Source organism: Ceratotherium simum, chromosome 3 (genome assembly GCF_057802395.1).
Source record: "Ceratotherium simum simum isolate JZ-2026a chromosome 3, ASM5780239v1, whole genome shotgun sequence".
NCBI classification, from domain to species: Eukaryota; Metazoa; Chordata; class Mammalia; order Perissodactyla; family Rhinocerotidae; genus Ceratotherium; species Ceratotherium simum.
In genome coordinates, this window is record NC_141902.1 from 93,753,105 (window position 1) to 93,894,312 (window position 141,208).

The 141,208-nt window shown below is 43.1% G+C and overlaps 1 protein-coding gene across 3 annotated transcripts; it reads right to left on the reverse strand.

Moving 5' to 3' along the window:
* Positions 1-18,184: 18,184 nt before the first annotated feature.
* CRTC3 (CREB regulated transcription coactivator 3) lies at positions 18,185-118,110 on the reverse strand. 3 transcript variants are annotated; one of them, XM_087428984.1, is made up of 15 exons: positions 117,996-118,110; positions 107,748-107,846; positions 62,172-62,291; positions 53,657-53,718; positions 52,166-52,228; positions 49,959-50,059; positions 43,378-43,413; positions 40,222-40,307; positions 38,588-38,637; positions 32,838-33,055; positions 29,651-29,949; positions 23,927-24,127; positions 23,758-23,838; positions 22,432-22,534; positions 18,185-21,742 (listed from the first exon to the last, which is right to left on the reverse strand). In XM_087428984.1, exons 1-15 carry the CDS (start codon positions 118,071-118,073, stop codon positions 21,534-21,536), a joined length of 1,806 nt encoding a protein of 601 aa, XP_087285110.1. In that variant the 5' UTR covers positions 118,074-118,110; the 3' UTR covers positions 18,185-21,533. The 3 variants fall into 3 exon arrangements, with proteins under 3 accessions (XP_087285110.1, XP_087285109.1, XP_087285108.1); XM_087428983.1 differs by lacking the exon at positions 117,996-118,110 and adding an exon at positions 117,112-117,411 and having other exon boundaries at positions 18,185-21,739; XM_087428982.1 differs by lacking the exon at positions 117,996-118,110 and adding an exon at positions 117,112-117,411.
* Positions 118,111-141,208: the final 23,098 nt, after the last annotated feature.

Here is a 141,208-nt window from a genome sequence, read left to right on the forward strand (position 1 = left end):
AGACGTTTGATAAATTTGGAACTTTAGTTAAATGTCAACCAGCCTCTTACTCATCTGTCCCCTAGGAAGGGCTCCAAGGCATCCCAACAATGCAATAGGCCTTTCCTTTCATTTTCCTGATCCAAATGCGAGCCTGGTGGGTAGACCCATCTGAGCATTGACTTGTTAGGAAAAACTAACTTCTTACTGTGGAAGGGACTCAGTGCAATTTACCAGCCAGATTATACTGAACCGCTTCTGCAAACAATGCACTGTCCTGCCACAGGTTCACTCTGGTATTGAACTGCAACCCCTCCTCACTTGGATATTGGTGAAACCTTGGCCGAGAGTAGCTGGGAGGGGTCAGTCCTGATCCAGCCCCCTTACTCTGTCACTGTCCTATGGGTTGTCCACTCACAGGCTTCTGTGTTCTGAGACGGCCACTCACTAAATTCATCACTCCTTGTGTCAGAGCTAATATATCAGTGACAGAGAGCTTCCTGTCTCTGTCTCTGCAATTGCTGTATTTCTATCTCTAACGTAGAATTTTCACATCTTTTTTGCTGCTTCCACGATTTCTCCTCCTATTTGCTTCTGCAACACTGAGATGCAGCCCCTTCACCCACCTGCAGTGACCCACCCCGAGGGCCGTCCTCCCTGGGCTGCCATGGTGGGAGGGGGCAAGGGTACATCCCAAACTCAAGGTGCCTCCAGGAAGGGGGAGGGGATGTAGTCAGAGACAGGGCTTCAACTCTCTTAGTGATGTTTGCTTTATTTACTTTACACTGAGTGGTGTGGATGTGGGTGTTCTATACTATTCTTTATGCCTTTTTGTATATCATGTTTCATAAAAGCTTTGCAAAAAAGGTTAACACAAAGGAAAGTGGGTATATATGAGTATATACAAACATAGTGGAGCAAAATTCACACCATGCTGCGGTGCAGAGACCACCATCTCCCTAATGAGCTGAGCACCCTCCCTCCCTCCCTCCCAGGAGAGCCCTGAGACCAACAGCGGCACCTTGCAGATTGAGCCAGAGAAGGTGCTGGAACCTCTGTGCAAGTGGGTCCAGAGTCCTGAGAAATGCTGCCCTCGGTGCAGAGTGAGAAGCTCGGCATTTCATGTGCACTGCAGACACCACAGTCTCCATCAGGAAGTGTTTTGGGGCTTCTCGATCTGAAAAGGAGGTGCATAGTGAATAGACTGGGGAAAAAACAAACAGGCATACAAACAAAAACAAAACCCCAGCCCTTGTTTCTGGTCCTTGAGTGACCATTAAATATTCTACCACAATGGAAGAAGGGACAATGGGTGGCGGGGCCCCCACACTAGGGAAAAGGTGTGTTTGTGTGTGGATGTGGGAGTGTGTAGGGGGAGAGGTGTGTGATAAGACAGCTTCATCTTCATCTTCCCTAGTAGGAGGTGGAAATCAGTACACCATGGTTCAAAGTGAAAAATCAATCAACAGTCATTAAAGCATATTCTTGAGAATTATGGAGGTAAATACCAAAAGAACTAACTGAAGAGTTTGAACTGTAGTGTTAGCTTAGAAGACTGTTGCTATGTAACCAAGGTTTATTTTATAACTGACCAAATAAAAATTAAATTAGGAAAATAAATAAAACATATCAAATCAGAGCCACTCTGCTTGGGCTAGGAGGGGGCCCCTGGCCGCAACCCACCCCTGGGACTCTCACAGCATAGTTTGAAACTAGACAAACCACGATTTCAAGAAATTCCCAGGAAACAAGACAGAATCGCCAAACGCCTTGGAAGAGAAACAGTCACTTGAACAATTAGTCTCTCTGTGATTCAGGATGGGACAATTTTGCTGCATTTAGTTCCTACAAAGAAACTAATGCAGACTTCTCCCTTTTGTAGTTTATTCAGCATTCAGAATCTAGAAGAAGCTGCAGTCTCCCCCTGCCACCCCCCGCAACCAGAGCTGTAGTCCCTGAAACCTATGAATTGTCATTGCCCCCACGTTTAAGAAGCTATGTCTTTCTGAGATGTTTTCTCCTGGCTGAAGGATGTGCCTTCCTGATCCTTCACAGAGACGTGAGGAGGAGGTCGTGATAAAGCGCATGGGAAAAAGCTCTGTTCCCAGAGCCGGCTCTGACAATGTGTGGAATTTTTCAGACACAATCTCGGCCAATTTAAATCAAAGAAACTGCATATTTTGGTTAGGTCCTTCCTTGGGCCAAGTTTTTACATAGATTTCCAGCAATGTCAATGCATGGTGTATAATTATAGTATGTTTAAATCAGGAAGAGACTGCAGGAAGATGCTAACGCAACAGACTGCAGTTAGAAACCCTTTCAGCCTGAATCGTGTGGAACAGGGACGCATTTTTACTATCTTCTTTCACAGTCACATGTGAAATATGTCTTTTTTAAGCCTAGGAATTCATGTATTTATAAAATCTGCAAAAGGGAGCACTACACGTGGGGTTTGCCCGGGATTTCCAGGAACACCTTTTTGTGGGGTTTGTAATACAGAAGAATTCTTTGAGGTGTGTCCTCAGGGTTGCCCCTTTATCTGAGAACTCTCACCCCCACCGCCACGCCCGAGGAGGGCGCTGCCCTCTCCCCCATCTGCTCACGCTCACCGAGCCGTAAGACAGCGGGGACGTCTGACCCAGAGGAAGGGCTCTGGAGGCTATGCCAATCACTTTCTGTGCCCTGAGGATTTGGAATTGGGACCCCCTAGAGACAGAGTCAGTTAGTCTAGGCACCAAACATGTTAGGGTCATGAAAAGACCGGCCATGTTTCAACAGAGTGGAAAAGGCTGGTCTGCAGAGATCGGGAGGAAAAAGCAGATGTGCTGGGAAGCAGAGATGAGAGATCTTGTGTCTTGAGAGTGTCAGGTCATCAGGCAGAGACCAACAGAGGCAAGGAGACAGTGAGACCAAGCGACAGCAAGATGGAAGGACAGAGAGACAGAAACAGTAAGAAAAAGAAGAGATGACAGGGAGAAACAGAGGCACAGGCTGAGAGAAAGACAAAGGGACCGGGAGACCGTGTCTTGGCTCCCCACATGTCCTCCCACCCCCAGGCTGGTGCTCCTCGGCCCGGGATCCAGGAGCTGGCCCTTGCTATCGTCATGTAAATCGTCATCGTTTCTTAACCTCGTGGAAGAGACTGTCACTTTTGGCACAATCCTGGCTGAGTCAGTCACCAGACAGTTCTTGGGACTGAAGGAAGCTAGAGCTGCTGTTTTGTGTCTGTTCTGATCATTTATTTTTATCTTTTTTGGGGGGATGGGGCATCCGGTGCTGTTTTTCCTTTTTTTCTCCAAAGGGAAGGGAATTAAGCATGTCAGTCAGTATAACACAGCTCGTGAAGTACGTCTCTTTGTTCAGACCATGGTCCTTTTTTCCTATCTCCAATCATTGAGTCATTGCTGCTGTAGGAGTGATACTTAAGTGACTGGGTTTTTATTTTTGTCCCCAAGGTACAAAAAGTACTGCCTACTTTCTCACTGTGCGCAGGGCAGATGATGTGTCCCAGGCGATTGTCCTGAAGCTTCAGAGAGCTGGACGGTGGATCCATGCAGAGGGCTGCCTTGGCCATCTCTGTGGAGTAAAAACCCCACAACAGCAAGTTCTGACACTGTTCTGCCCACCAGCTTGGAGCGCATAGTAGGTATTCAATAAATACAGTTCAAAGAATGGACAAGGGACGTGCTCACAAGTGCTCTGGATATAACCTGGCCTCAGTAGCAGGAGTGGGAGGAAGAGGAGCAGGGGGCTGAGGGCTTGGGCTTCAGGGGTCTCCTCCATCTCCTTTCCTGCCATGTGGCTGGCTGTGATGCCTGCCCGCCTGGAGGGTGCTGGGGAGGGTCCTGGGCTGTGCCTGCCCTGGGACTCTGAGGCGCGGGAGGAAGAGGAGAGAGCAGGCTCCTGCTCACTGCTGGTCTGGCTTACGTCAAAGGACAAAAGGCTGCTCCAGGTTAAGAGGAGTCGAGCTCACTAGGGTGGGGGCCACAGGGGATCTGAGAGAGGGACCAGGGCTGCCTTTCCCTCGTCATAGTGGATGCACTGGGCTGGGCTCCAATGATGTCATCATCGCCATCATGCTGCTTCCAGTGCCCCTGCTCCAATTCTGCAGGGGGAGGTGTGCCCAATCCTACCCCAGCCATGCAGAGTGATCACAGGGCCACCACCCAGGGTCAAGGAGCCTGCAGTGTCAGAGCTGGAGCCGCCATTGGTAGGCTGGGCTGCAACCTCCCCAGCTGCCCTCCGGGGCAGACTGAGGCTGCCCTGCCAGCCCCACTGCCACCCCTGCCCTCTGAGTGTTGATTCAATTGTTCTTTCACTTGTTCATTGACTGACCACCTCCTCTGCCTAGAACCTAGAACACGAGGCCCAGTAGAACAGGGCAGGCGGCCCACGGACGGTGCTCCATCCCCGTCAGGGGAGTGATGAAGAGCTCTCCCTTTCCAGGGGTCCCTCATTCTGCGTTTCACCCAAGGCCCCACGAGGCCACGTTCCCGAGTTTCTGGGTCCCAGGTTTCCTCGGACTGTCTCCCGGCGTCGGGAGTCCTGGGAGGCGCATGCTCCCTCAGAGAGTCCTGAGTTTTCACTCCGTTGTCTCAGGCGATGACTGTTGCAGCCTGAAGTTCAAAGCTGTTCTAATTATCAAGATTTTTGAAAGTCATCTAACTGTTTTTTGTTTGAAATTTGGGAGAAGTCTTTATTTTTCCATCAAGTTTAGGAATTTCACCAGGATGTATCTTAGCGTTGGGTTGGCTTCTCATTTTAATTGGTACAAGATGACCCATCTCAGTCCATTACAAAGTCTTTCATTCATTTATTTAATGAACATTAAGGGCTGACTCTGAGGGAGGGAGGGAAGGAGAGAGAGAATAAGTTTTGATTATTGATTCTGTTCTACTCGATTTATTAAGAAACTTCAGGGATTTTCCCCCCATATTTTATCTCCGCACTTTATCCTACAATTCTGGCATTTTCCCTAGCTTTCCTTTCAACTCTCCATTAATTTCCCCCTTTTGCCACATAGGTTTCTCTTGTCTATCTTCTGTTTAATCGTGGACTCTCCTGTAATCCTATTAATCGCAGCTTCCAGCGACAAGCTAAAGTGACAGGGCACCCAGTTCCCTGTGCTGTCCTTGTCTAATCGCCCTGAGAAGAGGGAATAGCTGTTTTCTAAAATCTTCTTTCATTTTATGTGAGAGATCCTTTTCAGAAAATGGGATTATCAATACAATTTCACTGCTTTCTTCTTTTCCTTCTGTGCTCAGGGCTTTCTCACTGGGATCAGATTAATTTTCTTCCTCTCATATTCATTACTCCTTTGCTATTCATGTGTAAATCCAATAAGAGCAAGTGGATTTTTTTTAAAAAATCACTAACCCTTGTCGTATATGTGTGTTCAAAAGGGAGGAGAGAGAGGAAGAGGAGGGGAGAGAAGATTCTGTCTACCATTCTACTGGAAGAGTGCAGGCCCCACACGAGCAGAGAGAGGAGATGTGATGGCAATCCGTGGTTCTCTTAGTGGGTCTAGGGCCCCACATGCCTCTTGTACTATGAGCATCCCATGATGAGGAGTGTGACTCTAATGTCTAAAGATGTGTATTTTTCATACAACGAGACCCATAGGCAAACCACCTACTTCATCTGGTGCTCAACCAAAGAAACCGCCATCTGTCCCCACTTTGAGGGGAAAATTGGCTGAAGTGGATTTTTGTTTTGTTTTGTTTTGTTTTTTAAAGATTTTATTTATTTATTTATTTTTCCCCCCAAAGCCCCAGCAGATTGTTGTATGTCATAGCTGCACATCCTTCTAGTTGCTGTATGTGGGATGTGGCCTCAGCATGGCCAGAGAAGCGGTGCGTCGGTGCGCGCCCGGGATCCGAACCCGGGCCGCCAGCAGCAGAGCGCGCGCACTTAACCGCTAAGCCACGGGGCCGGCCCTGAAGTGGATTTTTGATAGGTGGTTCCGTATGGTAGGGAAATGTTTGGGTAATTTAAGGACTTTTCACAAGTAACTCTGACTATAGGGGATAAAGTCTTACATGGAGATTTTAGAATCCAATCCTCAGGTAAGATGTGACCCCATTGTACAAGACACGTCAACCACAGTGTCTGGGATGCCATCACTCCTTCTGGTTGACTAAAATGGGCAGACACCTCTCCCTGGAGCCTCCAATTTATAGGCCCCCTGACAATCTATGGCTTGGTACAAATAGACAAGATGAGTTGGGAACAGCCAAAGCATGAGGCAGTTAGCTATGGGAGCTGAGGCTTGAAAGTTACACACTGCCATTTCTGCAATGTCCTATCAGTGACACAGGTCAGCTCTATTCAATGTGGGAGAGGACTGCACAGACACAATCCGTTAACACTCATGGCCGCCTCTGATGTGCCAGGCACTGTTCTAGGAACTGAGGATACAGAGATGAACAAGATTCCCGCTCTCATAGTGCTTACCCAGAGGGGTGCTCTAGGCAAGCAATAAATAAATACATGAGCAAGATGGTCAGAGAATAGCAGAAAGCCCTAAATTCTGGAGTGAAGCCATGAATTCTTTTTGCAAGTAACTATTTCATTTTTGAGAAACAGTTCTCAGCTTGCTGTTGTCTGTTCTGTTGTCGTTTGTAAGTTTAAGTACGGAAGAAGGGTTGATGATGAGGTTAAGTAACTAATGGGGTAGACTAAAGAAGATATATGTCAACAACTTACTTTGGCTTCCCCAAACCATGGAACATTCTTCCTCTATTTTGAGAATTCCTCACCTTATGAACTCACCCCTCCCCATGGTGGAAGCCAAATACTTTCCTGGTCTTCCTTACAGATGGGCCAGAACATGTGACTTAAGAAACCACCAATCAGACGCACCTGCATGAGGCTAAATGACACTGAGAAGCAGGTGCCAAGGAATCCTTCCTGGTGAGGGTGACAGCAGACCCTCTCAGAGGCAGCAGCAGCAGGAATCCCAGTGGAGGTGTCCATCTTCAGATGTCCACCCGGGCAAACAGCAGTGTGTGTGCAGTGGGGGTTATACGAGGACTGATCCACGTAAATAGCTTCCAAGCCTGTTTTTCTGCTTTCCTGGAGATTTTATGAGGCACCTAATATCCCTTAATAAATTCCTCTTCAGCTTACACCAGCTAGAGCTGAGTCTGTTGCTTGTAAGCAAGGTCTCTCACCGGTTCATGAAGGGAGAAAGGCAATAATCCAATAAGCAAGATAATTTCAGACAGAGGTCGTGCTAGGAAGAGGTTTACACAAGGTGATGTGAATGGGCGTCTCCTAAGGGAACGTAGCACAGCACTGAAACTGATTGCATGTGTAAATACATCATAAAAATGTAAATTATGTATAGTATCTACAAATTTGTAACAGTGGAAACACACACACACACAAGGTGATGTGAGAGAGAGTGACAGGGGTGGGGACTATTTTTGATAAGGTGGTCAGGGAAACGTGTCTGAGGGGGTGACATTTGAACTGAGACCTGAAAGATGAGAAGGAAGCAGCCATGTAAAGATCTGGGTAAGGAGACTTCTAGGCAGAGGGAACAGAAAATATAAAGGATGAGTTGGTGATGCTGAAGGACAGATGGAAAGTTGGAGCTTTGAAGTTTAGTGCAAGTGGGTGAAAAAGGACATGCTGAGGTGGAAAGTAGGCAGCAGCCAGTTCATGCCAGGCCTTGCAGGCCATGGCCAGACATTTGCATTTTATTCTAAGAGGGGTGGGAAGTCGTTAGAGGGTTTTAAACAGGGAGTGACATGGCACCCATGGAAACCAGCCTCCAGAATGTCCCTCATCGATCCTCACCTCCTGGTATTTACACCCTTGTGTAGTCCCTCCCACACCGAATATGGCTGAGCTGTATATGTACTAGGATATTGCAGAAATGACAACTCATTCAAGACTAGGCCATAAAAGACATTGTGACTCTGCCTTGCTCTCTTGGGTCACTCTCTCTGGGGAAGCCAGCCGCCTTGTTGCGAGGATACTCAAGCAGCCCTATGGAGAGGCCCACAGGTGAGGCACTGAGGCCTCTTGTCAACAGCCTTGTAAGTATCTTTCAGCCTTTCATCTTGGAAGTGGATCCTCCAGCGCCATCAAGCCTTCAAATGATTGCAACTCCAACCAACATCTTGACTACAACTTCAGGAGAGACCCGAGCCAGAACCGCCCAGCTAAGCGGCTCTGAATTCCTGACCCATAAGTGTGTGAGACCATAAATGTTTGTTGTTCTAAGCCACTGAGATTTGGGGCAATTTGCTACCTCTATCCATTGTTCACAGCTGGTGCCTGTTTTGCTGGGCCGGTGCCCATGCTTTAGAAGTTGTTAGGTATTTTGACTATCAGCCCTGAATAGGAGTAATGACGTAGAGAGGAGTCATGAGTGAGACGAGACCGAATCGTGGAGGCAGAGAGAAAAGCAGGTCCCTGGGGAGGAATGACTCACTTACACTGTTTTGGGGAGGACAGAGCAAAGATCTGCAGCCCAGCTTGACTACAGTCTTGACTCTTCCTGCATCCGGGCTGTTCTCCTGGGTTCCCAAGTTTATGTATCCTCACTATAAATGTTCCACGACTTGGGGTGATATGGGTGGTTTTCTTCCTTGTTCCACTGGGAGCAATTCTGAACCTGATCTTGGAGGACTGGAGCTCTTGTCCCGGTTCTCTCTCCTGGGCTGAGTACTCAGCCCAGACATGGGCACAGGGCATGGGCCAGCGGCAGGAGCTGCCTTCATTCTGCTTCCTCCATGCAGTCGTGGCCACATCCTCACCTCACGTCAGCCTCTCTGGCCGGGCGGGGTGGGGGTTGTGTGGAGGGAATCCACTTTCTCATCTCTTTCCATTAGGAGGGGCTGGATTATATGAGTTCAGGATTCTGAGCTATGCTGCTCCTTTTTTGTTCTGGCTGTGCCTGAGAGTTTGTTTGGGTTGATTTCAAGGACATTTTAATGGGATTTAGGGATAAGAGGTGTTGGAATTTCAGCTCACTCTAATAATTTCCTGAAAATCATATACACAGTGTTTTCCCCCTTTTTGGCATTAATTAAAAAAATTGAATAGACAAAGCTCAAACAATACAAAAATATAAAAAGTGAACTCCCCTTTCTCTTCCCACTCTGATTATTTAGATTATCTCCAGTTTTTCTCTAATACAGTTCTGTAATGAGCACAGAACTTGTCCTCATATCCATGTACCGTTGAGTTGGTGTCTCCAAAGAACACATCTCTGGAAGTTTATCTGCACATTTTACATGTGGATAGGTTCTTCCAATGGCCTTCAAAAGGCTGTACAGGCACAGAATGCCCCCAGCACACAGGAGCGTTCCTTTCCTTTTGCCAACGTTAGATATTACCAATTTTTAAATTTGCATTTCTCTGATCCCTAGTGAGCATAAATGTCATTTCTCAAGGCATGGCCATTGAATTTCTTCTGTGAATTGCCTGTTCTTGTCCTTTGACCATTTATATATTGGAATATAAAGCTTTATCCTTTGATATGAAGGGACTCTTTATATTTTAGGGTTATTATGCATGTTTCACCTACTGTCTGTCATTTGTCTTTTATCTTTGATATGGTCTCTAGCCCTACACAAGTTATAAATTTTTATGAGGTCAAATCTGTCTCTTTTTTCCTTTAGGTCTTCTAGATTTTGTGTCTTTCTTATGAAGGTTTTCCCCAGTCCAAGAATATAAAAAATATTTTATCATATTTTCTTCCAGTACCTTAATAATTCTGCTTGATAGCTAACGTCAAATTGTCCTCCAGAAAGGCTGTACCAATCTACATCCCATCAGCACCGTGAGAGCCCTCTTTCCCCACACCCTCACCAGCCCTGAGAATCCACAATCTTTTCAAATCTTTGCTAACAATGAGCAATATGTGTCTCGTTTTAATTAGCATTTCTTTAATTATGAGTGAGATCCAGAATCCTCTCACATGGGTGTCAGTTATTGGTAGTTCCTCTTCTGTGAAGTGCCTGATGGTCTCTTTGCCCTGGTTTTTCTGTTGGCTGTTGGTCTTTATCTTATTGATAAATGGCTCATTGTTTATGAGGGAAGTGAACCCTGTGTCTGGCCCCTGTGGTAAATAATTTCCCCAGTTTGTCCTTGTCTCTCTGCTGCCTGCTAGCAGCATCTGTCACCAGCTGCTTGGTGCAGTGGGATGGGGAGGAGCAAGCCCTCGCTGCCCCCCTCCAGTCACTTTTTCAGTTCCCCGGGCCTCTCCTGCTCCCTGCATCTGCCTCCCCTGCGCTCGCACACCCCAGGGCCAGCCCTCCTTTACAGGCATCCTCTTCTGAACATTTATGGCTAGATTTTTACCTTCAACTCAATCCTATCTCTCTGCCTTTCGCTTTCCAGCATCCTTTATTCTTCATAATTTCTGATAATGAGGATATCCCTTTGTAGTTTCTAGCCCTGTTATAGATTTTTAAAATACTATTTTTTCCAGTCATGCTTAGAGCTTGGGTTGGAATGGGGCGGTTGGAACATGTGCTCAAGCTGCTGTCTCGATTCACTCTCTCCACCATTAATTCCTGTATAATCATGTAACTGATTTCTCTTGCTGTTTCTTCTGCTCTTAAATTAGATCTTCTCCAAGCTTTCAGGTCTAGCATCATGTCATCTGTAAATAAGGATCATTTACCAAAGACATTTTAACAAACTTGCATTGGCAAGCCACACTCTCATTCACGCAAATGACCAGGAAGACATTTTGAATGGAAAAAAAAATCAGCTTCTAGATCAGAGGCTGCTGTTCAGCATGTCCTGGGCTGGGTGACCCACAACGGTTATTACAAGATGGCGGGAGAACACCAGGGGGCGCCCTTTAGAGGCAGCAGCCCCCCTCTCCAGTTAGTATTACAATCTCCTCAGGCGTGGCTTCTTGGCCAGTTCCCTATTTATATTAATACTGGTAATCAACAGATATAATAAGAATATTCATGGATTGGTCAGAGGCATCTTTCAGACTTCCCTGAGCCTGGGCCCACTGGGTCCTCCATGTTGGAAACTCTGGGCACCCTCTCCTCATCTTCTTGGGCTCTTTCTCCGTTTTTGCTTCATCCTTTCCTCCTCCTCATTAGACCCTCTCAAAGTCTCTGATTCTCTCCTGCATCCTGCCCTCACCCATCCCTACCTGTTTCCATGCCTTTCCCAGCGTGTTCCACAGATCATCAGCCTCACAAGACGGTCCTGACAAAAAGGACGCAGGGGTCAAACAAATTTGAGAAATGCAGACTACCACATTAACCCCTTGGAAGTGGGTTGGCATTTTAAAGCCTCTGGGAAGACCTTTGGTAGAGACATGTCTTCATCGTGTTTAACCTGGCAGCCAGTAGCCCAGGCCTATAGGAGCACTGATCTGAGCACCCCTGATTGGCATTCTGCAGAACCAGTGTTGGCTAGGCCTTGCTGTGGTGAGCGCTGGCTCTCAGGCCCCTGGGTGGGAAGTGATTAAACACACTGTTTGCAGTGGCTAGAGGTGTGTGTTGGTGTAACACTGGAAGCTCCCCAGAGCTAGGCCAGGGAGATCTATCTTCAGAAAGAACCTGGAGCAGGAAGTGACACATTTCACCAGCTCCCACTGCCACCACCTGATCTGAAAGAGAAAGCAGAGTCAGCAACAGAGGCCCAGATGGGAGACCGGCCACCTGGCTGGGAAGACACAGAGCTGCAGCAATTCCCAGGCTGCTCCTCGGGAAGTTCAGTCTTTGCAAGCTGGCGCGCTGAAGCAACTCTTCCCTCCAGGGAACTTATGAGAAAGTTAGTGGGGCAGCATGGAGACTGGGAGGAACTGCTGAACAGCCAGACCTCCCAACGGCAGAATAACGGCCCCTCAGGGGCCTCACGGGAACCTCCTCTCCAGGGCACTGACATTAATGTGGCTCAATTTTAGTGACCCCCAGATTCTGTCTCTCCCATTCAAGCTTCAAATTCCTGGGATTGAACATCTGATTGGCCAAGAGGATCAAACAAGCCAGGGGGCCAGGTCCGCGTAGGCCTGACTTCTTGCAGGGGAGACCTGGAGCAGCCTCCAGTTTGCATGGTTCTCCCAGTGAAACCACCCCTGGCAATGTGCGGGGCTTGCTGGAGGGTTATGGAAGATTCAGTACTCACAAGGGCAGGCTTTGAGCAGGCGAAGAATAAGCATCATTTGAGGTTAGTCTTGAGCCTCCGGAACAAGAACGCTGGTGCCTTGAGAAGCTCTGAGGATGGCCACTGGTGCCCTCGCCAGACTGGTTAGCCATGCCAGCTCCTGAGAGAGGAGGGTGGAGGCTCGGACAGGAGCCCTGTGTGTGTTGAGAAAACTATGTCCAGTGCTCCTTTCAGAGTACCGGCTTGGTCTTCTCAACAAATCCTTTTGTTGTGTTTCTGAGGTCTAGCAATAAAGGACCCACTTAATAAAAAGAATATCAGGGAAAATGATAGCTAACATGTAGGAAGTACTTCCCAGGGGCAGGCACAGCCCCCTGGGGTGGGTATCATCATGCCCATTTTCTAGATGAGGAAACTGAAGCACACAGAGACCACTGCCTCACCCTGGCTTCACTGTCAAGAAGGGTGGAGACTAGATTTGAACCCGGAGAGCTCTCTATAACCCCAGAGCCCATGCACTTGGCCCCTAAACAACACTGCTCCTAGGTCTTGTTCCTGTACATACATCCTGTTTATGCCTGTTGACCTGGCACAGTTATTAACAGTGCCTTCTTTCACTCTCAAAAAATGTCCTGGTTTGGGTGATAAAATTTAAGGAAACTAGGCTAGACGGAATCTAGATTATTATCAAGATGCTGGTGGGCAGAGTTTGGAAAACCTGGTCTGCAGCTGCCCCTCACTGTCCCAGAATTCTGGCCCCCAGTGCTCATTCGCCCCGGGGCAGGTCTGTGTTGGGTTAGTGGGATGGCCTCATGGCGCCTAGATACCTGGGCACTTCACAAAGCAGCTTTTCGCGATTTCCATGACTCCAAGGCTCTTTCTTTATATTCTCCCTGCTGCCACCCCCTACATGTACTTACCAGGGTCTGCTCCCTGTTTTCACACATTAGCCTGGCTGGGAAAGCAGCCACTGTGGTCCCTGTGCTCCCAGGGAAGGGCAGCCACGCTCGAGTGTTTTCCCCAGCGGTGGGTACTGAAGCTTAGGGTTTTTGAACCTCCTTGTCCAGACTTGCAGGTGAATGCTGGAAGCAGAGGCCTTGGGCTCTTCACTCAGCGGATGGAGATGGAAAGGATGGAAAGGATGATACTGGGTGCCATTTAGTTGGGCACTGGGGAGTCAGAATTGAGTCAGACACAGTCCTTGTTTCAAGTTGCTCATAGACCAGGGGGAAGGCAGACTCTCGACAACAAAATAAACCCTACAGGTGATAAAGTAAAGCTGTGGGAACAAAGTGCAACTCAAGCACAAAAGAGGAAATGAACAAAGAAGGTACCTTGGTTAACTATTGTCACCACAGTGCTGCAGAGCAAATGACCCCACCATTCAATGGCTTACTGCTGTAAGTATTTGTTTCTGGCTCACGTGTCTGCAGATTGACAGGGGCAGCCCTGCCAATTTCAGCTGGGCCTGGCCAGATTGGCTCCTGGGCATGGGTTTGGTTGAGGTCTGCCCTGTCTCTCATTCTTCTGGAACCAATGGGCTACGCAGGCGGAAGCTGTGCTCATGGCGATGGCAGAAGCCCAAGAGGGCAATCTCTGCCACCACACCCTACGAATGCTTTGCTCCTGGTCTTGACTCCAAACATCTTATTGGCCAAAGCAAGTCCCCTAGCAGAGCCCAAGGGCAAGGGGCCTGGAGGGGCACTACTCCCACAGTGGAGCGGAGAGAAGGAAATATTTGCCAAACAATAATCCAAACCTCATAGAAGGCTTCACAGAGGAGGTGTCATTTGACCTAGGCCTTGAGGGAGAAGCTGATTTTTTCCAAGTGAAGATGGGACAGGGCACAGCTCTCAGAGAGATGAAATGTGTGTGGGGGGCTGTTAGGAGGCCTGGTCGTGGAGGTCTCCTGAGCCAGAAGCCTGGCATGTCCTTTCTTTGAACACAATACTCTCCCTCCCCCCTAGTCATTTTCTTTGTTTCCAAATTCTAAAACTTCAACCATATGTCACCAAATACAAGTTCAAGACTCAGTTTTCAGCAGGGAGTCATATTGGAAAGTGTGGTGCTTGGCCCTACTGGGGATTTATGCCAGTTTCACTGGGAATAAATCAGCCAGCTTTAGCCCACCCACCCCCATTTCAGGGTTCAGGTCTCCAACCTTGCAGCCCAGCAGCCACCCCCCTGTGGCTGTGAGCAACACAGCCCTTCTTTTTTTTTATTTTGGTAAGGAAGATTAGCCCTGAGCTAACATCTGTTGCCAATTCTCCTCCTTTTGCCGAGGAAGATTGCTGAGCTGACATCTGTGCCCATCTTCCTCCATTTTATATGTGGGACACTGCCACAGCATGGCTTGATGAGTGGTGAGTAGCTCCCCGCCCGGGATCCAAACCTGTGAACCCCAGGCCACCGAAGCAGAGCGCGTGAACTTAACCACTACACCATCAGGCCAGGTCCAAACACAGCCCTTCTTGAATAGACTCCTTGATGACAAAGTCAAGGTGGCCATGAAGTGAACCAAAATAACTCAGGAATGGAGGACTGGGAAATCCATTTTACAAGGACTGGCAGTGAGTAGGGGATCCATGCACACCAGGAACCAGGGCCAAACAATGGTGGGAAGGATGGCTCTAGGACAGGATGCCAATAGCACAAACCTTGACAAAGTAAAAATAAGAACTCACAACATGCGGGAGGGGAAGGAGACAGGAAGTGGGTGAGCTCATTTCCTCAACCTAAGTCTCAGGCTGTCCAAGGATGCCATCCACAGTTGAATCATGTTTAAAGAATGAATCCAGCCTCTTGATATTTTTCTTTCCTTTTAGAAAAATAATTTAGAAACATAAGAAGCACAATTATTTGCAGCTCGGCAACTTCTTTAGTTACATTTAGGTTTCCTTTTGTTCTGTTAAATTGAAAGACTTTTTCCAAAAGGGGCGTGTATTGTGTGATTTTTTTGTAAAAATTTCCACCCATCTACCTGTCCTTTTTTCTGAATAGGTGTGTACAGAGATGTCTCCATTGATGTTCTTGGGGGTGCTGGCTTTCTGGACTCCTTGAACTTTTTTTTCGGTACTCTTCAGTGTGACGTGAATTACTCATAAGGAGCATGCACTACCATTATAAAAGAAAGCCTTTAAAAAAAATCAAAATATAATTCTTGAAAAGAGAAAATCCTGCGCTCCTCGGCCAGGCCCCTCTCACTCATGCATCCTCGCGGCCCAGGGCTGCACAAGGCCTGTGGAGACGGGGAGGTGGTTCCCGCAGCAGCTGGGATGGAGCTGTCCACCCTGAAGTGAGGGGCGCAGGTCATCCCACCGGGGGACCTGCTCAGAGGGCCGCGCCGGAGGGCGAGGCCGCAGCTGCTTTCCGAGCCGCTGGGCTTGCACTTGAGTGGGGAGGCATCTGGCCTTGGAGTCTGCCGCCTGGGGTCAGAGCCTGTTCTTGTTCAGCAGGGTGACTCTGAGCCTCTCTGGGCCTGTCTCCTCATCTGTAAACCCCAGAAGTCATCCTTGCCCTGCCTTCCTTTCAGGTTGCATGTGCGGTGTCTGATCAACCACGGTTGAGTGGTCACTAGAGAGACTTATTATTACACTCTGCCGTCGTGGGATTCAATTCTAACTAACGTCGCTGCCAACCCAGTCTAAAAGCTCAATTTGAGAGGGTCAGGTGGCTCTATCTGGCTGTTTCCAGGTCCTAACAGCCACTCTTAGGGTCTCAGCTCCATCTAGTGTCCACATTGGGACACAGTCACATATAATTCGCTTATTAATACCCTAATTTCCATACTTGAAAAGGGTACAGCACTCATGAGGCAAACATAAGATCAATTTAGAACATTCCTCCCAGTACTAAGATTTGATATTTAAAACAAGCATTATACAAATTCAGTACTTCTAAAGATTTGTGCATCCTGTCTTTGAAAGGATAGCATAGCCATGCAACAAATAATACTTATGATAATGGACATTTATTGAGTGTTCGCTATGTGCTGGGCACAATTCTGAGTGCTTTCGTTGTGTGAGTTCATCTCACCCTCCACGCGCTATGAAAGGGGGAGTGCTCATTGTCCTGCTATGAGAACACTGAGGCACACAAAAAGGAAAATCTGTCACTCTGCTAGTTTCTGAGGGGAAGTAGAGGCTGCCTAGTGGGGCTGGGGAGGAGGAGGAAGCCAGACGGGAAACTACTGCAAGGCTAGGGAGATGGGGACTGGAGGGTGAGATAGCCCTGGAGACTCTGGCTGGGGTTGAGAGGGGGAGGAGGAGTGTGCAGAATGGTCACTCTCCAGCTTGAGCATCAGGGCAGAGACTGTGATCCAGTAGAGAGTATACAGTAGTTAGTAGTCTGAATCTATCTGTTGAGCGCCTACTACATGCAGGCCCTGGAGATGTAGAATTCAGTAAACAGGCGTGGCCCCTGTCCTCGCAGAGCTTAGAGCCCCATGGGGAAGGCGGATGTCGAAGGGTGATTACGCATGCTTGCTTGTGTACACAGGTCTACACAGGACAAGTGCAGCACAGGGTGGAGTGCAAATGAACCTGAGCTGACAGGCAGGTGGGGGTAGAAGGCTGAATGCGGGGGGTCATCAACCTGGAGGACTGGACAAGGGGGCCTGGGGACAGTCGATCTGAAGAAGAAAAGATGGCTGAGGAGGACACACATGAGATGGATGTGTGACCTGAGAGAACAAGGAGAAAAGGGTTTATTGGAGCCAAAGAGAGGACCTGGGGGAAAGAGAGTGGCCCCAGGGCTCAAATGTCAGGGAAAGGCCAGGAAGGAGAGGGACTGAAGAGGCCCCTGGACTGGACAGGCCAGAGATGGCAAGAATGTTGGGCAGATGGAGTTTGCAGACGGGCTGTGGAAGGAAGAGAAGAGAATGGAGTTGAGCACGAGCCACTCTTCCAGGAGGGTTGTGGCCGGAGGAGAGACCGAGGCTAAGGAAACAGTTGTCTCATCCTGTTTGCTTTGATCAAGGAGGAGAGGAGGCATATCTACAGGCTGATGGGGAAGAGCCATTGGAGAAGGTGAAGTAGGAGGCCTGGGGCAGGGCAGACCAATCACATACGGGAAAAACGAGAACCAGGGAAGGCAGAGGGGAAGGCGGTAAGATGGGTATAGATTTGGGATAGTTTGGGGGAAGAGGATAGGATGGGGGGCAGGTGGGATGCTGAGGGAGCTGCCTCCTGATGGCCTGGAATTTCTGGACGTGAGGAGAGAAATGAGGGCCTTGAGGAGAGGAGAGGTCTGCAGGAAAGGACTGGGGTGGTGGAGAGTGTGGGGTTGTTGGTTTTCTTCTGTGGGGCTCCTGGCAGGGAGAGGCGGAGGGTCAGAGCAGGAGGAGGGCTGGTGAGGGTGTCATGGAGGCCACTGACCCCGTGGACTAGGCTGAGAAAGGAAGTCAGGAGAGGACACATAGCCTGAGAGAAGGGACAAGGAGCAGCATGTTCAGTGGGCTCAAAGAACAGGGTGTGTGTGGACCAGAGTGGAAACGGCGGCTCAGGAAATTAGGACCAGAAAGGGGATTTCTGAGTAAGATTTCAGAAGAGTTACCTTTATCATAAGCCCTGGGTGAGGATGAGGAAGTGGGTCTCTGAGGGATGCGTGAGGCTGTTTGCTGTTGGAAGGCCATGCTGTGACGTGCTGGGACACAGGGAAAGGGGGCGGGGGCTGGAGTAGAAAACAGAGCCGAAGTCCTTGGTGAAGCGGGAGAGGGAGCTAAAGGCCAGCACATGACAGCAAAGCATTGGGGGAGGAGCACCAGCGGCCTGAATCTCAAAAGGGGAGCAGGGCGGGGCGTGTTTTAGGTGAGGGCAGGAGCAGGGGTCTGGAAGGGGTGCTGGCAATGGGAGGCACAATATTAAGGCCTGGCCAGGATGGCCTCTGTCCTTGGTATTCACAGCTTCATAGGAACCGCCCTTCAAAGGGCCCCTACTTCTTTCTGAACTTTTCTCAGGAGTGGACACAACAGCACATATATTAAGAACGAGTGACAAGCAGCCAGTGCAGGACCTGCCATGCCAAGGACCAGGAATCCCCAACTGCAGGCTGAGTGGAGGCTTCCCACCAGCTCACCTCACCCGAGGCGGAAGAAAAACACCAAATGCAGATACAACATTGTTGTGCTGCTTTTAATTATGAAAGATGTAAAATGATGCAATATAAAACTTGGAAGCTACTTTATACAAATCCCAATCTTTAAATATTGTTTAACAAGGGACCTGGGAATTAGGACACTGGCGGGAAGTCTGATTAGTTGCTGTGATGGTTCCATCTTGAAGCAACGGAACCATCTGTGCATAAATCAGAAGAGCCAACAAGAGTCAGAATTGGAAATGTCTTCAAATATGCAAATTGCTAGAATACACAACATTTCAGCTCAGGTGATATACAGCAGACTTAGGAGAAATGAAACAGGACAAAGGAGAATTTATGTTGATCTTGATGTGATCAAGAAAATTTTCTCCTAACACCGTATGTCCTAAAAACCACAACCACACAGAAAGAAAAAATGGAAACACAGATAGTCTTTTAGTTCTATGCTGTTTAACTGCTAGTAAATGAGAGTAGTATAGCCATCGATTTCTTGTGACAAAACTAAATATTGAAAATAGTTTTTTCTGAAGTTTGCAGCCACTTCAGATGCCGAGGACCACACCTGGTTTGTTGCAAAGGCAGCAATGAGTGCAGACTTTGCCGCTGAAGTCACGGCCCCTGTCCATGGGTGGCCTTGACACCATCTAAGCAAAGCGGGTTGTATAATGCCCAAAACCTTTTCACAGGAAAAGATCGGACCAACGGACCTAAGGACAAACTTAATTCAGTGCTAAACCTTATTGTCATCATTATACTCCTCCAAATGAGTCACTTTTCCTGGGAGCCTCCAGTTCCACGTGTCACCTGGAGAATGCCCCAGGGGCAGCGCACTTCATCATGTAGGTCTTGGGGTCTCCAGGTGTAAGGCAGGGCTGCTGTGCAGAAAAAGAGAGCCGGGACTCTGACATCGATGATCCCCATGGGAAAGGCACTGTGCAAAGAGTGGATTATGCTGGGACCTCCGTTTTAAAAAAAAACTCCAAAAACCAAAAACCAAAACTCATACCACCAGCACCACTCCCTGTCTAAAAAAGGCCAGATCAGATTTTGGGAGCTGTTGACACAGGAGAGGCAGCAAGGAGCTGCCTTCTTTCAGCACACTCTTTCAGCACACTGGGGTGCTGTGTATTGTTACAAGGAAAGGCCCTTTTATTTCAATAGAAAGTCACCACCCCCTCGACATCTCAAGTATAAAAGGATCTGGAAGTTTAACTGGGAATAAGGCTTAGAAGCGGAGGGCAACTGCCCCTTCCTAAGCCAGGGCTCAGGCAAGGAGGACTCTGATTTGATCTCCTAATGCAACAGCGGGGACTTGGGGCTAATGTGAAGCAGGGAGACTTGGGCTCCACAGAAGAAGATGGAGTGGTGCGCCATCAGGGTAATTTGAAAGACTGGAGGTAAGGCAATCCCTCTAAAGACAGAAGAGAAATGGGATGAAGTCTGGAGAGATTAACAGCCGAGGATCCCGTGACAGACTCTTCTTCCCTTAAGACCCAGGTGTGTCAGGTTCAGACCCTCCTAGTGCAGCCTTGCTTCCTTGCGTGGGAGCAGTCTAGCAGCCTTCAGTGACACTCTTGGTGTCTCCTGGAAGGGCAGTGGCTGTCTGGGCAAAGGTCCTGGCATCTCTCATCTCCCATCAGTGTCCTGTCTTCCCATGGCCTTCCCTGCCCGTGCTCTGCTCCACTGCCCAGATGCCTCCCCAGAGGTGCTCTGAGGCATCGTCCCCTCCACCCCATTCAAAACCCCCAGTGGGCTTTCTGGCCAGGGGCTGGCCTAGCCCAAGTTGGAGGTGGCAGGCAGGGGTGGACATGCGGTAATACTTTTATGCTGAGGTGCTGATGACTAATGATGGTTTCATGAATTAGGCCTTCATTTTACTATGGGCTATTTCTTCAACCTTAAAGAATGAGTCTCTTTTTAAGGCAATTTAGAGCAAAACATGGATCTGAGAGGGAAGATCTTTTGAGGTGGGGGCCTGGCCAGGAACCCTGAGGTCCCAGCACTCAGGAGGTCTGTTTGCTCAGCCTTTCTGGATGCACTCAAAGTCAGTCTGCACCACCTGCCACGGAGCATCACTCAGGGAGGAGGGGTGCCTAGTCTAGTCATGGATTTGGTCACCTAGCGTTAAAAGCATATTAAAGTGCACGCTTAACCACAGGTGCAAGCGTTAGAAAAGCTAAAGCTCTGAGAAGATTTGGTAAGGAACGGGGATAGCTCAAGATTAGACTGCCTCACAGCAAGGCAGATTCGTTCATTCATTCCTTCGTTCGTGCATTCAACACGCAGTTATGCGGCACCCACGCAGTGCTAGGCACTTGTTAGGTACTAGGGGTTCAATGAGGAATAAGGCACAGTCCCTGCCCTCAAGGAGCTCACGGTCTAGAGGGGTTATAGTAACACTCCTGGTCCACAGAGAAACAGCTTCCCTCTGCTGCTGCTCAGCTGCTGGGGGGGGTCTGGTCCAGACCTCCAGCTGTTTCCTCCAGCCGGTCTGTGGAGAGGGAGGCCTGCACTTGTCTGGAGGATGTCACGTGTCTGTGAGATACCTACAGGCCCCCTCTTTCTTCCCCAGCCACCAAGAAGCAGCACTGTTCTCTTCAGGCTCATCCATTACCAGGGGACTTTTTTTCAGTGACTGAATAAAATAGTCTTCCTCTTCCTCTTGTCCATAGGAAAAGGTGTCCTGAAGCAGCAGAAGAGAGATTACAGACCGGGACAAAACAAATTAGCATTCAGTTTGCTTAACTCAAGTCTGCTCTTGGTCTTGTGGTAAAAAATTCGTCATATTAGAATTAAGGCATCTGAGAAGGCCACGGCTCTCCGCCCTGCCCTGGAACATCGCTGCCACCAGCTGGTAGGTACGTAGCTGTCACGGCTAGATCAGAGAAAGCACGTGGTGCTGGGGTACCACTGCTAATGCTGAGCCAATTCCCGAAGGCCTGTGGCTCCTAACTGCCTCCCCCTCCAGGTCCCTCCTTCAGTGTTGACTGAGATCAGTGGTTCTGAGCACTACACAATGCTACTGGGTCCTCCATTACATATTTTCCACTTTTACACATCGACCAACTAGATGGCCACAAGATCTAATGGTCACGGTGATGACCAATTCGTCGGAAGCTCCAAAGCAGCCTGCCTGCAGCAACATCCTGTGCTGCAGGCCTGAGAGGCAGTGCATGGCTCTGTGGTCTAGAATAAGCCACAGTGTACAAGACAGGACCTCATCTGAAAGCTGGGGGCTGTGGAATTGGTTCCTTCCATGTTGGAAGCCCAAGACAACTGAAGCCCAGGGGTGTAGCTGGCTCCATTCTATTCTCCTCTATTTTAGCTATTTCAGAAATAAATTCTCCTGTTCTGTTTCATTCTGTTCACAGTCGGTCAGCTCGAAACGTCTCTTCGACAGAGGGGTCAAGCAGGCCCATGCTGGAGTCACTTAACATGTTGAGTCCGTCCAGGCTCAGGGGTTCAATTTGGAGCTCTTCCTCCAATGGAAACGGAGTGTCCACGTTCAGGCTGACCTCAGGCATGCCTGCCAGCGCAGTGCTGAGGTCTTTGAACAGGCTGGTGCTCGAGTCTTCTGGAAGGAGCAACGAGAGGGAAAAACACTGCAGATTAGGAGGCGTGAGGGCCCTAAGCTACTAAGCAGACACAACTGATGACATCCCCCAAAATGCTGTCCCTCTGATCTTCCCAACCAGGACAGTGATCACCCATGTCCCAACCATTCCCAGGCCTACAATTTTGCTCTGGAACCTACATTCTTTTCAGTCAGTTCCACAACTCCCAATTTTTGCAGGTTTTCTCCCTTTGAACTGTTGTCACTTATAACTAAATAGTTCAGAAAAGGCTTGGGTCACCAGGCCCTCTGGTGGGGGCCACTGCCTCGTGGTTGCTGGGGCTGGACACCTGCATCTCAAAAAGGTAAAGTTGAGCTGGGGGACTTCCATGTTTTGCTTCATATAATGTTGTTGTTTAAACTATCTTACAATGGTATCTGTAAAAATATAGCAAAATAAAATAGTAAAGTAGGGGCCAGCCCTGTGGCCTAGTGGTTAAGTTCTGTGCACTCTGCTTTGGCAGCCCAGGTTCAGATCCCAGGCGTGGACCTACACTACTTGTTGGCGGCCACGCTGTGGTGGCGACCCAAATAGAAAAAAGAGGAAGATTGGCACAGATGTTAGCTCAGGGTGAATCTTCCTCAGCAAAAATAAATAAATAAATAAAAAATAAAAATAGTAAAGAAGCTGAGGGGTGGCCCTCACTCACCTGTCAGGATGGTGTTTGGGAAACTCCCACAGTTGGAATACAGGTTTGGTCTCAAATGAAATGAGTCCTGTGGTTCTCGGGGACCTTGCTGCACCAGGGGCACCTGGAAGCATCAAAGGTAACGTTGTAAGGAACCATCTCTGCTTCCAAGGAATGACTAGTGCAACGTGCTCCCAGAGCAAAACCAGAAATGAAAACCCTCTTATAGGCCCTTCTCTCTAGGATCCTAGAGTGCTCTGCTGTCATGATCACCTACGCAGAATATTCTCAGGAGGCAGATGCTGGGGTGGAGGAGGGGTCCCTGAGGTCCACAGTTTGGTGACCTGTCCCTGTTCACACACTGCCTGGCCCACTAAGCCATCCCAGGAGACACCAGTAGTCATGGTTTCTGTGGCTCCTCCCGTCTCAGACACCTTTCCTCCCCAGCCACACCAAGGCCTTTGGAAACCTTTGGTGGGAATCCTTTAAAGGCTCCATCTTTAACAAATGAAGTGATGGGCTTTTTCCCTCTTTGGTTTCTAGAAAAACAAGAAAGTGGAATCCTTTTCTTCTGACACTCAGAGGGAGGAACCTCAAGCAAGCCCCTCCCTATGAGAAAGCTTCTGTGAGGACTGGTTCACCTTCTGACTCACCTAGACTAAAATGGCTTCTTCAGAAGACAGGGAGGCAAGGACTATTGGTTCTCACCATGAGGCTTGACCACAGCCTACTCAGGAAAGATCTATCTTTATTATTTTACTGTTATTATTAAGTTCTGGAAAGTGTTCCACCCTTCCTTCTCTCCTTAATCCAGCCTAGAGCCCAATCCATACTTACTGAACACTACAATATCTAGGGATATTAAACATGGTCATTGTTAGGGAGAAACTAAAAGGCAAAAGGAAATGGCTGAAGGAAAATCTTTGGGCAGGACCCCTGTCCCCACCAGGACCGAGCTCTCCCTAGGAGGCCACACACAGTGCCACGTACAGCAACTCGGCCTGCAGGCAGAGCCCCTCCTGTGTCCCAGGCTCCTCAACATGATGGATCAGTGGAGTGCGCTGGTCCCTCCTGGCGTGAACGACTCTAAAATTCTATGACCAGAGTGTCATTAGAGGTTTTCCAGAACCACCGTTCAAACAGTTTCTTTGCAGAGGTCTGACACTAAATAAGGCAGCTACATCAGCATTTTAGTGCCAGGGGAGATTCCAGGCTTGCCTTGCCACCAAGTACACCTGACATCAGGGAAGTGGAGTACCAAGTCCATCTGGTGTGTGTTTCAACCTGGACAGCCTAAATGGGGCAGTTTCTGCTCCAAGGAAGAGGAAGCCCCAGGCGATCACTCACCTGTTGAGTAAAGGCTGGGCCTGGCCTCATGGATTGCTGGTCAAAGCTCACATCTGGGAAGAAGCTGGTCAAAGATGAGCCCTTCACGGAAAAAGGAGGGGACTACTTAGCTTGGAACTCGGAGCAAAACACGTGTTTCCTCCTGACCAGTGTTCCTGCTAGGACGTACCTGGGCCGTGAGGAGCTGGAAGTCTGACTGCGGCAGAGATGAGGCTGCCGGGGGTTGCGAAGCAGGCGGCTCCTGGGCATGGGGCTGCTGCAGGAGAGGCTGGGGGAGCTCCTGAGGTGTGGGGTAAGGGGGCGGTGGGGACACGTGGGCTTGAGCTTCTGTGGGCAGGAAGGAGAGCGGGCTTCGATCGGAGGACACCATCTGTAACAAACAAAGCCACCAATCAGCACGGCTTCTGAGCTTCTAGTAGGATGTCCTTTAAGATCGGGAAATGTCACAGTGAGGAAAAGCCTGAGCTCTTCCTCACCATGGTGTTCTCTGCAATGCTCTGGGAAACCTACTTCTGCTCCTTTAAAGCATTATCTCAAATCTCACTTCCTCACAAAGCATTTCCCATTCAATGACAATTTCTATTGTCTTAAAAAACAAAAACAAAAACAAAACAAAACAAAACAAAAGACCAGCCAACTTAACCAGTTTCCTCTCAGTTTTCTCAGTGAAAATTGTTTGTTTTTTAAAAGCCATAACTTTGATTAAAGATGGGAGACTGAAAAAAGCATTTACCCTGCTGTCTCTCAAAACTCTACTAAAACAACATTAAACAATAAACATTAATAAACAACATTAAAAAATAATACAAAAATGATTAAAAAGGGGGCCGCCCGGTGGTGTAGTGGTTAAGCTTGCGTGTTCCGCTTCTGCGGCCTGGGGTTTGCCGGTTTGGATCCTGGGCGCGGACCTACTCACTGCTCATCAAGCCAGGCTGAGGTGGTGTCCCACATAGAAGAGCTACAACTCTACAACTATGATACACAACTATGCACTGGGGCTTTGGGGAGAAAAAAGGAAAAAGAGGAAGATTGGCAACAGGTGTTAGTGCAATCTTCCTCAAAAAAAAAAGATTAAAAAAAAAACAACACGAAAACAAAGATAAAGGGAGAGAAGAAAATGGCAACAAAATTTGGAAAGTGAAAGCAGATGGACAAGTAGTAACCGGCTTAGCAGAGCTGAGAAAGCCAAATGCTAAGCTAGCAGTGGGGAAAAACCAAGAGGACCCGGAACCAGGACAGCGGGAGGCAGCCGGTGAGGGTGGAGCCGGAGCTGGGAGGATCTCAGCAAAGTTGACGCGAGCAGCAGTTAGGCTTCGGAGCCCTTGCCTGGGAGACTGGAGGCTGTACTCTGAGGAGAGTACAACTGAGGGTCTCTGGACAGGGGACACCAGACCCTAGAAGGCGAGGCATTCTACTGAAACCCAGGGTTTACGAGAAAGCTCACCTCTGAATCTTTTTTTTTTTGTGAGGAGATCAGCCCTGTGCTAACATCCGCCAATCCTCCTCTTTTTTTTTTCTGGCTGAGGAAGACTGGCCCTGGGCTAACAACCGTGACCATCTTCCTCCACTTTATATGGGACGCCACCACAGCATGGCTTGCCAAGCAGTGTGTCAGTGTGCGCCCAGGATCCGAACAAGCGAACCCTGGGCCACCGCAGCAGAGCGCGCGCACTTAACCGCTTGTGCCACCAGGCCGGCCCCTCACCTCCGAATCTTGAGGCCTCTACCTTTCTTTCCTGCCTGGGCTCTCAGAATGTTGAGTCCAAGCATACACCCAGTGTAAGATTAGGATAAGTGTCCTTCAGGGATCTGATTAAGCCTGAGAGAAAATCCTAAAACTTACGACATCAGAGGTTCCCTAAGGAAATGGCTGAGCTAGATGACTCTGCAAAGAAGACCACACTCAACAAGCCCACCCATCTATGCAGAGCTCCCAGTCAGTTTTTTTGTGACCTGTTCTTAACTAGGAGCAGGGTGCCAAGGATCAGCAGACCATGAGGAAAGCATCTGAATGAAAGTCAGAGACCAAGGCAGACACACCAAGAGAAACTTGGAGAAATCTATGCAGAAAGAAGCAGTTGTGAAAAACAAAATTACCATTATAATATTTAGGCTATTAAAAAATCCTTATCTGGGGGCCAGCCCGGTGGCGCAAGCGGTTAAGTGCGCACGTTCCGCTGCGGCGGCCCAGGGTTCGCCAGTTCGGATCCCGGGTACGCACCGACGCACCGCTTGTTAAGCCATGCTGTGGCGGCGTCCCATATAAAGTGGAGGAAGATGGGCATGGATGTTAGCCCAGGGCCAGTCTTCCTCAGCAAAAAAGAGGAGGATCGGCATTGGATGTTAGCTCAGGGCTGGTCCTCCTCACAAGAAAAAAAAAAAAAAATCCTCATCTGTTAGAAATACATATGAAAACATTTGCAATATGTATCTTTTCTTTTCTTTTTTTTTGGTGAGGAAGATTAGCCCTGAGCTAACATCTGTTGCCAGTCTGCCTCTTTTTGCTGAGGAAGACTGGTCCTGGGCTAACATCCATGCCCATCTTCCTCTACTTTAAAGATTTTATTTATTTATTTTTCCCCCCAAAGCCCCAGTAGATAGTTGTATGTCATAGCTACACATCCTCCTAGTTGCCATATGTGGGACGCGGCCTCAGCACGGCCAGAGAAGCGGTGCTTCGGTGCACGCCCGGGATCCGAACCCGGGCTGCCAGCAGCGGCGCGTGCGCACTTAACCACTAAGCCACGGGGCCGGCCCCTTCCTCTACTTTATATGGGATGCTGCCACAGCATGGCTTGACAAGCGGTGCATCGGTGGCTGCCCAGGATCCAAACCCGTGAACCCCAGGCCGCCGAAGCAGAGCACGTGCACTTAACCACTATGCCACCGGGCTGGCCCCACAATTTGTATCTTTATATACTTTTTAAAAAAGTAGTGATATGGATGAAACAAGATTACAAAAATCCTGTTAACTGTTGAGGCTGGGTGATGGGTATAGAAGGATTCATTATATTATGTTCTCTACTTGTATGGAAGGTGGAAAATTTCTATTACAAAAAATAAAAATAAGAGAAAGTGGAACAAAAATTATCACTAAAAATCTCAGAGAGATAAAAAATGATATTGCATCCATGGAATAAGTATGATGCTATAAAAAACGAAGATTCAGAGAACAAAAAAGAATTCTTGGCAATTTAAAAGTATGAGAACAGAAATGAAAAACTCAACATAAGGGTTGGAAGACAAAGTTGAGAAACTCTTCCAGAAAGCAGAACAAAAAGACAAAGAGAGAGAAAAGAGAGAGAAAAAAATAAAGATGTTAGGAAAAGTACAGGATGTCCAACATTTGTACAATAGGAGTTTCAGAAAGAGAGAACAGAGAAAATCAAAGGGAAGAAATCATTAAGGAAAATTTCCCAGAAATGAAGGATATGAGTTTCCAGAATGAAGAAACCAACCAAATATCCAGACTCATGTCAAGCCACATTATCTGGAAGTTTCAAAGCACTGGGGACAAAAAGAAGATGCTACAAGCCTCCAGAGGAAAAAAAGGAAATTTCATTCAAAGTAATAAGAATCAGAATGGTACTGGATTTCTCAATAGCAACTCGATAAACTAAAAGGCAATGGATTAATACCTTCAAAATTTCAAGAGAAAATTATTTCAAATTTGAATTCTATATCAAGCCAATATTAATTAAACGGTGGGCAGAATAAAGACATATTTAAGTCATGCCAGGTCACATGTACTCTTTCCTGTAAAGCTACTGGGGGAGTTGTTTTTAAATGTAAAGAGGGGAGATCTACCCAACTCAGAGATTTTGGGGTTGAATAAGTAAAACACAGATAGAAAACCAGACTAACAACAAAGTGAGACATTTATTAACTCCCAAGAGAAAAAAAATGTTCATTTTGTTATTTCATAGTATACTATATCGTTCAACGAAGACTACATTATTCTAACTATAAAAACACTAAACACTGAGTATTGCTCTGATCAAAATGATAATAAACCACATTGTGAAGATGAGGAGGGTAAGTAGGAAATATGTGTCCATGGGGGGTGGTTGGTTTCGGGAGGGTTGAAAGAGAACTAAATCCTAATCTTCCATGGTAGGATACCATTAGATAATACCTACCACTAAAAATCTAGAACAAAATAAGCAGGAAATAGCACAGTTATACCAGAGATCAGCTAAAGTGGTTGAAAGTAGCCACCCCTAGGCAGTGAGAAATATGGTTAGTGGGGAGCTGGGGCGGGGGAAGACAACTGTGATTTTACAACAAGCCCTTTAAAACTATTTGATTTGGGCCGGCCTCGTGGCTTAGCGGTTAAGCGTGTGCGCTCCACTGCTGGTGGCTCGGGTTCGGATCCCGGGCACGCACCGCTTCTCCGGCCATGCTGAGGCCGCGTCCCACATACAGCAACTGGAAGGATGTGCAGCTATGACATACAACTATCTACTGGGGCTTTGGGGGGAAAATAAATACATAAATAAAATCTTTAAAAAAAAAAAAACAAAAAAAACGATTTGACTTTTTAAACTATGTGCGTGAATAACACTGATTTTTTGTGTGTGTGTGAGGAAGATCAGCCCTGAGCTAACATCCGTTGCCAATCCTCCTCTTTTTGCTGAGGAAGATTGGCCCTGGGCTAACATCTGTGCCCATCTTCCTCTACTTTATATGGGACGCTGTTATAGCAATGGCTTGACAAGCGGTGTGTGGGTCCACGCCCGTGACCCAAACTTGTGAACCCCAGGCCAACGAAGTGGAGCGTGCAAACTTAACTGCCATGCCAGCGGCTGGCCCCAACACTGACTTTTTAAAAATCTAAACATTAATCAAAAAAAAAAAAAATTAGAACATTTGAAAGAGGACACTCTCTACCCCTATAGTCTTCTTAAAATGTGGCTAAAAAGTGAGGGTATATTTTTTATATCCTATAAAATAAGCTTGGAAAATAAAATTGAAGGCAATCCAACAACATAAAAGAACCATTAAAAAACAATTATGAAACATGCTCTCACCCTCTCCTGGAAGGGATTACTCATATAATCAAGACCCCGTACCTAGCGATTGGTAAAGAGTGACTAATAACTGATCTGCTAACTCATTCTGCCGTGTTCTGTCGACTCCTCCTTACTAATCAGCACTCATTTATGGTGAAGTGGTGAGTAAACGATGTTATAATGTATCCAGAGAGTGACCAATAGGTTAAAAATATTCATTGATGATTATGGTAAGGGAACCATCCTCAGAGCTTAGAATAAAAACAAACTCAACAAGTTAAAGATGCCGTTTCAACCCCTAATTTTCTGTAACAGGCTTGTGACTCCAAAATGTGCATCTTTCTAAACACACTTCTTTGGGTCCTCTTATAGAGATATGATTTTTATTATACCTAGTATTTTAGGAACAATAAAAGTATTGTTTCTCAAATCTGTAGTCACAATTAGGGAAGAGGTCTAAGCCAATATCAAAGCTTCAGGAAGGTGGAAAGTGTCTTCTTTGGCTTTCCGCTGTGGCTTGAAGTACTTAGAGAGTCAATTATTGATTTTCCATGCCAATTTTAACATCCTAACCTGGTTTCCCCTAGCTATCTCAGACACATCTGGATTGCATCCTCTACACTCTACTCTTCCCCCTAACCCCAACTTTGTGAGTTAGTAAGTGAACTGCTCAGTGTTTGCTTAAGAGTAATGAACACAACAAATCTGCTATTAGAAATCATTAATGCATTCTGAATTATTCACATTTCTGCTCTCTCTGATTTCACATGTAAGTGAGAACTGACTGCAGGGGAGACCTCATGGACAACGCCTGGTGTAATGGACCTGATCCGTTTCCTATACGCTTCAGTCTGTTTCACTGTAAGTTTGTTTGTTTTTACCTGCGAAACAGGATATACGTTCAGTGGGCTGGTTGAAGAGAGCTGTCTGCTGAAACCTTGAGGTGCTTCAGGGCCAGGAGAAAGCGTGAGAGGGCTGACGGGAGGCTGCCTACGCCGAGAGGGGCCGCTCAGGTTTGTGGTGGAAAGAGATGGGTTGCTAAGGGAAAAGAGACGGAGTGAAGGGTGAAGAGCAGAGGTGTTGGGAACGGATGTCTGTGGGTGGCTATTCAGGGAAGAGGAAAGCGCTGTCTTATTGAGCGTGGCCTGGATGGAGGGGTTACTCCGAGAACTCTGGAGACCTAGAAAACAACAAAATCACAAGTTACCAGTTATAATTTCAGACCATATCTTTTGTTTTCCAAAGATTAAAGAAAATCTAACTTTCTACTATCCATATTTAATGATGATTCTTTATGTAAAGGAGCTCCTGGGCAACTCTTCTACTGAAACTGTTATCAGATGTACCAATGCAAGGAAAAGATAAGCTCAGACTGAGAGAGAGATGCCATCAAGATGAGGACGAGGGCCGGCCCAGTGGCTTAGCGGTTAGGTGCGCGCGCTCCACTGCTGGCGGCCTGGGTTCGGATCCCGGGCACGCACCGACGCACCGCTTCTCCGGCCATGCTGAGGCCGCGTCCCACATACGGCAACTGGAAGAATGTGCAACTATGACATACAACTATCTACTGGGGCTTTGGGGAAAAAAAGGATGAGGATTGGTAATAGAGCTTAGCTCAGAGACAGTCTTCCTCAGCAAAAAAAAAAAAAAAAAAAGAGGAGGATTAGCATGGACGTTAGCTCAGGGCTGATCTTCCTCACAAAAAAAAAAAAAGATGAGGATGAGTTTTTCTTAAAAGGAGTGAGAGCATGTACACAACTGTGGGAGAGCAGGCCTAGGAAAGCAGGGGGTAGTGAAGGCTAATGTTCAGTGTGCTCAGCTCCAACCTAGAAAAAGACCCCAGGGCTGTACAAGTTCTGTTTACAGCCCCGAATGCCTCTGTCCCAGGCACACTGCCCAGATCCTCCGCTGCCTTTAGAGACATCTTTTCACTAGAGTCGTGGCTTTCGGGGAGCTGCCTCAGCGGACCTTTTAAATACCCTGAGCACACCAGGGAGTCATAGGAAGGGACACTCCTGTGTCTCCTGCCTCAGGGTTCCTTTCTTTTTGTTTTCTGGCTCTTGAGAAATCGTTCATCACAGTCTATTACAATTCAGGGAAAATGAAGATTTTGCTGGTGCTTTGTTTTATTTGGGGGGAGGGCAGTGAATTTTAGCAGGAGCAAGAGAGTTTGGGAATGGCATTTCCATGACACAGGCCGCTAGGGCACAAGCTCCATGAGGCCAGGGATCCTGTACGGTGCCTTGCTGGATCCTTGGCACCTGGCACAGGGCCTGGCATGGAGTGGCTTTGCTCCGTGAAGAAGGCTGCTGCTGCTGCTACTGTGTATCTCAATACCCATGTTTTAAAGTTCAGCCCATCACTCTTGCCCAGCAGTTGGGATGAGCAGAACTGTGTGTTGTGTCATGCTGATAAAAAATTAAGTGTTGGGGCTGGCCCCGTGGCATAGCGGTTAAGTGCGTGCACTCCGCTGCTGGCGGCCCGGGTTCGGATCCTGGGTGCTCACCGATGCACCGATTGTCAGGCCATGCTGTGGCGGCGTCCCATATAAAGTGGAGGAAGATGGGCACAGATTTTAGCTCAGGGCCAGTCTTCATCAGCAAAAAGAGGATTGGCATGGATGTTAGCTCAGGGCTGACACACACTGTGTGTCAGTGACACACTGACACACACACTGAGGCTGTTCCTCACACACACACACACACACACACACACACACACACAAAGTGTTAGATAAAAGTTATGGAAACGAAGAAATAACAAAATAAAGCATTTTTAGCTGGCAAATGATTTTTAAAAGGTAAGAAAGATGTCCCTGATAAAACCCTAGGTAGTTAACCCACAACTCAACTCTCCATGAAGAGGGCAGGGATTCAGCTGGCTCAAATTAGAACCAGTGCTAAAGATCTGAATTTAGGTTAACAAAAAAAAACCAATGCCATTCATTCAGAAAGAAAGCTCAAAAAGCTCAAACATTTTTAAAAAAATACGTGCAACTTGGTATACCACGCATTATAAGGAGTGCATAGAAACTATCAAAACTTGACACTGGTTGTCACGCGTTCTGGACAAAATAATGCTTTTTTTGAGGAAAATAACACCCAGTGATTAAAATGGGATTTTCAGCTGCAGCAAAGTGTCAAAGACAGCCCTGGAAAATGCCAATTTCACCAAGACCCAAGGGAGCTAGTGCCAATGCTGCTTTATTTATGTGACCTTACATGTCCTTGTTCATAAAGACTTCACCAAGGATACATATATAGCAGCAGGATAATAACGTGACCAAAAACAAATAAAGGTGGTCTCTGAAATCAGTTCTTCAAACCTAAAATTACGTTGCACAATGGCAGCATCACTGCAATCATCAGAGAACCTTCCAGGGGACCACCCTGAAGGGGACCACTCTCATTTGATGGTGAGTTCTGATTTGCCTGGACAAGTCTTGTTGAACACACAGTGGAAACCAGCAAGCACTTCCCCTTGACTGTCTTTTGAAATCCAATGGGAAATTGAAGCATCTGTCAGGGTTTGAGGGAAAGCAGTCATGTTTCAATGTGGGCACTCAAACTGCAGTAACACTCAGGTCACATTAGGGGTAGCATTTTAGTACAGCTATATTCCGCATCTTTAAGCACTTCTGAAAATTTGAACCAATAATTTTGAACTATGGAGGATTTATATTTAATATGCATACGTATTAAGTATAAATATTTTCATCATATCCATTATAAATTTTCTAAAATTCAAAATACTCTCTTTTGAAATCCAATGGGAAATTCGAGGGATCTAGAGAGATGACTGTAATTACAAAATAACATATGTTGATAAGAGCCACTAACATTGTTCAGCCAACAGAATAGAATGGACACTTTTTTCTTGACTCTCAAATCCAGCAGAAAGAGACCACCAAAGAGAAATGTCAGCAGGGTCAAGTGCTACAAAAACAGTAATGTTAGATGTGGTCACTCTCATTCAACAATTCACTAACAAGCTACCTGGCCTGGGACCACCCAGGATTAAGCCACCAGGTGACATGGGCATGGTCCTTACTCAGTGGGAGATACTTACCAGAAGAGCTTCTAATGCCCAGGTGAGTCATAGCAGCAGGAAGGTTGCCCACACTATTCCCCACACTCATACTACCAAAGACGTGGTCGCCGGTGTCCAGAGAGGCTGGCAGGGGCGTGGAGTAGTGGAGGTTGGTTAGATCTGGCAATGACCCCCCAGTGTTCAGGGTCCCCAGAAAGGGTGAAAGGCCTATGTTTTGACCATTGTGTGGAAAAGCACTGAAAAAAGAAAAATATGTATTACTTTCTAAAATGCATATGGCTGTCAGGGAACAGGACACATACGATACTTTCCTTGTGAAATAAAGCAGTGGGTACCAAAGATCTAAGTCCTCAGACAGGCTCTGACTCTCCCTCATTCTGAGAACTTGCATCCTTGGCTTAACCTCTCTGAAGTGCAACTTCCTGACCTGTTCAACTGGATGAAGGGTTCGAGGGAACGCAGTCACCTACGCCCACTTTACAGGAATATTTTCTAAGACCAGATTAGATTATAGATGCAAGAGTACTTTGAAAATTATAAAGTACTACATAAAATGTGAGGCACTGCTTTGTATTTATATGGTTCTTTTGGCTAGATTTCTAATTTCTAAATTATCTTTCCCACCAAAAAAAAAGTATCTCTGTATCAACCAGATACCTTCTAAGATATAGTTTTTTAGTTACAGTTTTCACAACCCTTAAAGTGAGAAAGAGATGCTACCATTCATTTATCAAAATCAGTTAGTTGGTCACTGTGTGCCCAGCGCTAGGCTAAGTGCTGGAGGTAGAATGATCAGTGAGCAAAGTGTGTGCAGTCAAGGTCAGGCCCGCCCACCCCTAACATCTGCAGGCCTGAAGCGAGAGTGCTCGTGGAGGCCCGCACACCATCTGTTCAAATTTCTAAAAGTTATAAATCAGATGAACAAACCCTTAAATGAACCATGTTCTATGTTTCTATCTTGACAAGTTATACTTTCATAATAGCCTGGAAGGCCAGGTGCAAATCGAGAATTCTCCAACTCCTTAGAGTTCTGCGCTAGAACATACAAAGAGGCAGACCCCCGTCCTCAGTCCACCCCCCTTCTCTTCCCACACCAGCCCTGATCTGCACTGTAGGGCACACATGTGGCTATCTCAGCCTATGGGCCAAGCTCTGGCCACACTCTGCATCGTGCTTGGACACCCCTCAGGCCAGGCAGTGTGTTCTCCTGTGGCCCCTCGGAACCAGACTCCACGGGAGTGGAGCCCTCTAAAGTGAGGGGCTCAGGGAGGGGCCTCTTAGCCCAGGTCTGAGGGGGCACTGCTCTTGGATTCACAGGCAGGCAGGAGACAGACTGGTAAAGCGAGCAATTGCAATATGGAAGGAAGCACGCTGGGCCAGGTCTGATAAGGGGTGGAATAACCATTAGGTACAAGTGACACTGGGAACAGAGAAGCAGGAGTTGTCAATGTGAGGATGGGCTGGGGAAGAGAAGGCTTTACCAAGGACATGACAGTGTGCTCACAGAACTGCAAGCAGGGGCTGACCCTGTGGCCTAGTGGTCAAGTTTGTGCACCCCGCTTCGGTGGCCCAGGTTCGGTTCCTGGGCGCAGATCTACACCACCTGTCAGCGGTCATGCTGTGGCAGTGATCCACATACAAAAGAGAAGAAGACTGGCACAGGTGCTAGCTCAGGACGAATCTTCCTCAAGCAACAAGAGGAAGAATGGCAACAGAGGTAACAGATGTTAGCTCAGGGTGAATCTTCCTTAGCAGAAAAAAAAGAACTGTAAGCAGCTTGGTGTGGCCTAGGTGTCAGGTGTCAGGGCAGAGTGGGGAATAGAGTGTAGCAGAAGATGAGGTGGGAGAGGCAGGTGAGTAAGAAAATAAGAGCAAGATGACATGCTGTTCTGAAGAGTCTGGGTCAGAGACTGCAGGAAATAGGGAGCCCAGGTTTAGGTTAGAGAATAACATTTTAGAAATGCCACTGTGGGTACAGTAAAGAAGATGGCTTAAGGGAGCAGAAAGAGAGGCAGGGAGAACCAGTTAGAAGGCTACTGCTGTGGTAGAGGTCTGAACTAGGAAAAGAGCAGTGAGGTTGAAAAGGAGGAGAATGGTTAGAGGAAGGTAGCGTTAGCCAGGAACAGGTGATGAATTGAATACAGCAGGCATCAGGAGAGCACCTCCCAGGACCAGCCTTTGGCATCAGGGCCTCAAACGACTCAGACAAAGCCATAAAGAAAATAACCTGCAATATAATACAACTCAGCAGTGCAGTGACAGAGGCTGGTGGTATAAGGTGTGGAGGGAATGAGCAGCAGGCTAGAGTGGGCTTCCTGGAGGATTTCTGAGCTGAGTTTAAAGGCTAAAGAATTCAGATGATCTAGGCAGGACAATCACTTCAGGCTGAGTTCACAGCACGGGCAAAGCAGAGAGGTGTGAAATGACATAGTGTGCCCTAGGAACCTGGACTGCAGGAAGGTTAAGTTTAGGAGGGGGAGGTGGTGATGGGAGATGGGACTGGAGAAGTAGGCAGAGAGCACACGAGGCTTGGACTGAAGTGCTGATCACAAGAAGCCAGTGGAAGGTTGAAAGCAAGGGAAAGACATAAGCATTCTTAGGACAGTGTGGCTAGTAGACTTAGGGGAGGGAGAACTGGGGTGTAAGGAACAGAGCCAGGAGGGAGAGAGGTGAGTTACGACGCTGCTGAAAAGTCAAACATGACATAATGAGACCGTGGGGATGGAGAGACAGGGAGGAGTCTACAGATATTTAAGGAAGTACTCAAGAATGACTCCTGATTTTCTGGCATGGGACTGGTGGAGCCACCCACTAGGAGAGGAAACACTGGGTGTACAAGTAGACTGGGGATAAGAGTAGGTGGTATGGGTAAGATAACAAATTCTGTTTTAGACACTGAGTTTCTGAAACATAGGAAGACATGTAAAGGGATGTCTCTTGAGGACAATTCCACTGGAACAGAAGGGGTGGAAGCCCGGCCACAGCAGGCTGAGGAGTGGACAAGCAGTAAGGAAGGCTCAAGAATAAATATCCTTTCAAAAAGTGTGGCTAAGAATTCTGGACGAGAAGGAAGTAACTAAAAGGGCATGCAGGGTCAAGTAAGGACTTCCTAGTGCAGAATCCTTAAGTATATTTAAACGCAGAGAGAAAACCTAGTAGAGAAGGAAGGTTGAAAACGCAGGAGAGGGAAGGATAAGAGAGAGGCTTCAGAAAGGCCCGTGGGGACAAGGGCCAGGAATGGGTAAGGCGACTGGCCTTGAATAGGAGGGACACACGTGTCTCTGAGACTAGGAAAAAAGGATGGCGAGGGGAATTAGGGGCAAATGGAAAGCTGAGCATCATTGCTGATGGCCTCTCTTCTTGGTAAAAATAGGAGGACTGGGACAATTGTGGAGGCCTGACAAAAGAAACGGGAGGTAGGAAAGGTGTCCAATTTGATGGATGAGGAAGAAGGAAGATTTTGGGCGTAGAAAAGCTGAATGTGGTATCTTCTCTTTCAGATGGCTGAATGCATGAAACTGGTTATAGGGTTAAAGAACAAGGACTAAAACAAAACTTGAGAACCCAGAGCTGCTCACTACGAGAGCAGATGGGCTCTGACTGAGAGAAGAAAGATCCACGGGTGACCAGGTGGGGATGAAGGCAGAGGGAGGAAGGGGGGAAGGCAGAAACAGTGGCCAGTGGCACAGAGCAAGGATAGAGAGAGTGACTGTGACCAATGTGAACCAGGTCCTTAGCGACATTCAAAACAAAATCTCTCTAGATGAGAGAAAAATACAAGTTGTAACTTTCCAAGTATAGTTATACCTGCTGGAGTCATCTCTTGCATCTGATATAAGGCAGGTAACGTTCTCCTTGGTTCTAAACCCTTCGATGATTCTGATCTTACCCTGAGTCAGATCCAAGCTACATCAGCCTCCTTACTCTGCAGGCACACTCCTGTCTCAGGGTCTTTGCACTTGTGTCCCCTCTGCCTGGAGCCCTCTTCCCCTTCACTTCATTCTGGGCTCTGGTCACATATCATCTTATCAGAAGACCTTCCCTGACATCCATCGATGCCTGTCTCTTTACTTTGCTTTCGTTTTCTTCATTGTATTTACCAACACATGACATACAGTATATTTACTTGCTTCATTGTTTTTGCCCATCTTGCTCCACTAGAGTATTAGCTCCTTGAAGGCAGGGACTTGATCTGGTTTGTCCACTGCTCTACCCCAGCACCGAGAATTAGGGGGTCAATAAATATCTGAATCAATATGAGTCACTGAATGGAATTCTACCTCTACTGTAAGAGCAAAAAAGCAACTTTCTCTACCTAAGAAATACCTGCTTTAAAACTCTGGGCGGGTGGGAAGGGGTTTAAAGTATTGCAGCCTGATTCTGTAACATAAGCCTTCGGAGCCCGGATCACTCATCTGTCTGAGGGTTGAGCCAAAATTGGTTCTTGAGGAAAATCGTGGCCCTGTCTGTGGGGATGTCCTATACCCCTAGGTCTGCTGGTCTTCTGTCCGGGCGTGTGTCTTGGCAGGCTCTGTGACTTGCTGAAGAGAAGGTCAATCCTCACCTCAGCTCAGTGGGCTGTTAACTACATGAGTTTATATTTAACTAGCCAAAAAGAATGTCTGCACTCCAGGTACTCAGTAGGGAGGGCCCTGAACTCATTGCTATTAAATACTCATAGAAAGCTTCATTGGGGGCAATAACATCTAAGGATTGCCTGAAGTAGATTTAGTTCATCCACAGACCCTCTAGAATGTGTGTTGGTACTCAGCTAGACCATACGAGGGACCCATTTTCAAACCACATTGTTTTGGCCCCTGGAAGAGTTGCTGTTTTGGAGCTGGTTTTGGTTCCAAGCCATGGGACAGCACGGAGGGACGCTGTGATAAATAGCCTCACGCAGCTCCCTTGGTGCTCTCTCAGGACACTGCCCATCAAGTCCCAAGGGGGCGGTGCTCTTTGTGAAGACCTATGGGAGAGCCTTCTTCCAGCCAGTCACAGCATCAAGGAGTAGCTGCTCCTCCCCTGGCAACTGCCTGTCTGCATCATTTAACTGGTCTTCTGATGGGTTTCCTCTGTGTTGTCTGTTAACGTGTGGGCTTCACTATGTCTCTCATCTTCTCGTTCTTCCTTAGTCCCAATTTCCTCATGAAAGTCTTTATTAATTTTTTTGTACTATATGTATTTTTATCAACCGTCTCAAATCTTTTAGGGAGTAAAGTTGTATAATACTAAATACACTAACTAATTAATGGTTTCACAGAAACTTTTTATTTTGCAAATTTTCCTATTTATTCATATTCCATTAATTTTAAAAATTGTGGTAAAATATACATACATCAAATTTATCCCTTTTAAGTGTACAGTTCTGTAGCATTAAGTACATTCATAGAAACTCTCTTCCATTCCACATAAGCAAGTTGCCAGGTGCCCATGGCCTGCCAAAGGTGTGAGGCTGGGGGGCTCCTCTCAACGCCCCCTTCTGCTTCTACCAGTCAAATTATGTGTTTACCAGGAGTCAGTGGTGTTACTCTCAAATATATTTATGGCATTCTTATTTGTTATTGTAGTTATGTAATTTAATTACTTTAAACAAATGAAATATGAGTACCAAAAAAGCACAGTTGTTTTTATGAAAATTCAGTTGACTTTCAATTTATACATAACAAGCGAAGTTTCTCAGATTCTGTGACAAAGTAGTACGACTTTCCTTTCAGGAAAACCTTCAGGACAGTCTCTGAGCCATGAACAAAAAGAACATTACTTACTTGCCACCTCCAACATCACAAGATCGAGGGCGCCCTGACAGGGACTGAATCTGGGGAGAAACAGAAAGCTGGGCTTACTCATTGTAAAGCCAAATGCAGATGTTTAAAAAGTGTCTTTGTAAGTATCTTGGGGCTCCAGTCAGTGTAAGAGAAAGCAGCACATATAAACAGCATCCTCACATAGTCATTTAAGTTTTGACCACACTTTTCCAGGCAGAAGGGTGGCATAACATTAATAAATTTCCTTAATTTGATGCTTTCTTAATTTATCTTCTAGATGAATATTATTTCCTTCAAAAAGGCCAATATTTTCCATATAGAGCTTTTAAATAAACATTCCTTTTTCCAATTGGCCTGAGAGGAAAAGAAGAAAACAGAAAAACAAAACAAGGTGAAAAAAGAGGAAATTAATGTCAGAAGAAAATAAATATCTCAACTAGAATATAGGCTTCGGGGGGGCAGGGATTTTTATTTTGTTTATTGCAGTATCTCTGCACCTAGAAGGCCTGGCAATAGGTGCTCAATAAGTGTATTGAAAAAAATGAATGAACCTATTGACTCAACTCTTCTCCCCGAAATGATTTATGGAGGACTGCAAATCCGTGAGAACTGAGGGAGGTGAGTTCCTCTTCCCAGAGAGCAGTCCCCGGCACTCAGGGAAGAGTGGGTGCCGCTGCGCTCTTTGCAAGAGAAGACAGAGTTATCTTCTGACAAAAGCCCCTAACACCACTGCACCTTCCACAGCCAAAGAGACACAGTATGGCCCCTCCTCCTATGTTGAAGTATGTCAATTTTACATCATATCTCTTTTCTTCCCCCAAAAGATTAAACATCAAATACATCTTGCTTTTACAAAAGACCTTTCAAGCCTATCCTAATGCTAACAATGACTTTGGTAGACTTGGCAGAAGAAACTGGAACCGGACCAAAGGAAGCCTAAACAGGTGGGAATAGTTAGGAATGGAGACAACACAAGCAATGGCAGCAGAGCATCACTAAGGGCTGGGACAGATGAACTGCTTCCTGTCAAAGGCAACACAGCTTCCCTATGGGAAGAAAGATCAACTCAGGTACCGTGGGCCTCCCTCTCTTCCACAGTGGGTGAGGCTTACAGAGAGCGCCATGGGGGAGCTCAGCGAGCACACCTGTGGATACAAATATTGAAAGCCTCATGGAAACCATTAAACAGATGACTTGCTTACTGACTCCCAGAGGACTCAGGTCAAATGCTCTTGATTAAAGAAAGAAATATCTGGTGAATCAGCAATTCTGGACAGAAGCTGGTGACTGGTAGAAGGTGTTGGCTAAAACACAGAAAAGTCTGCCTATTACTTATAAGCAAGTTTCTGCGCTTTTAGTAATATGAATGAGTTATGAGGGACTAAAAGGTTTTTCTCAATAAGTAAATTCACATGAAAATTAGGAAGAGATCACTGCACTAATTCATCAACACAATTGTGATAATTTTTATTTGAACCATCATTCCCTAATATAGTCTTCCTATCTCTATCCCCAGACATCCTCTCTTCCTTTTTTCCCAATTCCTCTTTTTTCCTCCTCTGCAGGATTTTACAATGACCTCTGAAGTGCAAACATTCAGGGACAACAAACACAGCTGAGTACTGTTCACCCACCTCCTTGGTCTCCCACAGCTGTTTTGGCAGTGGCTTGGGAACATTTAATAGATTCTCTTCTTTCAATGGGCCAGGGAAAGACACAACTAAAGGGGGGAAAAAAGCATCACATTCATCGCATTAGAAGGCAGCCATCCCATCTTTGGCCAAACAAATTATCTTTGTAAAAAGAAAAAATGATTGATTTAACAAATACTTATTGACTGTCTACTAGGGAAGGTGTTTGAGCATTACTGTGGGATTCAGCCTTTAAGGAATTTACAATCTAGTCGAGGGAAAAGGACAACACATAAATACCCATGACTGAGAGGAGAAATGAGTGGAGGCCCACAAGAGCTAAGAGAGCCGTGCTGCTGAAGTACAGACCGGGAAGAGACCACGGCAGGCCTCTGGAGCCGGGCGCTGAGAGAAGCCCTTGAGAGGCATAGGAAAAGTGCATTCCCAGAGAGGAGAAAATAAGAAAGAAGGCCCAGGGAGAGGGGAAATGGTGACAACTATTGAGTAGAGCCACTCTTTTCAACTGGAGTGTAGGGAAGTAAAGAAGAGTGGTAGGAAATAAACTTTGGAAGGTTGAGGCCAGATCAGGGTGGACGCTGCACACATGGCAAGGAGATAATGGAAGAAGAGAGACCCACAATAATATAGAAGAGATGAAATGAGGAAAGTAACAAAGAGAGAAGAGGATATTATATGGAAGACAGCGGCAGTGAAGCTCCTTGGAAAGGGGCTGGGAATGCGGGATAAAGAGGAATTGAGAACCCAGAAGATTTGAGGCTGGGTAGCTGAAGGGACCCTACTGGCTCTTCAGTGCTACGAAACAACCATTCCAGAGCTTTCTGCTTTAACACTCTCAGTCATGCAAGGTAAAACGGGAGTGCTGAGCCATAATAAAGGGAAAACTTTTTGTTCTCAGAGGGAAACCAGAAAAGGTCCAGCCCTCAGGAATTAAGGGATCTGATGTCAGGAAGGGAATTCAACATTAGAGACACTGGTGACGGCTCAGAAGTACGAACGCTGTTAGGTTCTGGTGACCATGTAAGCTCCAGTGTGACTGTCGTGATTGTCCTGTCTTAGCCCCACACAGGACAACCTGTTACCCAAGGATGGCAGACCCCAGAAAGAAGTCACTTAAAACAGAGACCACAATTTCAAAGTCACTTCTCAGAATGACACAATGCTCTTTACAGTTAACCTACTCGGCAACTTCATACAGCAGTCAGTTCTGCTCAGATATTCCAGGCTTCATCAATGCTCCCAGGTGTTTCTCTCAATCCTGATATTCAAATCACTCTCTTTTGGAAACCTTATTTTGTCAATATTCTTGTTTGAGTCCCTTTCCTTCAAATGTTACCTTGCCTAATTGTTAATACATATAAACTGCTTCAGAAATGTAAACTCCATGAGGGAGGGCTTTTATTTTATTCACTGCTGGGCAGAGCTTAAAACAGTGCCTGGTAAACACTGGCCCCACAGCTGACTCTCAACAGCCTGGAGGACAGGAACAATGGGCTTTGATGGCCTTCATAGAGCAATACAACAAGAGAATCAAGAATAAAAAATTGCTCTGCAAGGTATTGTTGGATGACAGGAAAAGTTTCAAGGGCTGAGTGAGGTGGCTTCGTGACTCTAGGCTACTTCTCATAAGAGTTTGGTCACAGGAGAGGCCGGCCCAGTGGTGTAGCGGTTAAGTGTGCGCGCGCTCCACTGCTGGCGGCCCAGGGTTCGGATCCCGGGTGGGCACCCACGCACTGCTTGTCAGGCCATGCTGTGGTGGCGTCCCATATAAAAGTGGAGGAAGATGGGCACGGATGGGGCCAGTCTTCCTCAGCAAAAAGAGGAGGATTTGGAGGCCGGCCTAGTGGCACAAGCGGTTAAGTGTGCGCACTCTGCTGCGGCGGCCTGGGGTTCGCTGGTTCGGATCCCGGGCACTCACCAACGCATCGCTTGGCAAGCCATGCTGTGGCGGCGTCCCATATAAAGTGGAGGAAGGTGGGCATGGATGTTAGCCTAGGGCCAGTCTTCCTTAGCAAAAAAAAAAAAAAAAAAAAAGAGGAGGATTGGCAGATGTTAGCACAGGGCTGATCTCCTCACAAAAAAAAAAAAAGAGGAGGATTGGCTTGGATGTTAGCTCAGGGCTGATCTTCCTCACAAAAAAAAAAAAAGTTTGGCCACAGGAATATGGCTGGGGCAGACTCTAATGCCTTAAAGGGGATTGTTTCCTTAAAGAAGTTCATTGTTTTTAGTCTCTTTTCATATCCAAGATTGGTTGGGAATTCTTCAGAGAATTCATTTGGGGGAATGCAAACAACCTTGAAGCCATTTCTTTATTTCTGTCCTAGTGGATTAGGTATTTATTGACGTTTCAACTTTTCATGATTTTATTCATGGCCTAAAATGGCTTGCCCAGAAAAGGAGTAGATAGGATAATGACAGAGAATTGTGCCTCTGGTACAAGATGTTCCTCATTTATCATATTCCCTGTGAGTCCTTATCTCTGTGATACATAAACCTAATTTAGCTGTTCACTTTCAGATTATGAAAATTAAATTTCAGATTATAAAGATTTAGGGAAAAGGAAACATTGCCTGGTACTGAATGAATAAATGAACTGTGTCAGACCCTCATTTGTCAGTGGCTTTGAGTGTCATTTCAGTAGACCTTCAACGTTACTTAACCAGTTTTAGGAAACTCAGTACCTTCTACAAGATCTGCAATTTCATTTTGCAATTAATTTGCATTTTCCTCAAATTGTTTATTTCCATCTGTCAGTTATTGACTCACAAAACTTTCTAAGTTTTGCAGAGACAGATAGCTGAGGAGGGAAGGATACTGGAATAACTAATGGGTTAAGTGACCAACTCATTAATATTTTCATGTGGTTACAACTTTTGCTTCTCTGCACAACCTTATGACTGAGGGACTAATGGGACTGTAATGATGAGGAACCTTGTATCTAACTACACATTTTCCTTCTCATCCTTCATCACGGCTAGCCTTAATTTTGTAGAGCATCTCAGAAAAGTAAACCAATCAGAAGTTATCAGCATTTGGGGAAGTCCTGAAAACATAAGTATTAATTAGTTCAGACATTGAAAAAGGTTATGTACACTACGGTCAGTATCCCACTCAGCACAGGTAGGCAAAATCAGTTCATACCTTCCCCATGTACATCATTCTCTCCATCACAGAAACCTAGTGGGAAAGAAAAAACACACGTTTATGTGGTGCTTTCATTTTTATTTGTTCATGAATTAGTCACTCTTTCTGATTTGCAAGTCCATGCTGTATATTGTTATAAATATTTTTGCAGTCAAGTTATTTTAAAAAGAAGTTTATATGGTGTCTCAGTCAATTTAAATAGTATATATGAATAGCTATTTGCAAAGTTTTAAAAATTTGACTTGGAATAAATTCTGTCTGAATAAAGTATTTTTAATCTATAAAATATATTACAGGTGACAAGTATTGTATATCCTATTGCTCTAAGCTAAAACCAAAGCATCGTGCCAAGAATGTAATATGTTAGCATTCTCCTTGGAGAAATCAAATATACCAAAAGAGTTTTCAATATAAAACCAGGATAAAATTTTTAAATGTAGCTTATTTAAAGTTTAGATATGTTTCTGGATGAGCTTAATCTATAAGTTAACCTGATTAGTCTATAAAACTTAAACAAAATGTCTATAATCATCCATTCAACATGCATTTAAGTTCCTGCAATGAGTAAGTGCTAGGTGTGGCCAGGTGACACAGTGTAGGTGAGAAGACAGGACAGGGAAGCAACTTCTCTAACACAGGTGGAAGATATAAAATTCTAGTGGAGCCCAGGAGCCAGGCAACACTGAGAATCCCTAGGAGCACTAAGAGGTGGACAAATGAAACACATTCATCAATACAGAATTTCTCTCAGGCCTATGGAAAGAGAATCTAAGTTAGTGATTTAAAACTTTACTTGAGGGCACAAAAAGACCACTTGGGTAAGCTTGTTAAAATGCAGATTCATGGGCCCAAACCTCAGAGATTTTGATTCAGAAAGTGTGAGAATGGGCCCACGAATCTACATTTTTAATAATCACCTCAGAGGACTCAACTACAGATGGTCCCTCACTCTCTGAGAGACCTGGACGAGGTGATAGCTTAATCATGATTTCACACATCTAAAGAAAGGCAACGTGAGCAGAAGAACACTAGAAAGTGAGGTGCAGAGAGACAGAGGCTCGGCTCTGCAATGGCACTGCCGAAGGAGGGGAGGCATGCTCTGAGGCATATTTTGGCTTCCCTGGGACCCTCATATTGAAAAAGGGCAGGGAACCTGACCATTCTGATCGCTCAAAAGTAAATACCCTAATACAAATAAAAAACTAAGTTTTATACAGCCACCTGGTATGGTATGTTGAAGCATCTCTTCATCATCAAGACACCAATCCCTCTAGATTTAATTAGTAAGGCCAGTTTTCAGTTTAAAGTAAGGCTGATCTGTCCCTGGAACATAAGGACTCAACTGAGGACTACCTTGTGAAACTGCCTGAGTGGTGAGCAGATACCCCACAAGATACCCCATTAGTGCCATCCTCTCTGTCAGACTGGAACAGGCGGCTTCATGGAGGAGGTGACACCTAAGTTAGGCATTGAAGGATAATGATGAGAATAATAATAATAACAAGAGCCAGCATTACTGTTTGCTTCCTACATGCCAGGCACTTTACACAGATGATCTCACAGCAATCCTACGAGGTAGGCGCTACTGTCACCCCCAAGATCACACTGCTGGTAAGTTCTGGTACTAGAACTCTGGCCTGTGTGCCTTCAGAATGTCCAACTTGCTGTACCTGGAGGGAGTACACACTTGGGAGTGAGGGTGAAGGGGATGCCCCAGTGTAAAGACAGGAGGAGGAAGAGGAAAGCGTGTACAGCATGGGCAGAGAACGGTGAGTCTGGCTGGAGCACAAGACAGGAGGAACGATGGGGGATAAGGCTGGATTGAAGGAGGCTGCCAGTAATGTGGCATGATGTAGGAAGAGAAGGTTTTGATTAGAAAAGCGACATGATTACAGCTAAGCTTTGGAGAACACGTTCTTGCAGCCAAGTATGCGATGGATTGAAAGGAGAAAGCCTAAAGCCAGGGAGACCAGGTAGGAAACCAATATAACAGTCCAGGCAAGAAGGAAGCAGGGTACTGGCAGTGAGGATAGAAAAGAGGAGGCAGATTTGAGGCACACTGCAGGGATCGAATGAACAGGACTTGGCTAAGGAATGGGTGTGAGGGGTGTGGGAATGAGAGTAATTAAAGATGACTCCCAGGTTTTGAGTTTCAGTGACTAGAAGGATGGTGGTGGTGGTAACTGATACATTAGCATCAAGCTAACACATAACCAAAATACTGAAGCCTGGATTTTTATTACTGGGTAAATAATATCATAGGCTATGACACTACAAATAAAGGGTTAAAAATAAACAGGAGTGAGTTTTGACGGCATATCTGGAAACAGAGAAAACTCATTTGCATCAGTCCTGCAAGGGATGGGACAGCAAGGCTGTCTTCCAGGAAACCTCTGGGTCTCACAGCCCCGAGGGCTGACTTCCTCAGTGTAATGGAGACCATGTTCCCACTCCTCGCTCCTGTACCAGATGGATCTAAAATAAGTCCTAGCACCGTCTCGATTTGCTGAGTAGATGGGCGACAAGAGGTAGATCACTTACCCAGAGTGTGTCCTTTAAGAAGCCTCTGGTGCTTCAGCCTCCCCCTTCTGGGCCCTCCTGCCATCTGGGTGACACCTTTTGCCTCTTTAGATCTGGGATGCTTGTGCCCCTCCCCTCTCCCTCCTGTCTGTGCAATCAAGTGTCACTAACAGGCTCACTTCTTTCAGGGCTATTTGCATTTTAAACCTTCTCCTTAACTCTGCAGGTCTGAGCTATTGAAAGGTGTTGAATGACTTGTTGAAAGGTCAGAGAGGTCCAGCACACTTCCTTCCCAGAGGAGGAGCTCAGTCAGGGCTGTCCTCCCCAAAGCTGGCAGTACTCAGCATCTAGAGCTCTCACGCACTCTCCTGCCCTCAGCTCTAGACTGCTCCCTGAAAGGACAGGGACCACCCAGCCCCCTCCCCCACACGCTGGTGATGAGTGGAGGGGAGTTAGGAGACAGTCTTGGGCTATGGGACAGGGCAAGTGTCACAGAGAGTCCTTACGCTTGCCCGTCTGTGTGTGTGTGTGAAATGATAATTAAAGTGCACATGCTGCCAGGGAAATGATCAATATTTCTCCTTAAAGACGCTGGATAATTAAACAAGAAGAGAGAAATCACAAAAATCTTGCTTGGTTGAATAAAAGTTTACTTCTGTCATTTACATCAATTGCTTACCATGTATGCCTAACTGTCATGCAACTCAATGACCATTATGAAAACTACTAAACATGTATCAGATTTTTTAAATTTTTTTTTTTTAATTTTTTTATTTATTTATTTTTCCCCCAAAGCCCCAGTAGATAGTTGTATGTCATAGCTGCACATCCTTCTAGTTGCTGTATGTGGGATGCGGCCTCAGCATGGCCAGAGAAGTGGTGCGTCGGTGCGCACCCGGGATCCGAACCTGGGCTGCCAGCATCGGAGCGCACGCACTTAACCGCTAAGCCACGGGGCCGGCCCCATGTATCAGATTAATGGCTTTATTTTCTTGGGACACAAACCTTTGCTCATGAATGTATCACAGTTTATTGCTCACGTAGTTAAGCTATGAGCAGATGCTCCCTTATTATCTGCTCACAACCAAAAAAATAAATAAATAGTGGAAACATTAATTGAGGATACATCATTATGCTAAGGACAGATTCCCAGGGAAAGAGCAGTTATTATTGCTTCTGCTATGGAGCCCATTTCTGGGCTTCAATTATATTTTCCCATCACTTTTTTAATCTTGACTTTATTTGGTTGGTCCTATAATAAGAAATACCTTTTTGCAAAGCTAGTTGATATTTTCAAAATCCAAAAGGAAAGAAAATAAAAAACTTTAATGAATTACAGGGGGAAAATACATGAAACTATTTAAAATAGCTCTCACCAACAAATATAATTCTCCAGAAATAATTCCTATCCTTGGAGACTTGAATAATATTTTAAACACACTGGCTTTCCCCTGTAAACACATCCATATTTGGATGTGTTTCTGAGTTCTGCTATACTTGCAGGGCAACTATGCAGAAGCAGGCACACAGCTCAGACATTTGGGCTGGAGGTCAGCCCACCTTCCATGGTTATCAGATACTGTGGCCCAACAATTTCTAACTGCTGATTTGAAAAGACTGAGCTCCACGATTCTCACGTCAACCCAGGAATTCTGCTCCAGGATTTCGTTCTTTCTTTCTGCTTTTCTTAGGGCTCTGTCTACCAGAATCAACATTTACATTCATTTGCCATCCTTATTCATCCTCACTCACACCTTCTGACACTTCTCACCTCTTCCCTCAGAGGCTACATCACTCAGCATAAATACTTCACTCAATCACTTTCTTTAGTTACTTTCTTTTCTCTCTGCATGAAGGCCTCACAAGCTCCTTACTTAAATTACTCATGATTTCCTTGTTCTTTCTAGGTCTCTGGCCCTTTCCAGAGAAGCATAAACTTTGCACAGAGGGCAACACGAAGGAATGGCAGAGGCAGAAATGTAGCTCTTCATTCGAGGTTCCAGGGTAAAAACCTATCAATCTGGTCCCTTCACAGTTCAGGGAGACTCAGATCTCGCTGCACTCACTGGGCAGCACCACTGATCACAGTCTCTGCTTTGTTTATATATTTCCATCTCATCTATCCTGAAGCTAAACTACTCCATCTTCCCAGATATCCCACTTTCCTAAGCAGTGAGCAGTGGACCCACATCTAATTCCAAAAAAATTGCCAGCTTTACTCTCATATTCCCACGTGTGGAAACATAGCTAGAGAGCCCTAAACAATTCTAAAAGATCTCATACTTTACAAGCAAACAACTGTTCAGGCAAATGTAGTTATCTCTGAATTGCACAAGGGAACAAATACAGCAACAATTATTCTTAAATCCCATCCCCACTATATGCAAGGAAATAAGACCTTGAATGTTCTCCTCAGAAGGAACAGGGACTATTTAGGCTTTAAATTGTCTAAAAACTTAAGAAAACCAGAAAAGCTGGTATTATCTTGGCCAAAGATTTATTTATTCCCCCATTTCAAGACCAAACATATAGCCCCGCTTGTGGACAAGAATAAACCTGCATATGGAATGGGTAATTCAAGACCATTGTTCCCACTGGATTATAAACCCCAGAAAGGCAGGCTTGGAATGTGTCTTAGTGAACCAGTCTTGTTTCAAGTGCTGGTGAGATGTCAGCACCCACAGTATGTTTTAGCGAGAGCTCTACACGTCAGCCATTGTGTAATTTCTCCACACTTCTCCATCACTGAGGGCTCCTCTGTGCCAGGCCCATGCTGGAGACAAGACCATTAAGATGCTGACATTAAGAAATCTACACTGAGCAGAAGGAGAGAAGCGCATCCATGAGAAAGGCAGTCAAGTGACATAGGTGCCAAGATAACCATCTATATGTAGGAGCTTTGGGATGTTAGAAGGACATGGGTAAGTTCTGGGATGGCAAAGAGAGGAAGGTCAAGGATGGCACCATAGGAATGGTGACAAAGCTGAGGGTGTTGATTTGGTAGGCCAGGAGTGAATTAAAAGAGGAAGACATGGGAACAGGAAGAAACATTAGTAGAACCCAAAGTGGTTCATGTGGCTGACTCGAGGAGTGAGGCTGGTGAGTGAGGAGAGAAGGGAGAGAGGTAGGCGAGGGCCTGATCCTGGAGCTCCTGTGGTTCCAAACTGGGAGATCTGGACTCTCTCCTGGAGGTGAGGGGGTAGCAACCAGGATTAAGCAGGAGAGTACTATGACCAGATTTCAGTTCACTCTGGATGCAGATGGTGTGAATATGCCTTTTCCCCACTCCTGGGCACTCTGGCCTCTCTCCACCCTGTTATTCACTCTGGCCCAAGGGAGGTGGAACAATGACCCGACCGGCAGAATGGGGCACAACTGAGCAGGCAATGCCCGGCTCCAGCTCGGCTTCCTCTTCTCCTGCTCAGGAGCGTGCCTTCTCTCAGAGAGCGTGTCTTCTCTGCTTGGCCCTGCCCTTCAGTCTGTCCTCAGTACTTCTCCCAAGGAGGCCACCCTGGGCCAGTGCCGCTGGCCACTGGGGGAGTCGGCCTCATTCTGGGGTTCAGTCATAACAGGCCATCGACCCACAGAGAGAAGCCATTTCCTCTTGTCAGTAATAAAGGTGATATTGAGCTCCATCTGTCACTTCTGGTTTGATTTCTCAGTTTGTTCAGATCCTGGATGGGAAAACAGGACCTTTAGAGAACCCAACATACAACTGGATTAGAGGGATATAAGACCAGAAATAAGGAGCCAGTTAGAAAGTTACCATGAGTCCAAGTAAAATGACGAAGGCCTAAAAAAGGGAGTGTGGTGGGGGAGGAGAGGAAGCTCGAGGGCCAAGAAGGGAGAATCCACAGTGGAAGAGGCAGGAGAGAAGTACATGATGTTGTAAGCTCCATTTTCATTTCATCATGCACACACACACATTTCCCCTGCTAGGAGCTTTTTCTCTGAAGACTGTCAAAGTGCATGCACCACTTAAGCTTTTCTCCTCTTGGTTCCTAAAGGACAGAATGAGAAAGCCGAGATGCTGTTAGCAGTGGGCCTGTGTGTCTTACCCATGTATGGAGCAGGCCAAGCCGACTGGCTCCCTCCTCCATAGGGGTCCTGGGGCTTGGTGCTCAGAGCACTCGTATGAAGAGCAGAATCAGAATTGGTCCTAAGGGGAGGAGGAGAGAGTCTGGCTGAAAATCCATTTTTCCTTAGTGAAAATGCAATATTCTTTGCTGAAAATTACCAACAGGAGAGAAGGCAAGAAAAACTGATTTACAATTATCCATAAAATGGGGGCTTGGGACCTACTTGAAGTCCCTTACATCAATGACACCCTCTGAGGATCTCCCACATCCAAAAAGATTTTAATTTGTACTTGCATAGTCTTACACTTTGAAGCTAATGGCAATAATGATCTATTTCAACAAGGAAGACCTCAGATTCATGGCTTCCTCTAACTAACTTCCTGTTCTTCCTCGCAACTCAGAAGATCACTGTGACCAGTGTGTTCTCTGTGGCTGCACTAGATTCTTCTCTACTTGAGAATAACTCCTTATATGAAGGATCACCTATAGCAGTGGTTCTCAAACCCTTCCAGGGAGAATGCAAGGTTAAAGTCTTTGCCCTTTCACTCTCCTTCCCTCACGAGCACAGTAGCGTTTTCCAGCAGCTGTGTGATGGGTGATGGCACCACAGACTGAACGTATCAACAGAGAATCCAGCTATCTTCAAGAGATTTATAAGAGGTACAACAATGCCACTCTTCTCAGTAATTTTTTTGTTTTAGAAAATATAACTGCTTCTTAAAAAAGTATTATGTTGACATGTAATGAGTTTATTATTGTCATTTTGTTATTTTTAAATGTATTAATTAGTATCTTTTATAAATCTGTCAATTTAATTTCCAATATCAATAGAAAATATAAAATATAAACTCACTCAAACAAATACTCTTTGAGGGCCTCAACGGTCTTTAAGATTGTAAAAGAGTCCTAAGACAAGAAGTTTGGGAACTGCTGATATATAGCAAATTTCTCAAATTCTCCCAGACAGCTCCAACTTATACACAGCCTTGACTCCAAGAGATGATTATTTACTTATCTCATCCAAGGGTCAAACTGCCATAAAAAGAACTTGTGAGCAACTTTGAATTAGCCTAAAATGCTTCTTTGTGGTCTGTTCCAGGTAACAGCCTCATGTGACCATTGAGCCTTGTGGCCTGACACTGAGCACCATGGCCGTGTTGTATTCAGACGAGGGAAGAGGCAGTTCAGAACCTGTGTGATGCAACAGGAAGAGTGTAGACTCTGGGATCAGAGAGCCCTGAGTTCAGATTCCAGCTCCTTTACAGATTCAAAGAGACTCAAAAGAATAGCAAATGCAGAGAGACAACTGGGAAAATCTGAATATGGACAGGATATTAGATAATAGGAAGGAATTATTGTTAATTTTGTTAAGTATAATAATGGCATGTGGTTATGTTTTTTTTAAAAACGTTCTGATCAGCCTTATACTGTTAGAGATATTTACAGGTGAAATACTGTATCTAGCCACTGGTGGAATGGGGCTGGGAGGTGGCGGGGTAGAAAGACACAAGGATGGCAGAATGCTGATAAGTACTGAAGCTGAAGGATGGGCCCAGGGACTTATAACTCTTTTCCCTTTTGTGTATGTTTAAAATTTTGCACTATAAAAAGCTTTTTTTTAAATCCCAGTTCCATCACATATTAGCTAAGTGGCCTTAGACAAGTCATTTAACCTCTTAGAAGAGAAAATAATACTCATTCCTGTAGGATGTTATCAGGATTGAAAAAAATGACCTACGTAGAACACTTACCACTGCAGTCATGATCATGATAATAGCTAACATTTATTGAATACTTACGCTTCCCATGTGTCTTATACATCTTATTTAATCCTCACAACCATCCCCTCACAACCATCCCCCATAGACACAGGTACTATTATCTTCCTTTTCCAGATGAGTAAACTGAGGCATGAAGAAGTTAAATAATTTGTTCAAGGTTACAAATTGACTAAGAGGCAAACTCTAGTCCCGCTCAGCCCTCTTGTTCTTACACTGTGCTATACTGTCCCGTGCAGACACTCAATAAATGGTGGGAGATTTTTTTTTTTTTTCCTTAACACTTATATAAACCCACAACTGATCTGAACATACCCTGGCAACTAGATAATATATAAAGAACACCAGGACAATCAAATGGATTGGTCTTCTTTAAAATTTATTTCTACTAGGAAACAACCCATGTACCTGTTAAGTGCAGATGTTAGCCTGAACCCAGGATGCTTTTCTTCTTTCCAAGGAGGCTGCTGCCTTTAAAATAACATAACATAAAATATGAATATGAATAACATAAAAAGAAGAGAAGTTCAATCCACAGGGAGTAAAGGAGAGCCTCAGGCCTGGGTCTGGGAACCGGCTCGTCCAGTCACCAGCTGCAGAACCGAGGAAAGTCTGCAGAATGCTCCAAGCCTCACTCATTGTGCTCATCGCTGTTAAAATGAGGTCAGACTGAAGGATCTCTCCAGTCCCTGTGATTTCTGATTTCCATGATAAAAGCTACCACATCCTTGAGAACAGGATTAGCCAGGTGGGCATATAAGGAATTTCTGTTTGTTTGTTTAGGAAGAGCAAACAGGCACCTTTGAATGCCTTTTGAAACAGTTCAAATCTACGACCAACTCCTCTCTAGGGGATCTGAGATCTTACTCCAGATGTATAAAAAATTACTCCTTATCACACACCCCAAGTATGTGTGTGTACGGGGTGCCCTGGCAAAAACTTTTGCCCGGACGCAAAAACTTTGCATTCCCATACAGATGGCCATGAAGAGGAATATAAATGTTGCAGTTACCCAGTTTATGAAAATATTAATCTAACTAATCCCAGGGCTCTGGAAAGCATAAGATATTTTTTCTTGGATACAGATTTTTAAAATATCAGTTTGGAGATGTCTTTTTATGATTTAAAACACAATATTATATTAATTCTACAACCTTGGATCCCAAGATTCTTGAGAGTACTTGAAAACCTACTTGAGGTCGGAGCCCGCTGTTACCCATCTTAATGCTGACCTTTGCCAGGTCCTGATCACCCACAGTAAGGGCTCAGCCAGTATTTGCCCAGAGAAGGGATGGAGAGGAGACCTCAACCCAGAGAGCTCAATTTCTTCAATATGTACATTTCAAATGACTCCTAAATCTGACTTAGTGATCTGAAAATGATACCACACACACAATGGATGTAGCAGTCTTTTCAGTCAATTTTATATTCTACCACCCTCTAGACTCAAAAATACTCAATTTTTTTGTATATATACTCTACATACAAAAATACTCAGAGACCCTAAATCAAATCCCCTGTGCAAATTAGCATTTTAGGAGCTGACTAAAGCTTTTGTTCTTTTTAGTGGCTTACTAAGACACCCTGAGAAAAGAAATTTATTTTTCCATGTCTCAAATATAAGAATTCCAAATTGGAGTATTCTATGAGTAAATGTGTTAAAAATGTGTTTTCATTTGGTTTTAAGTATGAAGATCTAGATTTACTTAAATAACTTTTCATTTTAGACTTTCATATAACCCTATGATTATACATGGAAAGACTTAAGTTTTATAAGAGAAAACAAGATTCTATGCCTTATATTAGAAATTTCTAAAACATTCAAGGTGGATAAAATCAAGTAAAACTATCTGAAAATAACACATGCCCATCATATCTTTTACAATACAGCTTGCTTACCTTGGCCAACTCTCATCCAGGGGCTGTGAGGAGTAAATGGCTCCAAAAGTACTACCATCAAAGTAGAATTTTTAATAAAGGAAAAATAAAATCAACGGAAAGGTGAAGCAGAATTAAGAAGCTGGAATGGTGGAGAGTTAAACAACTGAGTTTTCGGTTCTTATCTTTATCTCTACACCCTCTAGCTCTTCCTCCATGCTTGCTCTTATCAACTTCCTCTGGAAAGTCTATTCCTCTATCTTCTGACCAGTGCTGTCTTTGCATGATTCTTGTGGGGTGTTTCTTATTTTTTTTTGCCTGCCCAGCATCTTTTATTTTCAAGAACTCCCTCCACCCCGACCCCAAACCTGGTGAGGCTGTCATTCATTGCAGGCCTTCCTGTCCCATGGGATGTACCCAGGCCAGTACTTCCAGTCAAGGTACCTCATGCCACTGGAAATAGTGATTGGTTCAGGGATGGGCTCACGACACAAACAGGACCAAAAACAGTGCTATTGAGGGGTAAAAAAGGAGTGCCCCCAATTGAAGAGGTGAGCCTGAGGACCAAGTGAACCTGGGTTTCTCTCCTTGGAGAAAGCCTGTCTACTCATGACGTCAACACAGACGTAGCACCTCACAAATACCGAGTCTCGATACTACTGTATGAATCCCTGGATTTAGCCCTTGGGCTTCCAGTGACATAAGCCAATAAATTTCCTTTTTTCAAGTTAAGGAGGGTTCCTGTTATTTATAATCAAAAGAAAGCTGCATTCAATTTGTGAAGAAATGTTAATTTCCTTAGGTTGTCAGGGGCTCTGTTTTATAAATTCTGCATTCTCCACTGGGTCTACCATGCCTCAGAACATATTCCAGACACATGAAGATACAAATGTGATGCTGCACTGTACACGCTGAGTGCAGTAGAGCCGTTTTGGTTAATTTATTTAAATACGCCCAAAGAACAATCTTCTTAAAATATTTTTAATCATATTACTCTCCTGCTAAAAAATTTTTAGTGAGTCTTTATAGAAGAAGGCATCATCTGCTTGGGCTCAGGAAAAAATGGGAGCCTTGATGGAGAGGGGATCGTGCAGGCCTGGTGTTAGTAAAACGTGGACACCAATGAGTTCTTAATGATTTCGCGTGAGGTGCTTCCTTTGCCAGGAGAAGCATTATGATCACAAGTTTCACTTTCTGTGTATTAGTTGTGTCGTATCTAGTCTTCTTATTTCTTAATCTGAAACCGAGTCAATACAATAAAACAGATATTTCAAAAGAGAGGTACTTCTTCAATGTTAACTACTAGGCTTAATGTACATGAAGAACAGATGAGAACAGACCACAGTAGGAGACAGAAGAGGAAACGGTGACAGAGAAATAAGAAGTCCCTCTGAGAGACGAAGTGTATCAGTATTTTAATTGGCAGAGCCATTAGGAAGAAGGCAGTGAGTCTCATCACCTGTGGTTATCTGCCTTTCTCTTTTCTGCAGAGTTTGATGGATCTCTGTCCAGAAAGCTTAATGTCATGAAGCAGAAGTTTACCACTTCTCTCAGTACACTGCCACCCTTAAAGTCATTAAGTCCAATTATCCAGTACTGGTCATACAAATTAGAATGCAGTGGTATAATAGTAACATAATAATCAAGCATTGATTATTCCAATGTTGAGGTATAAGTTAGTATTTTAGCCTTTCTAATATAAATTAACAAAATGAAAATGTAGTAATTTCCTGAAATTTTTAAGATGACTAGGCTAAGGCATCAAAAGTTTAAAGACATGACCTCTGAGCTCTCTTAATTCTCACTGTCACATCTCATTTAATGGGTATTTAAAAACCCAAGAACAGTTGACATCAAGAGAACCACGAATGTTACTAGCTTACGGTTAAACTCAACAGAAGGAAAACCTAGAAAAGGTTTATTTGTTCTTCTGAAGATGTTAGAAAACTTCATTTACATAGCTTTAATTACTTCACAACACTGATATGCCCTACAAAACAACTTAAAGACAGAAAAAAGTACTCTTATTTATAAACTTGAATTTACCATTTAATTCAACAAACACTTTTGGAGTGCCTGCCAGCTGCCAGCAAACAAACAGAAGAGCAGCACAGGTGACAGGGTTTTTAACAAGCCAGACCAGCTCCTCATCCTTAGTTAGTTAAGCCTACGTTAAAAAACAATCCCACATTATCATGGACCTTTTTATTTATCCCCCGTGCACTCCTTTTCAGCTCCTTTGCTGGTTCCTCCTCCTCTGCCTTCAATCCTGATGCTCCCTGAGTTCTGCAGGCCTCATAGCCTCTCAGCCCACATCTGTTTGCATTGCTCTCAAAGGAACAGGGTGGGGGGAAGGGCCTCCAAATCACTGGGTACCACTGAGAGTGGGAGCAAGGCAGAAGGCTGGAGACCCTGGGCAGACACCTTGGGAAGAGTGCCCTAGGAGACTCTGAGAGCGGGCCCCCCACTCCTGTCCTCCATGCTCGCCTTAGTCAGTCCCAACCACGCCTTTGGCTCCAACTATCACCCACAGTCCAGTAACTCACAAATCCATACCTCTAGCTCCCAATAATTCTCATGAACTCCAAGTCCATATTTCCAACTGCCTACTTGGCTTTTCTACCAAAAGTACCTCAAATTCCATCTAAAACCCAACTAATCATTCTTCCTCTCATCTGCTCCTCTTCTTATAGCCCATCATATGTAATGGAGGGTGCCATCTACCTAGGTGCTCTAGCTGGAAATCTCCGAGTTATCCAGTCTATTCTCTCTTTTTCCAAGTCCCTGCAGTTCTATGGAGGAAAATCCTTCTCCTCATGCTCCTGCCTCAATCCATTGACAAGGGGACTCCGAGTCCTACTCCTCAACTCGGAGAGTGTTGGGGGGGAAGTTCTTACTCACTCTTCCCCAAAGGAAGGGGAGGAGCTTTTCTGTTGATAAGAGAGAATATCTGTCGGCCCACCTACCCGTGGGTGAGGTTATTGAGACAGAAGCTGCAAACAAGTTCCACCCTGTCTTTTTTCATGCTGCCCACCTGGTGGCTGTGAGCACAGCCAGGGGTCTTCTTTTGGCTTCCTATTCCCTTGTGGTAAGTGCACCTGGGGCAGGGCTCAGGAACTGCCTTCTAGGGGCAGCCAGGAGGCTGGCCATTTTCTCTCCTGCCCCCTGTAACTCTGTGTTCTACCAGGGACGGAGTTTGTGGGGCAGGCCTGTGACCTTCCATGCAGCTGGCAGAGTAAGTGAACTCGGAGTCTGCTTCATAGGACCCACTTACCAAGACGAGTTCCAGGGTCAGATTTAATACATAAAACTGGTCACAATTAGGTTCCTTCTTAATTTCTCAACCACGTCTTCACGACCACTCTACTTCCTCTTGTCCCTTTACCTGCAACTATGTCCTGCTAGAAAACATCTTAAAGTCAAACTTTAAAGGAGGTATATGATATAGTGGGATTATTTTGAGTCTTTGCATATATGAGAAGTTCTTCCTGTTTACCTCAGCACACGAGTGACAAATAGGTTGCATGTGGAATTTTGAAGTCAGAATATTTTTCCCTTAAAACTCTAAAGACTAGCATTTCCTTGTCCTTTGAGATGGAAATCTCTAATGGGTGTTAGGTAAAAATTGGGGTTTGTGATCAAACAAGTTTTGGAAACCCTGGGTTAAAGATAAGAAGTTTCTTAACTGCAGGGCTTCTCAGACCCCTAATATAAACTGTGAAGCTCCAAGAGGGCACACAGAATACGGCACCCTCTTGGAGGGCACCTATTACATTTCTCAAATGTAATAGGCCAGGCATTTCAAAGAAACAGTGTTCTACAGACCAGTGTCCTAAAATTTTCATCTCATTGTATGAAGAGAATCAAAGTGAGGCCTATTCCAAAGAGGAAAGCCATTCCTAACAATGGCAGGTCTTAAGGAATCTCTCCACGACTGTCCATGCCAGTTTCCTAGATATACTCTCAAACAGTATTGGGAATACAAATCAGAAATTCTCTAAACACTTGTTTTTATTTCTAAAAACACATCTCTTTTAGAGGAAGGCATTTTTCATAATTCTTCTGCATGTCCCCTTCTTTTTCAGTGTATTACCCACAGGTCTGAGATAATACTACATTTGCTGTAAACTGATGTTAATAGTTCAGAAATTCAACACGACGGTGTTTCGGATACATGTTTGCTGCCCCTGAAGAGTGAGGAGAGGGCTGCTGAAGACACGAGCAGCTGCAGGAAGGCAGAAGAGCTTCTACTCTGAGTTCTCAGGCCCAGGCCCCCAGCCAGGCACCAGCACAGGCAGTGCCTCTCCTCTGCCTCGAGTGCAGCCCCTGGCCCAGGCCCAGCTGCAGCAGAACCCTGGTCTTCGCTTGTGGTGGCCCCCAGGCCAACAGCAAAGCCCACTGCACTAGTCTTCTGTGTGGTTATGGCCGCCCACTGCAGAAGGAATCTCCCTGTTCCAGGACTCTGCTTGTTGTGGCTGCCCACTCTGAGGAAGCTGGAATATTTGTTAAACAATGTGCGTTTTATTTGAGATCACTACATCACAGGACTGAACCCTTGTCTAGGCCAGTTTGCCTGTTCTAAAATAACACCCAAGCCAAGAAACAGCTGTAAGAAGAGAATTCTGAATACATTTTTTTCTTTTTGATCTAACAAAGATTCAAACCAGTGTTAATACTTTCAAATGACAAAACTTCATTAAGGGGGTAACAGATAAGTGTGAAAGGCAACCATTTTAAGCAAATTATTTCCCAACCAACAGAATCCAGGCCATGAAAGGAAAGACGGAATCACAGCCCTCCTCCTCCAAGTTCTCCTGAACATATTAATATCATCTATATAAAATCATCCCACTTTTATATTTTACCAGGAGCTCATGGTCCCCTGATTTCTCAAAAGAGACTCACTGTTCATTAATTGGCAGGCCTACACTAAGGGACCTTTTTTTGCATCAGCAGATGTCCAGTCCCAGGACCCAATTAGGTGCTTAATAAGAGAATACAGAGAGATGTCTCATGACCTGTGAATCAGACTTGCACTGTCTGAGAACAACTTTAATTTTTCTGTATAATAATTTTGTTTTTGCATCTCCTTCCCTTGGGAGTTGATCTGCTTTTCTCCTGCTTTCACAAGTTGACCCATATATAGGGTCAAGTTATACCCTATGATATATTACCTGAAAAGAGACAGAGTCCCCTGAACACACAGTGTAGTCTCCCCTTCTGGGACTTTGCACAAGCTATCCCCTCTGCGTGGAACATTCCCTCCCCAGCTGTCTTCCTCTCTTGATATCACCTGCAATCATCTGAAGGTATTTTTCCTCTTAACTTTTTTTTTTTTTAACCTGTTTGCTGTCTGTCCTCTCCCACAGGACTGTAAACTCAAGAAGGCAGGGACATGTCTGTCTTATTCACTATGGAGTCACAGTGCTTAAAACAGTACCTTGCACAGAGAAGGGGCTCTGTAAATATCTGTTGAATAAACGAATGTATTTTCCTTTACTTCTTACTTATCCTTCAGGCCTCAGATTTTCCTCCAGGATGCCTTCCTCATTCCCCTAAGACTGGTTCAGGCTGTCCCTCCATGAGCTCGCACAGCCCCTGAGCTGCCTCAACTACAGCTCCCCACACCGCGGGTGACCCCTTGCTTGCCCAGCTGCCTCTCCCCGGAACTAGGAACAACTTGAGGCAGGGATCATACCGTGTTTGCCATTATGTCTACAGTGTCTAAAATGGGGCCTGACACTAGTAGATATTTAAATTATTTTTCAATGAATGAACATTCTTCTCTGTCACTTTTCTTCAGTCCTCTCCTCTTCTAAGTTATTCCTTTGGTTTAAAAAGTTGTGAGTATATGTGTGTGTGTATATATATATGTATATATATATACACACATATGTATATATGCAGACTATATTTGCTGCAAAAAGGATCTGAGATAGCCATAAATATATAAACAGCTATAAATACACATGATAATATTTAGAGAGAACAACTACAAGAGAAAGAGGGAATTGAGAAGTTAGAAAAAGATATATTGTTAAATCAAGCAAAGAAAAACTCAAAGTCTTTTGCTTGAAAATTCCAAGCAATTTAGACAATGGTTTGATATACTACTCCACCCACACACGTGTGAATTAGCTGAAGAATTGCCTCAATTCTTCTTTCCCTTTTGTATTCTATGTAAAACATCCTATGTTATTACACATTCCAGAAAGGAATTCTCAAAATCAGTTGTCATCTTCACTTTCCCAGACAATGGCCACATAATATACAAAACTAGAAGTCAGGGTGTCTTGGTGTACCAAATGTGGTGTGTCCCCTGGGGGCGGAAGAGGGAGGAGAAATAAATGCTCCCTGGGGTCATTATCCTTGCCTCCAAATGGATGAAAAACTGCAAGAAGATTGAGGGCAAGAAAAGCAGCGGTTTCCTGTGTCCCCGAAACTCCTCCCACGGGGTCTCCCTTGCATGTGGCCCTGGGAACAACTGAGTGGTGTAAGGAGAGGAGAGGCTCAGGCTGGGGAGTCAGCTTGACCTGTGCTGAATCTGGGCACCTCCAACCTCAGCAGTGGAATCTAGGCCAAGTTACTGTGCAACTCAGTTTCCTCACTGCAAAATGGGGGTTAAAAAAATAAACTGCTCAGTGAGTTTTGAGGACTAAATGACATAGAAATTGCCCAGCCCGGCTTAATCTCCAAAATATATAAAGAACTCATGCATCTCAACAACAAAAAAACTACCAACCCAATTAAAAAATGGGCAAAAGACCTGAACAGACATTTCTCCAAAGAAGATATACAGATGGCCAACAGACACATGAAAAGATGTTCAAAATCACTAACTATCAGGGAAATGCAAATCAAAACTACAATGAGATATCACCTCACGCCCGTCAGAATGGCTATAATTAACAAGACAGGAAACAACATGTGTTGGAGAGGATGTGGAGAGAAGGGAACTCTCATACACTGCTGGTGGGAGTGCAAACTGGTGCAGCCACTATGGAAAACAGTATGGAGATTCCTCAAAAAATCAAGGATAGAACTACCATATGATCCAGCTATTCCACTGTTGGGTATTTATCCAAAGAACTTGAAAACACCAATTTGCAAAGGTACATGCACCCCTGTGTTCATTGCAGCCTTATTCACAATAGCCAAGACTTGGAAGCAACCTAAGTGCCCATCAAGGGACGAATGGATAAAGAAGCTGTGGTATATATACACAGTGGAATACTACTCAGCCATAAGAAACGACGAAATCCAGCCATTTGTGACAACATGGATGGACATTGAGGGTATAATGCAAAGTGAAATAAGTCAGAGGGAGAAGGCCAAATACCGTATGATTTCCTTCATTAAGTAGTAGATAATAACAACAATAAACAAACACATAGGGACAGAGATTGGATTGGTGGTTACCAGAGGGGAAGGGGAGGGTGGAGGGTGAAAGGGATAATTCGGTACATGTGTGTGGTGATGGGTTGTAATTAGTATTTTGGTGGTGAACATGATGTAGTCCATGCAGAAATAGAAGTACAATGATGTACACCTGAAATTTTTGCAACGTTATAAACCAATGTTACTGCAATAAAAAAAAAAAAAAAAAAGACCTCAGCCCAAAAAAAAAAAAAAAAAAAAGAAATTGCCCAGCCCGGTGCCTGGCATGAGTAGATGATCAGTAAACATGAGTGCTCTCCCCCTACTTCCTGGTTTCTGTGCTTGTGAAGCCAACTCTACCATCACTGCCAGGAACTCAGCCCTGCAGTAAGACTCACCCCGGCTCTCTCCGCCTGCCTGCACCCCTGCCTGTGAGAAGAGTGAAGTGAGTGAACAGCCCTCCTAGCACACTCATTCTATATCCTCTCCCACAAATCCAGCTCAGTGCTGTGTCCCCAAAGCACTCAGCACAATGCTGGTCACCCAGCAGTACACCCTCCTCGGGCCCCTGATAAGTACTGGTCAAATAAAATTGTCAGATGAATTCACAGTCTCCTTTTCTTTATTCCTACTTAACAGCATAGGGTTTGGTCTAATTGTACATCACTGTATGAGAATATTCCTAAATACCAGCTTTATATTTTCATTGTCATTTATTGAAAATGATATGAAATTTCCTCTGTAAGTTCTAACAGCAGGGTCAACAGAAGTAAAAATAAATCACATATCTGTATATCTGTTTTAGTTAGACTAAATCTCTCTAACCTGATTCAAAGTCAGGTTTAACTCTGACTTTGCTGATTTGTGAAGAAAATGCTGAGAAGGCCTTGCAATGGGCTGAATTCCCTGTTGTTTATGCTCAGTTACTTCACTGAACTGAACTTCCACAATGTTTTCATAAAGTAAGCACCTACAATGATCTTTCCAAGTTTTGCCTACAGAGATGTTTCTAGTGTCCAATTCACTTATTTTTATTGCCTCTATTCATCAGATAAAATGAAGATTTTGAGGCCAAAGGGGAATTGCAGGGAAGATAAATCCTGAAAACGTTTCAAACATTTCAAAACATATACTCTCCTCAGACAGTGAAAAAGGATATCTGTCGTCCTGGCTTGTCTCCAGACCTTCGGTGAAGAGGGTGGAAGCGGGTCCTGGACGGCCTCTCCACCAGCCCATGATGTCGAGTTCCCCGCACGCTATCAGCCTGGTGAAATGACGGCTGCAGAGAGAAGGGAAGAAGAGTTGGCCTGTGACCATGAAATTGCCACTTACCCTCAAGAACAACAACAACGACAACAGATGAATTCCCAAAATGGCACAAACGAAAGCATAAACAGATTCAAGATAAATCCATGGTCAATAAATCCAAAATCCTTTGTTAAAGAATGCTTGAGGTACATTCTTAACATTTTGGAGATTGGTATCATAAAGGGCAACCTTTTTGGTTGTCAAAGACCAAATCCTAGGCTGGACCATTATATCTCATATAATGGGGAAATGTGTATACAATATTATGCAAGAGATGTGTTTGTAAAATATATGAAAACAGATTTTCCTTTAGGTAAACTAAACCATATGTAAAATAGGTAGCTCACTATGAAAGAAATCCTATGACAGTATGTTTTCATAGGGGAGCTTCCTTTAGCTAAGAATTGATTACTAATTTTTTTTGTTAAACATGGGTTTTCTCATATTGGATTTGGGAATTACTCCTATTTCTCCTGAGTGAGCTGATAAAATGTCTGAACTAATTTAGTTTAACAGTTTCAATCTATTTTTACAATCTAAATCTATCAACTCCTAAAGTAAAGAGATCTGAGTAAGGAACAACTTCTGGGCCTGGAAGACAACTATCCACTGTGATAGGTAAGCTGGATGTTGATCTCAGACAACAGAGCACACTGTCTAGGGAGTGATAAGTGGAAACACCTTTGTTAATCAAGAGGCTGCATACCCACAGCACACTTCATTATCAGAACCTGTTCAGAAAACAGACACAATTAAGAGACAGATGACTTTGTTCCAGGATAAAAGAAAAGGGAGGCTTCTCTGGTGATATAGTCATATATTCAATATAGTAATGTTAAGTGTACTTGAAAACAGAACACTTTCATCCAGGAGTCTTAGAACACACTACTGCCGGGCAGGGCTCCTGCATAGCCACTTACAGGGGAGGGGCTGAGGGTCTTGAGAAGTGGTTCCAAACGCAGAAAGCTCTTGGAATGTCTCCTGGACTGCCTATTACACATATATTTTCTATTTACCCTTGCCCTCTTTTGCATTAACCCCTGCCGGCCCAAGTCCTATATTACTGCTGGACTCAGTTTTGTGGGGATCACCTTTGCTTACATTTGATATTTTCTTCTCTTCCTCACTGTGGTCCAACTTCAACTCTCTGTCCCTGTAGTAGCTGATCTTCTTCTAAATCATATTTGGCTTTGGCCTTCTCAAGTCACAGGGACCTGCCTTGCTCATCAAATGAGTTAGAACAGTGGTTCGCTCAGGGAAGCTGGGCGCTGGAGGAGGTTTCAGAAAGAAGGAGCCTGTCAAACACTATGGTGTTTGGAAGTTGGCCTAAGTCTCCGGGTCCCAAAAAAGCTAGTGACAAATGGACACGTGATTCTCCTAGTTCCATCAACTTCCAATCTCTTGCTTGCTGAGAGCTAAAATTCTGTTATTTAAAAATGTATTTCGGGCCAGCCCCATGGCGTAGCGGTTAAGTGCACGTGCTCCGCTGCTGGTGGCCCGGGGTTCGGATCCCGGGCGCTCACCCACACACCGCTTGTCAGGCCATGCTGTTGGCGTCCCATATAAAGTAGAGGAAGATGGGCACAGACGTTAGCCCAGGGCCAGTCTTCCTCAGCAAAAAGAGAGAAGGATTGGCACAGATGTTAGCTCAGGGCTGATCTTCCTCACACACACAAAAAAGAAAGTAAAAATGTACTCCTTAAGTCAACTTTAAAACAAAAAAATAAGTAAAACTTTGCCACCCTGAAGGCCAAGTACTTCATTTTTTCTGCTCCTTTTCAAGTTTTAGCCATAGTTTTTATGCATGGTTTTATCCATAGTTTTTACATGGTTGTACTTACACGCACATATATTTTTGTGATCTATTTTTTTTGTACTTAACATTATTCTGTAAATGATTTTCCATACATTACATGATCCTTAGTTATTAATTCAATAAGTGTATAATATTTCATTTCTAACATTCCTAAGGCCAACATTCCACGTTGCAGTTCAAACAACATGTGATTTGGAGTCAAAGAAATAGTTCAAGTCCAGGATCCTCCACTTTCTAACAAGTTACTTCACCTTTCTTATCTGTAAAGTGGAAATGATGAGGTTGATAACTTCCTCACAGGCTTGTTGAGAAAACGAAATTAGGTTATGTACATGAACGCCACCTTATCCCAGGGATCCAGGGTGCTATGGACTGAACTGCATCCCCCCAAATTCATAGGTTGAAGCTCTAACTCCCAATGAGACTATATTTGGAGATGGGGCCTTCAAGGAGGTAATTAAGGTTAGGTAAGGTTATAATGGTGGACCCTAATCCAATAGGACTTATTTCCTTATAAGAAGAGGAAAAGACACCAGGAGCGTGTGCACATAGAGGAAAGGCTATGCAAAGACACAGCAGAAGGCAACCATCTGCAAGCCGGGAAGAGAGTTCTCATCAGAAACCAACCCTGCGGACACCCTGATTTTGTACTTCCTAGCTCCTAGCACTACAAGAAAATAAACGTCTGTTGTTTAAGCCACCCAGTCTGTGGTGTTCTGTTAGGGCAGCCTGAGCTGACTAATATATTGGGCATTAGAAGGAGGATGGATGTCCAGCCTGTGAGCATCTTGTTAAAGGTGAGGCCACACTACAGAGTCCTTTTGTGGACAGCAGGCATCATTGTTAGGGGCTTCCCAAGCATTCTGAGCCTCCCAAAGTTTCCCCCAAGGGACCTAGATTTCAGTTAAGCACCCATCTGCTGGCCATGTCATGTCACCTCTAAAGCGGCAACCTGGGATGAATGGCACCCAGACACGAAACGAAGAAGAGAGGGCTCCTGTGCTTCCATATCCAAAAGCTCCTCCACTTTGATGTCTGGGATCCGGTGCTGAACTACCCATAAGTAGACCAAGCACCCGCTTAGGATACCAGCAAGGCAACGGCAACACAGAAGAAGAAGAGTCTAATTTGAGAGAATTTCTAATAATGTTCAAAGTGTTCATTGTGAGAAAAAAATCAGAATTTAGCTAGACTTCCTTACCTTTTTTGTTTGTTTTTGGATGTCTTAGTAGTTTTTATTCTGAAATATATACAAGAATGGGAGGTCAAATGATCTCTTCAGGGCCTGGGCCAACAGAGATCTTAATGTGTGCCCCCGAGCACTAGAAAGCAGACGGGAATGGCACAATGGCAACAGCACTGTTCTCGGTGGCAGCCTGAGACAATTCAGCGGAGCCAGAGCCAGCAGCCTGACAGTGAGATTTAGCACCAGGAAGAACCTTAGCAGCAGAGGGGTGGGCTATCAGATTCTGTTTCACATTGTGACCTAATTGCCAGGGGCTGAGCATGGGGAGAAATGACGGAATGGTAACCCAAAGCAGGAGCATGCTGGGCTTAAGTCACCAAATCTGAGAGAGGGTAGACTGAGGATGGAGCACAGTCCAAATACCAAGGTTCCATGGACCTCAACAGTAAAGGCCAATGATGCAGGGGCTGGGAGGGTAAGGGTGATTCCTGAGTTCGCAACTAGACAGCTACAGCCAATTCTTACTTGGTTTCTGTGGTTGGGCATTGGGGTGGGGGAAGGAGCCATAGCCAAAGTGGTTCAGGTACCGCTGGGAGATGGATGTCCACTTGCAGAGAGCTCTGGTCTCAGGCTCTCCTCACTGCAGGATTCAGGTCCTGATGGTTTCTGAAAATATCTCTACGTGGATGGCAAACTGGTTCAGGTTTGCAGGTATTAGGGTCGCTGATAGGGTGGGGGGTGATACGGCTAATGCTGATAATAGAACCCTTTCTGAGATGAAACAGAACATGTGAATCTTCCAAAATAAGCAGAGTTGTGGATTTCCAGGCAGAAGTCTAGAGCTCATGGCAGACAGTACCATACTCTCAGAGCACTCCCCCCAGGGACCTTGATCTCATTTAGGCTTCTTTATGTGTAGGCACCCATCTGCTGCCCATGTCCATCACCTCTAAAAGCTGCAGCCTGCGATGAACGGCTGAAAAGTTGCAGCTGGATTTCCTTTCCTAAGACGAAAATTACTTCCTCTAATTAGACACTATTGATCTATCAATGTGATCTACATTTGCATTAACTCCTTTAGCAGATGTACCACACTGCTGGCATATCATTAAGTTTGTGGTTAATTAGAAACCCCAGATCTTTCTCACATGACTCATAAACCACTAGCAGATTCCTACTAAACCCATGTTTAGTCATGAAATGAGCTGAAGTCTGAGAATTGGAAAGTTTTTTATTGTCAATTCAAGGAGATTATCATTATTAAAGGCATATATGCTACAGTATATTCTTCATGAGTGAATGACCAAGCCACACTTTTTTCTTCTGCAGCAAAATCAATTCTAGTTTATGGCTGTATTTCTAAACAATGCTACTAAAAGCAGGAGAAATATAATTTGCAAATTCCTTCAAGTGAAATATGGATTTCTAAATGCTAATAGGATGACCAATTACATTCTTGCATGTAAGAATTTCTACCAAGTTTTTAAAAATATATTAAAAACATGTAGAAGACCAGGATTAAACATATAAATGGTTTCTTTGAAGTCTTGATCCAGAATACCATAACCTCAGCATCTTTATAAAGGGGTGCCTAATCAATATTCTCAAACAGAAACAATTCTACACAAGACAACTCACAATACCTTCATTTGTAGACATTAGGATGACTAGAAATCAACAAAAAAAATGATAAAACTACAGGCTGGCCCCATGGCCTAGTGGTTAAGATCAACGTGCTCCACTTTGGCGGCCTGGGTTCGGATCCTAGGCATGGACCTACATCACTCATTGGTGGCCATGCTGTGGCGGCAACCCACATACAAAATAGAGGAAGATTGGCACAGATGTTAGCCTAGGGCAAATCTTCCTCAACAACAACAACAACAAAAGATAAAACTCCTATAAGAGTAATAAATATTTTTCTGGAATATCACTGTCAATATTAGAAACACGTACTGGCAGGAAGCTTTGACAGTATAGAGGAATTGCACTGGAGTGCAATGTCATCATTATTTTATGGTACACCACAATGTGTGAGCTTGAACCAGGAGTCATTTATGTGGCAACTTCACCCATCTCAGTGGCAAACCAGGAAGCTAAGAAGGTCTCTAACCAACAAAAACAGTTGAGAACCCCCGAGGAGAGCACTCAGAAGGGAGCCCCTTGGGTTCTCCATTACACCTTACCTAAGCCTAATCAACGGGGCCAGCTCCTTTTCTAGCCCGCAGTAGGCAAAAATAAGCTGGGGATGAGCAAAAGAAGGGTCAAGGGGCTGCTGGTTTATCAGAGTGAGCTACACAAATAAAAGCCAAAGGACGGCTGACCACAATGGAATCCAGTTCCGTCCTTTCCTTCTACAAATGAGAAACCAAGATCCAGAGAGATGAAGTGACTTTTCTCCAGGTCACACAACCGGTAGCAGCCTGGAAACTTGAACTCAGGATCCTGAGCCTTATTCAGTGTTCTCTCCACCTCACCATTTTGCCTCCTTTGCTAATTAGCCCACAGAAAATCAGTTATTTTTGAGATTGTAAGTGGGTTTTTGCTGACAAAAAGTGAAGATTTTATTAAGAAATTTTCCAGATAAAATTTTTTTATGTTCTTGTAAATCTACTGAAGACCTAAGATTCAATTAAAAGATAATAGCCCTGCTAAGATATCTGACTATCTTGTAGCATAAACAGCACATCAACAACTTGATATTGGATCCAGTAGCCTCATTTGGGCTAGGTGTCTAACTTATTATTTTATAAATGGTTACCTAAAAGTCCCAGGGCTATTTATTCACCATACCACGCTTCTTCCTATGGAATGAAGACGCCACCTCAATCATTCTAAATTCCTCTATATATGTGAGTCCACATCTGTTTCCCCCATTCCCAATAGAGCTTACTTAGGTGGGATAGGAGATTGGTTGAAGTTTAACAGGTAGAAAAGTTACCAGATAGGGTGAGATAATGCTTGGCCCTGAGGTCACACTTATACTCATTATTTTCTCTACAGGACCTCCAGTTTGCCCATAATGGAGCTCAGTTCTTCTTTAGTTTACTTCTTTAGTTCTTGGTATATGCAAAAGAGGCTTGGCCCCTAGCACTGGATAAATTTCTCTTGGGGAAGAGTGGAGACTTAACAAGCATAGGAAACAAGGCAGGTTCCTTGAGCTTGCAGGGCTTTTTGTTTATATGCAGGCCATGGTTAATGCAAGGCGCTACAAGCCCCCTCTTCTAATAAGATCAAGTCTAACAAAGGGAGAACGGTGCCTCTCCCTCTCAGGGGAACTCAGCTGGAGATCACTCCAGCCACAGCCACACCTCCTCTGGTTCTCATGATGAGGGAAGGGAGTCATGAAGACCTGCCCACAAGAAGAGGCTATTAATTCACTGCCTTGGGGTTAAATGAACCATTTTAATTCTATCTTATAAACTGAGCAGAATAAAAAGAATTTCATAGCTTGGTTAGAGATGCTATTTTACCACCATCAAAAAAGAAATCAAAGAGAAATTCAAAATACTTTACAAATCTTGAGGGTCAGACCTGCCAGCGCCCTGCCAGCCCTCCGACTGCAGCTCCCTACCCTCTTCTTTTGCCCCTGGTGGTGTCAGGACTGGGCAGTAGCTGGTGCTTATACAGGCCAGAGGGCCAGGTTTCAAGTTCACAAAACTCCTGCAAGGCTCCTCACTGTTCTGGGAACGAGGCAAGGCTGTTCTCCCAGCAATCTGCCAGTGCTGCACTGTCTTTGGGGCTAGTCTTATTCCAGTCTGGCAGGGTAATTTGACCCCCAGAGCCTCTGAATCATCTAGAGGTGTAGTTTGTTGTGGTTTTTTTGTTTGTTTTTAACATAGAGGTTATGCCTTTTTTGACCAACTGAACCTGGGATCCAGTCTTCTCCAAAGGACCAAATGATTCCTGCTGTGAGGATGAAAAGAAGCCATGAAGAGCAGACCAGACCAGAGAAGGTGCTGGCACCCAACCTTCCAACTCGAGACCTGGCCTGTCACCATATCTGTGTCCGCTGTGTTGCCCCTTGATAGTCCTTATTTTTAAATGAAAGGTAAAAGGGAAGTAAAGTTAATGAGATAAACAAAGCTAAAAGATTACTCTCAGAAATATCAGAGATAAAACTGTTTTTTAAGGCAGCAAAAGTCCAAACACAAAATCAAAGCAATCAAAATGATCTCAGAGGGCCAGGCAAAATAAGAAATAACAATAAAGGATAAAAAGTGCCCAGAGTGTGCGGTCTAGGGTTCATGCTGGGGGCTCTTGTTCAGGAAGAGGCAGATGAGAAGGTCAATGTCCCAGGTAGGGCTCCCGCACGCTTCTCGCCTGGAGAGGTCTGTATGACATTCTATTGACCCAGCGGGCTGTAAGCAATGAGATCTGTGATCCTGCCCCCAGCATCTTCCCTCTCAGCTCCCACACAGTGTCTGTGACAGTACACGTCCAATACATGTTTGGTGAATTATTATTATGTTTCTAAACAATTGGGCTCCAAAGCAGAGTGGATGTGTATAGGGTGTAGAGAAGACCATTAGAAGCTCTGTTTCCACTTAAGTTTTCAATTTTTTGTGTACATGATATAACAGTAGAGTGATATGTGTATATAATTTATAAACAAACAAATATACCTGGATTGGGGATACAAAACTCTTTTTTACTACTATGATGCATGATCAAAAAGTTTAAATGACACAATGTTGATAATTAGTGAAACTAGTGATGGCTATCTGTGAACTTATTACTCTATTGTTTCTACTTTTGTGGAGAGCTAAACTTTTCCATAATAAAACAAAGAATTTCAACTTCAAATCCTCAGGGATGGGCTCAGGCATGGCAGGGGTTAATGAAGACCCAAACTTCTAAAGGCATATTACTGTCTTTCCAGGAAATGCCACACAAGCCCCCACAGAGGTAGAAGTTTTAAACGACCTGTTCCCGGCCCCACCTTCCTGCCTGGTGTGATGTGTTCTGTGGAGAGGGAGGCCTCCTGTCGCATGTAGTTCCCCTTTTAACCCTGCTACTAGTATGATCATGACTAGAGAATTAGTTCTGGGTGAATGAAGTCTGCCCATTTATTTCCTCCAGAAGAAACTGATTTGCTTCTTATGGTGATGACAGAATGATGGGAAGGAATTGTAGAAGGGAGGAATTGGTTTTTCTCAGCTAAGACTTGAGCAGGGACAGGGCAGGGCAGATGGAGCCTGGCCTACAGGCAGGTTAAACAGAAGAGCAACTGGCCAACAGAGTAAGGCGAAAGGTGTCCTTGGAAGCCAGAAGGGTCAGGTAGGTACTTCAGGTCAAGAAGGAAAGGAGTCTAAGCACCTGACCCCAGCTTCCTCCCATCACCTGCCTCTTCCCGCTGAAGGAAAAGGGGGTAAGAAAGAGTCCCCCACTGCCGCCCTTCTCCCCCTCCTTTCAGTCTCGCTGCAGTCTGAGTCACAGCAGACACACCACTGTGCTTAAACTTGGTAAGACACTTCACTGAGTTTAGAAGACATCTGTTAACTCGGAATTAAAAAAAGAAAAGTAAGGGGGGGTGAATGAAACAAAACTGACAATATGTTAAAAATTATTGAGTGGTGGGGGCAATGAGTAAAGGTGGTCAAAAAGTACAAACTTCCAATTTTAAGATAAATAAGTTCTGAGAATGTAATGTACAGCATGATGACTATAGTTAACAATATTGTACTGTTTATTTGAAAGTTGCTAAGGGAATAGATCTTAAAGGTTGTCATCACTAGAAAAAAATTTGTAATTATGTGAGGTGACTGATGTTAACCAAACTTATTGTGGTAACCATTTCACAATATATACATATAGCAAATCATTATGTTGTATACCTTAAACTAATATAATGTTATATGTCAATTATATCTCAATAAAACTGGAAAAATTTATTGAAACTGGTCATGAGTACAAGGCAGTTCATTATTCTATTCTTTACTTTTGGGTATATTTTACATTTCCCCAAAAAAGTTTAATTTTTGAAAATTAAAATTGTGAGGGGCTGGCCTGGTGGTGTAGTAGTTAGTTAACTTCACGCGCTCCACTTCGGCAGCCCAAGGTTCACAGGTTCAGATCCCAGGCTCGGACCCACATACCGCTCATCAAGCCATGCTGTGGCAGCGTCCCAAATATATAAAGTGGAGGAAGATGGGCACGGATGTTAGCCCAGGGCCAATATTCCTCAGCAAAAAGAGGAGGATTGGCAACAGATGTTAGCTCAGGGTTAATCTTCCTCACCAAAAAAAAAAAAAAAAATTATGACACTGTAATAAATTAAGTGTGGTGCCTTTTTCAGCTTTAACTCAATAACTTCTATAGACATGCAAAAAAAGAGATGAAGACTAAGTTTTCTACCATATAGCCAGCAAAAATTACTAAAATACTTTTTTTCACAAGACTTTAAAGGACAAAATAAGTGTATAATTTCACAAAAGAACTAGAAAATTATCATAAGAGAAAATGTTTCTGGAAGGAATAAAATAATCTGAAATATTTCTTAGATATAACAGCACTTGGCAATTCTAAATAAAGCATATTGAGTTTTTTAAAAAGTACATCCTGTTTTCGATTTAAAAGAGCATAGGGTACTTTTCCTCATTTGGCTATTTGCTCACAAAGAGGTACACACAGTGTCCTGTTCTATCTGGATTCATACAGTCACGAGAGTTAGGAAGGCCCTTACAGGTCAGCCATTCCAACCACGCAGCATCCTGCCCATGGCCATTCATTCTCTGCTGGACCCCATTGGAGATGGGAACCCACTACTTTCCCAGGCAGGCCACTCCTTTTTCATACAGCCATGCACGCTTCTGGTATGTTTTCCCTTAAGCTGAGCTGTAAAACTTTCTTGGGGGAATCTCTTGGGGGAATCTGCCCAGAGGGGAGGTTTGTAAAAATTCATCATTGTTAAGTCCATTCTTCTCCATGAGGAACCAAGCTACCAAAAGTGGAGGAATAGGTCCGTGCAACCACGTTCTCCATTTAATTTGAGTTAAAACTGCAAATGAGTCTGGTTGACTATTTGGAGACTCCGAGTTAAGTAGGTTTGGCATTCCTTTTGTCAACCAAATAGGAAAACCGGCAGAACTCATAAGGAGGAAGCCTTTACTTCTTATCTGCAAATGCCCACCTCTGCCTACAGACAGGTGAAGGAAAATCAACTTTGAGCTCAGACTGGAGCTGCAAAGAACTATCCTGAGTCAGGCCCCTCCTCTGGATGGGTTAATGTGCTACTAGGCAGGGTCTCTCCCTTACAAGGAGGATGGGCCTTCCTCCAGTTCCGGCCTGTGCCTGGAGGGTAAGCCAGGTTGGCCCTGCCTATGCAGGCTCAGGTGGCCTCACTTCCAGGAAGAGGGAGGAGGGCGGAGGGATGTTTTACTTTGATCCCAGAGCCCAGCCCTATGGGGCCTTGGAAGCTTCTGAGGGGCGAGTAATAAAGCTAATGATTTGGTCCTCCGTCAGCTCCCCAAGTCAGCTCCCCACCAGTGAGAACCCAGAAAAGGGAGCAGGGATCAACCAGCTTCCTCAATCGCCAGCAGAATGATACAGTTCAGCTGACTCAGGTTAGACACCATTAATACAGCCCTAACTAAATACATCCCTCAATCTGGGGGATTTACTTTACCTGGTATCCTAAAAAATGGATAAGTAAAGTTAACATTAGTGAATTTGGTTATTTTTGTGGGATTTCAAAGTGTTGAGGTGATTTTTTTGCATTTCATCTGACGCTCCAGGGTTGGGGTGTGCAATCAGCATGGAATATAAAGCTAGAGATTAAAAGATAAAACATGTTGGGGCTGGCCTGGTGGTGTAGTGGTTAAGTTCATGGGCTCTGCTTCAGTGGCCCAGAGTTCACAGGTTCGGATCCCAGGCACAGACCTACACACTGCTCATCAAGCCACGTTGTGGCGGTGTCCCACATACAAAACAGAGGAAGATGGGCACAGATGTTAGCTCAGGGCCAATATTCCTCACCAACATAACAACAAAAAAAGTAAAATACATTTAATCAATGCAACAATTCAGATATTTGCTCTAAAGCCACAATGAAACTTACTGAGAAATGCTAAAGAATTTTTTCTCCATTTTCTGTGTATTTTGCTTGTTTTTTTTTTAATCTTTTTTTTTTGTGAGGAAGATTAGCCCTGAGTTAACATCTGTTGCCCATCCTCCTCTTTTTGCTGAGGAAGATTGGCCCTGGGCTAACATCCATGCCCATATTCCTGTACTTTTATATGTGGGACGCTGCCACAGCATGGCTTGATAAGTGGTGTGTCGGTCCACGCCCAGGATCCGAACCTGGGAACCCTGGGCCGCCAAAGCAGAGCGCACGAACTTAACCACTACACCACCAGGCCAGGCCCCCTTGTTTGTTCTTGGGAAAATTTCTGAGCTTCTTTGGAAAATTTTTGGAATTTCTGGGAATAATTTATAATAATAATGGAGAGACCGATAATCACAGGATTAACTGTCACTGGGATGTGCCACAGCTGGGAAGGGAAGAGCCAGTGTGAGGCTTTTGCCTGTGTCAGGATAATGACTGCCCCCTTTCTCCTTTCCCTTCCCTACAAACCAGCTTTATAGCTGTGATATTGTGATTTATAATAAGAAATATATATTTAGTCTTTGTCCCAGTTTCTGGCACAGAGCTTCAAAAACCCTTGGAATTTCCTAAGTGATGACAGCAACAAAGGTGTCTTTTGTTATGTTAATGAGGTGACTTAGAACACAGCTAAGGGTGGGGGCTGGTTGTCTGGAGAACCAACCATGTGATTAGAGGGTCAGAACTTTCGCTACTCCCCATCCTCCTCCTCCCTGGAGGGGACAGCGACTGGAGGTTGAATCAATTGCCAATGGCCAACGATTTAATCAATCATGACTATGTAATGAAACCTCCACAAAAACCCAAAAGGATGGAAGTTTGGAGAACTTCCGGATTGGTGAACATGTGGAGATTTGGGGAGAGCGGCGTGCTCAGAGAGGGCATGGAAGCTCTTCGTCCCTTCCCATATACCTTGCCCAGTGCATCCTTTATCATAACCTTTCATAACAAACTAGTAAACATAAGTAAATGTTTCCCTGAGTTCTGTGAGCCGCTCTAGGAAATTAACTGAATCCAAAGGGGGAGGAGGTCATGGGAACCTCTGATTTGTAGCCAAGTCAGACAGAAGTTGTAGGTTACTTGGGGACCTGGACTTTCGACTTGCCACTGGCATCTGAATTGTGTGTATCAGGGGCAGTCTTGTAGGACTGAGCCCTTAACCTGTGTAATCCGACGCTATCTCCAAGTAGATAGTGTCAGAATTGAGTTGAATTGTAGGAGAATTGCTTGTTGGTATGGGACCCCCCCACTCCGGTGGAATTGGGTGTAGAACCCTTAACAGCTCACGCAGCCAAGCTGTGGCTAATAGGACCAGGACACGCAAGGCCAGGCCATAGTCCTCTTCCCTGACCCAAAATCCAGGACTGCCTACTTCCCCAGGGCTGCTGGTCCCCACTGGGTTAAGAGTGGAGAAAAAGCAAAGATCCACATCTCACAGGCATCAAGAAAGAGTTTGCTTCTCAGTAGTTCTTAGATGTGGAAGAACAGATAGATCACAGACACTTAGAGCCCTCAGTAACTAAGGAAATTCAGGCTCTGCTGGAACCATTACTTTTAAAGAGAACTAAATAGCTCAGATCAAATTATCTGAATAAGTAATATATTTATATTTTTAAATAAAAAAATAAAGATGGACAGTGAAGAAGCAACCTCCCACTCTTATTCTCTTTCTATCCAGTTCTACCTCCCAATGGGTAGGATTATTAGTTTCTTGTGTGACTCCTTCCAAATACTGATTTTGCATGCACAGCAAATAATGAATATACATTACTTCTGCTCCTCCTTTTTTACACAAATGGTAGCATACGAATACATTGTTCTGTACCTTGCTTTTCAACTTAATCTCCAATTAAATTTCTAAACCTGATTCCAATTTCTCAGTTATTTCTCCAAATTTTCAAAATATAAAAATAGCCAAACAAAAATATTAGAAAACTCAACAAAATTAAAACTCAAAACTGTCAGAGAACATATACCAACACTATAACGGGATTACTTTCTTCTAGACAGTTCATGTTGGCCAATTTGTCTAAGCCCTTATATCCATCTCAGTATCGCCTGGTCCTCAAAGACTAAGATCACAAATCTCTTCCCCTCTATTGGCTCCATCTCCATTTAACCACAGCCAAGCCTCTCCCATAGTGGGGGCGGGGGTTGAAGTATAACTCAATGCATCATTCTTCTCCCCGCCCCTGTATTTCTTCTCTTCTCCACAGCGAGGCTTCATGATGGAGGAGTTGCCTCAACCATTTCCTCCCACTCACCCCTCAGCACCCTACCCCTCTACTCTACTGAAGTTTCGCTCCCCATGATAACCATAGACTTTTCTTGTTACTAAATCCAACTGGACTTTTTCAGCTCTTAGGTTGCTTGACCTCTCAGAAGCATCTGAAATTATTGACAATTCACTCTCTTTTGAAAACGTTCTTCTCCTGGCTTCTGTGACTCCAGGTTCTCCTGGTTTTCTCCTACCTCCCTGGGTGTTTCTTTCCAGTCTTCTTTGCAGACTCCTGAACTTCTTGACCATCCTTTAAATGCTGGGGTTCTTCAGGGCTGTGCCATATAGCTCTGTATCGCCAGCCCCAATCTCTCTCCAAAGCTTCAGACTTGTCTACTCAACAGCCCACTGGACAATTCTTCTAGGACTGCCTGCAGGCATTTCAAACTCAACGTGTTTAGAAGTCAATTTGTCATCTTCCTCCCAAACCAGCTCTATCTCTTGTGTTTCCCATCTCCAGGAATGGCACCACCCAACTGCCTAACCCAGGAAGTTGGGGTCATCCTTGAGCACTTCCTCTCCCATTCCTCCCCATCCCAGGCATCACCAAGTCACTCTAACCTTCTAAACATCTCTCAAACCCACTACTATCCTCAATTTCCCAGCTATCCACTCTCCCTGGGAATACTGCAACAACCTTGTAATTGATCTTTTTGTCTGTAATCTTGTTTCCTCCAACCTAGTTTCTACACTGCAGTCGGAGTAGTCTTCCTAAAACACAAATCTGATCACATCACTCAGCTGCATAAAACCCATTAATGGCAGGATTTTCTAAAAAAGATATTAACAAGCTGATTTTCAAGTTCACCTGGAAAAATAAACATGCAAGAATAGCCTGGAAAAATCACTGAAAAGAAGCATGAGAATTAACCATACCAGAATTTTAAAATGTAATATAAAGCTACAATAATCAGTTAAAACAGTGTGATTCTGGTGTATGAATGGACACATAAATCAATAAAAGACAATAGGAAGTCTCAAAATATAACCAACATATGTGGGAATTTAGTATATAACACAAGTGGCATTTTAAATTAGTGGACAGGGACTGGCCCGGTGCCACAGGGCTTAAATTTGTGCACTCCGCTTCAGAGGCCTGGGGTTCATGGGTTTGCATCCTGGGCGTGCACCAACGTACCACTTATCAAGCCATGCAGTGGCAGGCGTCCCACATATAAAGTAGAGGAAGATGGGCATGGATGTTAACCCAGGGCCAATCTTCCTTCAGCAAAAAGGAGGAGGATTGGCAACAGATGTTAGCTCAGGGCTAATCTTCTTCACCAAAAATAAATAAATAGAAATAAAAAATAGGGGTCGGCCCCATGGCTTGGCAGTTGGGTGCAGGCGCTCTGCTACTGGCGGCCCGGGTTCGGATCCCAAGCGCGCACCAACACACCGCTTGTCAGGCCATGCTGTGGCGGCGTCCCACATACAGCAACTAGAAGGATGTGCAACTATGACATACAAACTATCTGCTGGGGCTTTGGGGTGAAAAAGGGAGAAAAAAGGAGGAGGATTGGCGGTAGATGTTGGCTCAGGGCTGGTCTTCCTCAGCAAAAAAAAAAGAGGAGGATTGGCATGGATGTTGGCTCAGGGCTGATCTTCCTCACAACAAAATAAATAAATCAAAATTAAAAAATAAAACAAATTAGTGGAGAAAAGATGATTATTCAATAAACAGTGTTGGGGCAACTGGCCAGCAAACTGAAAAATTAAGTCAGATCCACACTGCACACCTTATATTAGCATAAGCTCCTGACGGATCAAAGATTTTACATCTAAAAATAAAGACACAAAGTATTACAAGAAACAAAGAAAAGAAGACTCTTTAGCACGTCAAAAAACCTAGAAGCCATTTAAAAAACATTAAATTTTGATACATAAAAAAATTTAAATGTCTGCATGGAAAAAAATCTCATCATCAAGTCAAAAGACAAATGGCAAACTGGGAAAAGATTTACAATTCATGTCACAGATAAATGTTTACTTTCTCTAATATATAAAGAATTCCTAAAAAATCAATTAAAAAAAGATCAACCGCCCAAAAGAATGAGGGGCAAAAGATATGAACGGATTGTTTGCAGTAAAGATAATACAAATGATTCATAAGCATAGGAAAAAAAATGCACCTCACTCATAATAAGAGAAACGGAATTTAAAACTACACAGAAACATGATTTTTCATCTATAAGATTGACAAAGATTAGTTTGATAAAACACTGAATTGGGGAGGATGTGGGTAAACAGGCACTTATACATGGCAGGTAGGGATATAAATTGGTACAACTTCTATGGAGGGCGAACTGACACTATCAAAACTATAAGTGCATATACTCATTGCCTCAGCAATGCCACTTTTAGAAATTTTTCTTGCAGCTATACATGCATGTGTAAAGTTTGTTCGTTGCAACAGTGTAAATAAATGTTCATCGATAAGGACCTATTGAATACGTTATGGCAAACCCATACAACAGAATACGGTGCACTCAAAAAAAAAAGAAAAGAAGGATGCTCTTTGCAAGCTGATATGGAAAGATCTCCAAGATATATTAGGTGAAAAAAGCAAGGTACAGAAATGTTTATGGTTAGCTAACTTCTGGGTAAAAGGGTGGGGTAAAGTGGTTTATATATTCACATTTACTGATAACTACATAAAATGTCCCTGAAGACTAAACAAACATGACAACATTGGTTGCCTGTGGGGAGTGAACTAGGTGATTAGGACAGAGATGGAAGGGATATTTTTCACTGCACATTCTTTTGATTATCTTTAATCTTGAACCACATGAATATACATACATATATATCTATTCAAAAAACAACTAAAATTAAAATCAAAGAACATATTATAAAGCTACAGTAACTACACTGCTGTGGAAATTGACAGAGGAATAAACAGCCATATCAATGGAACAAAACAAAAAAAAAGAAAGAACCATATAAAAACTAAATTATTAAAGAATTGAGGCAATAGGTTGGCCAGAGGAAAAAAAGTGAGATGTCTGTCTCAAGTCTCACATCAAAATAAATTTCAAAGTAATGATAGTATTAGAATAAAGTATGGGTTAAAAAAATGGGTGAATGTTTGAGAAATTTTGAAGTAATGAAGGCCATTCTAAACATACTACAAATTATGGCATAGAAGCCATGAAGAGACCAACACATTTGCCTCATAAAAATTAGAGCAGAAAACTCTCAAGCAAATAAAAATTACAAAATGGAGAAAATATTTGGAATATATATGCAGATTGTGATGGACAGACTCTAAGGTGTCTCTCAGTGATCCCCATCTCCTGATGCTCAAGCTTTTGCATAACTTCCTGCCGTTGTGTATGGGCAGGACTGGGGACTTGTTTCTAACCAATAGGATACAGCAATGGAATGATTATGTTTTGATATTTAAGAGTCTGTCTTGCTAGCAGAGGTGCTGGGAGAGTCTCCTCTTCACTGGCCTCAAAGAAATAAGCTGCCATGAAGTCAGTGGCCACACTAGAGAGGCCCACATGGCCAGGAAGTGAGGGTAGCCTGTAGGAAACTGAGGGGAGCCTTGGGCAAGAAACGGATGCCTCAGTCCGGCAACCACAAGCAAAAGAATTCTGCCAACAACCCCAGGGAGCTTGGACATGCACTCCCAATTCAGCCTCTGATGAGACCATAGCCTCAAGCCAGTATCTGGATTACAGCGCGGTGAGAACCTGAAGCAGAGAACCCAGATAAGCTGTACCCCGACCCCTACAGAAACTGTCAGATAACGTGCGTTGTTTTATGTCACTAAGCTTGTGGTAATTTGTTACACAGCAATAGAAAACTAATAAACAGAAAGCCAATTTCTTTAATATATAATAAAGAATTTTTATAAACCAATAAAAAGATAAAGTACTCAATAGAAAAATAGGCAAAAGACTTAAAGTTTACGGAACAGGAAATACAAATGGCCAAAGAAACGTAAAGAGATGCTCAACTTGTCTTTCATGTTACGTCCTTAGCAATTTAGAACAGTGCCAGACACACAGGGGCCACTGAATATTTATTTGTTGAATGAATTAATAAATTTCACTCATAATTAAAGAGACGCCAATTAAAACATTGAGATGCATTTTTTACCCATTAGACTGGCAAAGATGAAAAGGACGGATATAACTTGAATAGACATTTCTCCAAAGATGAAAAGCAAACGGCCAATAAGCATGTGAAAATGTGCTCAACATCACTAATCATTAGACTAGTGGCAAATCAACCACAACGAGATATCATCTCACACACATTAGGATGGCTACTATCAAAAACACAGAAAATAACAAGTGTTGGAGAGGATATGGAGAAATTAGAACCCTTGTGCACTGTTAGTGGGAACGTAAAATGGTGCAGACACAATGGAAAACAGTACGGCTGTTCCTCAAAATATTTAAAATAGAATTACCATATGACCCAGCAATCCCACTTCTAAGTATATATCCAAAAGAATTGAAAGCAAGATTTCAAAGAGATATTTGCACACCCATGTTCATAGCAGCATAATTCACAACAGCTAAGAGGTGAAAGGAACCCAAGTGTCCTTTGATGAATGAATGGGTAAACAAAATATGGTATATACATACAATGTAATACTATTCACTGCATTCTTGTCACATGCTACAACATGGATGAACCTGGAGGACATTATGCTAAGTGAAATAAGCCAGTCACAAAAAGACAAATACTGTATGATTCCACTTATATGAGGTACCTAGAGTGGTCAAATTCAGAGAGAGAGAAAGTAGAACGGTGGTTGCCAGGGGCTAAGGGGAGGGGCAAATGAGCAGTTGTTTAATGGGAACAGAGTTTCTGTTTTGCAAGATGAAAAAGTTCTGAAGATTGATTGCACAACAATGTGAATGTACTCAACACTACTTAACTGTACACTTGAAAATGGTAAAGACGGTAAATTTTATGTTGTGTGTTTTTTACTGCAATTTTTTAAAGTGAGTATATCCCAAGGTAAAGACGATATGAAGAAACAGACTCCCATGATGCTGGTGGGAGCAGAAAGTGTAACTCCCTCTAGAGAGACTAATTTGGTAATACCTATCTTAATTTTAAATGTACAAACCCTCTTCTCCAGCTATTTTACTTCTAGGAACATTTCCTACAGATACCCTTAGACAAATACCCAAAGATATACATAACAAGGATGTTCACTGCAGTTCTGCTTTGGAAGAGCGACATTGTCTAAATGTCCTTCAACAGGAGACCGGTTAAGTAATGATGGGATAGCTATAGAAGAGTATATGAGGGGCCGGCCCCATGGCTTAGCGGTTAAGTGAGCGCGCTCCGCTACTGGCGGCCCGGGTTCGGATCCCGGGTGCGCACTGACGCATCACTTGTCTGGCCATGCTGAGGCGGAGTCCCACATGTAGCAACTAGAAGGATGTGCAACTATGACTTACAACTATCTACTGGGGCTTTGGGGAGAAAAAGGGGGAAAAAAAGGAGGAGGATTGGCAATAGATGTTAGCTCAGGACTGGTTTTCCTCAGCAAAAAGAGGACAATTGGCATGGATGTTAGCTCAGGGCTGATCTTCCTCACAAAAGAAAAGAAAAGTATACAATGCAGCTATTGAAAAGAATATATATCGTTTTGTGCTGATATGGAAAGATGTCTGAGATGTTCGAGTTTTGTTTTTAAGGTGGAAGTTATTTAGTACAGCATGATTCCATTTGTGTAAAGAGAAAGTATGTATATACAATATATGCTTGCATACACACAGAAAACTTCCAAAAGGGTGTGAAGGAAACATTTAGCAGTAGGTACCTCTGGGGATTAGACTGGGGGAGGGTTTGAAGGAGAAAAGGAGAGATTTTTACTTTTCATTTTATATGCTTCTATATTATTTGAGTTTTTGCAACAAAAATATTACTTTTATACTGAAATTAATTTGGAAGAATAAGTGAGCAAGGAGGCAAGCAAATAAACATTTTTCCAATAGCTTTACACTGCCCTTAGGACAAAATCTAAATTCCTTAAAAAGAAAGTAAGGTCCTTTGTGATCTGGTTCCTGCTTCACCATCCAGTCTCATCTGTCACCACCCCCACCTCATATTCAGTCTGTGTTCCAGTCTCACCAAACTTCCAGTTCCTCAAACGAGACACCCTTTCTCTTGCCTCCAAGCTTCGCCAAATGCTGTTTCTTTTGCTTGGAACACTCAGTTATATAGCCCTCAAGTCCCAGCTCAGACATCTCTTCCTCCAGGAAGCCTTCCCTGGCGCTCCCCCCGACCCCCAGTCTGGGTTAGACACCGCTCAGATGTGTTGCAGCTGCTCTCTGACCCCTCTACCCTGGGTTTATCACAGGTCTCACAGTGACTTGTAAAATCATCTGCCTCTCCCCCTGGCCTGAAGTTCTGCCAAGCAGTGACCGTGCCTGTCTGGGTCATTGTCTTATCTCCAGCGTCAAGCACAGTGTCCGGCACATAGACGGTGTTCAATAAATATCAAATTGGGCTTTCATTACAAAAGAAATAGAACCTCATTATAGAAAATTTAGGAACACAGAAGCGGAGAGGTGGAATTACAATCCTACCATCCAAACACAGCCACCGTTCTCATCCTGTGTTTCTGTTCCCTGTGCATGTTTTCTTACAGCTGTACTGCCAAGCTAGACATTTTGAAAAGACCCTTCTGACAAAGTCATTTTGGCTGGGGAACATTTTGCTGCACCCTATCGAAATGTGAGGCTTTTATAATCCAAAGTAAAGATTGCTGTTTTTATAATCAAGTAATGAGCTCAACAGGCCACAGACATCCCCAATCCTTTCTCATCACTAACCTACCTCTCACTCCTGGGGACTTTTACTTTGTCCTTCATTAATTACTGCATTGTTTGAACTCTTATGAGGATGGATTACTATTATAATTTTTTAAAAAGCAATGATTTAGTTTACAGCCCACTGGGTTAGCTTCTAAAAATTATTATTCCTTCCCCAAAATAATCATTATAAAGAAGTGTTAGAACATTTAATATAATGTACGTATGACTGAAGAAACTATTAGGAATTTCATTGAGGATGTCGCAAACGGTGGTGAGGTCAAGAGTAAGAGATCATACTAACGCCCACGTATACCTCCCCATCTCCCTACCGAGGGTCTACAAAGAGAAGTTCGAGAATTTGAGAAGAAACCCACATAAGACACAAGTGACTCCTTGGAGCATCTCTGAGCCCCGCCTCATCCTTCGCTACCCTCCATCCCTTACCCTCATCCTTCACTACCCTCCATCCCTTACCCTCAGCCTGAGACTAGAGGTGGGCAACAGGGGATGAGACTCAGGCATGGGATTCAGTTCCATGTTGTGCTCATTACTTGATAATTGTTTGTTTGTTTGTTTGTTTTTGAAGTTTATTTATTTATTTTTTAATAATTTTATTTATTTATTTATTTTTCCACCAAAGCCCCAGTAGATAGTTGTATGTCATAGCTGCACATCCTTCTAGTTGCTGTATGTGGGACGCGGCCTCAGCATGGCCAGAGAAGCGGTGCGTCGGTGCGCGCCCGGGATCCGAACCCGGGCCACCAGCAGCGGAGCACGTGCACTTAACTGCTAAGCCACAGGGCCGGCCCTGATAATTGTTTTAAGAGCCACATAAAAAAAAAAAGTAGTGTCCAAGTCAAAAAGACCCTGGACACAAACCAGCTGTGTGAAAACTTCATTTACTCCTATAATCATCGGTGCATACAATTTTGTACCTCCTTTTCAATTTTTTGCTTAACATAATAATACAAGCATTTTCCCATGTGGCTGCAGAGTTTTTACAGTCATAATTTTAAGGTGTACTGAGCAGATGTATCATATTTTACTCAAATCAATTATTCACTATGATAAATAATACTGCGACATTATCAGGACTAAAATTTTCTTTTCACACCTTAGATTATTTTCTCAGGATAGAGTCCCAAAAGTAGAATTCATCAAAGAATATCTTTTTTTTTTTTAAGATTTTATTTATTTTATTTTTCCCCCCAAAGCCCCAGTGGATAGTTGTGTGTCGTAGCTGCACATCCTTCTAGTTGCTGTATGTGGGACTCGGCCACAGGATGAACGGAGAAGTGGTGCCTCGATGCGCACCCGGGATCCGAACCCGGGTCACCAGCATCGCAGTGCGCGCACTTAACCACCAAGCCACAGGGCCGGCCCAATCAAAGAATATCTTAACACTCTTCATACATATTCCTAAACTGCTTTCAAAAAGATGTATACCAATTTACAATGTCTGTGAGAACAAATTTCATTACTGCCTCACCAACATTAACTCAAAATTTTTTCCTAATTTAATGAGCAAAAAGGCTAAATTATTACTTTGATAACAATTAACCTTTATTGGCATTTACCGTGTTCCAGGTACAGTGCTAGATGCTTCATATCCATTATCTCATTTAATCTTCACAACAATCCTGTGAAATGGTACTATTATTATCCCCATCTTATAGATGAGGAAACTGAGACTTAGAAAGCTTAAGTTCTTGAATGCAAACCTCACAAAGGGCGGAGGGGGCTTTGAACCCAAGCTACCTAAATCCTGAGTCCATACGCTAACCACTCCTGCCTACAGTATCTCATTATTATTTTAATCCACGTGTCATTGCTTATAGTGACAACAAACATATTCCCAAGAGATTTCTTTGCTGGGTAAATTTCCTATTTCCTGATTTTTCTATCCATGGCAAATACAAACAAATCCAAAGGGACAGAGGTGGCTTGAAAGTCGGGGTGTCAGAGCCAAGGTTTTGACAATGGGCAAGACAGGGTGTGCAGTAAAAGCAGATCAGAATCAAGAAAAGAATGTCTACAGTAAGTGCAGGGACTAGTTTTGGGGCCTTTGCAGCCTGCCTTTACTCAACGGCTGGGATGGTGAGTTCCATAGGCTTAAAGGGTCAGAAGTAGGGCAGAGAGAATCAAGAGGAGGGTCGAGCTTCTGGCCCTCCAAACAGCTTCGGAAGTTCCTAAAGAACTCTCTCCACTTCACTCTTGTGTGTGAAGGCGAGAGAGTAGCTATACCAGCCCTAATGATGTCACAGGGTTAACAAATGAAGAAATCAGGAAATGGTTTCTTTTTTCTTCAAGAAATGCTCTGGCTGAATTTCCTCAACAGGTTTCAACTTCTGCATTCAGAGAAAATAGTTCTGTTTTAGCAATCCAACAAAAGAACAAAAAAATTGCCAGAAGGATAGCTAGTAGTTACAAGCACGAACTCCAGAATCAAAGAGCCCGAACTTGAAATCTGGCCCTACCATTGATGGCTGTGTGATCTAGGGAAGTTCCTTAGTTCTTAGTTCTTAGCCTCCATTGTCCCCCTGTAAATAGAGACAGCAACAGTACCTACCTCTGGGGGTACCGGGAAGATTAAATAATGTATGCAAACCACTTAGTCATAGTGAACTCAATGCCTGATGCATGGTACCCATTCAGTACACTCTCACCAATAGTAGTAGGGGAAGAAGAGGTAGCAGCACTGTACCAATGGTGGTAATCTTGGAAGGAAGGAGTAAATTTCCTTTTCCACTGCATTTAGAAACAAAGGGAAAATATGTTGGTCAAATGGTTTGGAGTGGTTGAAAAACTTCAGACTAAGTAAGCAAATTCAATTCTAGCACCAGCCGCTTACTAGCTGAGTAGCATTCAGCTAATCACCTAATTTTCCTTGCTTTCAATTTTTTGACCTATAAAGTGAGAGTATTGCATCAAAAGAGCTACAGGGTCTATTCTGGTTCTAAGAATTCTGATTTATCTGCCAGGGCAAGTAGTCAATAGGGAAAGATCTCTGTTCCAAATTAGAACCGTCCATTATTGGCAGGAGCCCAGTCGAGGCTATGTTTTGCTTCCCATAAATGTTTCCCCTTTAATACTCTTCTCTCTGCTTCATTCTGAGTTACATTTTAACTTATAAGCTGCTTCAAACCTTTTAAATGATAGTTCTAAATTAATTAATTCTAAATTAACGCTCAAAATTACTTAGATATTAAACAGGCACAGACTGGTAGAAAGCGTCTCTTGAGCAATTTCGTGAGTGACAAGATGGCAAGTAAGAGATAAGTGCAGCCTCTAATTCAACAGCAGGTCTCTGAGCAACTTAGGCCACAGGCACCTGGCAGACTCAGGGGTCCATACTCAGCAGCCACAGCGATGAAGAGCCACAACCTGCGTGGCCACATCTGCTCTTGTTGAACCCCACCCTGACTGGCTCTCTGATATTTTGGAACCTGCTTGCCTTTCTGGTCTTGCCTGCTCCTTCCTTTGTTAACTGACCTCCCTCTTTCATCCTGGCTTTAGCCTCCCAGTTCTGGCCTTTCCTGACCAAGTTCCAGTGCGAAAATTTCAGTTCAGGGGAGAGTTAAGATTAATTCAAGGACAGATTTCCTAGACAGTCAAGAGAAGAACTGAAAGTAGGATTAAACTAGCAAAAAGACTTCTCAGGGGGCTAAAGGAGTGAACAGAATATAATTTAAGAGAAGGAACCAAGCAAAAGTCACATTGAACTGGGCATCTGATGGCCCCAGGGTACTAGAAAAAGGCATCTATCCAGACTGAGAAAAAGAAAGAATAAAACACTTTTCCTAATTGAAAACAAATTGATTTTATGTGTCTATACTTGTTTAATTTGCAAAATAAGAGCAAAAGCCTGGGAAAGATAAATCTGAGTTTGAATCCTGACTCTGTCACTTACCACTCGTGTGACCTTGGGCACATTACTGTTTAAGCACCAGTAAAATGGGGATAATAATACTTATCTCAGAGGGCTGACGTGAGGATTAAATGATACAGGGTACACAAAGCACAGTCAGGTACTCAGTAACTGTCTTTACTCTTCTCCTCACTACTGTTTAACTTCTATCTAATTAAGGTCTGTGGGGAAGTGTTTTCCCTCGGACTCACGTAAACTAGCAGAAAAGAAGGTGGTTACCGAGGCAACTGCCTCCAAAAAGAGGCCGCGGGAGAAAATGGGGAGGAGAGAGCTTTCTGAAGTCACATTCCCAAGAGGTTGGGGGTAAAGATGGAAAAGGGCTAAGATGTTAGCTAGCTGTTGTCGAGGCAGCCAATTTCTGTACCCAGGAGATCCTTGAGGCACAGACTATTGCCTTTGAGCAGGGAAACCACTTTGGCGTCTGGCATCAAGCCCTGTGTAGAATCTTCTACAGATGTTATCCTAACTCTTGGGAAATGCTCAAAGTAATTATAAACAACTAAAGCTTCATTTTAAAGTTTAAAGTATAAAAACTGGCTGTTTATAACATAGGAACCAATTCTGACTCCTGACTATTGTGAAACTTTGTAGGCAACTGGAACAAAACTTTGGCTGGTTCTACTGCCAAAAATTGTGAGAACTTAGAAGCTTAGTTAGAGATGATCACTGCTGCATATGTGGTGCTTCTCTCTCTTTTAGGACTTGGCAGTCAGAGGCTGGATTTGAGGAGAAAGGTAAAGGAATTGCTTCATATTAATGTGATTTGAACTTAGCACAGAATCAAAAAGCGAGGGACTCTGGAGACCTGGGCCCTGTCCTGGTGCTGGCTCTGCCACTACCTAGGCCTGGCTTCTCTCTGGGTATTCCCTCTGCCTCTCCTGGAAGCTGCACTGGGTCAGAGCATTGACACACGGCCTGGCTGACCCCAGGACAGGCCAATGAAGGAAGACTCAGCAAAAGTATTCTCACCTAGTCAGCAAAGAATGAGTAGAATGTAACTAGCCTGTCTGGAATTTAAGAAGCTCTATATAAAGAGCAAAAGCTTAGTTCTCCAGTCCTGGATAGGGTACTTGCAATGAAAGAAGGACAAAATGGTACCAACACTTTCTTGAAGTCAAATTAGGAGGCTGCTATGCCCAGCTTCTAATACTTCACTCAACAGGAGAGTTCGTACCAGGAACTTTGCGACATCTATTGAGCAATAACTATGTGTCAGGCATTGCTCTAAGGATATACATGCATTAACTCAATCCTCACAACAACTTTACATGCGGTACTATTTAGTAGCCACATCTCACAGATGAGTGAGTTGAGGCATAGAGAAGTTAAGGATCTTATTTAACGTCCCAACACTAGTTAGTGGTAAAAATGGTAATCAGATCCCCAGTCTGACCCCAGGGACCACCCCACACTTGACCACATGCTTGACACAATTCTCATGGAGCGTGAAAACTGTGTTTATTTTAATGCACTGGATGGCAGGTTGTAGAGACTTATGGAAGAGATTTACTGAAGCTGCTTTTTCAAAACAAGGACTTGTGTGTTATTAAAGTTTCTGAGAGACCCATTTTGTTGAACCCCAACTAGCTTACAAGATAGCTCTTGTGTGAGACATCTCCACAAACTAAACCTGAAACTGGAGGGTGAAAATAGGAGCAGTGGTAATTCATTCAAGAGACTTCATTATTCAGACTCAGTATGGACCTGTAGCTCGGGCAGGCAGCATCTGGATGCTACACTTATTCCCCATTGCTGCAACACCCAGATGTTGGAGGATCTGCAGAGCTGGTGCCCTGATCTTATGTCACACGATTTCAGAAGAGCCTCCCAGGTTTTGACCATATGAACTACGTGTCTAGTTTCTGAGGCCACCTTTGGAGTTCACCCCACAGGGGATGTCTGAAGTGTTCATCACCTGCCCTAGTCACGCTGCATAGTTGCAGGGCTGGTGGGGTAAGCTGAAAGCAAACTCTGCCCAAAGAGAAGACAACGTATGCCTGAGCATTTGGAGCCAAGTCCACAAATTACAGAACTCTTTTGAAATTTCTGATTATGTGGCCAAAGTCTGGAAAATGTTTGGGTCTACTTGACTCTGAGAAAACACATTATCTTTCAAGAATCTGCTAAAACCAAAGCTGAGAGCCACCATCAGTGACGCAAACTGCAAGTCAGGATTTAGAGCAGTCCTAACAGAAGGAATATCCCACAAAATTCTAGCACTCTGTAAATATCTGTTGAATGAATAAATCTGTATTCTCACTGACCTGATCAATTACTAACACTGGACCTCTAAGTATATAAATAAAAGAGGATTCTAAAAACATTATCAAAAGACAAATGATAGTGTGAGGAAAACTATTTGTAATACATAGGACCACATGTATCTCTAACATTCAGAGAACTCCTGCAACTTGATAAGAAAAAGAACAAAAAGAAAACTGGGCAAAGGTTATGAATAGGAAATTCCCAGAAGAAATGTGAATGGCCAATAAATATATGAAAAAAATGTCAACCTCATCGGCAATCAGGAAAATACATATGAAAATAAGGTACACCTGATTTCACGCAATCCTTCTACCTGAGAGGTAGAATCATTGTCCATATTTAATAACTGAGGAAATTGAAGTTTGGAGAGGTTTTAACTCAATCAACAGAGCTGGGACCTCAATGCAGATTTGTCTGATAACAAAGTCTATGTTTGTTCTAACATGCTGCCCTATCCAAATATTTGTGTGGTGGCTCCGATCCTCTTGGTCAAGTCACTTAACCTCTCCAACTAGACTCAGTTTTCTCATCGGCAAAAAGGGAATCACCAAAGTACTATCACATAAGGTTACCGTGTGTACAATTAGATGATGCATATAAAACACTTGGAACAGTGCCGACACATGGCAAATATTCAATTATCTGACTCATTCATTCGACAAACATTTAATGAACTCACAACCTGGCCAGGCACTGTTCCAGACTTTGGAAATACAGCAGTGAACCAAAGTGCCCTTGTCCTCACGGAGCTGACATTCTAATAGAGAAGACAGAATAGAAATAAATAAACAGAAATATATAGTATGTTGAATTTTGAGAAGGGAAAAAAATTAAGCAGGAAAGAGGGTGAAGGGGGTTGCAAATTTTAGAGAGGGAAGGCCTCACGGATCAGAGATATCTGAATAGAGCTAAGAGAAGTGAGGAAGTAAGCCATTCAGATATCTGGGGAAAGAGCATTCCTGGCCGAGAGATCCCAGGGGGGGTTCAAGGAGCAGAGAAAAAGGCCAGTGTGGCTGGAGTGGAGTGAGCGAGGAAGGGTGCCAGACAGATGTGTAGCAGGTAAGAGCAGAGAGAGAATCGGGGCCTTATGGGACAGTGTACGCACTTTGACTTTACACTGAGTGACGTGGGAAGCCACTGGAGGATTCTGAAAAGAGAAGTAATATAATCTGGCTCATATTTTAAAAGGATCACTCAGATGGCAGTGTTGAGAATAACTGAAAGGGGATAAGGATAGAAACCAGGAGACCAGTCAGGAGGCTACTGCAAGAATCCAAGGCAGAGATGATAATGGTTTGGATCAATGTAGTCAGATTCTAGATATATTTTTACTGTAGCATCAAGAATTTGCTGAAGGGCCGGCCCCGTGCCTTAGCGGTTAAGTGCGTGCGCTCCACTGCTGGCGGCCCGGGTTCGGATCCCGGGCACGCACCGACGCACCACTTCTCCGGCCATGCTGAGGTCAAGTCCCACATACAGCAACTAGAAGGATGTGCAACTATGACATACAACTATCTACTGGGGCTTTAAGGGGAAAAATAAATAAATAAAATTGTAAAAAAAAAAAAAAAGAATTTGCTGAAGGCTCAGATGTGAGATGTGAGAGATCGGGAGGAGTTCAGGATGACTCCAAGGTTTTGGCCTGAGTAACTGGAAGAATGGAGTTGCTATGTGCTGAGATAAGTGTCAAGAACAGAGGCTTCCTGACTGCAGGCAGTGCAGAACAATGAGAAATCTAGGGCACTCTGGAATCCAACCAGAAAGGCAAAATGGGTGGTTAACATCAGGAAAGTGCATCAGTCACTGTGTTTCGGGCAGGACTTCAGTCTCTGGGAGGGAGGCTGATAAAAACAAGGCACAGGGCTATGAGGCAGGTTACCATGGGATTCTGGCAACCAGGAAGCAGACAGGAGTCCAGTTATCGGAGCTAAGGCACAAGGCCAATGATGGTGACTTGAGGCCAAATTATAGAGTGTGAGGAAGCCTCAGTCCCTCTGCCTCAGATTGGGCTGTGTCCTAGAGATGAGCAAGAGGCTAGCTAGTTAGAGGTTAAGTGGCCCCAGGAGCCTGGGGAAGAAGGCTACAACAGAAGCCAGAAACCAGACAGATCTGACTCCATCTGCACTCACAGCCATATCATCAGGGTGATGTCGGCACACTATAGACTGAATCTAGGACTTTAACATACTGGGCAGGGCCACAAGGCCACACCACTATACGAAAGCATGCAGAAATATGAGTCCCTCCAAGACGGGGTCCCATTTCATGTGTGTCTTGAGACTTTCAGGGGAAGGGGAGAAAAGGCAGGTCCTGGGATTGTAAGAGTTGGGGGTGCTAATTTGCCAGGTGACTGTGAAATAAAAGCAAGAAACGTTCTAGGGGCCAGATAGGCCCCTGCAGCTACTGCAGCAACTGCAGCTACTGCCACCTCCTTGTCACTAAAAGGAGAGAAAGCAACCTCAAGGGGAATAGTTCAAACAAAGGGGGAGGAGAAAGCTGCTCTTAGACTGTGATGTTGGGGGCTGGCGGGGTGGGTGGTTCCACTTAGAAGTACAAGGTTAAGCAGAGATTAACTTGTGATTGGTCTAAGCAATGTCTCTTTCACTAAGTTTGTTCTCAGACTTCTAGACACTGATTTGTTTTCCACACACTTTCTTTCCTAGCTAAAGTATAAGACATTCCCACCAAAACACAAAGAACTTCTTTTAAAATTAAAGCAAATAAGGACCAGCCCCGTGGCTTGGCGGTTGAGTGCGCATGCTCCGCTGCTGGCGACCTGGGGTTCGGTTCCCCTGCGCGCCCTGACGCACCGCTTCTCCGGCCATGCTGAGGCCACGTCCCACATACAGCAACTAGAAGGATGCACAGCTATGACATACAACTATCTACTGGGGCTTTGGGTGGAAAAAAATTAATTAATTAATTAATAATTAAAGCAAACAAGGGGGAAAAATTTGTAGCAGTTCTTTGATGATTTCATTAATGTATTTATTTTCATATTTTATTATAAAGATATATATAACCCTTTCATGAGTTATTATAAAAAGAATAATTTCTTCACTTGACACTGAAAACAAAATTGGATTTATTTTCTAGAAATGACATGTTAATATATACTATCAAGCAATTAGAAAGTAGTAGGCCTTTCAAATATTTGCTTTTGTTAATATGAAATTATCTGTACAAACTCTTGTTTTTTCCTTGAATCACATTTCTCTGAGAGTCATAGATTTTCTATGCTTATCTGTACACCATAAATTAATGGCCTTTTCAGTTTTCACTAAAGTTCTCTATATCAAAAAAAATTAAATTTTTAAAGTAATATATGAGAGGTATTGCAGAGACCACGAAGCCCCAACAAAACACGTGCTAGGCAGCCTTGGTCACTCACCAGCGAAGGGACTCAACTCTGCACACCAGCCTCTAGGCCCATGTGATTAAATTCTGTGCTTAAGTAAGTACGCAAACTACCTTATGTCACGAACTTTGGAGTCATTCTTGAAGAGTCAACACTTGGAATGTTAGACCTGCAAAGGCTAAGGATCTCCTGTAGTTAAGGTAACTAAATATTCAAATTAATCAGAGTCAAAAATTTTGTTAGGGTAAATATCTTTGCCAAAAAGCAACAAAGCTACATGTATTAATAACCTTACAAATATTTCAAATACTCTTTTTTTTTTTCTCCTAAGGAAGATCAGCCCTGAGCTAACATCCGTGCTAATCCTCCTCTTTTTTGCTGAGGAAGACTGGCTCTGAGCTAACATCTGTTGCCAATCCTCTTCCTTTTTTTTTCCCCCAAAGCCCAGTAGATAGTTGTCTGTCATAGCTGCACATCCTTCTAGTTGCTGTACGTGGGACGCGGCCTCAGCATGGCCGGAGAAGTGATGCGTCGGTGCGCACCCAGGATCCAAACCCGGGCCGCCAGCAGCGGAGCGCGCGCACCCAACCGCTAAGCCACAGGGCCGGCCCTCAAATACTCTTTGACTGAGTAATTCTACCTACAGAAATCTATGATCAGAAACACAGATGGGGCCGGCCCTGTGGCTTAGCGGTTAAGTGCACGCGCTCCGCTGCTGGCGGCCTGGGGTTCGGATCCCGGGCGCGCACCGACGCACCGCTTCTCCGGCCGTGCTGAGGCCGCGTCCCACGTACAGCAACTAGAAGGATGTGCAGCTATGACAGACAACTATCTACTGGGGCTTTGGGGGGAAAATAAATAAATAAACCTTTAAAAAAAAAAAAAAAGAAACAGATGACTCATACACTAAGATGTTTATTACCATGTTGTTTATAATAAAGAAAAACTGGAATCAACCAAAATGTCCAACATATAGAGAGTGGTTATAAATTATAAGTTATATGTTATGAAATGTTATTTAGCTATTAAAATTACACTTATAAAGTATTTTAATAACATATGGAAATAGTTATATAATGGCTGAAATGAAAAAGAAACAGGATATAAATATGGAGAATGATATCATTTGCATAAAAGTTGCATGAAAAATAACTAAAAAAAACATTAAAATGGTAATTTCTAGTTGATGAAATATGGATAATTTTTTTCTGTTCCTTTTTTTAACATATTTTCCAAATTTTATACAATGAACATGTATTACTTTTATAATGAACAACAAAGAATTAAAGACCAAGCTATAAATAATCGTGAATGTAATGTAAAAATGGAAGCTAAAAAAGAAAAAGAACACTACAGTGAACGTTTTCCTGCTACAGTTCTTGTGTACACAACGTGTCTATCAAACTTGATTATAAGCTCCTTAAAGGGACATCCTCTGAATTATCTTCATAAAACCAACAGTATCTTACTCATAACAAGGACTCAATAAGTATTTATTAATGAATAAAGTCAGGGCTAGTTACAGTAGCTGTTTAATGTACTAGAAAAGTGATTTTAACAGTCAAAATAAGTATTTTCCTGGTAGCTATGTATGTTTGGACAGGATAAGAATGGCTGGGCTTTGGGGGACTGTGGCACTTAGGTCTGGCAGAAGGAGCAGAGGTTTGCCACAAGGAAGAGCATGAACACAAAAGAGTGTGAACAGTACCCCCTGTGGCAGAAAGGACAGCATCCCAAGACCAGCGATTCTCAAACATGTTCGCTGCCTCTACACAAAACACTCAACTTCCAAATGCAGGACCCATGCTCCAACAGGCATACCCGGGTACGCCCAATCCTGAGAGCCCAGGATTGTCCCCTGCAGGCGAGCTCCACCTCTCAAAATGGAAGTGATGGCCCGGCCCAGTTCCGTAGCAGTTAAGTTCGCGCACTCCGCTTCGGCGGCCTGGTGTTTACAGGTTCCGATCCCAGCCACAGACCTATGCACCGCTCATCAAGTCATGCTGTGGCATGCGTCCCACATATAAAGTAGAGGAAGATGGGCATGGATGTTAGCCCAGGGCCAATATTTCTCAGCAAAAAGGGGAGGATCGGCAACAGATGTTAGCTCAGGGCTAATCTTCCTCACCAAAAAAAAAAAGGAAGTGAATGGCAATAATGTTATGGTGGGGACAACCTTGACTTAGGTCTAATTAATTTTTAAAAATAATTCTCAAGCACTGGTAGCTTATTAGTCAGAACAAATTACTTGTGACACAACTCACAATGGAGACCAACACTCTGCTGTGGGCGATGCCTTGGTTGAGGCCTTGGTAGCTGCTGCAGTACCAACAGTAACACAGCAACAAGCACTTATGGCTTCAGGCACTGTGCTCAGCGCCTCACACGCATCATCCCGTTTCCTCTTCACCATAACCCTGTGAAGTAGATTCTATTAACGCCCCATCTTATCTTACAAATGCAGAGGTGGAGGCTTTCAGACTTAAATAGGACACCCAGCTGGTACGTGGCAGAGCTAGAATTCAACCCAGGCTGATGCCAAAGCCTGTGGTGTAGCATCAGCTGTAGAGGTGATGGTGGCGGTAGTAACAACACTGAGAATAAGAGGAGACACTTCTAACGCGCTCACCTTGCACTAGGTACTGCTCTAAGAGTGCTATACAATTAACTCATTTATTCCTCACTACAAAACTCTGGTATTGGCATTACTACTATCCTCATTTTACAGGTGGGGAAACTGAGGCTAAGAGATGTTAAGCAATTTGTCCAGGGTCACACAGCTGGAAAGCAGCAGAGGCCGGATTTGAATTCAGAGTCTGACCTTTTGTCCATCATACTATGCAGCCTCTGTACTGCCCTAAAGCTTCTATTTTAAAGCAAAATGGGCCGGCCCCGTGGCTTGGCGGTTAAGTTCGCGCGCTCCGCTGCCGGCGGCCCAGGTTCGGATCCCGGGCGCGCACCCACGCACCGCTTTTCCGGCCATGCTGAGGCTGCGTCCCACATACAGCAACTAGAAGGCTGTGCAACTACGACATACAACTATCTACTGGGTCTTTGGGGGAACAAATAAATAAATAAAATTAAAAAAAAAAAAGCAAAATGTACGTTGGCACTTCAGTTCTGGAGGTATTTCTTTTCAAATAGACACCAGTTTTAGCCAAAGGATGGACTTCTCAGGAGAAGCTCCCATCTCTTCCAACTTTTCAGGCATAGAAATTTTAAATTCATGGAATACAATTCAGTCTTTCAAAGTACTATTTGGAGCACCCATGCTATCCCCGACCCTCCACTGCAGGAACATGTGAAAGGCATTGGGAGCATGTGAAAGGCAGAATGAAAAGTGGCAGTATTCCAGTTCTCTTGTGCAAGTTCTCATGGATGCAGATGTTTCTAATTCAGTGTGTGGGGCCAAAGCTTCCTTACCCCCTCTATAATTTCAAGATCTTTATTCCTGACTACTTGAGATTCATGAGTTTTCTACTTTTCTCTCTCAGTCTATAAATCTACTATTCAACATATATGGTTAGATAAAAAGGCAGGGAAAAAAGTATTACCCAAATCTGTATTAAAAATGCGACAACCATGTTCTTGGTCACAGTTCCTATTTTGGGACAGATGCACATTCCAAAGTTATTAAGTAAGCCCCTAACTTTCTGTGCTTCCCACTATTTCCTTAGGCAGACAAGAACATGCTGCTGCAAGTCAAAAATCAAAGGCATACCAGTGAGCAAATCAAACACAGACAGTAAGAAATCACAGCGGCAAAGTGCATGTAGTTTGGGAGGTACGAACTCCTAAACAGAATTTAGGGAAAAGGTCATAAAAATGTCATTCTCTGAAAAAGGAACTAAGACATAACACAAAATAGATATTAGTAATCAGTGAAAATCTTTCCTGGAAATAATGCATGCTAGAATAATTTGTAAATGAGGTTTTCTAAATCTCATGTAGAAGCCCAAGGTCACTGCCCTATCTCATTATATCTAATAGTATTTGGATTAAAGGGTATTGTTTCAGGGCTGACAGAGAGCATGCTGTACCCAAGAGCAGGGCTAGCTAAGGTTTATGACTTGGGAATAAAATTCCCTCTCATTTTTAAGTTTTGAGCAGATGACTATGCCACAAGAGCCACAAACTATGATGAATGAGCATACATAACCAGCATTTAGTTAGTGGCTGGGAAGGAATCAGTTATCTTTACACTCTAGTTCCCTTAACTCACTCCAGCTCCCAAATCCCTTCGTCAATGTCTCCATGCCTCCCACTATCTCAGTTTCTCCTATGGATAATTATTAGTATCCCTACTTTACATATGAAATAAACAGGCTTAGAGAGGTTGAGGAAATGCCCAGGACCACAGATCCAAAGAGTGGTGGAGCCAGGGCTCAAACTCAGGTCTGTGGGACACCCACTCCATACTCCTCTTCACACCATAGCCTCATCCTGGGCAGTACTCAGAGGAAGCAGAGGCACAGGACAAGTTCGCCATGCAAGTCCCTGCCAAAACTCCAAGAGTCAGAAGAACTAGATGAGAAATGGTCAGGAAATATGAGGAGCTGGGAGCTGAAGGCAGAGATAGACAGAATTTCTGAAGACCCAACAGACGGCACAAGAGGCTGTTTTGAGGTCTCTGCGGAGACTCTTTCATCTGTGACTCAAGACATAACCATTTTGGGACAGGCTCCAAAATTCCACGGTCATTCGTGGCTTAAGGCAGAGCAGCTCTCCTTCAGTGAGGGGCAATGGCCGGATGGCAGGCTGCCCAGACCTCAGGACACGAAGCTGATGGTGTTAAATGAGGACTAACTAGGCCACAATCATCTTCTGTGGAGGCGCCAACTTATTCATTGCTATGCTTTCTATGCTTCATACAGAAATATTATATTTCTGCCATCATAGTAGCAGCTCAAGAAATACCTGCTGAATGTACTTAGTTATTATTTATCTATTAATTAATGAGAAGTGAAAAAGAAGAGTAGTTAACTCCTCTCTCAGAGGAGGAAGGGAGCAGGAGAACACAAAGCCCTCCCAGGGTCAGCCTGTTCATTCAGATGCTCATGTGTGTGTTGGGGCGGTGGGGGGGGGGGGGGGGTGTTAATGTGGAGTCGTCTTTCCGAAACACAGGCTTTCAGATTAACTGCCACCTTTTATTTTGTGAAATTCTGCCAACTAGAGATTTGATTCTACAGGCATCCTCTTTTGTTTATTTTATTTATTTTTTTTGTGAGGAAGATCAGCCCTGAGCTAACACCCATGCCAATCCTCCTCCTTTTGCTGAGGAAGACTGTCTCTGAGCCAACATCTATTGCCAATCCTCCTCCTTTTTTTTCCCCAAAGCCCCAGCAGATAGTTGTATGTCACAGTTGCACATCCTTCCAGCTGCTGTATGTGGGACACAGCCTCAGCATGGCCGGAGAAGCGGTGCGTCGGTGAGCGCCCGGGATCAGAACCCGGGCCGCCAGTAGCGGAGCGCGCGCACTTAACCGCTAAGCCACAAGGCTGGCCCAGGCATCCTCTTTTGAAAGGTATGTGCCTCAGAGTAGTTAAATGGAGGCTAAAATTTGTGATATGAAATTTAATCAGAATACTTTTCTTATAATCCAAATAAGCACTTCAGCCAAGACACAGAAATCTGATTGGCTGATAAAGGAAAGGAGGGAAGGAAAGATCATCTTAAAGCACTGGGCGTTTAGAGTAAGGCGAGGACTTACTCCAGTGCTGAAACTGGGGACCAGAGCGCGCCACGGGAAGGCTAACTGGCTGAAGCAGCGCTGTCCAATGCGGTAGCCATCAGCCACGTGTGGCTACTGAGCATATGACATGAGGCTTATGCGACCAAGAAACTGAGTTTTTAATTTTATTTAATTTTAATTAATTTAAATTTAAATAGTCACATATGGCTAGTGACCTCTATATTGGACAACACAGGTCCTGGGTGTGGAGAGGGAGGCAAGTGAGAAGAGCACAGAAAAAAAGAGGTAGAAAGTGATAGATACAAACCTCCTACTTCAAAATTGTTCCTAAGCCCTATTTGTGTTAATAACTGAAGGTTGCTTAGTACTTCACAGTTTCCAAAGCCCTTCCACATTTATTCTGCATTTATTAGGTCCTTACAACAACCCTAACAGGTAATTGTCATCACCATTTACAGATGAGGTTCAGAGAACTCTGCGATTTGCCTAAATCACAGTAGGAGGGTGATCTGTAGCCCCTCAGGTTGTTTAACTCCAAAGCTGTCCATACGACATCATGGAATCTCAGCTCTTCCTTTCGAAAAAAGGAAGTACAAGATGGACAGGTGCCTTGTTCATCTCATCGTTCTGCCCTACCAATCTGTGAGGCTATCCAATGAGAATCAGTATCTCCTGTTTCACTACATATGCTTTGCACCTGCTTGGAATTCAGCTCCTTGAAGCCAGGGGTGTTCCCTGTGCTGTGTGGTGGGTGGGCGGTTCTCAATCCTTTATCCAAACCTGCTTCTCTCCCCTTCTCCCTTCTCAGGCCCCTGCAGTCCACAGTGAGGAGGACAGGAGCCTGGGGAGCTCTGAAAGGTGAGCTTCAACTGCAGAAACTGAAGATTATGCATGGTGGTACCTATATGCCACTTATGATATTACTTCAAATTCAAAGAAGCAGCTCTCAAGATCTGGCATGCAAATATACATTCAGGATTTTTCTGCATGAGGACAGAAGAGATTTAAAGGCTGCTAAAAGGCTGTTTGAGGATAAGGGAGCAATGGCAAAGGCATAGGTATTTCAAATGACTCCTTTTCTGCCTAACTCTATACTAAGTTACTGAATCATTTTCCACAATTTTCCTTTGTATATATTTTACAGATTTAGAAAGCCAGATACAGGAAGACAAGGGAAATGATTTTTTATATGTAATACAAACTTATAAATGTAAATCCTCCTAAGCCGAGAGTTCTTCTTTTTTTTAATTTTTATTTATTTATTTATTTATTTATTTTTCCCCCAAAGCCCCAGTTGATAGTTGTATGTCATAGCTGCACATCCTTCTAGTTGCTGTATGTGGGACGCGGCCTCAGCATGGCCGGAGAAGCGGTGCGTCGGTGGGCACCCGGGATCCGAACCCGGCCGCCAGCAGCGGAGCGTGCGCACTTAACCGCTAAGCCACGGGGCCGGCCCCCGAGAGTTCTTGATATGGGACCAAAATACATGCAAAAATGAGTGTAATATGTTTGAAATTTTCCCTAATCAAAAGTTGATTTAAAAAAGAAGTTGGGCTGGCCTGGTGGCACAGTGGTTAAGTCTGGTGTGCTCTGCGTTGGCGGCCCAGGTTCGTGGGTTTGGATCCCCGGCAGGACCTACACCACTCGTCACGCCACGCTGTGGCGGCATTCCACATACAAAATAGAGGAAGATTGGCACAGATGTTAGCTCAGAACGACTCTTTCTCGCCAAAACAGTAAACAAATAAAATGAAAATAAATAAATAAAAAACAGGTGAATGAGAGCATGTGTACACGTGTATATATTTTTCTCAGGAGGGATTGATAGCTTTCATCAGATTTTTCAAAGTGAAGGCAATCTTTAAAGCTCTTTATTTTCTCTCATGCTTTTTTAGATTTTTTCATACAGTTATAAATTTTTTAAGTAAAACAAATGTTTTATACACATATACTTTTAAGCTATTACAAATGTGATCTTTTTCCCCTTTATGTATTCTAACTTGCCATTGATAATGTAACCTATAGTTTTTTAAAAGGATTTAAAATTTTTTGAAGTGGTTGGATTTTTTAATTTAAATTTAATTATTGATTACAGTTTTATCAATTATGCTCAGATTCAATTTCTTCTTTTTTAATTTACTGAGAATTTCTTTGGCCTAGTATATGATCAATTTATACACACACATACATCTTATCAACAAACAGTGAAAACAACCCAAATGTCCAACAAGAAGGGAGCAGTTAAATAAATTGTGGTACATCCAGGTGACAGAACATCGTTAAGTCACTAGAAATGTTTTTGAACACCATTTAAACATAAGGGAAAACCTTCATGACACACAAAAAAGATACAAAACTATACAAGCAGTATGATGTTGATTTTGTTAAAAATATTTATAGTCACAGCAAAACTACTGAAAGACAAGAGCCAAAATGTGAACATAGATGTTACCTGTTTTCCATAATAAGCAAATGTCACTTTTTTGGTGAGGAAGATTGGCCCTTGGCTAACATCTGTGCCAATCTTCTTCTATTTTGTATGTGGGATGCTGCCACAGCATGGCTTGACGAGTGGTGTGTAGGTCCGTGCCCAGAATCTGAACCCATGAACCCCGGGGCTGCCGAAGTGGAGCGTCGAACTTAACCACTACGCTACCAGGCAGGTCCACAAGTGTCACTTTTATAAGCAAGTGGAAAATGTTGTTTTTAAAATTTGTCTATGAATATCTAAAAGAGTACCTTACCTTTTTACAGAATAAATTTTTGTATGTAGTAATTCTGATTTGTTAATATCACTCTCTTTTACCTTTATTTTGAATATTGGCTCAGCCATTATAGTGAATTAAAAATCCACAATTGTGTTATTGTCACATTCTCCTCATTTTACTAGTTTTTGCTTTTCACAATTTGTTGCTATGTTGCTTCCTCACGTAAAAGTCAAATAATGTTATGACAATTACCAAATACATATACCAACCCCAAAGGGTTTTTGTGAAGACTAAATAATCTATGTAAAGAACTTAAGGCACTGTCTGGCACATAGCATATACTCAATAAATGTTGCCTATTATTAGTAGTATTTTGAGATTAATATTGCTACTTATGTTTTCCATTTGTTTGAATTTAACTGATATATCTTTTGCCAATCATTTTTTTAAAGAATCTTATAAAAATGTGAAAGGAAATGCAGCAAAGGAAAGCCATTGAAATTGAAGTAGGAGTCAAAGACGTGATTTTTAAGTTCTGGTTCTCTTACATACTTGCTATGCAAACTCTAGGCCTCATTATACCCACTTGTATTGGTAGTGGGCCTCAAGAAAATCACCATTCTGGACCTGGCCCTCCAAGCCTTTACTGCCATACAACAGGGCTTCCTGCCTTTAGCCACCAGATTGTTCCCTAAATTAGTTAGAAATATAAACCCTCAGTTAAAAACAAGATGATGCAATTTTGCAAAAATGTAATAGTCAGAAATGTAAAAAATGTGATTAGTTTTTAATGATACAATTTGAAAGGACTAGGTGGGTTACATGAAGACTATGAAAGGCTACAACTATACCCAGATAGTCCTATACAGAAAGAAGCCCTCTGTCCCTCTCTCTGTAGCTGCCTCACAATCAGGCCATACAGCCAACAGGTGCCCTAGCTGTTATGCAGGCTGGAACATGCTAGAGAACAGTTATCCCTCCCTTAACCAGAAAAGACAGCCCTAGCCCTCAGAGAAGAAGATAAAGCCCGCTTCCTCCTGTCTGCCTTCGATGTACACGCCCCAGGCCCTGGCTAGAGATATGAGGGCTGTAACTCTAGCCACCCCTGACTGATGAACCACCCCTTGCTAAGGATTATCACAAGGCAGCCTGAAAAGCTTGCTTTGGTTTACTCATCTGATAAGTCTGTGTTCTCTGTGTAAGGGACCAATGGGTTAGAGGAAAAGAACGTACTTTTAGATCCTCCATTAGGATAGAAAATTGGCCTTTAACCAACAATAAAATAGTACTATGCTTACCAACTAATGCTGTAGTTAAAGATCAATAAAAATAATAGATGTAAAAGCATTTTGTGAATTCCAAAGTGATCCATAAACATAAAAGGAAGAGGACTGTGTTTAAATAAACAATTATAAGCAATTTAACTTGAATCAAAATCTGTGCTTCCGTACCACGTTCATGGATTAGAAGACTCAGTATTATTAAGATGTCAATTCTCCCCAATCTGATCTACAGATTCAATGCAATCCCATTTAAAATCCCAGCAGGCTTTTTTGTAGAACTCAACAAGCTGATTCTAAAATTTTATGGATAAGCAAAAAGAATAAAATAAGCAAAACAACTTTGAAAAAGAACAAAGTTCGAGGACTCCCACTACCTGATTCCAAGCCTTCCTATAAAGGTACAGCAATCAAGACTGTGTGGTATCAGCAAAATGACAGACACAGAGACCAATGGAACAGAAGACAGAGTCCAGAAACAGACCCACACATACATGGTTAACTGATTTTCAACAAAGGTGCCAAGGCAATTCAATAGGAAAAAGAAAATCTTCTCAACAAATGGTGCTGGAACAATTCAATATCCATATGAAAAAAGAGTGGTCCTCAACTCACACTACTTTGTACCACATAAAAAAATTAACTTAAAATTACCTAAATATAAAACTTAAAACTATAAAACTTCTAAAAGAACACATAGGAAAAAAATCTTTGTGACCCTGAGTCAAGCAAAGAATTCTTAGATAAGACACAAAAGGCACAAATCATAAAAGAACAAAACTGATAAACTGGACTTCACCAAAATTAAAACTACTGCTCTTCAAGACTCTGTTAAGAGGGGCTGGCCCCGTGGCTTAGCAGTTAGGTGCGCGTGCTCTGCTGCTGGCGGCCCAGGTTCGGATCCAGGCACAGACCGACACACTGCTTGTCTGGCTATGCTGAGGCCGAGTCCCACATACAGCAACTAGCAGGATGTGCAACCATGAAACAACTATCTGCTAGGGCTTTGGGGAGAAAAAGGAAAAAAAAAAAGGGAGGAGGATTGGCAATAGATGTTAGCTCAGGGCCGGTCTTCCTCAGCAAAATGAGGAGGATTGGCATGGATGTTAGCTCAGGGCTGATCTTCCTCACAAAAAAACAACAACAAAAAAGACTTTGTTAAGAAAATGAAAAGACAACCAACAGACAGGGAGAAAATATTTGCAAAATACATATCTGATATAGAAATGGTATCCAAAATATATAAAGAACTCTCACAACTCAATAGTAAGAAAATGAACAACTCAATTTAAAAACTGGGCAAAAGATTTGAACAGACACTTCACTAAAGAAGATATAAGAATGGCAAATAAGCATAAAAAAAGATGCGCAACATCATTAGTCATTAGGAAAATGTAAATTAAAACCACAATGAAGGGCTGGGCCGGTGGCATAGTGATTACGTTCGCATACCCTGCTTCGGCAGCCTGGGGTTCGTGAGTTTGGAGCCCAGGTGCTGACCTACACACCACTCATTCAGCCATGCTGTGGTGGTGTCCCACATACAAAATAGAGGAAGACTGGCACAGATGTTAGCTCAGGGACAATGCTTCTCCAGCAAAAAGGGGAAGACTGGCAACAGATGTTAGCTCAGAGCCAATCTTCCTCACCAAAAAAAAAGCAAAAAAAAACCCCGCAATGAGATACCACTACACATGCACTACAACGACCAAAATTTTTAAAACAAATGCTACTACCTCACACCCATTAGGATGACTACTATCAAAACAAAAACAAAAACAAACAAACCCCAGAAAATAACAAGTGTTGGCCATAATGTGAAGAAACTGGAACCCTTGTATGCTGTTGGTGGAATGCACAATGGTGCAGCTACTGTAGAAAACAGTTTGGAGGGCTTCTCAAAAAAATTAAAAACAGAATTACCATATGATCCAGCAGTCCCATTTATGGGTATATACCCAAAAGAATTGAAAGCAGGATCTCCAAGAGATAGTTACACACCCATATTCATAGCAGCATTATTCACAATACTCAAGAGGTGGAAGCAACCCAGATGTCTAGTGATGGATGAATGGATAAACAAAATGTGGCATATACATACAATGGAGCATTATTTAGCCTTAAAAAGGAAGGAAATCCTGACACATGCTACAATATGAAGGAGGCTTGAGGATATTATGCTAAGTGAAATAAGCCAGTCACAAAAAGACAAGTATTATATGATTCCACTTATATGAGATACCCAGAGCAGTCAAGTTCAGAGACAGAAAAGTAGAATGGTGGTTGCCAGGGGCAGGGGGAAGAAGGAATGGAGAGCTGTTTAATGAGTATAGAGTTTCAGGGGGTTTTTTGTTTTCTTTATTTTTTTTTTGCTGAGCAAGATTCACCCTGAGCTAACATCTGTTGCCAATCTTCCTCTATTTTGTATGTGGGTTGCCACCACAGCATGGCCGCCAACGAGTGGTGTAGGTCCACGCCCAGAACCAAACCCACGCTGCTGAAGTGGAGCACGCCAAACTTAATCACTAGGTCATGGGGCCAGCCCTGAGTTTCAGTTTTATAAGATGAAAAAGTTCAGGAGATTGGTTGCACAACAATGTGAATATACTTAACACTATTGAACTGTACACTTAAAAAATGGTTAAAATGGTAAATTTTATGTTGTGTTTTTTACCACAACTAAAAAAAAAACTGAAATACCAAATGCTGGAGAGAGTGCAGAGTCACTGGAATTCTTATACACTGCTGGTGGGAATGTGAAATAGTATGGCCACTTGGTAAAACACTTTGGCAGTTTCTTATAAAGTTAAATACACACTTACCATATGATCCAGCAGTTCCACTACTAGGTGTTCACACAAAAACTGTGTGTGAATGTCTATAATATCTTTCTTTACTCACAACTGCCAAAAGGTAGAAACAATCCAAATGCCCATCAACTGGTGAATGGATAAACAAATTATAGCACCTCCATACAATGGAATACTACTCAGCAATAAAAAAGGAATGAACTACTCACAAATGTGATGAGGTGGGTTGAATTACATTCTCCAAAAAGATATGTTCAAGTCCTAACCCCAAGTACCTGCGAATGTGACCTTATTTGAGAAAAGAATTTTTGCAGATGTAATCAAGTTAAGATGAGGTCATACTAGATGAGAGTGGGCCCTAAATCCAATGACTGATGTCTTTACAAGAGAAGGGGAAGAGAGATATGGACACAGAGACACAAAGAGAAGACAGTCACATGCAATGGAGGCAGAGAGTGGGGTGATGGAGCTACAAGCCAAGGGACACCAAGGGCCAGTGGCAACCAACAGAAGCCAGGAAGAAGCAAGAAAGGATTCTTCCTTAGAGCCTTCAAAGAGCATGGCCCTACCGACACCTTGATTTCAGACTTCCAGCCTCAGAACTGTTGAGAGAATAAATGCCTATTGTTTTAAGCCGCCCAGTTTATGTGCTTTGTTACAGCAGCCCTAGGAAACTAATACACGCAACAGCACGGATGGGTCTCAAGTGCAGTATGCTCAGTGAAAGAAGAGCTCAGCACACTACATACTCTTGACACCATTTACAGGACACAGTGGAAGAGGCAAAACTACAGATCAGCGGTTCCAGAGGCTGGAGGTGGGCAGTGGAAATAGATTACACAGGGACATAAGGGGACTTTTTGGGGATGATGGAACTGTTCTGTTTCTTGATTGTGGTGGTGATTCTACAACATAAAACTGTATACCTAAAAGAGGGTAATTGTACTGTATGTAAATTATACCTCAAAAATGTTTGCCTAAAAAAGAAAATCTATGCTTCTGGGATTCCCTTTATTCCTCAGTTTGTCAATAATCCTGGGAAAAGGGCTCCCACTGGCCCTATCTCCTATAATGTGAGAAGCAAAATAACAATAATAGTTACAGATTATAACCCATTGAATAGAATAAGAAATCACAAAATCATATATATAGAAATAAATAAATAAATGTATAAATTGAAAGTTTGATGAGGATCAGGATAAAGTAACTCCTCATAAAATATTTATTAATACAACGAGGAAGTATAACTTTACAGTGGAGAGGCCTAACAGACACCACCTTAATTAAGTGATAAAAGTGAACATCATTAGTAATAAGCCAAATGAAAACCACCCACTTAATGGGATACAATAACAGCATCACTTCTGTGCTATTCCTGCCAAAGATGCATAATCTGAATCTAATCACGAAGAAACATGAGACAAATCCCAACTGAGGGTTATTCCACAAAATAATTGGCCTGTAATCTTCAAAAGTCACAAGGTTACAAACGTCAAAAATAATTTTTTTAATGTCAAAAATGACAGAATGAAAAACTGTTCTAGACTGAAGGGAACTAAAGACAATAATTAACTACATGTGATTCTGAACTGGATTCCTTGCTATAGAGGACAGTAATGGACATTAGGTGAAACTTGAATGGGATCTGAGGATCAGATGGGAATAATGTATCACTGTTAATTTCCTGATTTTGATGGCACTATTTTAGTTATGTAGGACAATGTCCTTGCTTATAGGAAATACACAGTGAAATATTTTGGGTGATATGGCAGCAGGTCAGCAACTTATTCTCAACGGGAAAAAAAGTTATTTGCATGGTACTTCCAACTTTTATGCAAGTTTGTGATTGTGTCACAGTTAAAAAAAGTATTCAAAGAAAGAATCCCAGGAAGGCCAAAAGAAAGAATCCCAGGAAGGCCAAAAGAAAGAATCCCAGGAAGGCCAAGGCTATCACTTCATCCCATTCCAACAGCAGATGCAACAGGAGAGAGACATGATATTAAATTCTGTATTCCTCTAAACTTCACAATAAAATCATATTTATATAAAGACCACAAAATTGGGATCCCAAACACAGCAAACTTTGACAATGCTCTATTTTCTGAACCATGAAATCCAGCATAAAGCAGAGATCTACTTTATTTGGATACTGAATGATCCAATAGGCCAACAGATAAGATAGTCTGATCTATAGAAGTAGACCCCTAACACAGTCAGTATTATAATGAGATTCCAATGTCATTATATTAAAGACAAGATTCCAGTGTAATAGGGTACAAATATGTTTATATTGTACTTTTTATAATCACCATTATATTTAAGAGTTCCTATTAACACTCTCAAATGGAAGTCTCCAATTCACATAATACTTTTGTGTTATGGGACATAAACAAGTGAACCCAGTTTTTACAACAAAGAAGATAGTACTATTAAAATGGAGAGGCACCCAAAAGAATACAATTGTGCTTCCTCTTAAAGTTCATACCTCAACTTTTAACACCAAATCTTCAATTGTGTAATCAGAATGACAGGCTCCTAATTTTTCAGAGACTAGGCTATCTAAGTAAGTCTAATTCTGGTCTTAACAAAAATATCATATACCATTGTTAAAACAATTTCACACTGTTTTGAACAAGGCTCTTCACTGACATGAAGGATTAAAACACCCTATGACACGCACTAATCTAATGCAATACAGACCATTTATCTTTGCCCTAGATCTGTACTGTCCAATACGGTAGAAATTAGCCACATGAAGGCAGTGAAATGTGGCTAGTCTGAATTAAGTTGTGCTTTACGTCTAAAATACACACCAGATTTCAAAGACTTAGTACAAAAAAAAAGAATGTGAAATATCTCATTAATGTTTTTTATATTGAAGTGATAATATTTTGGATATATTGGGTTAAATAATTATTTAAATATTAAAATTAATTACACCTGTTTCTTTTCTTTAATGTGGCTACCAGAAAAGTTTAAATTACATGTGTGGCTCACATTATATTTCTACTGGACAGTGCTGCCTTAGACCATTTGTGAAATAACACTATCTTATACTGCAGAAACCAGGACAGAGAATGATGGACTTTCCAGAAGAACACTGAATTGTATCGAGGCCTAGTTTATCCTTCAAGATCTAATCTTTTTAAAGATAATCTTTGCCTGTCTTTTTACACGCCACTCAGTTTACAGGAAGTAAATGTCTGGAGGTACCTGGAACTCGGACGCACTGCTGCGCAGCTGGCTCACGTTTGGTAAGGATCCTCCATGGTACTGTGTAAGACGCAGTTGCTGAAGCTTCTGAAATTGAACCTGGAAACAAAGTGATTTCAAGACTGTTGAGAGATGACAGCAAAGATCTGAAAGAAGCATCAAAGTATGGTGCTTTGTAGAGAAATGGTTCAAGAGTGAAAGTCTTGGTTTCAATTTCTTCTCTACTTAAAACCTTCAGGTTTCCGGTGCCTTCTTGTTTTTGATTAGTCTATTTTTGGAAAGAATTTACCCGTGTTCCAAATGTCCCATGCACCATGACAGCAAGGTACTCTTGTAAGGTCTTTGAGTGTGTATGTGTACGCGTGCAGGCACAATCTTTAACAGCAATAAAAGAATTTCTCAAAGAAAAACTAAGCCGCTATCTGTGACTCTAACATATTAACTGTTTTCCCTTCTCCATGCTCTTTTCCAGTCTCTATTTACATTTATGTGTAATAACTGCATAGCTGTAATCATAAAACATAGGTACAATCTTACATGCTTACATCAAAAGTCTTCTCTATGATATTACATAATCATTTTTAATGGCTACATAACCTTTCTTCTTCTGAAGTATTTCCTGAGAATATATTACCATCTTTGGGTATGGGCCTTTTGATGGCTCTCAATACGTACTGCTAAAATGTTTTCCCAAAGGGTATACCAACACATATATGAGAAAACAGTTTCACCAAAAAACTCACTAACATTGGATATTATCATTAATTGGGGGTAAAGAAGGAGGCCAACCCAACAGGTATAAAATGGTATCCCACTGTTTTAATATGCTTTTCTTCTGTAAGTTCTTCCTTGCTTCATTTTCTGAAAGGCAGTAAACTGGTTACAGTTCTTGTAAACCCCAAAGTGGTCCAATTTGGTCTTTAAGAGCTCTGTTTCTAAAATAATAAATTACTTCTGTGGTATATAACCCTTGGCACTTATAAGTCACAGAGGGATGAAAGGGTAGATGGAAACCCTGAGGCAGATTTTTACCCTTTCATTACTCTCCGTCTTTGTCTAATAATAATAAAAATTACCAGATCTGAGCCCCTAAGATGAGCCAGATGCTGCCCTCAGACACGTTGCCCACTTCATTTCTAGCCCTCTCCACAACCAACAAGGGAGACTACATTATCGTGCTTTTGCAGACCTGGAGACGCAGACCTAGGAAGTTCAGTGATTTGCCCAAGGTCACACAGCAAGAAGAGGCTGAGCTATGGCTGTCTAACTCAAAACCCACATTCTTATTTCTATCATGTTCTTTTCCTTAGTTCTATTTCTCCCTCGATGGTCATACTATTTGTGTGTGTTTGTTTGTTTGTTTTTGTTTTTGAGGAAGATTAGCCCTGAGCTAACATCTGATGCCAATTCTCCTCTTTTTTTTTGCTGAGGAAGATTGGCCCTGGACTAACATACGTGCCCATCTTCCTCTACTTCATATGGGACGCCACCACAGCATAGCTTGACAAGTGGTGTGTCAGTGCGTGCCCGGGATCTGAACCTGCGAACCCCGGGCCGCTGAAGCAGAGCATGCACACTTAACAGCTACGCCACTGGGCCAGCCCCAGGTCACACTATTTAAGAGCTCAGAGAAAAGTGAAGTTTGATTGACCAAAAGCATTGCTGAGCCTATGAAGCTCTCTGATATTGTTTTGTTTTTACATTGATTATGAAAACTTCAAATATATATAAAATAGAGATGAGTATAATGAAATCCCATCTATCCATCTTTCAGCTTCAACAATTATCAACTTATATCCAATCTTGATCCATCTGTACCCCCACTACTACCCACGGCACCCCACTGAAAGAAATTCCAGGCATTCCATATTTCAATACGCATCTCCAAAAAATAAGGACTTGTATCTGTTTGGAAGTTTTAAAGGCACACAAAACCCTTCGGCAGCTTTAACTTCCTTATACTTGCAGTATTTGATTTCTCAAACATACTGCACTGTGAGATGGTTATAATCTATTAATCAAAACCCAGATCTGAGAGTCAAATATGAGAAGGAGGACATGGTGAGCTTTTTCCATCTATCAGCTGAGTTATAAGAATAAAGTCTCAGCTTTTGATCTTAACATTCTCAAAGCACTTACCAGAAGCATTTGACTCTATCCTTGAAATTCTCTAGAGAAAATTCTCGGCCCCCTTGATCTAAAGCCTTTGATTCCTTCGTCCATCAATCCATCTATTTATTCAACTAAAATAAAAACTTCGAACTATGTCAGGTACTGTGCCAGGCTCTGTCTCACTAAGATGAAAATGTGCCAAAGTTCCTGCCTTAGGAGTCCTCACAAAGGCTTCAACTCTTACCCAAAAGTCTTAACACTTCAACCAAGCTAAATTCTAAATCTAGCCAGAGACCCGCCTTCAACTGGGCATAAGGCCCCCTCACAGTCTCCCGGATCTGCTCTCCCTCTCAGAGCGCCTATTTCTAGAGCCTTCAGAGACTACTGCACTACAGTACACAAGAGCCCTGGATCTGGAATCGGGAGACCTGGAGCTCCCCTGTGGTTGGGCAGATGATTCTGCTGTCTACTTCACAAAGATGACATAAGGATTAAAAGAGAGAACAGACATGACAGTGTAAAATGTAAAGCTCTGCAACTTCTCAAAATATTCTCTTTATTGTTGACATTCTCAACTATCTTCTAAACTCTTGAATAATTTTGATATTTTCCTCTTTTGAAATTTAGAATCATCGAGCTAGAAAGAACCTTAGAGACTGTCTTCCACACCGTCATGCTTACTGATGATGAAAATGAGAACCAAAGAACGATTAGTCTAAGGCAGAGGTCACAGACTGGCAGGCCATGGGCCACATTTAGCCTTGAGAGTTCTACATGACCCAGATGATACTGACCCACTCAATGCTTTAAATTTTAATTTTAAAATTGGCAGATTATGGGCCGGCCCTGTGGCTTGGTGGTTAAGTGCGCGCGCTGCGATGCTGGTGGCCCAGGTTCGGATCCCGGGTGCGCATCGAGGCACCACTTCTCCGTTCATCCTGAGGCCGAGTCCCGCATACAGCAACTAGAAGGATGTGCAGCTACGACATACAACTATCCACTGGGGCTTTGGGGGGAAAAAAATAAAATAAATAAAATGTTTAAAAAAATAAAAAAATAAAATAAAATAAAATTGGCAGATTGCATAAAAATCTGAATTTCCAACTTCTCTTGATTGAAAGATCAGACAACACTGAACGCATATTCTTGTATGGCAACAGTGCATGGAGCTGAGAAGTGGCTGCCCCCTTAGACAGGGCTTGGGTTCTCCTGTTTGTCCAAGTCCTCACTGTACCCTATTGTTCCTCCACTATGACCGGAGATCAGCTATCATTTATCATCTCATTCCTGGCCACTCCACTCATTTTCCTTACCCGTCTCACCCTGTAACTTGAGTTAACAACCTTTTAGCCTATAGTCTTCCATTTTATTGGAATTTCCTTCAATCTCTTAGGAAATGAGAACTAAGCCTCACTAATTCGTTTCTGAAAAAGTCTTCTAATAGTCAACACAATCCCAAACAAAATCCCAAAAGGCCTTTTTATAGAAATTGACAAGATAATTCTAAAATTTATGGATGTGGGAACAACCTAGAGCAGCCAAAGCAATTTTTAAAAAGAGCAAAGTTGGAAGACTTAAGTTACCTCATTTCAAGACTTACTATAAAGGCTATAGAAATCCAGGCTATTGTTAAAAAGAGAGATGTATAGATCAATAGAACAGAAGAGAGTCCAAAAATAGACCCATACTTATATGGCCAATTGATTTTTGACAAGTGTCATAGCAATTGAATGGCAAAAGAAAAGTGTTTTCAATAAACGCTACTGGTACAATTTGATATCCTTATGAAAAAAAAGCAGTTGAGTATATAGACATTCAGTGTGACAGTCAGATTCAAACCACAGCTCAGCCACTTATCATACAACTTTACCTCTCTCTCAAGCCTGTTTGCTTATCTGCAAAATGAGGAACATTCTGGAAATACACTCCATAGGGTCACTATGAGAACTACGTGAGATCATGAATATAAAGGGATCAGCACAGAGCCTGGCAAAGATAACACTCAACATTTAGCCCAAACCTAATCTTTCTAGTTTCCTCTCTCTACCCGTCTCTCAGGGGCCTCTCTACTGCATAACATACCTAATTTGTTTGTTTTAATCTAAAAATAATCTTCAAATATTGAAGCCAAATTAACACTCCAGGTTGATGTGCTGATTTTATCCTGTGGTTTCTCAACACTACAAGTTGTCCTTCAAAGCCAAACTTCTTGAACAAGTTCTCAACCCTGTCTCCATTTCCTCCCATTCATTCCTCAATGCCTCACAACCTCCCTTCCACCCAGCACCCTGTGAATGCAGCGGCTCTCTCCAAGGTTACCAATGACCTCCATGTCATGAGACCAAAGGACACATCCTTATCATGTCAGACCAAGTCAAGAGCACTGGGCTTAGCTGGTCGACATTCCTTCCTCTTAACAATAACCCTCCTGGCTTTGCTCCTACCTCTGGTTGCTCCTCAGTCTTTTTTGCTGGTTCCTCCTCCTCTACCTCCCCTTTAAACGGTGGAGCTTCTTGGACTTCTCCTAGGCCCTCTTCACATCTCACTCTATAGCAGGAGTCATAAACTCAAATGCCTACAGGTGCCAGTATGGAAGATAACTAAATGAAGAGGGCTGGAATAACTGTGAGGAACACCATAGGGAGTGGTAGGGACTGTGGCAAACTGAAGAACACATCATGCCCTATCTATGGGAGAAGCCACTATTCAGCTCCAGGCAATTGCTGCCATGCAGAAACGTAGGGTGAGTGTTGTTAGATAATCTCATTTTTTAAAAGAAGCCAGAGTCCAGATCTTAATGTAAAATCTCAATATTCATTATTGCCCTAATTTTTTCAAAAAACACATCTGCCCCCACCCCCTCAAATACATCAGAGGACCAAATTAGAATTTAGGACACCAACTTGCAAGATGTGTTCTAGAAATTCTTCCTGGGCAGCTGAATCTACTCCTGCAGCTACACACCAAGGTCCCACATTTATATCACTAGTTTGGACTTCCCTCCTGAGCTCCAGGACCACATAAACAACTGCCTGCTGGACCATCTCTACTTAAATGCACCTCAAACTCAGCATCTCTTGACACTGAGGAGTCTGTTCCTGCTTTGCTTCTGCCAGTGCTCCCCCTCTTAAAGGAGGATATCCTGAAACGGCTCAAGTCTGAAAGCTGGAGATCACGCTCGAGTCCTCCCTCCCCCTCAGCTCCTTCAACCATTCACCAAGTCTGGTCCGTTCTACCTCCCAAGTATCAGTCTGTTCACCTCTCTGCCTCCCTGTTGCTATCATCCTAGTCAATGCCATCATCACATCTCCTAGACTAGTATTAGGACCTCCAAACAGTTTCTCTGCCACCTCCTTCTCTGTTCTACCCACCATTCCAGAGCTAGAGGCATTCTTTTAAAATGCAAAGCTCCCCTGGTTCAACACCTTCAATGACTTTTTTTTTTTTTTAATTTTTATTTATTTATTGATTTTCCCCCCAAAGCCCCAGTAGATAGTTGTATGTCATAGTTGCACATCCTTCCAGTCGCTGCATGTGGGGCGCGGCCTCAGCATGGCCGGAGAAGCGGCGCGTCGGCGCGCGCCCGGGATCCGAACCCAGGCCGCCAGCAGCAGAGCGTGCGCACTTAACCGCTAAGCCACGGGGCCGGCCCTCAATGACTTTCCATTGTCCTTAGGATCTAGTCCCAAATCTTGTCTCTACAATTTGATCTCTGTGAAAGCCTCAACTCAAATCACCCTGCTTGTCCCCTTGCTGAATCTTTGCTCCCTGTGCATGAAACATTCTCCCTCCCTCTACATACAAGCATACAGTCTCAAATGCCTTCCCCACTCCCACTAATCCTTTAGGCTACTAGAAGAGGTGAGGACTCCCTGCCATACACTCTCAGAGCTCCATCTGCTTCCACTTTTGTAATATTCATCAAAATGTGTCCTTACTTGTCAAATGAATGTCTTTCCCATTAAATCCTAAAATCCATGAGAAGACTGTGTTTGGCTTACTCACCACTATATCCCCAGTGTCCATCCTAACCCCTGGCACATACTAGGGACTCAATAAGTATTTGTTGAACAAATTAATAAGATCTTTAAAGCAAGATAGCATGTCTTCACTTCCCCCATGCACACACCCCATTAACCACAGTGGGCACTCTAGTACTGACAAATGAATAAATGAACAAAGACACAGCCTCCTTCCAGGCATAGCTGCCTCCACTTTCTTCCTCTCCTTACCATCCCAAGTACCACCTCTGAACTAATCTCCTACCATTCTCTTCTCAAAATTTTCCCACTGCTTCCTGATAAGGCTGAACCCCTAAAGCTAGAGTAAAAAATTCTCCATAATCTAGACTACCCCACCTCCTAGGCAAACAGGATTTAACTCCAACTCTGAAGGATTAGCTGCGATTATGTAGAGAAGGACTTGAAGCCCAACACAGGCTCAGAGAGGTAAAAGTACCTAGACTGATTAGCCATGTCTGCCCCATCAATAAGCATGTCTGCCATGGAATGCCAATGGAAAATCAGTATATCTGCCACCCGGTTACCAATAATGAACTAGATGGATTCTTCTCCACCTGGGATCTTTGGACCCTTGGAGGTTCAGATATATGCTTGGGGATCTAAGAGTTCTCTATGAGAAGTGCTCAGTTTTGTGATTTCATTATGAAAATAACCCTTAAAGATTTTAAATAAGCAAATATTACTAGCCAAATTCAGTGTTGTCATTTGCCTTTGTGGAGGAACACAGTAGAGCCAAGTAGTATTACTTTACTTGCAATTGGTAGAGGAGAAAAGAACACAGGCAGAATTAACACGTAAATGATGCCATGTACCAAGTGAAGGGCAAAGTGACATCATAATTTTGTAGTAATTAGAATAGAGAAAACTGGTGGCCTAATTAAGTTATCACATGGGGCACAGTTGATCAGGCTTGTTAAACTCAAGAGAATCTGAGCTATAGGGGTCAGCACTATGCTCACATTGAGAGCTCCAACTCAGTTCAGCAAAATAGCATTCATCACATTAAATTAATGTTGTCAACTTGAATTTACTGCATTGAATTATTTTTAACTTTGGTTGAATTTATTTTTCACATGTTTTAATTTACGGTGGTATCACAGCTTTAAGCAAAGAACATTATATACAAGTTTATCTTTAACCACATTTGAGTAACATAATCAAATTCATTTAAGTGCACACTGAAGATCTATGAAAAAAATTTGCTTTTAGAAGAGTCTGTATATTACTCACAGCTTTGTCTGTCAGGGATGTTTTAAAGGGAATTCAGGAATTGGCTGAGAGTTCAGATCAACTCTAGGTATACAGACATACAGAGTGTGTGTTTCTGTACATATACAGTTTATGTATCTAAACAACATAAGCCCCATGGGCCGGCCCCGTGGCTTAGCGGTTAAGTGTGCGCGCTCTGCTGCTGGCAGCCCGGGTTCGGATCCCAGGCATGCACCGATGCACTGCTTCTCCGGCCATGCTGAGGCTGCGTCCCACATACAGCAACTAGAAGGATGTGCAGCTATGACATACAACTATCTACTGGGGCTTTGGGGGGAAAAATAAACAAATAAAATCTTAAAAAAAAAAAAAAAAAAAAATGGGCCGGCCCCGTGGCTTAGCGGTTAAGTGCGTGCGCTCTGCTGCTGGCGGCCTGGGTTTGGATCCCAGGCGCGCAGCGACACACCACTTCTCCGGCCATGCTGAGGCCGCATCCCACATACAGCAACTAGAGGGATGTGCAGCTATGACATGCAACTGTCTACTGGGGCTTTGGGGGAAAAATAAATAAAAAAATTATAAAAAAAATAAATAAATAAACAACATAAGCCCCAGCATTAATCCTCAGCTTTCACCCAGTCATTCTCTTCAATGTGCTCTAGCTTGTCACGTTCATCCCTGAATCTAACCAAGGTCACAAATGTAAATGCCTGTGGACACCAGGCAGGTAATAAATGAGTCAAGCTAGTCATGGCATGAGAAAAAATTTTCTTGAAATCCTCAGTCTTCTTTATCTATATATTTTTTTTCTCAGCATGACAGAAATATAAGAAATATTTCTCTTTCCCCTTAACTTTGCTAAAAGAAAACATCATCAAAAATATGATAAATGGCAAGTGACACCTAGCCTCAGTGTGGGTGATCACGACAGGGTATGGTGGGAACTGTGGCCAACCAGAGAATTCATACTCCATTTGAGAGGCAATTACCTCCCAGTTCCAGCCAATGGCTGTCACAAGGGAATTCAGGATATACAGAGAAAGAGGGAGTCAGAAAGAGAGAAAAGAAAGAAATTTAATTTTATATGAAAATGTCCCAATTAAAAAATTCTGGCAACAGATTCAAGAAGTTTCCCCAAACACTGTGCTAGCCAAAAAATAATGTCTGCAGCTCACTGAGCCGGGGCCCGCCAGTCTGCCACTCTGCTCTCAGCTCTTCTTCAAGCGGCCCCCCTGCGCCAGCATCTGCATATCCTCCCCCATCCTCCTGATGGTCCTTCAAGGTCAGCATTCAGGATTCTCAAGGCCTGCCCCACTCATGCCCCACTCTCCGCGGTCCTGAGCGAACCCTCCTGCTGGCTCTCCATCCTCCACTGCCTCCCTCAAGTTAGCCACCCTCGCCGGGTGTTTCTCCCGGCTTGCGCCTTACTCACTCCTCCTGGATCCCTCTCAGTCCCCAGCACGCTGTGCACCTTGCCAGTTCTCATGAAACACAGTAAACTGGGCTCCATAAAGCACCTCCAGAGAGTGAGAGGAGGAAAGCCTCATACGACGCAGAATCACATCCCGGAGCCAGACCCCGAACCAGCCGGGACGGGCCCCGGCTTTCCCAGTGCAGAGCTCTCCTGAGGGAGCGAAGGGCTCGCGGGTGGCGGAGGTTCCGAGCAACGAGGAGCCGCACTGCCCGCCTCCGGGCTGTTTGTGATTTCCTCTCGGGGCTGCCGGTCACCCTCCCCCGCAGGCCGCCTCCCTCCGCCGCCCGCCTGCCCGGGCTCGGCCCCTGCCCGTCTCCCCGCACACCGGCCCGCGACCCTCCCCCTTCCCCGGCAGACGGCCCGCGGTGTCGGAAGGCGGCCAAGCGCCAAGGCCGTGGCCGCGCCAGTCCCGCTCCCGGCGCCGGTTCCCGGACGCGGCCCGGGCCGGGCCCTGCCATCGCCGCAGGCCCGCGACCTCTCACTGCCGCGCGGTCCCGCCCGCGCCCGCGGCCGCCCCCGCCCGCGCCCGCGCCGGCCAGGCCCTCACCCGCGACAGGGTGAGGTCGGTCATGAGCTGCTCGAAGGCCCGCGTCTCCTCGGCCTGCCGCTGCGTGTGCAGCGCGATCTTCTCACTGAACTTCCGCGGGTTGGCGCTGCCTGAGCCCGGCGAGGCGGCCATGGCGCGGGCCCGCGCCGGCAGGAGGGGGACACGGCGGGCGCGGGGCCTGCGACTCGGCCCGCCCGTCCGTCCGTCCGCAGGCCGCCCAGGCCGCCGCCCGAAGCCCGTCCTCAGGCGCGACCCGGCAGACGAGCCGCCGCGGCTCCACAGCCCGCGAGCGGCCGGGAGCGCGCCGAGGTCCGCCCCCGCGCGCCCGGCCCCGCCCTCGGCGCGGCCCGCTCGGCCTCCCGCCGCCCGCCGCCCGCACCGGGCCTCCCGCCGCCCCGGCCTAGGCCGGCGCTGGGGGACGGAGGGCTTTCCTCGGCGCTCCCCAGCCGGCGCGGGACCCCGCGGCGGCCAGACACAGGAAACCCCTGTCAGCAAAGCCAAAGGGCTCCGACGTGTGGGAGCAGCCAGGGTACCGTCTTACTGAAATACTCCCGTTTGGGGATATCCTGGCCTTTGGATTTACGTGACAATTTCGGAACAGTTTAACACCCTTCTCCCCGCCTTCTCCCCAATTATGATGATTTACTTCAGGGGGTGGAAACCGGGCGACCCAAGCTGGAGCAGTCCTCTCCCTCAGTCCCCACTCTGCAGGGCCTAGCGTCCGCCCTCCGCTCGCCCTCCTCCGAGCCCTTTTCCTCCCGCAATGTGTTTCGCTGACAGTCTGCTCAGGCTCACCCAAGAAAGAAGTTACTTAATCTGGATCTCAGTTTTTAAAACTATCTCCTGATTTGCACGAATTTGAGACCATCCCCGCCCCGTGTAACCTCTTGGCTCCTCAGCCCTGAGCCTTGCTCCAAGTCCTTTCCAAGTCTCCCTGTGGTCTCTGCAAACTCCAGCTCCATCCAGGGGTCAACCTCATCTTGTATAACCAGCCCGTCAGCCTCAACGGTTTTCCTCCTTCTTTTGCAGTCCGGAAGCTACTCTCAGTATAAACGCTGATGTGCATAAAGATGTCCTGGAGAGCTCTGAGATGTCTGTGTTTTGTAAATTAGGAAATATTCAAGACATGCAGAAGAGTGCAAAAAATAATGTTAACACCCAAGTCCTCCACCATCAAGATTAAACGTATCAAAACATTTTGCTTCATTTACTTGGTATTTATTAAAGAAATATAAAATTAGACATAACTAAAACCCCATCCTATTTCTTCTGCTTCCTCTCTAGAGAGAGTCTCAGTGATCAAGTTGCTGCATATCAGTCCCGTTCATGTTTTTATATTTTATTACATATGATGTATGGATCCACCATTCATAAGAATGACATCATGCTGAATAATCTTTTGCAGCTTTTTTTCGTTTACTAGTATGTTTTTGAGATTCATTTGTGTTGATTCATTTGTTTTAACTACTCTATAGTATTTCATTATGTTTTTCATGTCTCATATATAGCTGGATTTTTTAGAAAATTTAATATGAGAATATATCTATTTGCTAGCGTTTAGCTTATTAATTATAATTGAATTTATTTCTTCTGTTTTATTTTGTGCTATTTACCATGCTTTTTCTTTATATTTTATTTTCTGCTTTCCTGTTATATTATCTGAGTTTAGTTTCAGAGAACAGATATCATTCTAGATAGTTTAAGTGCGAAAGGATTTGCTTAAATGGCTTAAGGACTTGTTTGGAGGGCTGAAAAAGCAGACTCCAGGTAGAACGTTCAGGAATAACTTTGAGAGCCATGCTATAGAACCAGGCCACCAAAGGAGCCACTGCCTCTTCTAAAATCTGGAAGCCACCTGTTGAATTGGAAAGCTGTCACTACACTTGCCAGCTCCTGAACCAGATAGCTATTGTCATGATAAGAAGCCACTGCAGAAAAATCAGACACCTCCCCAACAGTCCTCACCAACAGAAACAGCACACACACGGGCTCTGCTTCACTTCCATCTTACTAATCAAATAAGACAGAAAGTTTGATTGGAAGAGCCAAAATTGCATCCAGAATCCTGCCAGCAACAACATGTGGAAATGGAGTTGTAGCCTTTCAGCTTCTGAAATATAGAAAGTCGCAATAGGACACTTGAATGGATGTTGAGCTAAATCCACCGTATTCACCCACCAGTTCTCCAGTGCAGGTATCTATCATATCTGCATTCTATTGCATTGAATGGCTGTTTTTTATTTCCATATTTCCCCTATCTGATTTGAAAGATATTCATTGTATTTCTATTCTTATTATGGTTGACCTAATCATTTTTAATTTTTTAACCAGATAAATACATGTGAATTGTTTAATAATAGTTTTACAAGGCCTATAATTTCAAAAAGAAGTAATTCTCAATTCCCACTGTACATGTTTATCCTGCTGTTTTGTGATTTTTTTTCTATTTTAGATATTAACTATTCATTTCCTATTATGGAAAAGGACGCTTTGGCTATTTTGTGCCCCCAACAAAAATATGACTTTCCCTGCTCCCATTCTTTCAATGTAGTTATATGAGAAGTTTTGGTAAGTCAATCTTAAGTGTTTACATAGTATACTGTAGTTCCATTTTTGTACAAATTTTTTTTCGAGTTAAAAATTCCCTCTTTTTTATTTGCTTATATTTCTCTCAACCCATTATAAATCCTTTCCCAAACTCTCTGATTTGTAATATTTGTATTTTCAGCCCTCTTCCTCCCCTCTTCTGGTGCCTCTGGTCCTCTTTCTGAAGTTCTCTGAAAGAACTGTGGAAGACATTACTGAATCTATGAATGATCAGGAAACTTCTCTCCTGGAGCACTTGGCCTTCTTGCTCCCTCCTGGACTGGTTGCCCTGCGGGCCCACGGCACTGCTGTGGTGCTGGTTCTCCCCTCACCATCATCCAAGGGGTCTTTCACCTCCTGTCTTCTGACCTCTGCTTCCTGCCTCCCAGGTTGTCCTGTTGCTTTGTGTACTCCTTCATTTTAGTGGAGAACATTCTCCAATAGTTTCCTGAGGAAAAAAGAGGACATAAAAGATAAAATCCTTGAGACTTTCTGTATGTGCAGATGTTTTTATTTTACCCTCAGACTTGATTGATAGTTTGGCTAAGAACAAATTTCTTCTTCATCAGAAATCCTTTTCACTTAGATCTTTGAATGCATTACTTCACCATTTTCTCACTTCCAGTGTTGCTATCGGGAGGGCCATTCACATTCTGTTTCCCTTTCCTTTGTAGGTGACCTGGTTTTTTTAAGGGCTGTTGTTGTTTATTTATTTTGGGTTTTTCCCCTTCTCTGAAGGCTTAGTGTTCTGATACTTTATGATGATGTGCTTTGGTGTGGAGCTTTTGTTGTTCATTGTGCTGGGCAATGGGTGTGTGTGTGGAAGCTGAACACTCACATCCTTCAGTTCTGGGAAACTCTCTTACCTTTTTGATATTTTTCTTCTCATCATTTTCTTTACTCTTTTTTTCCAGAAATTCTGTTATTCAGTTACTGGGTCTTCGGATTGCTCTTCTAATTTTCTTATTTTTTCTCTCCTATTTCCTATTTCTTTGTCTTTTGTTGTTGTTCTGTTTCCTGATACACTTTCTCAACTTTATCCTCCAACTCTTCTGTTGAACTTTTATTTCCACTATTATATTTTTAATTTCTAAGAGCTCTTTCCTGATTTCTGAATGTATCTTTTTATTTTATTTTATTTTATTTATTTATTTTTTTTTTAAAGATTTTATTTATTTTATTTTTCCCCCCAAAGCCCCAGTAGATAGTTGTATGTCCTAGCTGCACATCCTTCTAGTTGCTGTATGTGGGACTCGGCCTCAGGATGGACGGAGAAGTGGTGCCTCGATGCACACCCGGGATCCGAACCCGGGCCACCAGCATTGCAGCGCGCGCACTTAACCACCAAGCCACAGGGCCGGCCCTGAATGTATCTTTTTAAATAGCATCCTGTACTCATTTCATGGATGTGCTATTAATTATAGGTTATTTCTGTTTTAAAATTTTCTTCTACTCCTTACATTGTCTGTCTCTATTTTGTCTGAGTTCATTTTTTTGGTTTGTTCATTTTGGTCTCCATCTAGAGGCTTTCCTCAAACTTCTGGTAATCCTTGATTCTCCATTCGTAATTAAGACAGAGACACTAAATATGTATAGATTCCTTGTTTCTGGAAATAAAAAAGGTTTAAAATATATATTTTTATATATTCTGTAGCAGAGATTGCTAGTTGTCTCCCAATATTCATTCTGTTCTCCTTCCTTTATCAAAAGAAACTAAGTTTTAGCTACGTACATCATTACCCAGCTAAAGCCAGCTAAAGACTACATTTCCCATGCTCCCTTGCAAATAGATATGGTCATGTGACTATGTTCCACCCAACCGGATGTGAGCAGAAGTAAGAGAGGCAACTTTGGGATCATGCCCTTAAATGAAAAGGAGAAAGGCCTTCTTTTTCAAACTCTTCTTTTTCTCTCACTGGCTGGGATGTAGATGTGGTAACTGGATCCGGAACAGCTATCTTAGACCATTAGATGAAAACTATGTGTTGAAAATGACAGAACAATGGTAGCAAAAGGACCCAGGTCCCCATCATGGTGGAACCACAATGTTAGCTCTCAACTGATTCTAGACTATTACATGACTGAGAGATAAGCATTGAGTTTGTTTAAAACCCTGTTATTTTGGCCTTTGTTACAGGAACCAAACCAAGACCTATTATACTTAAATAGAAAAATTTTTGGAAACATATCAAGATATAGTTAACAATAATTGCCTTTGGAGATATAGGGACTACTGGGAAACTTTTATCTTCTACTTTACACGTTTCTAAACTATTTGGATTTTTAAAAACAAGTATGTATTACTATTAAAATCAGGAAAAAATAATAAAGAATACCATTTAGTTTTAAGCAACTGATTGGAAGTCTGTGTGCATGTGTGGGGCTTCATGACTGGTGAGCTCACTGTAGGGTAATTGAGTGGAGACCCAGATTTTCTGTTGCATATCCCCCAAATAACAATATCTATAGGCGTTTTTTTGTTGTTGTTGTTGTTGCTGTTTCTCTTGGGAAGGTCAGTTTCTCCTGCCTGAAGAATCTTCCACTTTGCTATCCAGAAGTGTGAGCCTGGCTGCTGGTGTTCTGAGAGCAAAGTGGGAAAAGAGAGCTGTGGGTCTCTCTATTTAATGTGTTGACTTTCTCTTAATACCATTGTTTTCAGATGACACCTCAATCCCATCTTTTTTCCTGCCTCACTCTAAGTCCAGAACCTCTGTGGCTCAATTTCCCCAGAGTTAACCTCCTGTCTACAGTCATGGAGGAAACGGGTAGTCACCTAGCTCTGAGCAGTTGGGGAGGGGATCTGGGCATCTAGCTGCTCCTTGTACACACTTTCGATCAATATTTGTATTTTCAGCCCTGTCCTGCCCCTCTTCTGGTGCCTCTGCTCCTCTTTCTGAAGTGCTTTGGTATAAAACATCTTGCTTCTTATTAGCGTTTCCCCTGGTTCTCAGGCACTTTGGTTTCAGCTTTCTATGTTCTGCTTTGTTGATTACCATTGGTCCATGTGTGGTGGGCCATGGCTAGGCCTGGAACTGGAAAGCCCCTATCTGGTCAAAAGTTAAAAGTTAAGGCACATGTGAGGAGAGGTTACATAATTTGGACACACCAAGAATTTCAGGACCCTGAACCTGGACCCAGAATCAGGACCCAGATGACCTGGCTTGCAGAGTGGCAAAATTATTTCCCTACGTGCTACCATAACCTAAGTTGTTTCCAGGTGCTGATATGGCTGCTTCGGCAGAGGTAGAATTAAAAACTGAGAGCATTGTTTTGAAGCTCCTTAGGCCTGTTGACCATCGCCACCGCCATCCTGAGCATCCCCTTATGAGGAATAGAAGGGAAACACTGGGAATTTACATTCACTGAGATGTGTCCCTTGTCTAAGTCAGGGCTTGGCAAACTTTTTTCTGTAAAGGGCCAGATAGTAAATATTTTAGGTTTTGCAGGCCGTAGGGTCTTATCTTCTTGTAACTATTCACCTTTGCCATTGTAGCGTGAAAGCAGCCATAGACAACAGGTAAATAAATGGACGTGGCTGTATTCCAATAAAACTTTATTTACAAAAACAGACAGTGGGACAGATTAGGCCCATTGACAGTAGTTTGCTGACCTCTGGTCTCAGCTGTTCTAATTCCTTTTCATGCTTGATAAAGATTGTAAGAGACTTGCTCAGAATCTGTGAGTATCAGTTATTTTCAGGTCAAACTCAGAACTTGGAAGACTTTTCTTTGTCTTATCTCTTTTGTTGCAGTTGCTGTTGCTGTTAGCTTAATTGCCATTCCTTTATAGATAATCTGTCTCCTCTCCTTGGTTACTTTGAAGTTTTGTTACAATATATTGAATTTTAGATTTTGCTTTTGTTTTTAATCTTGTTTAGAACTCAGTATATTTCAATATGAGGACCTTTATCATTTAGGATTAGATTTAGCTGTAGCGGAAAACCTAAAAAGTGACCTTAAATAAGATGCAAGTTTATTTCTCTCTTATGTAAAACTCAGGGTACTATCTTGTTGCTCTGCCATTCATGGCCTCAACTTTGTGGTGCAAGATGGTGGCATCTACATTCTAAGCAAAGATACAGGAAAGTAAAAAGAAAGGGTGATGGGCACATGCATTCTGTCCCTTAAGGAAGGTTCTCACAAGCTGCTACATGAACTTCCTCCTGTAGCCATCCTATTGAACTATTTATCCTATTATCCCATCCTATTATCCTATTTAACAGAACTTAGTTCCATGGCCATACCTAGATACAAGACAGCCATGTGCTCAACTAAAAATCAGGATTCTATTATGATAGAACAGTGGTTCTCAAATTTTAGCATTCATCAGAATTACTGGAGAGCTTGTTAAAACACAGATTGCTGAGCCCCACTTCTGAGTTTCTGATTCAATAAGTCTTGGATGGGGCTGAGAATTTGCATTTCTAACAAGTTCACAGGTGATGCTGATGCTGCCTGTTCTGGGACCTCACTTTGAGGACCATTACTTTAAAGATTTTATTTATTTATTTTTCCCCCAAAGCCCCAGTACATAGTTGTCTGTCATAGCTGCACATCCTTCTAGTTGCTGTATGTGGGACGCGGCCTCAGCATGGCTGGAGGAGTGGTGCCTCGGTGCGCACCCGGGATCCGAACCCGGGCCGCCGGCAGCGGAGCGCACGCACTTAACCGCTAAGCCACGGGGCCGGCCCTGAGGACCATTACTTTAGATGAGGGAAGAATAGATACTGGAAAACAACTGGAAGACTCTGTTAAATGTGTCTTTCACATGTTATAGAAAATTTTCTAAAATCTCTTCATATATTGCTTCTGTCACCGACTAGGCACCTCAAAGAACTCAAGGGTGGGTTTGGAAGTAATTAACTGTTTCCCAGAGTTGTTTTTTTCCTTTTTTATGTTAAGGAGATGTAACCACCCACCATCCTGAAACTGACCAAGCCTCACCACAAGAGCTACACCCATGACCCTTGCCTTACCTTTAATGCTAAGATCTCTCCAGGAGGAGTTTAGGCCTCATTACTGTAACCTTCAGTGTATGTGGAAGCATGTTTTCCAACTGAGCCTGTGCAAGTGAATACCTGCCTCTCCCTTTTGACTATTCATTCCCTATCCAAAATAAAAGTTCCTGCTTCCCTTTGTTCAAGGACACCATGACTTTGGAAGTGATTCCTCATGGCCTCCTATTTGCTACAAATACACTTTACTTTGTGAGACAACTTCTACTGGTGTAGTCATTTAACTCACCAGGAGGCGAGCCCACTTGGTTCGATAACACTTCTTCTCCATATTCTTTATTCTTTCCTTCTAAAAATTCGGTTAGATGCATATTAAACCTTCTCATTCTATCCTTCATGTCTTTTAACCTTCCTTCCATATTTTTTCACTCTTTATCTTTGTGCTACGTTCTAGGTAATTCCTCAAATCTATCTTCCACTTTATTAAATTCTCTATTTAGCTATGTCTAATCTGCTATTTAACCGGTCCATTGAGTTTTTTCTTCCTTAAGGACCATGTTTTCCCATCTAAAAATTCTGTTTAGTCTTTTTCCAAATCTACCTACTCATTACTCATCGTCCTGTTCTTTTCTTATTTTTTTATTCCTTCTTTTATGCCTTTAGTTATACTAATTTTATATTCTCTTTCAGCATGTAATTCTGTTATCCCAAGTTTGGGGAGCTCTAATCCTATTTGTTGTATCTGCTGGCTCTTGCTTATGATGGATTGTTTCCTAAGGTTTTTAACTATACTTTCATCTTTAGGGGGGCTTGGATTTTTTTTCCAGTGGGAATCCTGGGTAGTAAGAATATAACTCAAATGTAGTTTTGTTTTATTCCATGAGCCACAGGAAAAACAATTCTAGACATGAGAATTTTACTACATGGATACTGTAAATTCAGCCCTAAACCCCGGTAGGGCCAAGTTTTTGGTTTCTCCAGGGGTTTTTTTCCCCCGGAGCCAGCCAAAGATAGTCAAGCTTCTTTGTTACTTTTCCAGTGGGTAGATTTCACCATTTCAGGCTGGGATTTTACCTTACTTACAAGCTAGTACATTGACATGTTACTGTTTCATGGATGCTGGCAGGAGACATGAGATTCCCCGGGTCAGAAACACTGTATAGCAAGCAGCTTGAGCATCATTTTTGTGTCAATTCCCCTTACCCACCAAGTCCCACAGGGGTGTTGCAGAAGGGCCCAGATGGATGCCTACATGTGCAGTGGGTTCTATTACAGGAGAGGAACAAACCTGTTCTTTGTCCCAGAAGAAGGCGTTACCTCATCCCTCAGAGTTTCTCACTGCAAACACAACCCTGAGAAATGGCCCAGTGAAGAATGATCAGAGCTTTGCACTTGTGGCATAACCAGCCAGAATGTCCAGTAATGCTCAAGGCCCATAGAGGATTGCCTCTCCCAACACACTTGAGGGTGCAACCTTTTGAGAGTCCTGGCTTCAGTACCAAGTCTAACTCCCTGGCTCATGAAACTCCATCATGTCCTTTTACCAGTGGGCATTAAAATCTTAAAGTCCAACTGTCACAGCCAAGAGGAGCGTAAGGTGACATGATGACTAAATGTAATGTGGTACCCTGGAACAGAAACAGGATAATAGGTAAAAACTGGAGAAATCTGAAGAAAGTATGGATTTTAGTTAATTAAAAAAAAATGCTTGAAGCTCCTAGATTACCAGGGTTACTGGGATAAATAACCACATGTTTACTATCGGATTTTTAGTCACTTGAGGATTTTCTTTTCTTGTGAGCTCAACTGTGTATTACATTTTGTTATGTTTTATCCAGCACTTTTCGTGTTACACTAAGTTTTCCATTTACTTTTGTCTATGACTTTGTTGGAACTCAGATATTTGTTTAAAATTTATATTCCTGGGTCCCACCCCCAGAGATTGTGATTTATTCAGACTGGGCTGGGGCCCAGGATTCTGCCTTTATAACAAATGATTCTAATAGAGGTGGCCTATGGGTCAAACCTTAAGAAATACTTCCATTAAGAATGGAATTATGGGGGTCGGCCCTGTGGCTTGGCAGTTAAGTGCACACACTCTGCTACTGGGGGTCCGGGTTCGGATCCCGGGTGCGCACCGATGCACCGCTTCTCTGGCCATGCTGAGGCTGCGTCCCACATACAGCAACTAGCAGGATGTGCAACTATGACATACAACTATCTACTGGGGCTTTGGGGAGAAAAAAGGAAAAAAAAGGAGGAGGATTGGCAATAGATATTAGCTCAGGGCCAGTCTTCCTCAGCCAAAAGAGGAGGATTGGCGTGGATGTTAGCTCAGGGCTGATCTTCCTCACACACACACACAAAAAGAATGGAATTATGGAATGGGTCAAAGAATTAATATGGTCTGTAGTTTTCAAATTAAAAATAATCAGCTTCTTGGTATGGCAAACACTCCCTCCAGTCTTCTATTGCAGAGACCAGAAAGCAGATGGCACTTCCCTCACAGATGGGGCTGGCCATGTGACCCGTTTTGTTATCGAGACGTAAGGGAAAGCCTATTGGAAAGCTCGTAGGAAAACTTGGTTTTCAGATCAAAGGGACATATTCAGCTACAGCAAGCCCCTTTCTCCTTGATACTTTGAATACAGATGTGATGCCTGGAGCTATGGAGCTATCTTGCAACCACGAAAAGAGAAAGCATAAAAACAAATTCAGGATTCAGAAAGACAGGAAATAACCATGATCAAGTTAGCGTTGTTGAGCAGTTAAACCAACACTTGCAACTCCTTTCCTCTAGACTTATGTGAAATAAAGCTAACCCAATGTGTTTAAAGCATTGGAAGTCAGTTTTCCATTTCTTGCAGCCCAAATCATTCCTGATGCACTTAGGTAAAGATCCTCATTTCTTTTTTTAAACTTTTAATTTTTACATAATTTCAGACTTATAGAAAACTTGCAGTAATATAAAGAATTCCCATATACTGTTTACCCAGATTCCTCAAATGTTAAGATTTGTTGAACTTGCTTTATCATTTCTCTCTATATATTCATTTTTTCTAAACCATTTGAGAGTAAGTTGATATGATGTCCCTTTACCTCTAATTACTTCAGGGTTTATTTCATAAAAACAAGGATACTCTCTTACATAAATAACCACAGTATAATTATCAAAGCAGGAAATTAACATGGATATAGTACTATTATCTAATCTACAGATCTTATTAAAAATTTTACCAACCGTCCCAATATAATATTATGGCAAAAGACAATCCAAGATCATTCATTATATTCAATTGTCATGTCTCTTTAGTATCCTTTAATCTGGAACAGTTATTCAGTTTTTATTTGTCTTTCATGACTGAAAATTTGTGAAGTGACAGGCCAGTTATTTTGTAGAATGTCCCTTAATTAGGGTTTGTCTTGTATGTCCTCATGACTGGTTTCAGATTATGCATTTTTGGCAGGAATAGCACAGAAGCAATGTCGCATTCTTCTCCGTTTGTCAATCAGGAGGTACATGATGTCAAGTTGTCCCATTACCAATGTTAAGCTTGGATCACTTGGTTAAGGTGATGTCTGTCAGGTTTCTCCACTGTAAAGTTTCTATTTTTTCCCTTGGTAATCAATAAGACTCTTAAAAGAGAGATATTCTGAGACTGTATAAGTATCTTCTTACTCGACAAACTTGCACCCACTAGTTTTAGTGTTCCTTGATGATTCTTGCCCTTTCTCTACTTACTTGTTCATATCAGAATGAGCTCATGAATTCTTATTTTACCCAATAGGTTATCCTTTACTGTTATTATTTTCATACTTAAATTAACCCAGATTTGACCTTCAAGCTGGCTTCTGTGTCCTTTTTTTTTTTGTCTCCAGTTGTCAAAAACAAGGAAAATTTTTTTATATATATTTTATACATATATATTTTTTCACTATTCACAGTTTATTTGGGTTTTTTTTATTGACGTCATAATAGTTTATAACATTGTGAACTTTTAGTTTTACCTTATTGTTTGTCAGTCACCATATAAATGTGTCCCTTCACCCCTTGTGCGCATCCTCCAACCCCCTTCCCCCTGCTAACTACCAGACTGTTCTCTTTGTCCATGTGTTAGTTTATCTTCCACATATGAGTGAAATCATGCGGTGTTTGTCTTTCTCTGTCTGGCTTATTTTGCTTAACATAATACCCTACAGGTCCTTGGGCCGGCCCCGTGGCTTAGCGGTTAAGTGCGCGCGCTCTGATGCTGGCGGCCCGGGTTCGGATCCCGGGAGCGCCCCGAGGCACCACTTCTCCGTCCAACGCGAGGCCGAGTCCCACGTACAGCAACTAGAAGGACGTGAACCTATGACGTACAACTATCTACTGGGGCTTTGAGGGGAAGAACTGAATAAATAAAATCTTTAAAAAAAAAAAAAAAAAATACCCTACAGGTCCATCCATGTTGTTGCAGATGGGACGATTTTGTCTTTTTTAATGGCTGAGTAGTATTCCGTTGTATGTATATACCATATCTTCTTTATCTAATTATCAGTTGAGGGACACTTAGGTTGCTTCCACTTCTTGGCTATGGTAAATAATGCTGCAATGAACATAGGGGTGCATAAGCCTCTTTGGATTGTTGATTTCAGGTTCTTTGGATAAATAACCAGAAGTGGCATAGCTGGATCATAATAAGGTATTTCTATTTTTAATTTTTTGAGGAATCTCCATACTGTTTTCCATAGAGGCTGCACCAGTTTGCACTCCCACCAGCAGTGAATGAGGGTTCCCTTTTCTCCACAACCTTTCCAACATTTGTTATTTTTTGTCTTGGTGATGATAGCCATTCTAACAGGTGTAAGGTGATATCTTAGTGTTGTTTTGATTTGCATTCCCCTGATGATTAGTGATGTTGAACATCTTTTCATGTGCCTGTTGGCCATTTGTATATCTTCCTTGGAAAAATGTCTATTCATATCCTCTGCCCATTTTTTGATCAGGTTGTTTGTTTTTTTGTAGTTCAGTTGTGTGAGTTCTTTATATAGTATGGAGATTAACCCTTTGTTGGATATATGCTTTGCAAATACTTTCTCCCAGCTGGTGGGTTGTGTTTTCATTTTGATCCTAGTTTCATTTGCCTTGCAGAAGCTCTGAATCTGATGAAGTCCCACTTGTTTATTTTTTCTTTTGTTTCCCTTGTCCGTGTAGACATGGAATTTTAAAAGATCCCTCTATGACCAATGTCAAAGAGTGTACTGCCTATATTTTCTTCTAGGAGTTTTATAGTTTCAGGTCTTACTTTTAAGTCTGTGATCCATTTTGAGTTAATTTTTGTATATGGCAAAAGAAGATGGTCTACTTTCATTCTTTTGCATGTGGCTGTCCAGTTTTCCCAGCACCATTTATTGAAGAGACTTTCCTTTCTCCATTGTATGTTCTTAGCTCCTTTTTTGAAGATTAGCTGTTGTAGATGTGTGGTTTTATTTCTGGGCTTTTAATTCTGTTCCATTGATCTGTGTGTTTGTTTTTGTACAAGTACCATGCTGTTTTAATTATTATAGCTTTGCAGTGTATTTTGAAGTCAGAGATTGTGATGCCTCCAGCTTTATTCTCTTTTCTCAGGATTTCTTTGGCTATTCAGGGTCTTTTGTTGCCCCGTATGAATTTTAGTATTCTTTGTTCTATTTCCGTGAAGAATATCATTGAGATTCTGATTGGGATTGCATTGAATATGTAGGTTGCTTTAGGTAGTATGGACATTTTAACTATGTTTATTATTCCAATCCGTGTGCATGGAATATCTTTCCATTTCTTTATGTCATCATCGATTTCTTTCAATAATGTCTTATAGTTTTCATTGTATAGGTCTTTCACCTCCTTAGTTAAATATATTACTCAATATTTTGTTCTTTTTGCTGTGATTGTAAACGGGATTGTCTTCTTGAGTTCTTTTTCTGTTAGTTCGTTATTAGAGTATAGAAATGCAACTGATTTTTGTACGTTGATTTTGTACCCTGCAACTTTGCTGTAGTTGTTGATTATTTCTAATAGTTTTCTGATGGATTCTTGGGTTTTCTATATATAAAATCAAGTCTTCAAACAGCGAGAGTTTCACTTCTTCCTTCCCAATTTGGATACCTCTTATTTCTTTTTCTTGCCTAATTGCTCTGTCCAAAACCTCCAGTACTATGTTGAATAAGAGTGGTGAGAGTGGGCACCTTTGTCTTGTTCTCAGAGGAATGCCTTTCAGTTTTTCCCCATTGAGTATTATGTTGGCTGTGGGTTTGTCATATATGGCCTTTATTATGTTGAGGTACTTTCCTTCTATACCCATTTTGTTGAGAGTTTTTATCATAAATGGATGTTGTATCTTGTCAAATGCCTTCTCTGCCTTTATTGAGATGTTCATGTGGTTTTTATTCCTCATTTTGTTAATGTGGTGTATCACATTGATTTGTGGATATTGAACCATCCCTGTGTCCCTGGTATAAATCCCACTTGATCATGGTGTAGGATCTTTTTAATGTATTGCTGTATTCGGTTTGCCAATATTTTGTTGAGGATTTTTGCATCTATTTTCATCAGCGATATTGGCCTTTAATTTTCCTTCTTTGTGTTGTCCTTGTTTGGCTTTGGTATCAGGGTGATGTTGGCCTCGTGGAATGTGGTAGGAAGTGTTCCATCTTCCTCTATGTTTTTGGAATAGTTTGAGAAGGATAGGTATTAAATCTTCTTTGAATATTTGGTAAAATTCTCCAGAGAAGCCATCTGGTCCTGGACTTTTATTTTCTGGGAGGTTTTTGATTACTGTTTCAATCTCTTTACTTGTGATTGGTCTGTTCAGATTCTCTATTTCTTCTTGATTCACTTCTGGGAGGTTGTATGAATCTAAGAATTTATCCATTTCTTCTAGATTGTTCAATTTGTTGGCATATAATTTTTCATAGTATTCTCTTATAATCCTTTGTATTTCTGTGGTGTCCATTGTAATTTCTCCTCTTTCATTTCTAATTTTATTTATTTGAGCCTTCTCTCTTCTTTTCTTAGTGAGTCTGGCTAAGGGTCTGTCAATTCTGTTTATCCACTCACAAAACCAGCTTTTAGTTTCATTGATCCTTTCTACTGTTTTTTTGGTTTCAATTTCATTTATTTCTGCTCTAATTTTTATTATTTCCCTCCTTCTTCTGACTTTGGACTTTGTTTGTTCTTCTTTTTCTAATTCTGTTAGGTGTAGTTTAAGATTGGTTACTTGGGATTTTTCTTGTTTGTTAAGGTGCAGCTGTATTGCTATGAGTTTCCCTCTCAGGACTGCTTCTGCTGCATCCCATATGGGTTGGTATGGTGTATTTTCATTTTCATTTGTCTCAAGATATTTTTTGATTTCTCCTTTAATTTCTTCAATGATCCTTTGGTTATTCAGTAGCATGTTGTTTAGTCTCCACATCTTTGTCACTTTCCCAGTTTTTTTCTTGTAGTTGATTTCCAGTTTCATAGCATTATGGTTGGAAAAGATGCTTGTTATGATTCCAATCTTATTAAATTTATAGAGGCTTGCCTTGTTTCCCAACATATGGTCTATCCTTGAGAATGTTCCATGCACTCTTGAGAAGAATGTGTAATCTGCTGCATTTGGATGGAGTGCTCTATATATATCTATTAAGTCCATCTCATCTAGCTTTTCATTTAAGTCCACTATTTTCTTGTTGACTTTCTGTCTGGATGATCTATCCATTGATGAGAGTGGGGTGTTAAGATCCCTTACTATTATTGTGTTGTTGTTAATATCTCCTTTTAGGTTTGTTAATAGTTGCTTTATGTACTTTGGTGCTCTGTGTTGGGTGCATATATATTTATAAGTGATATGTCTTCTTGGTGGAGTGTCCCTTCTATCATTATATATTACCCCTCTTTGTGTCTTATTACCTGTTTTATCTTCAAGTCTACTTGGTCTGATATAAGTATGGCAACACCTGATTTCTTTTGTTTGCCATTAGCTTGTAGTATTGTCTTCCATCCTTTCACTCTGAGCCTGTGTTTGTCTTTAGAGATGAGACGTGTTTCCTAAAGGCAGCATATTGTTGGATATTGCTTTTTAATCCATCCCACCACTTTGTTTCTTTTGATTGAAGAATTCAATCCATTTACATTTAGAGTGATTATTGATATATAAGGGCTTAATATTGCTATTTTATTACTCATTTTCCAGGTCTTTTGCATTTGCTTTGTTTCTCATCCCATGTGTTTCAGACTACCCATTCAGTTTGGTAGTTCTGTATGATGGTTTTGTTAGCTTTCTCTTTATTTATCGTAGTTGTCTCTGTTCTGATTATTTGTTTAGTGGTTACTGTGAGGTTTGTATAAAAAAATCTCATAGGTGAGATACTCCGTTTTCTGATGGCCTCTTATTTCCTTAGACTAAATCAATTCCATCCCTTTCCTCTTCCATTGCTAAGTTATTATTGTCACAACTTATTCCATCTTGTGTTGTGAGTTTGTGTTTAAAGTGATGAAGTTTATTTTTGGTGTTTCCTTCCCTTAATCTTTGATGTTATAATTAAGTGTTTGCCAACCTATTCTGATAGAGAGCTGCAAGTTTTCTGATTTTGTCTACCCATTTTTCTCCTTGCTCAAAGCTTTGTATTCACTTTCTTGTCTTTTCTTTTTTTTTTTTTACAGGCATGAGGGCTTTCTTGAGCATCACTTTTAGTGGGGGTCTTGTGGCACTGAATTCCCTTAGCTTTTGTTTATCTGGGATAGTTATTATTTCTCCATCATCTCTGAAGGATATTTTTGCTGGATAGACTATTCTTGGCTGAATGTTTTTGTCCTTCAGAATTTTGAATATATCATTCCATTCTCTCCTAGCCTATAGAGTTTCTGCCAAGAAATCGGCTGAGAACCTGTTTGGGATTCCTTTGTATATTATTATTTTTTTTTGTCTTGCTGTCCTTAATATCTTTTCTTTGTCACTGACTTTTGCCAGCTTTACTACCATATGCCTTGGAGAGGGTCTTTTTGTGTTGATATATGTTGGAGATCTATTGACTTCATTCGCTTGTATTTCCAGCTTCTTCCCTAGGTTTGAGAAGTTCTCAGCTATTATTTCTTTGAACAAGCTCTCTGCTCCTTTTTCCCTTTCTTCTCCCTCTGGAATACCTATAATCCTTATGTTGCATTTCCTAATTGAATCAGATATTTTTTGGAGAATTTCTTAATTTCTTTGTAGTCTCAGTTCTCTCTTCTCCTCCATCTGGAGCATTTCTCCATTCCTATCCTCAATAATGGTAATTCTTTCCTCCATATTGTCAGCTCTGTTCTTTAAAGATTCCAGGTTTTTCTTTATCTCCTCCATTGTGTTTTTCATCTCCAACATTTCTGATTGGTTTTTCTTTATAGTTTCAACCTCTTTTGTGAAGAATTTCCTGATTTCATTGAATTGTCTCTCTATGTTTTCTTGTAATTCGTTGAGCTTTTTTTTCTTTATTGTGAAATTTTTGTTGTACGTTATTGTTTGTCAGTCACCATACAAATGTATCCCTTCACTCCTTCTGCTCACTCCCCATGGTTGAGCTTTTTTATGATAGCTATTTTGAATTCTCTGTCATTTAGGTTTTAAATTTCTGTGCCTTCAGGACTGATTTCTTTTTTTTTTTTTTTTTTTTTTTTTTTTTTTAAAGATTTTATTTATTTTACTTTTTCCCCCCAAAGCCCCAGTGGATAGTTGTATGTCGTAGCTGCACATCCTTCTAGTTGCTGTATGTGGGACTCGGCCTCAGGATGAACGGAGAAGTGCCTCGATGCACACCCGGGATCCGAACCCGGGCCGCCAGCATCGCAGCGCGCGCACTTAACCACCAAGCCACAGGGCCGGCCCCAGGACTGATTTCTGGGTGCTTGTCATTTTCCTTCTGGTCGAGAGATTTAATATATTTTTGCATACTGCTTGAGGGTGTGGGCTTATTTTTCCTCATTCTGAAAATATCTGGTCACTGCTTCCACCTGCCGCCTCCACGTGGGGGTCAAGAGCTGTGTATTCTGAGCCTGCTACACTCTATGGGTGCACTGGCCAACCAGTTGTGCTGGGGCACCAGGCGGGGGGGAGGGGCTCTTTCTTTCACCTGCCTGATCCTGGGGGCTTCTCACTCTTCCCTCACTATCTGCTCTCCTGGGGTGCTAGCTTGATGAAGGCACCCCAGCAACAGTTCAGTCCCCTCTGTATGGGACTTTCCCACAGGCTATGAGAGAGCTTGGAGAGTGACAGTTTTCCCGTGGAGGGCTGCCCCTGCCCCCTCTTTTTCAGAGAGCTGCATGGCCCAGGTCCCAGGGTCACTGTCGTTCAGGAAGGAGAGGAGTCCTCCTTACTTCCTTCCACTTCCTCTGGGGGTACCAGCACCTCCACCTTCAGATGTAAGGCTGTGTGGGTCTCTCAGACGTCTTTGTGTTGTGTGAATGTTCTCTGTTGGTATATGAATGTCCTTTTTGTTGTTTCTTGGCGGGGAGAGTCTATGGGGAAATCTCACTCTGCCATGATGCTGACATCGCCTCCTGCTTCTGTGTCCTTTTAACATGTCCCCATCTATTTTTTAGTATTTTTTTTCTTTCTTGGCACAATGAGATGTTCTAGACTCATCTTATACTTTTTCTACCCAGCCCCAGAAAGCCATTTCTCCAGGCAGTCTTGGTTTCTTGTAATGGGTGTTTGAGCACTGGTTCTCCTTATTTTTGGAAGCTAGTTCTTTTTGAGTTGGCTTTTTTTTTGTGTGTGTGAGGAAGATCAGCCCTGAGCTAACATCTGATGCCAATCCTCCTCTTTTTTTTTCTGAGGAAGACTGGCCCTGAGCTAACATCCATGCCCACCCTCCTCTACTTTATGTGGGATGCCGCCACAGCATGGCCTGACAAGCAGTGTGTCAGTGCATGCCCGGGATCCAAACCAGCACACCCTGGGCCGCAGTAGCGGAGCGTGCATACTTAACCACTTGCGCCACCAGGCCGGCCCCTTGAGTTGGCTTTTTATGAGAAGAGTTATCCTTTAACTTCTGTCATATCATCCTTTTTATCATATGCCTTTTTAACCCCTACCTCCAGATTTTTCCTCCACCATCCAGATCTCTATGCCTCTGTACCTATAGAAATTGGGAATGGGTTTCTCCAAAGACAAAGGCCAGTGGCTATGAGCAAGTACAGTAAGTTTATCAAGTACACATTCTTATATATTCACATCAAAATTATTTCCTAGACAAGTAGGGGAAAAATAGAGAATAAATATCTGCAATTTAAGGCCAAGAGTCTTTAACAAACAATTTTACCAAACTTGAATTGTAGAATAGAATCCTTTAGGATTCTTTAGGAAATGTGAAATGCAAATGCACATTTTTGCTTTTTTATTTCCTCAGTAATATTTACCAGCCATTAAAAACTTAAAGCCAGGTTCTATTTTAGCCTCCTCTTTCTCCAGCATTTCAGAGTGTGCTCCATGGAACATGAGTTTCATAGATGGCTAACAGGAACCTCCTGAAAAGTAAGAGAGGTGGGATTGTACTGTCAAATACAATTCAGGAAAGCTAGGTTACCTGACATTAAGCAGGTTTCTTGACTATGGGACTTCTCAAAGCTTTTTAATATGCTGCTGTGTGTTGTGACTTGCAAGTAGAATGACAGAATACAGCACTTCCCAAGTTTTCTTGATGATAGAATACTTCCTGAGGAGCACTTGTTGGCCCAGTGTTGCACTGTTCCCCCTACAGCCAGTAAATCAACTCTATTTCTTAAATATCTCTATAATTCACCTACCTCTTTCCATGCTAACAACCACTATCCAGTTCAGGCCACCAAATCTCTCACTAATTGAGACCTTAATTGGTCCACTTGTGTATAAGTCAGGGTCCCAGGAGGAAACAGATGGCACACTTGAACTGGTAATTTGAAGAAAAGTTTATAAAGAGACAGGGCAGAGTTTAGGGATAATGTAGTACCCCCTGGGGCTAGTGACAGCAGAAATCACCACTCTGGGCCTGAAGGGACATGAGAAGGGATTGCTTACTCTGATACTATAGAGAGGGTGGTTGTTTGGAGAGAGCTGTCTGAAGGGAGCTCTGGCCTTTGGTAGGGAGAGGCAGCCAGTGCAGTGCCCTGGAACAATAAATCATAACTTTACCTTCTTCCAGACCTCCAATCTCCTTGTGATGCCTGCCATTGGCCAAGCCCAACCGGAAGCCAGAGGGATACGGTACTGCAGCCCTCGTGGCCATCTTCCCAGGGCACAGAGGAGAGTGAAGGGTGGAGAGCGGGTCTGGAGGGACAAATAGAAGATATCCAACACAACCTGACTTGAGTCTTGCCTTCTCATCCCCATCCATCTTCCACATTTCTAAGGCCCAAATTTGATCATTTCTTGCTCTTCTTCTTAAAATCCATCAATTGTGCCCTATTATTCCTGGAATAAAATAAGTAGTTTAGTACTAGCTCATGAGAGCTGATTGTTAGCACCTCTTCCCAACTCCACATTCAGTGCCCAGTGACATCAAGCTTGAAATCAGCTATATGGAAGTATTTATACCATGGAATTGGCAGATGCTACTAATCAGGGTATATTTTTTTTCTTTCATAGAGCTGCATATATTAAGATAAAAGCATTTTATTAAAAAATCTGTTTTCTTATGAACTCAGGAAATGTTCTCTCTCTCTTTTTTTTTTGTGAGGAAGCTCAGCCCTGAGCTAATATCCATGCTAATCCTCCTCTTTTTGCTGAGGAAGACCGGCTTTCAGCTAACATCTATTGCCAATCCTCCTCCTTTTTTTTCCCCCAAAGCCCCAGTAGATAGTTGTATGTCATAGTTGCACATCCTTCTAGTTGCTGTATGTGGGACGTGGCCTCAGCATGGTTGGAGAGGCGGTGCATCGGTGTGCGCCTGGGATCCGAACCCAGGCCGCCAGTAGCAGAGCACGCACACTTAACCGCTAAGCCACAGGGCCGGCCCCAGGAAATGTTCTTTTAATAAAAAACTATTTCCATTCAAAAAGCTAAGAAACAGTGACCAACCTAATAGTAATGAGCACCCCTAGCACCCAGACTGTATTCTCTAAATACCATTTCCCACTAAAAGTAACCAGGCCTCTTGGAGAAATGGCTGATTCCAGGTTTGGGGTGAGAAAAGTAACAAGACAAGGCTGAAACATCTTACGCCAGAAAGCAAGGAAGCTATCAAAGACTAGTGGGGTCATGTCAAAAGGACTCAACAGTCACCACGAAGGTACTTTTTATTAGCCAAAGAGTGGACAATTTGAGCAACAAAAAAATAAATAAATAAAATAAAATACAAAAATCTGCATTGGATTCAAAGACATCCAATATATTAAAAACCCAGGAGTCACAATGATTTTGAAAGACAAAACCTCATTGGTCACCTTTAGATGTTAGGGAACCAGCTCATTCTGAAAGCTGGTAAATAAAGGGAGTGAAACAAGCATTCATCACCTTTTCCTGTATATTGTTCAAGGTAACCAAATAGTTGATGGTAGGAAATTCTTTTTAGAAAAATTCTAACTGATAAATGAAGAAGGAATGATAGACTTAGAATATTACCATTCTGCAACCCCTAATGAAATAAGAAATCTAGGCAGTCATTATAAGTGGCTGCTGAATCCATATATGTGATGAAAAGCTGATGGGAAACTTTGTAATTAATGGGTCAAGTCAGCAACACTTGAACCTAATGACCAGTCTTTAGTTACATCATAAAAAGATAAGCCCCTGATGTGATGTAATAGAAATTCTAAAGTATTTTTGCTGAAAGGTTGAAACTGAGCTAATCCACAAGGATGTAATAAGAAACCCAGAATGTAAAAAATTCTACAGGATCAACGTCAAATAAATTGCAAGACTAACAACAAAAAAAGAGGGAGGGAGAATTTATAGATTAAGGGATATAAGAGACCTGACTAAATGTAATGTGTGGACCTCGTTTGGGACCTGATTCAAGCATACAAACCATTTACGCAAGTGTGAGATGACTGGGGAAATATAAGTACTGACTGCATGTTTGATATTTTAAAATTCTTTTTAGGTGATAATGGCTTGGGGATTTTTTTTCTAAAGTCCTTATCTGTAAAGAGTGGGATTTCTTAACCCAGTACTGTTGATATTTTTGGACTGGATAATTCTTTGTTGAGGGACGCCGTCCTGTGCATTAAGATGTTTAGCAGCATCCCTGGCATCTACTGACTAGATGCCAGTAGCACCCCCTTAGTTGGGACAACAAAGATTATCTCCAGATATTGCCACATGTCTCCTGGGGGCACAATTGCTCCCTATTGAGAAACACTGTGTTAGAGATACATATTGAATATACATATACATTATGGTTGAAATACTATATCTGGGATTTGTCAAAATAACCCAATGAGAGTGTGTGTGGAGGTAGAGCTCAAACAGCGTGACCATGTGTTGATAATTGTTGACTCTGGATGGTGGACACATGAGAGTTCATTATACTAATCCCTCTGTTTATGTTAGAAGTTTTCCATAATAAAAAGGAAGTTAAAAAATTATAGTGCCAACGGAGTATTAAAATATTTCTATTGTTCCAAAACATCTTTAGCATACTGGGTTAAAAAAGTGGTCTTTAAGTCAGAAGGTTGTGAGTATAATTCACAGTCATTTAAGAAGTCTTACTAAAGCCCCTTGTCTACTTCTCAAGTCCTGAGAAAGTGGATGATCTAATGAATGGATAATAAATTCTTTTCCAAACTAGGTAATTTCCCGTTTTTTTTTTTTTTGGCTTTTAACAAAATTGGAGGACCTAATCATGTTATAATTTTTATTATAAATCATTGAGTTTTTTTGGATATAACTGAGTCCTAAGAAACGGGTGACATTGCTATCAACAAAACACCTTCTATTTCCATTACTTATTATGACAGCAAAGTTTCTCAGAGCTTACATTTATAAAAATGAAAAACAGGAGGATAATTGGTCATGAGCCCTATCTCATTCTGGCAAGTAGTAATATTTATCCATAAGTTTCTTAAACCTTCATTTTAAAAACCTTCATTTATCTCATTAAAAAATGGACTTCAAATATCTTACTTTTAGAATTGTCAAGACAATTTATTACATTACTTTGATCAAATGTGCACTGACAATAATTATAATGACGCCAAATACTTTTGAGGATTAACAGCCTTATGGTATAGGAAATAAAAGTTTTTTAACTTTTGTTACAGATAATGACAGGATAATAAAAAATAAGACATGCTTAAAAATATTACATTTGGATAAAATTCTGAGGGAAGTGGAGTAGAAACGAGGTAAAAGAGAAAAAAAATGTAGTTTCCAACCCACAAAGACCTTCGTTCACGTATCTGTAAAACGGATGGGGGTTCCATTGCATACCTTTACCAACCAGTGAGGTGATTTTTTACCTGGAAATTCACAATATGTTGGCAATTGTACACTTTACAGTTTAAGCATAAAAAAACAGGTGTCAAAGTGAAAATAGTGGAGGAATGTAGTTTTCCCAAATTCTTTCTGGGTTTACACGGGCATAAGTGTGAGCAGCACTGCCATGGCGGCTCCCGGCTCCCTTTCCACGTGGCCGCGCCACCAGCAGCAGCGACTCCATGGCATTCACGGTCTATGAGCATCATCGCTCCACGTCGCATCTCACCTTTTTTTCCCCTTGTCCTGGTTCCCTTATTTAACAGTGTTACACCTTGATAAGCACCTTTTTAACTCCCTTGATTTCTTTGCAGGATAACGTAGAGCATGTTGTTCAAATAGACTTCAGGTTCCAATAACACACCTACCAGACAGCATCTTCCCTGTTTCAGAATGAGAAAGCTGAGGCTCGGAGGGGTAACTTCCATGATGACCCACTGCCAGGAAAAACCCATGTTCTTACCTCATCGCTCTTCCTCAGAGGTATCCGGGGTCATCTCCAGCCACCCACACAAACCATCACTTCCAATTTTTCACTTATGTTTACTTTAGAATTCTTTCCCCCCCCCCCCCTTATTTCCAATTCAGTCTGGCCACAGTTTATAAACACAAAGGATGCTTATATACATATTTGTGTTTTAAGTCAGTCTGCCCCCGGGGGCCTTACTTAAAAGGAAGCCACTGTTTTTTTCCTTTTGCTGCTGTTTCCTTTTTCCATATCTAACTTCCCCTAATGTTTTCTGGTGACTTGTATGTAACACAGTACGTCCCTCAGGGAGCGTCCATGACTGTGTACTCAACCCCCAGTGTGCTGCTGTTCATAAACTAATATGAAAAGCTGCAGTTTTAAGCTTTCAGCCATTAGCCAATGAGAACTAAGTGGCATGATGTTTGTTCTCCCCACTCCCTATTTCTTTTTATGTTGAGGCTACTTTAAGCATATTACATTTAAAAAGGCTAAACTCACATATTAAAAATCGCTTTGAGGGCCGGCCCCGTGGCTTGGTGGTTAAGTGCGTGCGCTCCGCTGCCGGCGGCCCGGGTTCGGATCCCGGGTGCGCACCGAGGCACCACTCCTCCAGCCATGCTGAGGCCGCGTCCCACATACAGCAACTAGAAGGATGTGCAGCTA

What these genes read in the sequence shown, in the direction of transcription:
- CRTC3 (XM_087428982.1), bottom strand. Translation starts at nt 117,243, where the DNA reads ATGGCCGCCTCGCCGGGCTCAGGCAGCGCCAACCCGCGGAAGTTCAGT. An exon ending in ACGTATATCCTGTTTCGCAG is followed by an intron (nt 24,128 to 29,650) that starts GTAAAAACAAAC and finishes TGTTTGTTACAG; the next exon opens with ATGGTGTCCTCCGATCGAAG. An exon ending in TCCAGCTCCTCACGGCCCAG is followed by an intron (nt 23,839 to 23,926) that starts GTACGTCCTAGC and finishes TTTTCCGTGAAG; the next exon opens with GGCTCATCTTTGACCAGCTT.